The sequence below is a fragment of the Rutidosis leptorrhynchoides genome, chromosome 4, assembly GCF_046630445.1.
Source record: "Rutidosis leptorrhynchoides isolate AG116_Rl617_1_P2 chromosome 4, CSIRO_AGI_Rlap_v1, whole genome shotgun sequence".
Taxonomy (NCBI): Eukaryota; Viridiplantae; Streptophyta; class Magnoliopsida; order Asterales; family Asteraceae; genus Rutidosis; species Rutidosis leptorrhynchoides.
Window position 1 is genome coordinate 42,539,145 of NC_092336.1, and position 144,179 is coordinate 42,683,323.

A 144,179-nucleotide genomic window follows, 5' to 3' on the forward strand; every position below is an offset into this window, starting at 1 on the left:
TACCTTTCTTGAAGAAACTGATGAATGGAGAGAAACCTACGATCAAAAAGTATGACCGTCTCTTTGGATAGTCCACACTACACTTCAAACGACCGTCAATGGATGCTAGTCCAAACCCAAGTAATAAATTAATCAACCCTTGATTAATTAAAATGATAATACTCTGTATTCAAGATTTGGTAAAGAGAAAACAAAAGGATGTTTTTCTCTCGGTTTATGTGTGATAATAGAATGATATATATATATATATACATATATATATATATATATACATATATATATATATATACATATATATATATATACATATATATATATATATATATATATATATATATATATATATATATATATATATATATATATATATATATATATATATATATATTTACAATTGTGTTTCTTTCATTGTAATATATAGCCAAAGTAAACCGCGTTTTTAAAGATACGGACAAGTTGATTTTGAAATCTTATATATTTAAAAAGTCGTATTTCTCAAATACTTTAGGGGTATGTTATGTAACTTATAATTAATAATTTCTATCATGTCGCTTTCATGTGAATAGTAAATTAATTAATTTCGATTCATTTACTATTCATATGAATAGTAAATGAATTAATTTCGATTTACTATTTTGTTACTTGAGTAATATATATACATCATATATATATTTTATTTGACATCTCGGTGTATATGTGTGTGACCCCGAAGGCTCAAATGATGTTGGCCATATAGTTATATGTTGTACCTTGCACATTAATCCTACATGTGTAACCCCTTTTGTCCACGAAATCAAGACCAAAAAAATATGAGAGCTTGATTGAGACACACACCATCTCCTTTCAGCTAGTATCCTTTAAATCCAGCAACATTGGCACCTGAAGATTTTAAAAGTAGATAATGATTTAGCCATAAATTTAGTTGAGCGTTGATGACACTTGGTTACATGAACATAGAAAACTTCATTAAAATTGCTAAACAATGAAGTTTCGTAACCATGTCACACCTGCCTTAATCTTACATGGACATCTCATTAAATGAGGGTGACATATAGAACTATCAATTGGGGGTGTTCATCGGTTCGATTTAGTTTTCTTTTCTTCGGTTTCAATGGACCTTAAATTTTAAGAGAAAATCGAAACCGAATTCAAATTACAAAACCTAAACCGAACCAAAAACCGAACTTGAATTTGGTTTGGGTTAAAACCAGAAGACAAAAGAAATCATAACTAACCAAAATAATCATAGAAAATTAAATTTAAGCTCATATAACATCATAACTTAGCAACACAATACCTTTGTTGTGATCAACAATTCCAAGAGGTTCCACAAGCTCGACACGATTTCGTAATCTTGTTTGATCTCATCGCTTCCCAAGTCCGAACAACAACATTGTTTGACTAATGTTAACATTGATAACGTGCAAGGGCTAGAAGATAATCATTTAACCAACATGTACGTACTGCTCAATGAAAAGATGATCACTTTATCAGGTTATGATCTAAATACATATTTGAAAGTATCAAAAAACACACCATGTCCCACCTCATCATTACTTATAGGAAGTGAGTAACACACGAGATTCACAATGCAAATATACATGAATCCTTGTCGAAACATATACAAATCACAAATTTGGCATTCGAAAATGCGGGTACATTATGAGGAGTTACCTGAAAATGTTTCGATGTTGCATCTCTTTATTTTACAAGTGTTTTTTCTGGTAGCATATTGCTCCTATATTGATAGAAAAAATAATTATAATCTTAAAAGGACATTATGTAGTTCACAACATACCACAAAAACAATTGTATTATTCTTCAGATATTGTTCAAAACGACCTGCGAATTTTACCACATACATGCCCATTTTCTTAAAAAGCACAATACTATTGAGCTTACATTATAATCTTATTGAAAATACTATTTAACCAGAGACGTGTTTCTTATCAAATAATGGAGCATATTAAATGCGGTGATAAATGTTGTAATAAGTAAATACGATAATGTGGACACTTTTGCAAAAGAATGACTTGAAAACGGGTTAAAACGAACATGTGTTTTATAATGACTTGAAAGACTAAAGCTTGCTAAAGGTATCTCGACCTACTTAAACAGGAAAAATTGGGAAACCAGAATGAAGTAAAATAAAAGCTTCCAACTGGGTCGATAAACTTTAAAAGGAATTCAAGTCACACTGTGTACCCATTTAGTTAGGTATTAGTAGCTAATGGCTTAAATTAAAAAATTTGAAATACTCAATTTGATACAAATGAAGAGAAACTGGTTATCAAAGGTTGAATACCTACACACAGTTACATCTCCCATAAACTATTTAAAGCCTTAATGGGAACATAGCAAAAGTGTAAGAAAAATACCTCCAGAGCCAAAAAGTGAAAAGTTTGCAAAGGTGCTTCACTAACTGTGTATATCTACATCTCCAGCTGAGAGCATGTTATAAGAAAGACACTACTTATTTGCTTTAAAACACGAAAATTGATTCTCATCAAACAAAATAGATAAACGTGTGACAACCAAAATGTTATTCCCTGCATTGCATTGCCCATATTCCTCTTGACCCATTTGGTTCACCTAACAACATTAACATACAAAGCAATAAGCTTTATAATTAGTGAGTAACCCCATACACCACTCTTGTGGTATTGGGTTTTGTTGTTGTTGTAATTAGTGAGTAAAACGAAAATGCTTAACCATATAAAATGTGACACATATGCCGGATTTATAAATACCAATTACTTGTAAGGTATAAATATCCTCTTTGACAATACGTCTTTGGTTATACTATAACAAAACAATTTTTGAAATTTTGGTAGTAAGGACCAGTCACCAAGCTTCCAATTTGAATAAGTCATAATCTAAAGTATGGTCAAATCAAATGCCATCTCCTTAAGTGACGTACACCTAAAAATAGAAGACAAAATGTAAGTTACGGTTGACTTGCAAATAGCAAAATCGCCAACTATAAATAATGCAACTATAATCAGCACACATGTATGACCACAACATTACCGTGATCCCATTATGTATATATATTCATTAAAAGTTTAGCCTTCAATCCTCAATCATGAGTAAATCACTATTCACTATAAATTTAATAATAGCAAGAATATTTTCATGTTAAATATATTTCGAATGCATATTTATATTTATACGTGGATAGTAATGATAGAATAAATAAACTATGATACCTTGGTTAAAAAAACTGCGTTTTCTTTCCCGCGTTATACGTTTGTACTGTATCGATCAATAGGCATACAGAAGAAGTTGTTCATTGTTTACCCTACAAAATAAATGACATAGTTACTTCATATAAACATTAATAATTGAACCCTAGAAATTATAAAAATCAAACCTATTATTTGATTAGTTGGTTGACATCTTAAATTCGATGCTCTCAATCGTCGATTTAGTAGTTTTCCTGGTTGCGAAACATGAAATACCATATTCTTCTCACTTCATATGGCCTAGGACTGTAATGAACATCCCGTCAATTACAACGAACTATTGAATGGGAGGACGCAATAACAGTATGTTGACATAATTTTTCCATTTAAAGCCAATATTTCAATTTAATTTCAAGGAAAGCATATAATTCAGTTCTTTGATACTTGCTATAATACATCCAGAAACGCAAGTACATCTGAACTCACTAAAATTCATCATTATTTACGATTAATATTCAGAAAAATCATATCAAAACAGACTATCTACAAATGACAGTTACCCATGGTTTGCAAACTTATTAACGACGGCATGAACAATGCGTTTACATCTGATTTGTTGTGTGCCAGATTCAAGACCTAAACCAATATAAAAGATAAAAAAGGAATTGAAAATTTAAGTTTTTATGCAATATTGTTTTGTTAGTCATTAAATTGCCACATACCTGCATCACTGCATTTTATCTTGATTGTCCAAATAAGTTGGTGTTGTTAATGTAGCGACAATCCAAAAGAAACCTACAAAAAAATTTTAAACAAATATGTATATAGATCAATCATCAAACAACTTAATACATAACCGAATTAATCAACAAAGCATAAGTTCTGAAATCAAATCACAACATCAAATTTATAAATTTATGATTAAAGAAAATCAACTAAGCAGATACACCTAAAATGAAAGGACCCGTTCATATGCATTATAAACGATTCACAATAGTTGATTACATTGCGAGGTATTTGACCTCTATATGATACATTTTACAAACATTACATTCGTTTTTAAAAGACAATCTTTCTTTACATCGAAAATTGACAGGCATGCATACCATTTCATAATATCCACTATCCAACTATAAATTGATTTAATAATAATCTTTGATGAACTCAATGACTCGAATGCAACGTTCTTCGAAATATGCTATGAAAGACTCCAAGTAATATCTTTAAAATGAGCAAATGCACAACGGAAGATTTCTTTAACACCTGAGAATAAACATGCTTTAAAGTGTCAACCAAAAGGTTGGTGAGTTCATTAGTTTATCATAATCATTTATTTCCATCATTTTAATAGACCACAAGAATTTCATTTCCAGTTCTCATAAATATACGTCCCATGCATAGAGACAAAAATAATCATTCATATGGTGAACACCTGGTAACCGACATTAACTAGATACATATAAGAATATCCCCTATCATTCCGGGATTCTCCTTCGGACATGATATAAATTTCGAAGTACTAAAGCATCCGGTACTTTGGATGGGGTTTGTTAGGCCCAATAGATTTATCTTTAGGATTCGCGTCAATTAGGGTGTCTGTTCCCTAATTCTTAGATTACCAGACTTTAATAAAAAGGGGCATATTCGATTTCGATAATTCAACCATAGAATGTAGTTTCAATTACTTGTGTCTATTTCGTCAAACATTTATAAAAGCGCATGTATTCTCAGTCCCAAAAATATAAAGGGTAAAAAGGCAAATGAAACTCACCATACTGTATTTCGTAGTAAAAATACATATAACGTCATTGAACAAGTGCAAGGTTGGCCTCGGATTCACGAACCTAAATTAATTATATATATTTATGTGTTGGTCAATATTTATCTAACAAATTAGGTCAAGTCATAGTGTACCACAATCCTAATGCTCGAGACTAATATGCAAAAGTCAACAAAAGTAAATTTGACTCAAAATAATTTCCAAAAATCTATACATGATTAATATATAGTTTAAATATCGTCGTTTTATATTTTTAAATATTTTTAAAAGATTTATTAGAGTAAATAATATAATTTATTTATTAATAAATAAAATTTTATATTAAATTTATATAATAAAATATACTTTTATATATATATTTAAGTAATAAAATTTATAGGGTTCATTTAATATCATAAAGATAATATGATAGGTATTATTAAAGTAAGTTATTACACGTAGTAAAATATGTTTGTATCACATATTTATTTGATAAAATAATATCTATAATGATAGTAAGTAAAAGTTGTATTATTTTGTAATAATAATTATTATTATAAAAATATCAATATTTATAATTACTAAGATGATATTATGATAAAACGATAATTCTAATTATGATAACTTTAATATTTACGATAATTTTTAATATTATCTTTAAAATAATAATTCTATTTAAAATAATAATAATAATGATATTTTATAGTAACAATGACATTTCTATTAAAATGATAATTTTTGTTAAAATGATAGTTTTAATACTAACGATACTTTTAATAATAATAGTAATGATAAAAATAATAAGAACGATAATTTTATCTAAATCAATATCTTATAATATTTTAATTTCATCATGAAACTCTTACCCATTATTTCCTAATCGTTTCATTTAATAGCTTTTAATCATCTTTTATATCCTGTTCATAATAATGATAATAATAGTAATCAAAATAATTAGGTGTTACAAATATTTGTTTTAATTACACTAATATTAATAATGATAGTTACTATAACATTATTAACGATAATACTAATAATTATCTTAATGATAATATAGTAATAATAATAATAACAATAACAATAACTATTTTTAAATAATGATATATATATTAATAATGATAATAATAATAATAATACCAATAATAATAATAATAATTGGATAATAATAATAATAATAATAATAATAATAATAATAATTATAACTTTAACGATAATAACGATAGTAATAAAAAAAATAACATTTTTTAATGATAAATCTCTTTTATTGATAAAGATAATAATAAGATAAAACTAGAACGACGATAAAAACGACGATAATAATAATCATTTTTAATAAAAATATCGAAAATTCAATTGATTATAACTTCTAATCCGTTCATCGAAACCATTCGATATCTAAAGGAAAGTTCTTAATTTTTCGCTAGCTTTCTAAGGACATGCATATCTTATACCTTATCTCAACCGCAAGTGTAACTAATTCAAGATTCAACCTAACCTGTCTAAGGGCAATATCAAAAGTACAAGCATGCATAATCCTAAATACTCGAGCACTAGTCAGGGATACACTATTAGTATGTAAAAGTTAAATTATGAGTACTCACGTATCAATATTGAGATTCAATATTGCAGGAAAGGTACGTAGACGCAACGGAAATGATAAACACTATATTGACCTCACGAGCATATCCATGAACCATACTCAATCACCTCCATAGCTATAACCCATAATTTCCTTAATCCTATCCCACTCGAAATTTTTTTTTTTGAAATCACTCGGACAGCACTCCGTCGTAATATTTTATGTATACTAATAATATCTTGAAATAATACGGAGTAAATATATATATATATGTAAATCGATTGAGAGAGTTTAGAGAAAAATATTTTCAAGTTTCTATGAAATAATGAAACCTATTGAATTCTATTTATAATAGATTTTTGAATTATTAAAGTGAATTATTAAAGTATGAATTATTAAAGTGAATTATTAAAGTATGAATTATTAAAGTGAATTATTAAAGTATGAATTATTAAAGTGAATTATTAAAGTATGAATTATTAAAGTGAATTATTAAAGTATGAATTATTAAAGTGAATTATTAAAGTTAAAGTAAAGTAAAAATAAAGTAAAGGTAAAGTTTAAGTATAGTAAAAGTATAAAACTACATAATACGTATAATACGCGTATAAATATATATAATATTAATTTAAATCATTATATATATTTAATAAAATAAAATATAAATATCGTTATCTTTATCATACTAGTTAAGTAATGAGTTGTCAAAAGTGGTTCTAGATATTTATAAAAGTTATATACGTTTTAATAATAAAGTTCTTTTTAAACTGAAAACGTTTTTGTACGCTTGAAACTAAATAGATCAATCGAGTCTTTATGAGATTCAATCTTCCACTATCCTTTGTCTAGTTCTCAATGATTAACAATTTGTTCTTATTTATAAATCACTTTACCATTTTCCGAATATTGTTAAAATAGAAAGATTTCTCAAATCAACGTGGGCCTTTCAACAGAGACTTGTAATCATAATTCAATATATCTGATAATTCAATCATTTGATCTTATCTTCTAATTCCATTGATAAACATTTTGAAACTGATACAATCATATAAAGTATTTAATCTAATATTTTGTTTACGTTTCAAGTTATAATATATATACACATATACATATATAATCATATTCGTTTAATGGTTCGTGAATCGTTGGAACTTGGTCGAGGTTGAATGAATGTATGAACATAGTTTAAAATTCTTGAAATTTAACTTAACAAATATTGCTTATCGTGTCGGAAACATATAAAGATTAAAGTTTAAATTCGGTTGGAAATTTCCGGGTTGTCACAGTACCTACCCGTTAAAGAAATTTCGTCCCGAAATTTGAGTGGAAAGGTCGTGAATGATAATAAGTATGTTTTCATGATGCATACGGGCTGAAAATTAGAGTTTTATTATCAGCGAATAATTTGGATAAATAATCCATTTATATGAAGAGTACGAATGAAGCTAACATAGAAGAGTGAAATGAGTAAGTGTAGATTCATCTTATCATTTGACGTATATATGATTGATTCCCAGATTTCAAGGGATTTGAAGAAAATCTTCTTAATAAGATTTGACTCTCCGGTAATAAAGGGAATTAGGATCCGCTTTAAATGCGATCGTCCATTTTAATTGTTCTGTCGGAGATTTTCTTATAAATTCACCTCCTTCATTTTCTTACAACTCACACCTTCTGTTGATGCATTTTATGCAAGTCCCGAGACATCTACCCACGTCCATTGCAGGTACAACAGTTTACAGGCCACCATGATTGTTCGTTATTATACTATCCGTGTTTGTATGTGGTTACAGGAACTGCAGGAACGAGATTTAGATGTTTGACTATGTTAGACTTAATCAGACATACGAGTGAAGCCTCACTAGTACAGCTGACAGGCTCATACGCATGGTTGATGCTGAGCTAAGTCACAATTACGACCTAAATAAGAAGACACGAGTGAGTGATCACCCGTACGGCTGATGAAGCCAACTCGTACGTGTGATGAATGAATCGTATGGGTGAGTCAACAGCAGGGGTATATAAAGTCTTATGTTCTTCATTTTAGATTAAGCCTCTCATTTGTTACACACACTCAGATCTAGTGAGCTCCTCCGATTCTCTCTCAGTCCAAATAACCCAGGTGGTGAATAATAGCTCTAGGTATTGATCTAATCACACTTGATTTAGCTGTGATTTGACTAAATTAATCAAAAAAAACTTAACCTATTCACTAGAGGATTTGATTCACTTATTTCGCCATTGTGTGAGTTAAATCTGTTGATTTCTAAGTTCCTAGTCATGTTTCATCACCTTCTATTCTTTCCCCCTCAACTCATATTTTAAAGTATTCATCAATATGCTCCATCCAGTTCTGATTCTCGATATACTTTTAACTTTCATATCGGTCATTCTTCTTTTTCATCTACCGCCGGAAGAATCTATTTACTTCTACTATACTCTTGGGTTTATAGTGTTTCTAGTTCTCCCGTGTCTTTATATTGCTATATGCATCGATATATATGGTTTATAATTTATGGTTTATCATTGGGCTTTATATGTTCCCTTATATTTCAAAGTCTCTGCTTCTGTCTTCTATAATCATTATCATTCACAATTAATGCTCTCTTTTATTTGCTGCAATTTATACCCCAATTTCTATTTCGGAGTTTTGTCCTTTCGTTTCTTCTTCTTGCGATTAAGCACCGCTTGTAATGGTCCAGAATTCACAGATATGAATTTCGAAATGAACATTGTTAATGTTCTAGGAAGGAAATTGTGATGGCACGATCTTGACTTGCCAAATTACTAGAATACCTTGGAAAAGGCCGAATCATCAAGAAATATTTTCTTGATATTTTAGAGGTTAAATAGAATACAAGAGTCGTATAACATGGCACATGATGATGTTATGATCTGTGAATCATCACGTTCCATTTAGAAACTCAGCATGACTTACTGTAATATAATCACGTTGATCAAGTGTCATTATATTATACTAATTCATGCTTCAGTTCCCAACACTACTTCAAATTATTTCTATTTTAAACTTGAATGTTTCAGAATTTAGAAACTAAAATAGTTTCTTTTATGATGTAATACAGATAGCGCGAAGAGGTAAATGATTTCAAATAAGAAAAATTAAGAAAATATCTTCAGAAATATGGAGGATATTTATAATGAAAGATATGATGATATTTTAGAATATCTAAGATCAAAGGATGATGAAGAATATTATTCACAAGGGTTTAGAGTCAGGAGATATGTATTTGATAATAATTTCAGCAGACACTGAATCATTTGGATTCTTTGAAGGCAGGTTTAGTCTTTGTGATTTGTCCATAGCCTCCTTCATGGTTTGCTTAATCCGTTTTCCAGTTTCAAACCTTCTCTTTTTCTAAGCTTTTCCAACATACTATCCTTTATTATCAAACTTTTGACTGTTAAGGTCGTTTACAGTTTTTGCTGCTTCATCAGCATTTTCCAAACTTCGGAGAACTAGTTCGCAGTTTAGGGTGTTTTTCAGAAACTTCACATTCAAAGTATATAAGTCTAGGAGATAGACGTTATATATACACCTATAACTGTTGGCAGAGACATGCTGCAAGATTTCAAAATACTAATTGCTGATTCCCAGTAATTGGCATGACAATTCTTGTTACAAGATGCGGATGAGTAAATGATGGGGTTTCGATAAATATAATGACTTTTCGGAAAGTCAAAGATCAGTGAAGTTGTTGGTAAGTTTATTTTTAATGTGGTGAGACATAAAAGGTTCTCCGGTAACGATGACGAAAGGGCAACGTCTATATTAAGGTTATAATAAGACTGTTTCAACTAAAAAGTCGAAGTTGACTTGCTAAAGCTGTGACAAAACTGACTAATTTGAAAAGGAATCGCAAAGTTATTTTTGCTAATAAATACCAAAGGGTCTGACACGGATACGTGTTAAATTATGACTCTGGTTTTGAGAGCTTTTCAGATGCAAGACTGTAGTTAATATGTGGTTGGATCATCATCTCGATTGTTTATTATTTGAAGTGTCTTCAGGAATTTTGAAGGGTTTTGAACACAGATTGTAATCGTTAATATACATATGATGTTCTAACACAGTTTTGAAGTCAAAGTATAGCTTGTGAAAGATGTAAGAATCTAAGAGTGATGATTTCGGTCATATCTCGAGTTGAATTATGAGATTTCAAAATCAGAATATGCAATTAAATTTTGAATGAGTATGGTTGTTTTGATTTCTATAAAAGAATATATATTATTTGAGAAAATAGTGAGTATAGTTGATGATTGTTGAATCAGATTCGAAGAATGTAACATATTAATTGTGAATTTATATATCTCTCGGGTATTACCTACCCGTTAAAAAAATATTTCACAATTAATATTTTGTACAAAAGAATTTTTATTACAGTCTTTTTGAAAAAATATATATATATATATATATATATATATTTTCTTCAGATGTAATATCGATTTAATGAGTTAATATTAAATTAAACTCATTTAATTTACGGTTGAAACTAGAATTGAATAATCCCTTAAAGGCTTTAGAGATTACATAAGTATTACTTCAATAATATTGAAATTATGAATCAATACTTCGTTATTTGTTGGGGCATGATGTTGGTTTTCATTAAATTCTTGTGAACTTCGCAAAGTACGAATGATGTTATCTGAAAAGTTTCGAGTACATTGATGACGAAAGTGTAAAATCAACATATATTTGAATAATACACTTGATTTATTATGAATTGGAATTTATTGAATTGAGACAGAGGTTGTAGTTAACGATAGTTAAGTTGCGGACGAAGGACGTACATTATTGCATATTAGTAATATGAATTAACCGAGTAGTTAAGATTCACACATAATGGCTTAGTACGGAAAGATTTATTATGGTTTAAAGATTTATATATAAGATATACATATAAATCCTTCAGTGGAAATGAGTTAATTCTTCATAACTCGTTGATACAATATACTCGTTGTTGATTCATAATGATGTCCGCGGTGATTCTTAAACTGACGGAGCTTGTGAGGTTATAGGTGCTGCTAATGCTGATGCTGACAACACTGACGATGCTGGTGATGCTGGCGGTACTGTTGATGCTATTGGTAAAACAAGTCTAGTTTGTAAATCGTGCACCATTCTGGTCAGGATTTCTTTTATCATTTCGGTCCACTCATATGATTTATGGTTAGATCTAGAATAAGTAATCTCTAAAATTTTAGAGATTACATAATCACCGTAAAATATTTCTCCGATGAAGTCATGAATTAATACTTCATCGTTTGTTGTTGTTGGTCTTCCATGTTATTTATAGGACGTATGACCTTGATACTCGTGGGACAGATTGTGGAGTTGAGGTTTACGACGCAGTTGTGGTTGGGGGCGGTAATGGTACTGTTGACGTTGATGTTGGTGGTACTGATTATGCTGCTGGTGCTGCTGCTGGTGTTTGTAACCTTTGCACCATATTCTCCAAAGCCACTACCCGAGCGCGAAGCTCGTTGACTTCTTCTATTACACCGGGATGATTGTCGGTTCGGACAAGCGGATAAATAAAATCTAGAATTTGATGTAGTATATAATCGTGACGAGATACTCTGGAAATGAGAGAGAAAATAGTGTTTCGGACAGGTTCGTCGGTAAGTGCTTCAGGTTCTTCGTCAAGAGGACAATGTGGTGGATGGAAGGGATCACCTTCTTCTTGTCTCCAATGATTGAGGAGGCTACGAACCCATCCCCAATTCATCCAGAATAGATGATGGCTAATTGGTTGATCCATTCCGGTCACACTGCTTTCGGAGCTTGAGTGGGATTCCATTTCATAATCTGAGGAACTTGAACTAATGACGAATTCCATTTCGTACGATTGAATAAAGGGTTTTTCGATATGAAATGATTTTCCGGCTATCGAATGGTATTCTAATTACATAGAATATATATATATATATATATATATATATATATATATATATATATATATATATATATATATATATATATATATATATATATAGATCAAAAGATTTCGTAGATTACAGAGGACTTTGAGGGATATGTCAGGCAAAGTTTAAAGTAACAGATACGATAAGATATGATTTAGAAGATATGCTAAGATATGAATTTTTGTCTATACACTATTCATGCAATCAATGCAGCAAGACGTGTCTTAGACTAAAAATGATAAGCAGGTAATTTCCTGAGGATGATAAGTAGTTAATTTTAGACACAAAATGATAAGCAAAACATTTGACATGCAGACACGGTCGAAGTCCAGACTCACTAATGCATCCTATCGACTTATCAGTTAGACACACTAATGCAGACCTGGTTCGCTAAGACCACCGCTCTGATACCAACTGAAAGGACCCGTTCATATGCATTATAAACGATTCACAATAGTTGATTACATTGCGAGGTATTTGACCTCTATATGATACATTTTACAAACATTGCATTCGTTTTTAAAAGACAATCTTTCTTTACATCGAAAATTGACAGGCATGCATACCATTTCATAATATCCACTATCCAACTATAAATTGATTTAATAATAATCTTTGATGAACTCAATGACTCGAATGCAACGTTCTTCAAAATATGCTATGAAAGACTCCAAGTAATATCTTTAAAATGAGCAAATGCACAGCGGAAGATTTCTTTAACACCTGAGAATAAACATGCTTTAAAGTGTCAACCAAAAGGTTGGTGAGTTCATTAGTTTATCATAATCATTTATTTCCATCATTTTAATAGACCACAAGAATTTCATTTCCAGTTCTCATAAATATACGTCCCATGCATAGAGACAAAAATAATCATTCATATGGTGAACACCTGGTAACCGACATTAACTAGATACATATAAGAATATCCCCTATCATTCCGGGATCCTCCTTCGGACATGATATAAATTTTGAAGTACTAAAGCATCCGGTACTTTGGATGGGGTTTGTTAGGCCCAATAGATCTATCTTTAGGATTCGCGTCAATTAGGGTGTCTGTTCCCTAATTCTTAGATTACCAGACTTTAATAAAAAGGGGCATATTCGATTTCGATAATTCAACCATAGAATGTAGTTTCAATTACTTGTGTCTATTTCGTCAAACATTTATAAAAGCGCATGTATTCTCAGTCCCAAAAATATAAAGGGTAAAAAGGCAAATGAAACTCACCATACTGTATTTCGTAGTAAAAATACATATAACGTCATTGAACAAGTGCAAGGTTGGCCTCGGATTCACGAACCTAAATTAATTATATATATTTATGTGTTGGTCAATATTTATCTAACAAATTAGGTCAAGTCATAGTGTACCACAATCCTAATGCTCGAGACTAATATGCAAAAGTCAACAAAAGTAAATTTGACTCAAAATAATTTCCAAAAATCTATACATGATTAATATATAGTTTAAATATCGTCGTTTTATATTTTTAAATATTTTTAAAAGATTTATTAGAGTAAATAATATAATTTATTTATTAATAAATAAAATTTTATATTAAATTTATATAATAAAATATACTTTTATATATATATTTAAGTAATAAAATTTATAGGGTTCATTTAATATCATAAAGATAATATGATAGGTATTATTAAAGTAAGTTATTACACGTAGTAAAATATGTTTGTATCACATATTTATTTGATAAAATAATATCTATAATGATAGTAAGTAAAAGTTGTATTATTTTGTAATAATAATTATTATTATAAAAATATCAATATTTATAATTACTAAGATGATATTATGATAAAACGATAATTCTAATTATGATAACTTTAATATTTACGATAATTTTTAATATTATCTTTAAAATAATAATTCTATTTAAAATAATAATAATAATGATATTTTATAGTAACAATGACATTTCTATTAAAATGATAATTTTTGTTAAAATGATAGTTTTAATACTAACGATACTTTTAATAATAATAGTAATGATAAAAATAATAAGAACGATAATTTTATCTAAATCAATATCTTATAATATTTTAATTTCATCATGAAACTCTTACCCATTATTTCCTAATCGTTTCATTTAATAGCTTTTAATCATCTTTTATATCGTGTTCATAATAATGATAATAATAGTAATCAAAATAATTAGGTGTTACAAATATTTGTTTTAATTACACTAATATTAATAATGATAGTTACTATAACATTATTAACGATAATACTAATAATTATCTTAATGATAATATAGTAATAATAATAATAACAATAACAATAACTATTTTTAAATAATGATATATATATTAATAATGATAATAATAATAATAATACCAATAATAATAATAATAATAATTGGATAATAATAATAATAATAATAATAATAATAATAATAATAATAATAATAATAATTATTATAACTTTAACGATAATAACGATAGTAATAAAAAAAATAACATTTTTTTAATGATAAATCTCTTTTATTGATAAAGATAATAATAATGATAATAATAAGATAAAACTAGAACGACGATAAAAACGACGATAATAATAATCATTTTTAATAAAAATATCGAAAATTCAATTGATTATAACTTCTAATCCGTTCATCGAAACCATTCGATATCTAAAGGAAAGTTCTTAATTTTTCGCTAGCTTTCTAAGGACATGCATATCTTATACCTTATCTCAACCGCAAGTGTAACTAATTCAAGATTCAACCTAACCTGTCTAAGGGCAATATCAAAAGTACAAGCATGCATAATCCTAAATACTCGAGCACTAGTCAGGGATACACTATTAGTATGTAAAAGTTAAATTATGAGTACTCACGTATCAATATTGAGATTCAATATTGCAGGAAAGGTACGTAGACGCAACGGGAATGATAAACACTATATTGACCTCACGAGCATATCCATGAACCATACTCAATCACCTCCATAGCTATAACCCATAATTTCCTTAATCCTATCCCACTCGAAAAACAATTTTTGAAATCACTCGGACAGCACTCCGTCGTAATATTTTATGTATACTAATAATATCTTGAAATAATACGGAGTAAATATATATATATATATATATGTAAATCGATTGAGAGAGTTTAGAGAAAAATATTTTCAAGTTTCTATGAAATAATGAAACCTATTGAATTCTATTTATAATAGATTTTTGAATTATTAAAGTGAATTATTAAAGTATGAATTATTAAAGTGAATTATTAAAGTATGAATTATTAAAGTATGAATTATTAAAGTGAATTATTAAAGTATGAATTATTAAAATGAATTATTAAAGTATGAATTATTAAAGTGAATTATTAAAGTTAAAGTAAAGTAAAAATAAAGTAAAGGTAAAGTTTAAGTATAGTAAAAGTTTAAAACTACATAATACGTATAATATGCGTATAAATATATATAATATTAATTTAAATCATTATATATATTTAATAAAATAAAATATAAATATCGTTATCTTTATCATACTAGTTAAGTAATGAGTTGTCAAAAGTGGTTCTAGATATTTATAAAAGTTATATACGTTTTAATAATAAAGTTCTTTTTAAACTGAAAACGTTTTTGTACGCTTGAAACTAAATAGATCAATCGAGTCTTTATGAGATTCAATCTTCCACTATCCTTTGTCTAGTTCTCAATGATTAACAATTTGTTCTTATTTATAAATCACTTTACCATTTTCCGAATATTGTTAAAATAGAAAGATTTCTCAAATCAACGTGGGCCTTTCAACAGAGACTTGTAATCATAATTCAATATATCTGATAATTCAATCATTTGATCTTATCTTCTAATTCCATTGATAAACATTTTGAAACAGATACAATCATATAAAGTATTTAATATAATATTTTGTTTACGTTTCAAGTTATAATATATATACACATATACATATATAATCATATTCGTTTAATGGTTCGTGAATCGTTGGAACTTGGTCGAGGTTGAATGAATGTATGAACATAGTTTAAAATTCTTGAAATTTAACTTAACAAATATTGCTTATAGTGTCGGAAACATATAAAGATTAAAGTTTAAATTTGGTTGGAAATTTCCGGGTTGTCACATAAAAATAATCATCATATCAGTGAAATTCTAATTATATAATGAAAGTAATGAAATTTGAGACCAACCAAAAACGTAAAACCAAACCAACGATGAAAATGTAAATACGAAAGATTTTGGCAACACGGCAGACGTAACTGTCATCAATAGTCGTTGTCTACAAAAGAGTTAAAAAATCGCGATTAACATCCATGGCACTTGTGTAAATCAAATCAAGAAAATATAACGACTATAAACAATTGAGTTTGCAAACTTACAATCTGATTACAGAACGTTGTTAGAAAAGATCAACAGCCTTATTAATCGGTTGAACGAATTCGGAGCCTTCCATGATAACTTTGAAAATCAACAGTTAAATCACTCATCGATGATGATGATTTCATTTATTTAGATGATTGTTTGTTTCATATTTGACTGGGATTTGAGAAGATTTGGAAAAATCAGAGCTGATTAGAAATTGTGAAAAAATTGATTATATACAAACCGTTTGATTGATTTTATTATTTGAAATAATAATTATCTTTTGACTTAATTAACTTAATTTACGGATCACGAATATTGATTGGTTCCTAATTTCTTGCTAATTTTCAATTAATTACGTATTTTAGGAACTAACAGTTAGCAAATGAATTTAAAACAAAAGGTGTATTGAAGTAATCTGCTTTTTAAATGAATTTTGTATTATGTAATAATCATTTGATATAATGATCCAATGGTTGTAATTAATTGATTTGAAAAAATCAATGATCAAGATCTTTTTATTGAAATAAATATTACTTACTTTAGCTTTTCTTTTAATAAGAAAAGTGATGTAAAATCAATTTTGTTGATGCCCGAAAGGACTTTACATTTATCAGAGAAAAGACTATGATTTCTTAAAGTGTGAATTGAGGGAAAATTGTTCAACTTATTAACGACTGTTAGTCAAATTTAATTAAGTACTAAAATTTTATAAGGTTGGTCCTCAAAATAAAAAAATATATAATAAATAAAATATAATAGAAATAAATGAATATAAAATAAAATAGAAAAATAAAAAGTGACAACTAGAACCAATCCATATAAAATGTTAAAGTTTCAAAGATGGACCCTACAAAACAGTTTTTTGTTAAGTATTAGACAATCAGATATTCAATCCCCGAAAGCCGACAAACTTGCTGGTCCTTACTACATACTTGTGCGTAGCTCAAAAAAATAATTTAAAAACTATTTTTCAATAGAAAAAGAATTGGCGTTTTAACAATAGATCTAAAAATCAATATGTTGAGTTTTCATTTACAGATATTGTTTTTGTGATTTTGACTTCCAATTCGCCACAAAGTTATTAACGGGAGCAGTAACTAAAATTTTACTACGTATCATTATAATTAGAAATTGTAAACTTCTAGATTATAATGTCTTATTGGGAAACAATCAAAGTAGCTTTGGTAATAATGGACCGAATCTGAACTAATATTTAGATTGATTAGATATTTAAGTTGAGATCCCTTCCTTTAAGAGAAATATTCATTTGAGTCCATAAATTAAGTTGAGATTCAAGGGATCAATGAGAGCGCGACACGTGTCGCGAAAATCACATGTGATTGAAAAAAAGTTCAAAAATTTTTTTTTTGAAAAAAAAATTGTTAAATTTTTTTTTCGAAATTTAAAAAAAAAATTTTTTTTTAAAATTTTTTTTTTTTACAATCACATGTGATTGGATTTGCCATGCATAATCACATGTGATTGGGTTTACAATCACATGTGATTAACATGCATAATCACATATGATTTTTTTTTTAAAAAATTTCGAAAAAAAAAATTTCGGAAAAAAAATTTGAAAAAAAAATTTTCGAAAAAAAAATTAAAAAAAAAATTTTTCGAATTTTTTTTTCCAATCACATGTGATTTTCGCGCCACATGTCGCCATCTCATTGGTCCCTTTGTTTTCAAGCAAATTTATGGATCCAAGTGATTACAACTCCTTCCTTTAAATATAATAAATCTATATGGAGTAAATTTTATTTAAAAAGTTGATGTGCACGATTTATAAGCAGTCGTGGGGGGACTTCACATAATGGAATATGCTACTCTGAAATGAAACCGGTGTAGATTTTACTGAGGAGATATGTTTGAAACCAACTAGTTGTAGAGCCCTCGCTTCGCGCCAGGGGCTCCGTTTTGAATGCGAGTTAAAAAAAAAGTCTTGATCTATTTTGTAAAAAAGAATTTTTTTCGACATCTAACATTGAAGGGTTGTTCCTTTTGTGAAAGTTGCTTCTTTTAGCGTTCGGGTTTTATTAAAAAAAAAGCTAGTAAAGTGGGGGTTCGATTTGTATTTTAATATAAGTTAGGGGGTTAAGTTTGTGAAATTTGAAAAAAAATATACGTATAAAGTGGGAGTTTGATTTGTATTTTAATAAAAGTTAGGGGGTTAAGTTTGTGAAAATTGAATATTAGTAAAAAAAAGTTAGTAAAGTGGGGGTTCGATTTGTATTTTAATAAAAGTTGGGGGGTTAAGTTCTGTATTATAATAAGAGCATAAAGTGGGGGTCGATTTGTATTTTAATAGAAGTTGGGGGGTTAAGTCTGCGAAAAGTGAAAAAGGAATAGTAATATTCATGGGGGTTAAGTTTTGTATTATAATAAGAGTATAAAGTGGGGTTCGATTTGTAGTTTAATAGAAGTTTGGGGATTAAGGTTGCGAAAAGTGAATAAAAGAATAGTACTATTCATTTAACTGTGTCTTTTAGATATGGGTGTTAATATTAATATTAATATTAATAATATTAATATTAATATTAATAAAAGTTGGGGGTTAAGTTTTGTATTATAATAAGAGTATAAAGTGGGGGTCGATTTGTATTTTAATAGAAGTTGGGGGGTTAAGTTTGTGAAAAGTAAAAAAAGGAATAGTACTATTCATTTCACTTAAAATGGGGGTCGATTTGTATTTTAATAGAAGTTGGAGGGTTAAGTTTGCGAAAAGTGAAAAAAGGAATAGGACAATTCATTTCACTTTGACTTTTAGATATAGGTATTAATTGCCCGATGCCATTAACTAATACTTAAAATAGATACAAAATAAATAAACAAATAAGTAACCTACCCTTTTTGGTCCATGTTTATTCAAAATTATTATGTTAATCATTTTTTTTTGAAATTACACGGGTAGTCCCTAATTAACACCAGTTTAATAGTTTCGTTAAAAAATTACATGTGTTAGACCACAGATATTGGTGATTGTGACGTGGAGTGGGTGAGGTGCACTTTTTGGAGAAAAACTGTGACTGGGCCATGACATTTTGAGGGGGAGTTGTAATGGGGGGCTTTTGTAGGGGCGTTTGTGGGTGATGTGGTAAAATTTTATTGGTATTTGAATGATAAAATATTAAAAAGGTGGAGAGAGAAATAACATTAACCAATCAGTAATTGACACCTCGTGGTCGTTCTCTCTCTCTTAGGGCTTGACAAACGTCCAACTACAAACGCCCCATTACAGGTGTTTGTGGGGCGTTTCTCGTGACATGTATGCGGCATAGGGGGCCACAAACGCCCCATTATCTGTGGTCTTAGGCACATGATGGACAATGGTTTTAGGTGTTAAATGTAATCTCTTAATTAATTTAATTATTAATAGAGTTAATTATACCGTTAGTCCATGTGGCTAACTTAACTGACGTTAGAATATGGACCACTGTCGTTCATTTTTAAAACCACAGAGACTACCAATATAATTTTTAAAAGTTAGGGACTACCGATATAATTTTGAATAAACTACAGGGACTAACGGTATAATTAACTCTTATTAATATTAACTGTTGTATGAATCCTCCGGTGATGATGAACAAAGGTAGTTTTAGGTCAGGCTCATAGTTATGTAATATGGCTGATATATGACGAGTTCTGAATAATTTAGCCGCCGACAATAGTGAAAGTGTTGCGACATCGTTTAGTATGACGTAGTTTGGTGATAACTAGATAAATACCGGCCGCATGTTGTTGCGGCTAAATCCTGATCGTAAATAGGGTTTTATATATTTACTTACAATTGTAATTAATTAATTTTTCTTAATTGACAACAACGATTACACGTTGTTGTGTTTAATTTTTATTATATTACGTTATATTTATATTGTTAGAAATACATTAATAATTTCATTTTGTAAATAGAAATATTTTTAGAAAAACATTCAACGTATATCCGTTAATCTGATTAATCCAACATATATGTATACGAGCCGATGAATAAAATGGATATGGATCGATGAATTATATTTAAATAGATATTAATATATGTGATTGTGATGACCCGGGAATTTCCGACCAAATTTAAACTTAATCTTTAAATGATTCTGACACGATAAGCAAATTCTGTAATATTACATCTCAAAATTTCTGAAGTATTTTCATTTATGCAATTAACCTTTGACTATACTCGACGATTCAAGAACCTTTAATGTATATATGAATGATTATATATGTAAATAATTATATTTAAAATAAATTAAATATGTTACTGAGCTATTATAAGATAACATAAAATAATCAGAACTTGTTATTTAAATATGTTACGAATTCGAGTTAACGGTTATGATTCAAGTTCAATTGTTGTTTTCAAAAGTTTCTATGAGTCATTTGCAACACAATTTGTGTTATAATCATTGTCTAAAACTGCCTTAAACTCAAAACCACGGTTTATGTTTTTTTTTTTCGAACGCTGCAGTTCAGGTATATTTTTTTTATCTTCTAATCTTCCTTTATCTGTTAGTTACGACCATCATTATGGTTGTTTAGTTCCAAATCCATGTTTAATTCAAATCTGTAAAGTGATAATTGTTGCTCTGGTCGATTTGTTTCGGGGAAGAAGAGGATACAACACAAAAGTCGGGTTATATTCAAACTAAGGGAAGGTAAAACAGAAAAATAGAATTGGTTCAGTGGTCGTGTGGGTGTTTATCAGATCGAGGGGTCTCGGGTTCGAGCCCTGCTAGTGGAAACTAATTTTTTTAAGCTTAATTGAGGTAGTTTTTCAATACTAATTTTTTTATTATTATTATTGTTATTATTACTTGAATATAAATTATTATCATGACTAGTATTATAGTTTTGAGATTATTATAGATTTTAGTATTAGTATTAGTATAATTACAAGTATCATAACATTTGTTAGTATTAAGATTATTATTATAAGTATCATAATTGTTATTATTATTATTATCATAATTATACGTATTACAATTTATAATTATAAGTATTACTTTATTATCATAATTGTTATAAAACGAAATTATCATCATTATCATTGTTAGTATTAAAGTTATTTATTATTAATTTTATAACTTTAATATTATCATCATTATGATGAATAGGTTTATTATTATTATTATGAACATAATTCAAATTATTATTATTTTTGTAAATATTAGTATTAGTATCTTTTTTATAAATAATAAAATTGTTAATAATAACATAAGTATTATTATTGTATTATCACAAATATTATCATTATGTAATTATCAAAGTCAGTATTATAACTATTATTAACACTAAAATTAATATTTTTACAAAGTATCATTATTAATAATATCGTTATTATTATTATTATTATTATTAGTATTATCATTATTAATAAAGTTATTATCATTAGTAAATTATTATTATCAAAACTATCATTTTTAACAAATAAGTATTTTTTACAAAAATTATACTTGCTATATATACTATAATTATATTTCATATAATAATATATCAAACATACCAATATTTTTATATAAATACTTACATATAACTAAATGTATAGATAACAAAAATTAATTTTAAATATATATACAAAATATACAAATATAACATAAGATATATTATACCTAAATAAAGTATATATATTTAAATAGATTTTTGTATGAATTCTATATAACTACACATATCTAAAAATCTATACAACTAATTAATGAAATTATGAGATTTCTATTAAATGTTTTAATAGATATATAATTGATATAGGTTCGTGAATCCGAGGTCAACCCTGCACTGTTCAGTGTCGTCATATGTATTTTTACTACAAAATACAATATTGTGAGTTTAATTTGCCTTTTTACCCTTATATTTTTGGGCTGAGAATACATGCGAAATTTTTATAAATGTTTTACGAAATAGACACAAGTAATCGAAACTACATTATATGGTTGAATGATCGAAGCCGAATATGCCCCTTTTTACTTGGTAACCTAAGAATTAGTAAACCAGTCTACTAATTGACGCGAATCCTAAAGATAGATCTATTGGGCCTAACGAACCACATCCAAAGTACCGGATGCTTTAGTACTTCAATGTTGTTTTTATCATGTCCGAAGGATTTCCCGGAATGATAGGGGATATTCTTATATGCATCTTGTTAATGTCGGTTACCAGGTGTTCAATCCATATGAATGATATTTTTGTCTCTATGCATGGGACGTTTATTTATGAGAACTGAAAATGAAAATCTTGTGGTCTATTAAAATGATGGAAATGATTATTTATGTTAAACTAATGAACTCACCAACCTTTTGGTTGACACTTTAAAGCATGTTTATTCTCAGGTATGAAAGAAATCTTCCGTTGTGCATTTGCTCATTTTAGAGATATTACTTGGAGTCATTCATGACATATTTCAAAAGATGTTGCATTCGAGTCGTTGAGTTCATCAAGATTATTATTAAGTCAATTATAGTTGGATATAGTATGAAATAGTATGCATGTCATCAACTTTCGATAAAATGAAAGTTTGTCTTTTAAAAACGAATGTAATGTTTGTAAAATGTATCATATAGAGGTCAAGTACCTCGCAATGTAATCAACTATTGTGAATCGTTTATAATCGATGTGTACTTTGTCCGGATGGATTAGGACGGGTCATTTTAGTGATCACCCGATCCATTACCATCCCTAATTGTGATATTCAAAATCATTTATCTATTTTAGAATTGACGGTAAAAGAGGTCACTACGCGTTGCTGTAGAAAATCGTTTGCAAGAGTAGAATTTAGTGTATACTTTAAACATTAATTTTTAATTTTAATAGTTAACAATTATAACAATTATATCAACGTCACAAAGATTTATGTTTTCTATTAGGCTATTTTATTCGTATTGAATCTAAATTTAGAACAATATAATAAAACTGTTTATATATAGAAAATGAGATATATTATTTGAAAAATATATAAAAAATACTTTAATCCTATTAATTTTTTAAGATGTATTAAATTAATTGTAATAAATAGTTAGCACATAACTCATAGCTAAAAATGCTAAAGAATTAAAAATACTCCTATTTATTACTGTATTTATTAATCAAATATAAGAAATAAATATTTAATAAAAGATTAAAACATGAAAGATATACATAGATAATTAGGAATCCGTATCTAAATTTTGCTACACATATATTATTCCGTACTTAACAGTTAACATGTTTAAACATTGTACTCCATGTCTTTATTTTTACGGAGTATATAATTGCAGTAAAAAGTAGCTAGCTACCACTTAATATTATACATTTAGCAACCATCTTGACTTTAACCACCTTGTTGAACCACCTTTGAAGCTATAGTGGTTACTTTAGCATATGCAGGTTGACCATTTTTTATCCAGATCACCCCATTTTATTCCCTCTTTATCTTTCTTTGAGTGTCATCTTCTTCACTTTATATAGATTTATCTCTTCATCAGATAAAAAAAATTAATAAATAAACTACAGTTATTAAGAAAGGCTAGACACACCTAAACGTTCACCTTGAAACACCACTTTCGACCACCACTCGACCACCATCTCCGACAACCAATTCTGGTAACTACCTCTGGCAACCACCTATAGTTTCTTCTTTTTGGCTTTCAATTTCAGTCACCGCCTTCAACCCCTTCGTCTCCGGCCACCACGTATCCTACACCGCTGCAAATAATCACCACCATCAATTTGTGGGTTTGAGATCCGACGGCGCGTCAGATGCCGTACGGGTGTGAGGTTAGTTTTGTTGGGTTCGTAAAACGATTTTACGTTTAATGGTGGTGGCGGTGTAGTCTACATCGTCGTGAATCGAAGAGGGATTGGAGAATCAAAGTTTTGGGTGTTTTTGTAGTTTAGAGAGAGAGGGGAGGTTGGATTAATTGAGGTAGTACAAATTGGCAGATTTGTAATTTGTTTAATTATAAAAAGCCAAGCGCTAACTTAAATAATGGGTAAAGTTTGATGTCGTTTTCAGTTACTCAAATGACCAAAAACGGGAGCTGGTTTAGTATATAAGAATAATAATGATGATAGTATTGACGCGTCAGATGCCTTACGGGTGTGAGGTTAGTTTTGTTGGGTTCGTAAATGTAACATCCCGCGTTTTTCCGTTAAATTATTTTAACACCGTCTTTTTTTTTTAAATAACATCCCTCGTCACCTATACTCGTGCACTTCGTTAACTAGTGTTCATGATAATCCCGTTACTCGATTATAACATCTCTCGTTAACTTGCGTTTTAAAAATATTCGTTTGGTTATTTCCCGCACCCGACAACAAACTTGAGGGACTAATCTCGCCACTCGGGTAAACTTGGCTAACTAGTGACTCCTCACCACCACACACTTCATTTCACCATCTTCTTCCTCTTTTTCTTTCTTCCTTTTCTCTCAAGAACACAAACACAAAATTCATCATCTAATTTTGATCTTGGAAGCTCACAACAAATCCGACTACATATTCTTAATCCTCTCGTCATCCTCTACGATTTGATACTAACTACACTGATTTTGGGTAACATCTCTAAAACTCTAGATTTCTCAAATTCATGTTTTTGACTTGATATGTTGTTAGTTAGTGTCTATGGCTCGTGTATAACATGAATATATGATTTGTATGCTCGATCTTGATGTTTTGGTGTAACTAGCTTGAAAATGAAAAGTGTATGCTTAATCTTTGATTTTGGATGATGAAATGTGTTTAGATGTTAATGTTTGTGTGTTCAAAGTGTTAGTTACTTCAATAGCTTCGTTTTGGTGTGTTGATTGACATGAAAACCTTACATTAACATGATTAGTGATTTTGAGGTTTTGGTTAGGGTTTGACAACTCTTAAAACGAACTTTTGATGCGTTGAATGCTTGTTAATGTTATTGGTAAGTGTTTAGTTGGATTGTATGCTTGATTACCTTCGAAACGGCATATCATTCATGTAAATTGGTTGCCCGAATCATTGAATTGCATTTATGAACTTGTATGCGGTTAATGTTAAGCATTAGATGCGGTTTTGGTTGTTGTAATAGGTAGATTGATTGATGAAATGTGTTTAGTTGTTTTCCTCGTCAAATTACCTTCCCAACGGTATAAGATACTTGTCTTGATTGTTTGCGGATCATAAATGGTGATTGTTTGAAGTTAGGTTCGTGCATAAAACTTAAAAACTGCCAGAACTCTCTGCACAGGTAATGGCGCGGCGCGCCATATACCCGCGCGGCGCGCCATTATGGTCTGTCCAACTTTGTCAATTTTCGAATAATGTTTGCTATGCTACGCACCTCCGATTCACATGTAACTTGTCCCAACATGCTCATACATGATTAAAAACCTCAGAAAAATAGTTCGGGACCCGACCCGAACGTGTTGACTTTTTCGTTGACTTTGACCGACCAAAGTTTGACTTTTTGTCAAACTTAACCAAATGATTATGCAACCTTCCTAATTTGTTTATATACTTGTACCTTGCATGAAACTTGACAATTTGATTTCACATGCTACATAATCGAGTCGTAACGAGCCATAGGACTAATTGAACATCTTTGACCTATCGTGTTTACCGTTATTGATACGACCTATTTGTTTAGGTCAAGACTAGCACTATCCTTCGCACACGTTATTTTGTGAAGTACTTTTCGTACGTGCACTCAAGGTGAGATCATACTCCCACTTTTACTCTTTTTGAACTTATATTTGGGATGAGAAAACATAAACGATTCTTTTGAATTAAGTGAACACAAGAACGGGAAAACAAACATTCTACATACGAGTTTAGAACAAAAATCCTCAATTCGATTATCATTAGTTACACTTGACGGGTGTAAGCGAGAACTTATGTTATATGGCCATATGGGTTGACAACCCTCATCTTTGACGGTTCGCTACCGTCTACGGATGAAATATATTTTCGAGAATCAGTGTTTGTTCTAGCACTATGGATGGGGTATACAATGGATGGAATGTTAAGCTTTGATAATTGGGTGCTCGTGAATATTAACTTTTAGAATGTATTACTATTATTTCAACTTTGCAAACCTTGTGGTTCGACTTACTTACTTTTACTCACTTACTTACTTAAACATATGATTTCACCAACGTTTTCGTTGACAGATTTCTATGTTTTTCTCAGGTCTTGCACGATATGTGATACATGCTTCCGCTCATTATTTGATACTTGCATTGGATGTCGAGTATACATGCATTTCATGGAGCGTCTTATGACTTTACTTTAAACCGTGTCGCCTAGATTTCATTTGTACTTATAACCTTGTAACTTAACTTTTGGTTGAACAATTCTTTTAAACTTTGGAAACAATCTTTATGTTGAAATGAAGGCGACATATTTTGGTCAAACGTTGTCATAAAGACTTATGACCAGGTAATGGGACCCATGTAGACGACGCCGTCACTTGACGATTTGTCGGGGTCGCTACAAGTGGTATCAGAGCTTTGGTTGTAGGGATTTAGAGTTCATTTGTGTCCACCCCGAGTCATAGGGTACATAGGTGAATCTAGACTACAACCGGCATATAGACTGAAGTAGGAATTACTTGACTATTTGTGCATTTATACTCGAACTCTTCTATCATATCTAACTCGTATTCGATCTTGATCTTACGTTGATAAATTTTGTTGACGCGCCACCTTGACTTTATGAAGTAATGTTAAATGCACATGAGAATCAGGGTAATATAATTTCCGGGATTATATTACGGTGATTCACATGGACGTTCCGACATTATGACATAAAGAATTTAAGGCGAGTCAAGGAAAAATTTTCTCTCTATCCTTATTCCATATCACGGTTAGTATTGTTAAGAATACTAATCAACGATATTCTTGTGTCATGAAGGAACAATGGCTCACCAAGGTCAACACAATACCCCTCTCGAAACTCTAGAACAAGCTCTTCAACGAATGATAACCACCGCCGTGGGTACGGCCGTGGCCGATCACTTTTCCAACAACACCAATCGTGGAGCCGGTAATTCAAGCGAAGGTTGCTCCTACAAGAAGTTCATGAAGTACAACCCTCCCACTTTCGATGGAACCGGAGGACCGGTTGTTTTCACCCGATGGTTTGAACAAATGGAGACCGTTTTTAACACAAGCGGTTGTCGAGACCAAGATAAGGTCAAGTTTTCCACCCTCACTTTCACCGGCATTGCTCTTTCGTGGTGGAACAAGTACGTACAATCGGTGGGTATCGATGAAGCCCACACACTCTCATGGACCGAATTAAGAGAAAGAATGATCACCGAATATTTTCTGCGCGACGAGACTCGAAGGCTCGAACAGGGTCTAAGGAATTTAAAAACGGTCGGGAATGACCTCGGAACTTATAATCAACGGTTCACCGAACTAGTCTCAATGTGTCCAAATCTCATGACTCCCGAATCCCTAAGAGTCGAACTTTACATGGATGGCCTCCCTAAGAGCATTCAACACGGGGTAATGGCATCCCAACCCACTAACCTACAAGAGGCTTTAACCAAGGCCCGCCAAACTTTAGAAACGGCGAATGAAATGGAAGCACCGGCACCAATGGTCGAGAACCACCCGAGTAACAACAAAAGAAAATGGGAAGCCTCCCAATCAAGCAACCGCAACAATAACAACTTCACCAAAGAGCCCTTTTTCCCCGGCGACAAGAAAGGGTATGCCGGAAAACTACCTTTTTGTAACGAATGCCACAAGCATCACTTTGAAGGATGTGGCAGGTTTCGCCACCGGCGCCAAGGAAGTGGTCACATCGACAAACATTGTGGAAGTGCCACCCCCGTCCCTCGAAAGGGACCCAACACACAAAAGTCAGTCACTTGCTACGCATGTGGCCAAACGGGTCATTTTAGGAATGAATGCCCAAATAAGAAAATCAACCCCAACGCACGCCGTTAAACTTTCAACATCAACGCCTAAGATGCCCGAGACGACGATGGACTAGTCACGGGTATGTTTCTTCTCGAAATTCTCACGTTTCATGTTTATTCGATTCGGTTACCGTTAGACGTTTTATAATCAAGGCTCTGACTCATACTCTTTGCACTTCACCTTTTTCCCCTAGACACTACTTAGGCAATTTAAGTGACCAACGAAAAATATTGTGTGCCTATAAATTTTATTGGAGGATATACGTTAAGACTTTTGACTTGACACCTATAGAACTAGGGAGCTCGGAACCTATTCGTTAAAAAGAAAATGTTTCCCCATCATCTTGTATAGATTATTGTGAACTGAGTAATTTTCGGTTGGAAACCGATACCCTCTCCCTCGCATCCATGACCTCATGATTACTTGCATGAATCCCGTGTGTATTCCAAAACGACCTCCGTTCCGGTTATCATCAATTGGGGGTTAAGGGAGACGATGTCTCCTAAGCCATCTTTCGAACTCGCAACGTTAGTTGTAAATCTCTCTTAGTACCGTCGATTTATTTAGGACTCCGTCCGTATTCATGAACCTCCTAAACCACGTATGCAAACTTATCTAGACAAATCTGTTATCGTATTTATAGATGACATCTTAACTTATTCAATTAAGTCCAATTTTCTAGACTATGATGATTAATGGTCAAGGCATTACAATCAATCTCGAAATCAAGCCACATGTAATCAGGGAACTCTCCCAACTCAGACTTGTATTCGTAAAAATCTTAGATCTCACCGGTTCTTACCGAAAATTCATTTCTGACTTTTCTCGTGTTACACGACTTTAATCTCTCCGCGATCGAACCTTGAGCGTGATTCTTCACACCAACATTTCTAGCTAAATTCGTACAACACCAGATGGGACTCAACTATGGAAATATTTCTACTTAGACGCCGAAAGGCATACTCCCTCGACTCGAAATCAATGGAACGGAAATTCGTTATTTTGCACGAAGAATTCAAATACTAAATTGTGGATCCGATCAATATTCTCGTCATCACGTACCACACTACATACCTCTGTTATTTCACCGTTACCGTCTGATATTACTGGAAATTAAGATAAGACACAATCCAACGATACTTCACTCTTCTTTGACTTAACGCCCTTGTGTTTCTGATAATCGGCCAACTATTATTCAACCCCGAACTATACAACTACGTGTACTATCTCGTTTCTCTTTAAGACTTCAACTTTTGACAACTAGAGGCACGTTATGGCAACCTCGAGATGCAAGCTCATCCTATTTTAAGTCCTCATTTCACTCCTATCTTTATCGCTCGCATTTCTGTTTAAAGAAACTCCTTGTAACATTTCTCCATGGATAGAGAAATTCCTCATATTACATTAGTATTCGCCACGAGGGTGAATAGTCCTAACGAACATTTTTCGAACCCTAACTGACTTGTTCAAACATATCCTAAGAGATTCTATTCCAACACGGAGTATCTTTGTCAATTATCCTGTATCGAAATACTCGTTTCGCCTCTATTTTTACAAGAAACCTTGGAGACCCGCTTAGACATGAGTACCGCGTACCACCCACAAACAGACGAACCGAACAAACGAATGATTTACGTCTTCGAAAGACATGTTTCAAACTTGCATGGTCGCTTTTAGTAGATCCCTCTTACAACAGTAGTTACCACTCGTGTGTTCACACGCACTTTCCGAAACCCTATATGACCGCTAATGTCATACCCCTATTCGTTGGACCAAAGCATGTGGCAAACAAAACACCGAATCTTAACTCATCCAAGAAACAACAATTGAGATAATCCAAGTCCGAGAAGGGCTCGAGACGACCCGTAGTCGCCCAAAAGAGTCATACCAAACTTAGATGAAAACCTCACAAATCCCAGTGTGTAACCGCGTAATATTGAGAAACCGCACCTTGGAAAGGTGTAATCCATTTTGGGAAATCGAGAAAGGCTATATCCGCAATATCGAACCTTTTGAAACCTTGGGGCGTATTGGAACCGCTTCCTATCGTTTAGAACTTCCGACTCAATTAAGTTTCCGTTTACCCTACATTTTGTATAACAAACTTAGAAACGTGTCCTGCGGAACAGGAACGTGCAATCCTTCTAGATGCACCAACTATTGATGACAAACTCCTCCTCATAGGAAAAACCGGCTGAACTTGTGGATCGTAAAACCAAGCCCTAATACAACGTAACACCCCGACTATCCGGATTCGTGGAATGTCCAAGAAAGTACCTTCAATCATTCGTAGAGTTACTACACTAGGTCTCGAGTAAGAGACATCGACTATTACTTCCAACTAAATTTCGGGACGAAATTTCTTTTAAGGTGTGGATAATGTAACATCCCGCGTTTTTCCGTTAAATTATTTTAACACCGTCTTTTTTTTTAAAATAACATCCCTCGTCACCTATACTCGTGCACTTCGTTAACTAGTGTTCATGATAATCCCGTTACTCGATTATAACATCTCTCGTTAACTTGCGTTTTAAAAATATTCGTTTGGTTATTTCCCGCACCCGACAACAAACTTGAGGGACTAATCTCGCCACTCGGGTAAACTTGGCTAACTAGTGACTCCTCACCACCACACACTTCATTTCACCATCTTCTTCCTCTTTTTCTTTCTTCCTTTTCTCTCAAGAACACAAACACAAAATTCATCATCTAATTTTGATCTTGGAAGCTCACAACAAATCCGACTACATATTCTTAATCCTCTCGTCATCCTCTACGATTTGATACTAACTACACCGATTTTGGGTAACATCTCTAAAACTCTAGATTTCTCAAATTCATGTTTTTGACTTGATATGTTGTTAGTTAGTGTCTATGGCTCGTGTATAACATGAATATATGATTTGTATGCTCGATCTTGATGTTTTGGTGTAACTAGCTTGAAAATGAAAAGTGTATGCTTAATCTTTGATTTTGGATGATGAAATGTGTTTAGATGTTAATGTTTGTGTGTTCAAAGTGTTAGTTACTTCAATAGCTTCGTTTTGGTGTGTTGATTGACATGAAAACCTTACATTAACATGATTAGTGATTTTGAGGTTTTGGTTAGGGTTTGACAACTCTTAAAACGAACTTTTGATGCGTTGAATGCTTGTTAATGTTATTGGTAAGTGTTTAGTTGGATTGTATGCTTGATTACCTTCGAAACGACATATCATTCATGTAAATTGGTTGCCCGAATCATTGAATTGCATTTATGAACTTGTATGCGGTTAATGTTAAGCATTAGATGCGGTTTTGGTTGTTGTAATAGGTAGATTGATTGATGAAATGTGTTTAGTTGTTTTCCTCGTCAAATTACCTTCCCAACGGTATAAGATACTTGTCTTGATTGTTTGCGGATCATAAATGGTGATTGTTTGAAGTTAGGTTCGTGCATAAAACTTAAAAACTGCCAGAACTCTCTGCACAGGTAATGGCGCGGCGCGCCATATACCCGCGCGGCGCGCCATTATGGTCTGTCCAACTTTGTCAATTTTCGAATAATGTTTGCTATGCTACGCACCTCCGATTCACATGTAACTTGTCCCAACATGCTCATACATGATTAAAAACCTCAGAAAAATAGTTCGGGACCCGACCCGAACGTGTTGACTTTTTCGTTGACTTTGACCGACCAAAGTTTGACTTTTTGTCAAACTTAACCAAATGATTATGCAACCTTCCTAATTTGTTTATATACTTGTACCTTGCATGAAACTTGACAATTTGATTTCACATGCTACATAATCGAGTCATAACGATCCATAGGACTAATTGAACATCTTTGACCTATCGTGTTTACCGTTATTGATACGACCTATTTGTTTAGGTCAAGACTAGCACTATCCTTCGCACACGTTATTTTGTGAAGTACTTTTCGTACGTGCACTCAAGGTGAGATCATAGTCCCACTTTTACTCTTTTTGAACTTATATTTGGGATGAGAAAACATAAACGATTCTTTTGAATTAAGTGAACACAAGAACGGGAAAACAAACATTCTACATACGAGTTTAGAACAAAAATCCTCAATTCGATTATCATTAGTTACACTTGACGGGTGTAAGCGAGAACTTATGTTATATGGCCATATGGGTTGACAACCCTCATCTTTGACGGTTCGCTACCGTCTACGGATGAAATATATTTTCGAGAATCAGTGTTTGTTCTAGCACTATGGATGGGGTATACAATGGATGGAATGTTAAGCTTTGATAATTGGGTGCTCGTGAATATTAACTTTTAGAATGTATTACTATTATTTCAACTTTGCAAACCTTGTGGTTCGACTTACTTACTTTTACTCACTTACTTACTTAAACATATGATTTCACCAACGTTTTCGTTGACAGATTTCTATGTTTTTCTCAGGTCTTGCACGATATGTGATACATGCTTCCGCTCATTATTTGATACTTGCATTGGATGTCGAGTATACATGCATTTCATGGAGCGTCTTATGACTTTACTTTAAACCGTGTCGCCTAGATTTCATTTGTACTTATAACCTTGTAACTTAACTTTTGGTTGAACAATTCTTTTAAACTTTGGAAACAATCTTTATGTTGAAATGAAGGCGACATATTTTGGTCAAACGTTGTCATAAAGACTTATGACCAGGTAATGGGACCCATGTAGACGACGCCGTCACTTGACGATTTGTCGGGGTCGCTACAGTAAACTATTTTACGTTTAATGGTGGTGGTGGTGTAGTCTACCTCGTCGTGAATCGAAGAGGGATTGGAGCATCAAAGTTTTAGGTGTTTTTGTAGTTTAGAGAGAGAGGGGAGGTTGGATTAATTGAGGGAGTAGAAATTGGCAGATTTGTAATTTTTTTTAATTATAAAAAGCCATGCGCTAACTTAAATAATAGGTAAAGTTTGATGTCATTTTCAGTTACTCAAACGACCAAAAACGGGAGCTGGTTTAGTATATAAGAAGAATGATGATAGTATTGATGTATTTGTTGATAAAAATAATAGAGATCATCATGTGACTGTTGACGATCATGATCAAATGGATGTCGATCAAAGACCTAATAATATTACAAACGAGGTGATGAATATGGCAATAGACGGCAATCATTTCATTAATTTCTTTTAGTATTTTTAATTATAATTAACTACGTAGTATTAATTATGTGATGTGATGCGATTTTGTTTATATTAAATGTAGTACATGGTATGCTTAGACCACTCCCTATGGTTAGTTACCCGCTCATTACCCGTAGTTACCCGTAATGAACCATATGCACGGCTGAGTTACCCGCATTAGTTACCCGCACTCACCATGGATTTGATGGAAGAGTTTTGATTAGTTATAGGAATTGTGGGTCCCAGTAGCTTTTTATTGTTGGATTTGATGCTTTATTGCTTGTACGTTGTATATTAAGAGGAGTATTGTTTTAGCAATGATAGAGAGTGTTTAGTTATGAGTTAGTTATAGGATATTGGTGTTGATGTGGCACTGATGTGGAAGGTTAAGAGGATGAATAGTTTAGTTACGATAGGGAGTGACCTTAGACCACTCCCTATAGTTAGTTATCCGCTAGTTACCCGCTAGTTACGCGTAACTAACCATAGGCACTGTTTAGTTATCCGCATTAGTTATACGCATTCACCATGGATTTGGCGAGAGTGTTATATGCATGTGGGACCCTCAATGCTTTAAATTGTTTATACTTTGTGCTATATTTTTTGTACATTGTTAGTTATTGGTAATTATTATAGGGAGTGTTTAGTTATAGGATTTTATAGGTTAGTTATATGATATTGGTGTTGATGTGGCGCTGATGTGGAAAGTTAAGAGGATGAATAGTTTAGTTACGATAGGGAGTGACCTTACAAAGTTAGCATAATGCTCATCATATGTATAGTGCGTGTAATTATTTAATGGAATAATTAAACTGACGTTAGGTATAAGATCAGCGGTGTGCATTTTTTTTTTTTTTTTTGAAAAGTGAAGAATATATTGAAATAAATAATATGTACATAGCTGAATTGGACTGTAAACAGGCTTACAAGCACCAATACAGAGAAAGTAAGCCCACCACAATATACAAGTATGCTACACTAAAAATGCTTATACATGAAGCAATATGCTCGAGGATAAAACAAGCTCAGTAACGAAAAAACTACAAATTATCCAGGATCAAAACACATGTTACTCTGCACTATCGAAGATTGCGGATTCAAAAGCCATTCGTGCCAGCTGAGATTGATTTTCTTCGAACGGTTATTAATTCACTCGTAAGATTTAACTTGAATTTCATTTATTATCTTTGAGACGCCCCACGAATCATTAGCAAAGACCTTTTGATTCCTGTTCTTCCAGATAAAATAGCTTGAGACCCAAATAACTGATTTCCATAATTCCTTTTGGGTATCCAAAAAACCCGAGATAAAATCGCCAGTGAAAAAAGAATCAAAATCCAGATTCGGTGGAAAGTTACAACTCCACCAACTAGCAATCCCATTCCAAATTTCTTTAGACTTTGCACAAGAAAACATAATATGTTCCACGGATTCTGGAACATTAGAACATAAAGGACATATCAACGAGTCGATGTCCACACCACGTTTGTCGAGTTCAACTCTCACAGGGATTCGTTTCAGCCGAGTACGCCAAATAAAAAGACTGACCTTTTGTGGTATTAGTTTGTTACGCAATGTGGCAATAAGAAAAGGACTGATATAATTTTGGGTAAATTACATGGACTAACGGTATAATTTAATTTCAATAAAAAGATAATTGTTATTTGATCACTATGAATAACTTTTGAAATGTATTAAATCATAAACAATTACAAACATGTAGAATGTTAACATATTATATTATATATATACACTATAGAATTATAGACTATCGGTGTGTTTGGGTGACGAGCTTGTTGGAGCTTATGAGAGCTTATAGGAGCTTGAGCTTATGATTTTAATAAGCTCCAAGTCATAAGATTCGTTTGGTAGAGAAAAAAAGTAGAGCTTATGAAAATCATAAGGTCTAAAAAAATAAGCTACTTTTAGTAGCTTATGAAAAAAGTAGAGCTTATGAACTGGAAAATAAGCTCCAGTTAGTTTACCAAACACTTGTAAAAAATAATCAGCTCCAGCTACCAGCTCTATCTCATAAGCTCCAGCTCCAGCTCTATCTCATAAGCTCCAGCTACAAGCTCCAGCTCCAGCTACTTTCATCCAAACACACCCTATGGGTGTGTTTGGGTGACGAGCTTGTTGGAGCATATGGAAGCTTATAGGAGCTTGAGCTTATGATTTTAATAAGCTCCAAGTCATAAGCTTCGTTTGGTAGGAAAAAAAAGTAGAGCTTATGAAAATCATAAGCTCTGAAAAATAAGCTACTTTTAGGGTGTGTTTGGATGAAAGTAGCTGGAGCTGGAGCTTGTAGCTGGAGCTGGAGCTTATGAGATAGAGCTGGAGCTGGAGCTTATTTTTTAAGCTGGTAGCTGGAGCTTATTATTTTTTATAAATGTTTGGTAAACTAGCTGGAGCTTATTTTCCAGTTCATAAGCTCTACTTTTATGAACTGGAAAATAAAGTAGAGCTTATGAACTGGAAAATAAGCTCCAGCTAGTTTACCAAACACTTATAAAAAATAATAAGCTCCAGCTACCAGCTTAAAAAATAAGCTCCAGCTCCAGCTCTATCTCATAAGCTCCAGCTCCAGCTACAAGCTCCAGCTCCAGCTACTTTCATCTAAACACACCCTCTACATAAACATTTTTATTCTATTTTTTTGAAAAGTTGAGAATTTTATAAAAGACTCGAAAGATGCGAGCTATAAACAAATTACATAATCCTTATACAATCAAGAGCGGGCAAACAAACCCAAAACACTAACACTAACTAATTTAACAGACTAAATCCAAAAGGAACAATATCAAACGATAATGCAATTCGGGTTAGAACTCCAATCTTCGAACACTCCTTGCACCAATTTAGTGTTGAGAAAAGCGACACCAAATTATAGCAAACCGCTAGTAATAATTGAAATAGCGACAATAAAGAGACACCGAGATTTAACGTGGAAAACCCCAATAGGGTAAAAACCACGGGCAAGGAAAGAAACGTTTCACTAATAAGAATAATAGGAATTACACTTCTCTCTAATTACAAGGATAAATACTAATCTTTATATCTCTTGTAATTAGGAGACTACACTCACAAACTCTCTATTAAACTTTTAGTACATGAATGGAGAATGTGTTGTGGGATGAGAAATGAGCATGGTTAAGGCTCATATTTATACTACTAGAAATGTGGTAGGTGAATGTGTAAGGAAGTTTACTAGTCAAATTTGTCTACACAAATTGTAGGCACCAACTTATTACCACAATATACATATGGTGTTTGACCAAATGTATCAACCACCCACCTTTCACCATTAATATTTCAACAATCTCCCACTTGAAGATTTGATTGAAGCCCAATAAATCTTCACACGATAATCCTTCCTTGCCAATGATGTTGCTTACGTCTCTGCTAGGCCGCATGAGGAACGACACCAAATAAACTTGTCACGGTTGATTGACTTTGTTAGAAAATCAGCCACATTATTATCAGTATGAATTTTCTGCACATCCACGGTTCCTTCTTCCACTTTCTCACGAATGAAGTGATACTGAACTCGTATATGCTTTGTCTTTGAATGAAATACTGGATTCCTTGCAAGATGCAAGACACTCTGGTTGTCACAAAATAGAGTGATATTCTCTTGTTTGTGCCCGAGTTCCTCCAACAACATCTTCAACCATACTGTCTCTCTAGTATCTTGAGTAGCTGCTACATATTCTGCTTCTGTTGTTGACGTCGCCACAACTGACTGCAGTTTTGAAACCCAGCTTATGATTCCACCACAAAGTGTGAAAACATATGCTGTTGTAGATTTACTTTTATCGATATTACCTGCATAATCTGAATCAACATACCCTTTGACTATAAATTTTGGTTCCCCATAACATAATGCAACATCTAAGGTTCCCTTGATGTATTTAAGGATCCTCTTTACCGCATTCCAATGCTCTTTACCAAGATTCGCCATATACCGACTAACTACTCCCACTGCATGTGCAATGTCTGGTCTTGTACATATCATTGCGAACATTAAACTTCCCACTGCTGATGCATACGGTACGCAAGACATCTCCTTCTTCTCGTAGTTACTGCTAGGACACATAACGGAGGATAACTTGAGATTAGTAGGAAGTGGGGTCGAGATTGGCTTACTATCTTGCATATTGAAACGCTCCTAGATTTTCCTCAAATAATTCTTTTGAGAAAGCCAAATCTTCCTTTTATCTCTGTCTCGGTGAATTTGTATCCCTAGAATCTTGTTTGCGACACCCAAGTCTTTCATTTCAAACTCCCTAGCCAATTGAGCCTTCAGCTTATTAATACGTTCTTTGTTGGGGCCTGCAACCAATATGTCGTCTACATATAACAGCAAAATGACAAAATCATTATCCCCAAACCTCTTGAAATATGCACAAGGGTCTGCATAAAGTCTGTTATATTCAAGGCTCATTATGAAAGAATCAAATCTCTTGTACCAACATCTCGGCGCCTGTTTGAGACCATACAGAGATTTCTTTAACCTGCAAACCAAGTTCTTTTTTCCTTGTAGTTCAAAACCTTCTGGTTGAAGCATATAAATTTCTTCTTCAAGATTTCCATGAAGAAATACAGTTTTCACATCTAGCTGCTCTAGATGCAAATCAAATGTAGCACACATCGCTAGAACTACTCGAATTATTGTAAGTCGAACCACAGGATAAAATATTTCATTAAAGTCTGTTCCTTCTTTCTGAGCATATCCTTTAACCACCAGTCTTGCACGATACCGCTCCACTTGATCATCGCCATTTCGCTTGATCTTATACACCAATTTATTTCCAATAGATTTTCTACCTTTCGGCAATGGCACAAGTTCCCATGTTTTATTTTTATGAAGAGCTTCAATTTCTTCCTGCATAGCCGTCATCCACTGAGATGCATCTGAATGATTCAGTGCCTCGCGAAGAGTTGTTGGCTCTCCTTCCTCTGTTAGAAGACAATATGCAACATTGCTTTCCATAATGTAAACTGAGTGCCCCCTGGACATTTTCGTTCCCGATTAGAAATACGAGTCGCTGGAGCTTCATCAACGACTACTTGATTTTCATCGTGCTCTGGTACTGCTTCAGAAGAATCTTTATGAAATTCATTTCTAACCTGTATCGGTGTAGTTTCTTTTGAAGTGCTAACATCTTCAAGATCTTTGTCTTCTGTAAAGACAACATCTCTGCTGATGACTACTTTGTGGGCAGTGGGGTCCCACAAGCAATACCCCTTAACTCCATCAGCATACCCAAGAACAAACACTTTATGGACTTCGGATCCAACTTTTTCGTTTCTTGAGAACTGTACATTGCGTACACAGGACTTCCAAATACATGAAAGTCAGAATAATTAACTGGTTTTCCAGTCCACATTTCCATCGGCGATTTCAACTCAATTGCAGTTGATGGTGACCGATTTATCACATAACAGGCAGTACTTACTGCTTCTGCCCAGAATGATGTAAGATCCTATTTTCTTTTTGGGTTTGGACGCCGTCCAAACATTTGGGACGCCGTCCCAGTCTGAAGACCTGGACGCCGTCCAACATTTTGGGACGCCGTCCAGAATGGCTGGCAGGCATGTCTTTTTGCTTTTAATTATTTTAGATGGGTATTTTGGTAATTTCAATTCTTGGATGAATTTTAAAGCCCTAGATCAGTTTTGGAAGCCTCATTACTCCCTTCACAACCACCAAACATCATCTACTTTAATTCTAGAGAGAGAGTGCTCTTAAGTGTGAGAAAGCTCAAATAGGAGAGGAAGAAGATTGTTTCGGGTTCTAGCTCGAGCATTGAAGTTGTTCATCTCCTCGTTAGCTTCGGTTTGATTGTGGTGGTAAGCCCTAAAATTGATTTCTCTAGTAAATATGTTTAAGGGTTAGGGTTAGGGTTTGGGTTAATGTTGTACATAAAACCCATGTATGAGTGATTTGGGGGTTTTGGGTAAGTTTGGGTCATGGAGACCCAAATGGTGACTAACTTAGGGTTTTGAAAGGGTAAATGGTGTAAATGGGTCTTAAAGACCTAAGTATATACTAATACACTTATAGTTAATGTAGTGGGTGTGATTTGGGTTGTGGGTGACCCAAATGGGTGTGTTGACCTAGAAATGGGTCAAATGGGTCTTTGATGACCTAGGTTGTCTTGCATGTATGAAAACGAGTTAACTTTGTGGTTAAAAGTGTGTTAATACCTTAATTGGCTAAAGTTAGGGTTTTTGGTGAAGTTAACCCATTATTAGGGTTAAAGGTGCAAAATGGGTCGGGATTGCACTTAGGGTCAAAAGACTCTAGATTGTTAAGTGAGTTGCTTGACCGACTTGAGTTGTGAATTGATTATGTGCTAAAATGTAATAGGTACGTTACGTTGACGTTGCAAGTTCGGTTATCTTACACGAAGACTTTGAGGTGAGTTGAATAATTATATGTGTAGGTATATAATGTATCTATTTGTTGTAGCGTGAAATGTGTAGTGTCGAGGTGTTAAGACACCATGTTTCACGTGAAGAGTGTAGCATCGAGGTGTTAAGATGCCACTCGGGTGTAGCATCGAGGTGTTAAGATGCCACCTAGGAGTGTAGTGTCGAGGTGTTAAGACACCACTCCGTAAAATAATGAGTGTTGCATCGAGGTGTTAAGATGCCACTCGGGGTGATGTGCCGAGGTGTTAAGGTGCCACCCTAGGGGTTAGTGGTGCGAGGTGTTAAGTGCCCTAACAGATGTTATGAACACCGATGGCGTTTTCGCGAGCGCCGTTCCCTTGTACTATTGGTTAACCATGGTTATTTGTGTTGTAAGCATATTATATTATTCGAGTTATATTTATATGCGGATGTTATGCTAGCTTGGGGGATGATGTTTTAGCAGAGTGGTATAAAATACTATTAAATTTTACAAGGAAATACTATTAAATACGATACAATTTTACACAAGATATTTATTTATTTATAGAATGGATATACTTAAACCTTGCTACAACACTTATAGGCAGTGTACCTAATCGTACAGTAGTGTAGTATTTAGTAAGTCCGGTTCGTTCCACAGGGAAATCTTTAAACAAAGCTTAACGCTATATTAGTTTACTTTTATAAAAATACAAATATATATATAAGTAATATTATTATTATAAAGGGGGGTTTTACCGTTTAATGACCGGTTTGTCGATTTTAAAACTTTAGTCGCAGTTAAAACCAAATGTAAAATAATAAATATAAATACAAGACTTAAATTAAAGCCTAAAGTAAATAACGGTAATGAAATTGCGAATAATAAAAGTGCGATAAAATAATCTTGCGATAATTAAAAAGTACTATAATTAAAAGTGCAATTAAATAAAATAACAATAAAAATGCGATAATTAGAAGTGCAATTAAATATAAAATAAAGGAAATTAAATATGAAATAAAAGAATTATGCTTATTTAAACTTCCGTAATCATGATGTTTGACGTGTTGATTTTAGTTTTATGCCCATGGGTTAATTGTCCTTTGTCCTGGATTATTTAATATGTCCATACGGATTTGTCCATAATAGTCCATCAGTCATAAATATAAAGAGCGAAAGCCTTCGTCAAATTATTCTTATTCCCGAAGTCAAATATTCCAACTAATTGGGGATTCGAATTGTAACAAGGTTTTAATACTTTGTTTAATGAATACACCAGGTTATCGACTGCGTGTAAACCAACGTTTTACTACTTTGTTAACAATTTCACCAATTACCCTTGAATGTAATTCACCCCTGTTTCAACAAGTCTATTAACTATTAATCCAGTTCCGTGTCCGGTAAAATGAATAATTATTGGTATTTATAGATATCCCGCCCACCGTACCCAGTCAAGCGTATGTGGTTATATATAAATATGTCGAATTATAAGTTTGTATATTAAATTAACAAGGTATTGTTTAATTAATATAAAACCCATTGATAGCCCATAGTCTAATTTTCACAAGTGTCGTTCTTTTATCCAAACCCCAATTATGGTACAAAGCTCAATTACCCAATTTTAGTAATTAGCCCAACATCATGATTACTTCGGATTAAATAAGCATAATAATAACTTAGCTACGAGACATTAAATTAAAAAGGTTGAACATAACTTACAATGATTAAAAATAGCGTAGCGTTACACGGACAGAATTTCGATTTACACCCTTACAACATTCGCTAACATACCCTTATTATTAGGATTAAAATTAAAATTAAAATTAAAATATAAATTATAAATATATATTACGTATATATTGAGAGAAGAAGGAAAAAAAGATGATTAAAAATGCTCAGAATTCGGTTGGCTTTATAGGGAGTTTCAAAACTTGGGGCTCCGCGACTCGCGGCATTTTTGGCCTTCAAACTCCGCGAGTCGCGGAGATTGAAATTACAGCTCAGTCCCTTTTGGAGTCTTTCTTGCCGACGGTTTTAAATATTAATATAATATATTAAATAATTATAAGAATTATTTAAATATTATATTATATTTATGTGCATAGTTGACTTGTAATTTTTAATCCGTTGCGCCGAGCGTTGAGAGTTGACTCTGGTCCCGGTTCTGGATTTTCGAACGTCCTTGCGTACAATTTAATATCTTGTACTTTGTGTTTTGAATCTTGTACTCTTGTAATTTCGAGACGTTTCTTATCAATAATTGAAACCTCTTTGATTGTATTTTATACTTTTGAGCTTTTTGGTCGTTTGCGTCTTCAATTCGTCGAATCTGTCTTTTGTCTTCACCTTTTATTATTTAAACGAATATCACTTGTAAATAGAACAATTGCAACTAAAAGCTTGTCTTTCTTGAGGAATAATGCTATGAAATATATGTTCGTTTTTAGCATTATCAAATATTCCCACACTTGAGCGTTGCTTGTCCTCAAGCAATATCGTCTTGAAATACTAGAATCACTTCTTTATTCTTCACACTTTGTACATCAGTGATTTCTATATGGCGGTATAAACAATGGTAGTAACGATATGGTTTACAGTCCCACATGACTATAAAAATTTAGATCCATTAAGGAAATTGGATCTTTATGAAAACATTTGATCTTTTGAAAATTAAATCTAGTTTTTTACCCTAGATAAGTTTTCCGGAATAACCCTTTACCGGTGTTTGCAAAATATTTTTGTGGGTTTGGTGGGTTTCAGATTTGAAAATTTTAGCTCAAAACTTATGGTTTTGTGTCACCCACTTGCTAACCTTGTATTTGGAAAGCAACACGTCCAGTTTACTTGTCCCGTATATTGCCTTTCGGTAAACTACCGTCCGGTTGTAAAGGAAAGCGTTGAACAAGCAACTGTTAAGGCAATGTCCCCTGACATGCTTTTAATTATGGTCTATAATGTGTTGGACGCAATTACTATCCTTGGTAGGAGCAATAGTAAAGCTCACCCTTATGATTTTTCGGTCTGGCACAAGGTTCTGTCTTTGACCATGCTATGCAACCACCGTTCTTACGGTTGACACCCGATTTAGTTCAGGTGACCTAATGAATTCCAGGTGAATTCCTAGGATTTTACGTTCAATGGTAATGAACGCATTGAAAATGGGTTTTCAGAAAACAAATCGGTTTGTAATTTTGATCAAAATATTTTCTCATTCACGCTCGAGTTTAGATATCATTGAATTCCATGAGTTTGAATTCTCAATCTTTAAGGTCAATCTCTAGGATTGAGTAATATCAGGCTTAAAAGCTGATTTTTGATCTTTTAAGGAGATTATCCTTTCTGGGGATCTGATTCATTAGTCTTATCAAGCTAATTTGCATGGTGCCCCCCCATTTTACGAGATAAATCCTTCTCATGGTTAGGATAAATCTGACCACTTGGCGACCCTGTTTAATGCTGAGGTCCGTGGATTTCCTGCTGATTTTAGTGATGACTTTTCTAGGTTTTTCGTCAACCTACAGCTGGTCTGGACGACAACTTCTTGACCTAAATCAAGAAGCGCGTTTCTTTTTCGGAAGACTTTACTTCCTTTTAATGATGGAATTGATTCATCGTGTAGATCCATCTCTTCTTTTCTTTCATCGGGTAAAACAGTTTAGTTTAGTCCAAAGCAAAAGTATTTTCAGTTATTTGTTACAGATATATGTGACATATGTTTAAGATAACTTGGTAAATATTCCCACACTTGGCTTTTATTTTCCTTTTTATCGTCCTCTATTCCATTTTAAATGAATTTTAACATTTTGGTTTGTTTCTCAATTTATGTCCTTTTTGAGGTAACAATAATTTCGGTGTTAAAACCTAGTTTTATCGTTCATAAATATGTATAAACATGATTTTGAGTTCATTTAATTGAAAATTTTTAAAAATTTTACTAGAATTGGGTAGTCAGTATATAAGACTATGGCTGTTCTTTATTATCAGAGAGCACTAGATTCTAATACAACTACTGCTTTACTAGTATTTTTAATGGTAACCAAGTGTATAAAGTAAAAAATTTTAAAATCCGAAAGAATTTAACCCCTTCCCACACTTAAGATCTTGCAATGCCCTCATTTGCAAGAAATCAGTAACAATTTAAATTATTGAGGGTGATTTGTGTGAAATTGATTAAATTTTACCAAAGTTTCCAAACATATTGGCGTTTGTTTGCTGAATGATAAATGGTGCACATCATTTGTTCATTCCGTCTTGTTGTTATTTCACATATATTTTGCATCTTGTCGTCAAAATTAGTTGCTTTTGCTGAACTTAATGCCAGTCTTTGAAAATGCGTTGTTTTACCCTGTTGTGTACATAAGATAAACTCCAAACATATATACATATTTTTGAAGTTTGGTATATTACCCCACATTCAAAAATTATTAAAATCTAAGAATAAAAGTTAGAAAATTATAACAACTATTACAATATTAACATAAGTATTAAACGTATCAACATTACAAATTACAAAATAAAAAAAAAACTAAGTAGACTAGGGATGATACTGGTACCAATAGGGGTTCCAGGCATAACCATAGGTGCTATAGAATGCTTCGGCAGGGTTATACGTAGGATACGGTGGCTGCATCTCTATAGACCAGGGAGGAAAGATGGGTTTCGGTGTAGGAATATAGTTTCTACCTATATGTTGGCAATGAGCTATGATTTGGTTCTGATGAACTTGCCAATCTTCAAATGCTCTCTGTCTAGCATTTTCGTACTCCTGTGAAGCTATAAACCTTTGCATTTCTTGCATCTCATTTCCCCCTCCTACATTACTTTGCTGTTGGTTTCTCTCAACCTGTGGATGTCTACCATGGTATTGTACTGCGGCGTTATTTCGCCTCTTCAAAACTTTCGCACCATGGTATACATTTAAACCTATAGTATCGCGGGGTTCTGGTTCTTCTAATAATAATCCCCCCCGACTTATATCCACACCGAGATATTCACCAATCAAAGTAATAAAAATACCACCTCCTATTATGCTATGTGGTCTCATCCCCCTAACCATAGCTGATAAATAATAACCCACACAATATGGTATACTTACAGCGCTTTCTGGGTCTCGAATACACATATGGTAAAACAAATCCTGTTCATTTACCTTTTCCTTGTTCTTACCCCTTTGTGTAATCGAATTAGCTAAAAACCTATGAATTACTCTTAATTCAGCTCTATCTATATCCAAATAAGAGTAATTTCCCCCTTTGAAATGGTGATGGCTTGTCATTTGACTCCACACACCGTGTGTATCAAAATTTTCATCTATCTTTCAACCATTTAGTATCAACCCTCTACAATCGGCAGATGCTAACTCCTCAGGCGTATATATACGTAAAGCCTGAGCCATGTCTAGTAAAGACATGTGGCGCATCGAACCGCCTAACAAAAATTTAATAAAAGAACGATCGGTTAAACTAGCTACCTGATCATTCAACTCTATACTACACAACAATTCTTCACACCATACTTTATATACAGGTCTACGCATGGTGAATAAACGTACCCAGTCATTAAAAGTAGAATTACCATACCTCTGTACAAGTAATTCCCTAATTGGCCCGGCCAATTCTACAGCTTCTAAGGGTCCCCATTCTATGACCCTCGGTACCTCAACAACCTTAGAATGGAGAGTATGCAAACCCCTTTGATATTTTGGATAATCTATCCAAAGTCTGTCAAATCTCAGGTTCGGGTGCAACTCTTCCAAGTGCATATCAGAAAAGGTCATGACTGGATGAGGTATATCCTGCTTGTAGTAGTTATCCACCTCCCGTTGTTCCGCATTCTCAGCAGGAGCATTGCGGGCTTGGGATGAAGATTCACCCCTTTCAGTCTGCAAAACACATCAAACACAATTTTTGTGCATCCAAATATGCATTAGTGTCAGCAAAATCATCAATCAAAATAATTACAATGACATGATCAATTTATATCAAACTTAAACTCATTTTCATATTTTCATCAAATCTACACTTTTTCAAAATAGCATATACGAAAATGTTCGCCGAGTTCATAAGCATTCAACTCAAATAACATGTCAAAATAATCATTACTAGCAATTAAACAAGTTTCAAATGACATTATCTCTCAAAAATCAAGTTCATGAATTTTAGACTTGAAAAAGTCCACTTTAATTCTCAAAATCATGTTTAGACTCAAAGTTTGGATCATTTAACTACCTAGACATGTTACACTACTTAATTTAGCAACAATTCATGACAAAAATCGGCAATAACCTGTTTATATCAAAAAGCCCCAAATTGCTCAAGAACACAAACCCTAGATTACTCAAAATTTGAAGTTTAAGGCTTCTAATCATGTTAAATAGCATCAATCTAGGTTATACAAGCATAATACATAAACAATTTAAGCCTAATTACACTAAAAAGCATCAAAATCAAATTGGGGAAAAAAATTGCTCAAGAACACTAATTTTCGAATTAAATGGTGTTTAGGTGTAGAAATTTACCGTTTTTCTTGAGTAATTCCTAGATAGCATCCTTCTCAACATGATTTTAGTAAAAAATTTGGTGATTAACGGTTAAAAATTGTGATTTTGGGGTGTATTTTCCGGGTTTTTCGTGCAGTATGTTCGCAGTTTTTTTTTTGGTTTGAGGTGTGGACTGATCAGTTGCAGCTCTTTTTATTTTTTCTGTATTCAGTCCTCCCGCGACTCGCGGTGTTTGGACCCTTCAAACTCCGCGAGTCGCGGAGTTTGTTTTTTTTTTTTTTTATTATCATTAACTTATAAAACAATTAAGTAAATAATTTTTAAAATTTTGTTTCCCTTATTATTGAGGACGAGGTCGTTTCGGATCGATGTCCTAGTTCGTCCCTCGACAAAATTTTAAAATTTGTCTTTTTGTAGCGATTGTTTTAAAAGCTAAGATTTTTGGGTTTTTTTTTTTATGTTTTTGGCATACTTTAATTCAATAAGATTAAAAATAATGATAATAAAAATTCTCGTCCCTCCCTTGGGTAAAGCAATTTCGGTTCAAAGACCTAGTCTTCAACTTACGACGAATTTTTTAAAAAAATCATATTTTTAACTTAATGAGATAAAGTAAATTTTTGTTTTTAAATTCACACAATTTAATTATAAAATTCAAAATTAATATTAAAAATTCACACCAAACTTACAATTTAAAATGCATAAAATTAAAAATTCATATTTTAAAAATTAAAAATTCATATTATAAATTCACACCAAACTTATTTTAATTTTTCAAATATTTACAATTTTAAAAATATTGTTTTTACAAAGTTTACAATATTATTTTAAGATTTATATATTAATTTTAAAAACATGGTAAAAATAAAATTAAAAATCTTTTTGGCTTTTTATCCCACTTTAATCAATCAAATATTATCAGAAATATGCGCCCCTCTTTTCGGTAAAGTAATTTCGGTTCCAAGACCTAATTTAACTCATGACGAATTTTTGAAATATTTTTGGTTGATTAATTAAAGATATTTATACCTTAAGAATAAACGTTAAATTTCGCAGTGATGTAATAAATTTTTGAATGATATCAATAATTTCGGTCGCCAAACCTAATTTTATTCAATAACAATTTAAAACTTTTTAGCAAACAAATTAGCGTTTATTATCAAAAGGTTAAAAAAAAAAAAAAAAAAAAAACTGTACAAACATACCTGTGAAATAGATTTCTTAGTTATATGATCTATCCCATTCATAAGATAGTCGGTTTAATTGGTTTTCCATGGCTACATAGGCGTAACCTCGAGCATTCAGTGTCTTTTCTTCTAAACATATGAACGGTCCGTCTCTGCATAAAGTAACAAATTCGGTGTTTGAATAGGTTTGATTATTTGAACATTTACCTCCATGTGACCATTTTTCGCATTTGTGACATCTTTCTAGGTGTCGTGCTCTTCTTTTCGCTGCGGATTTTGATTTTCCTTTACCAAATTGTAACTTATTATCTTCGCATCTGAATTTTTTTCTAACTCCGTCCATTCTTTCTCTGATTACTGATACTATTTCACTCGGAAGTGTGTCATTATTACGTTTAGTGATCAAAGCGTGTAGCATTAGACCATGGTTTAGTTCACAGGCAGTCTTCATTTTGTAAAAACCTAAAAAAAATAAAAATTCAGAATGGGGGGAGAAGACTAGTTCTTTAGGGTCTGCTAGGGAAAGACCATTCGGGTTCCATTTTCGAGAACTACACGAAAACAGAAAATCTAACTCTAACAGAAATACATAAACCCCCTATACTTAGTTGAAAATGTGATTAACGTTATTTTCAATTGAATCATCAACAACTTGTATATCTTTGACTTTTACTTCAATCCATTTGTTGATTTCCTCCGTAACTTTCACAAATTCAACTAACACTGCCTTTTCTTTTGACGATAAATTGGATATTAATCGGTTATATAGCTTAAAGTTTTCTTTAATCTTAGCATCGTGAATCCGTTTATAAAGTTTCTTCGTTGAACTGTTAAAAATGGGTTCATCTAATTTCGTATTATCAGCGGCATTCTTTGTGATTGGATCATCATTTAGTGTTTCTTCATCTTCCCCACACTTATGCGTTTTTATTGGTCTAACAGTTTTGGTTTGTGGAGATCTAAACTTTCGGTTCACAAAGGTGATCGATGTATCACCATCCCTAAGTGTCATTCTACCTTCTCTTACATCAATGAATGCCTCGGTGGTTGCTAAAAATGGGCGACCTAGAATTAGAGGAACATCAAGGTTTTCCTCCATATTAATCACTATGAAGTTTGCAACAAAGGTCAAACTTCCCACGTTAACAAGTAAATTATTTGCTATTCCAACCGGGTGTTTAATGGTTTGGTCAAATGATTGAACACCTATTTTGGTTGGTTTTAATTTACCCATGCCTAATCTTTTGTATAAGGAAAGAGGCATAATATTTGCACTTGCTCCTAAATCTGCGAGTCCATTATATACAGCACCATCATTAAGTAAGCAAGAAATGATAAATTCACCAGGGTCTCCTGCTTTAGTAAGTCGAGTTGGTTTGTAAACTTTTTTCGGGTGTTCTTTCCTTGATTCATTCATTTCTATTTGGATTTCTTGTACACATTTTTCTTCGTTTCTTGGAATGGAAGGTTTGTATAGGAATTCTTCTTCATCACTCAAATTTAAATCCTCCCTATATTCCAATTTTGATTTTTCATATGTTGTTGATAACATATTTATGTTTTCATTTTGAAGGTTTTCTTGGGTGTTGAAATTATGATTAACTTCATTGTCAACTTCCATCGGACCATGTATGTAGTGTTTAACTCTGTGACCATTAACTTTAAATTCAATCCCATTTGAATTTATTAATTCTATCGTCCCGTATGGGAAAACTCTTTTGACTATGAATGGTCCAGACCATCTTGATTTCAATTTTCCAGGAAATATCTTGAATCATGAATTGAAAAGAAGAACTCTGTCTCCTTCTTTAAATTCTTTTGAACTTCTGATTCTTTTATCATGCCATTTCTTCGTTCTTTCTTTATAGATTAACGAATTTTCGTATGCTTCATGTCTTAATTCTTCTAATTCATTTAGTTGACTTAATCGTAGACGTCCAGCTTCATGTAAATCAAGATTACATGTCTTCAAAGCCCAAAATGCTTTGTGTTCAATTTCTACTGGAAGATGACATGCTTTTCCATAAACAAGTCTAAAAGGTGTGGTTCCAATTGGAGTTTTGTAGGCTGTTCTAAAAGCCCAGAGTGCATCCTCCAATTTAATGGACCATTCCTTCGAATTTGATCCTACGGTTTTCTCTAGAATACGTTTTAAAGCTCGGTTGGTATTTTCAACTTGTCCACTTGTTTGTGGATGATATGCGGTTGAGATTTTATGAGTTACTCCATATCTTTTAAGAACTTTCTCAAGTTGATTATTGCAGAAATGAGTACCCCGATCACTTATTAAAGCTTTCGGTGTTCCAAACCTTGCAAAAAGACATTTTAAAAAGTTGACTACAACTTGTGCATCGTTAGTTGGGAGAGCTTGTGCTTCCGCCCATTTAGATACATAATCAATGGCTACGAGTATATATAGATTACTATGAGATTTTGGAAATGGACCCATAAAGTCAATACCCCAAATGTCAAATACTTCACATACTTGGATGACATTTTGTGGCATTTCATCACGTTGACTTATTTTTCAGGCCCTTTGACAAGCATCACAGGATTTGCAAAGAAGGTGTGCGTCTTTGTAAATTGTAGGCCAATAGAATCCAGCATCATAAACTTTTCTTGCTGTTAGTTGAGGCCCATAATGCCCTCCTGTTGGTCCTGTGTGACAATGGTTTAATATTTTACTAGCTTCATCTCCAAATACACATCGGCGTATTATTCCATCGGGACAACTTTTAAACAGATGTGGATCTTCCCAGAAATAGTGTTTTATATCACTGAAGAATTTCTTTCGTCTTTGGTACGATAATCCTTTTTCAAGGAATCCACAAACTAAGTAGTTTGCATAGTCTGCAAACCATGGAATTTCATTATAATCTATCTTCAATAGATATTCATCAGGAAAGTTGTCTTGTATGGCCGATTCATTTAGAACTTCTAATTCGGGATTTTCAAGACGAGAAAGAGATCAGCGGCGAGATTTTCTGCTCCTCTTTTATCTCGGATTTCAATATCAAACTCTTGTAAGAGTAAGATCCAACGGATTAATCTTGGTTTAGCATCTTGTTTTGAAAATAGGTATCTAAGAGCAGAATGGTCGGTATAGACCACTGTTTTTGCTAGAACGAGATATGATCGAAATTTGTCAAAAGCAAAGACAATAGCAAGGAGTTCTTTTTCAGTAGTTGTATAGTTCGTTTGTGCTCCTTGTAACGTCTTACTAGCATAATATATAGGTTGAAATCGTTTTTCAATCCTTTGTCCTAAAACGGCTCCCATTGCAAAATCACTTGCATCGCACATTAGTTCAAATGGTAGATTCTAATTTGATGTTATCATGATCGGCGCATTAGTGAGTTTCTCTTTAAGATATTAAAAGATTTGATACACTCATCTGAAAAGATGAATGGAGCATCCTTTTCTAGGAGTTTATTCATAGGAGTGGCAATTTTAGAAAAATCTTTTATGAAACGTCGGTAAAAACCGGCATGCCCTAGAAAACTCCTAACTCCTCTAACATTGGTGGGATGTGGAAGTTTAGCAATTACATCTACTTTAGCTCTATCCACTTCAATTCCTTCTTTTGAAATTTTATGTCCAAGAACGATGCCTTCTTTAACCATGAAATGACATTTCTCCCAATTAAGAACTAGATTTGATTGTTCGCATCTAATTAGCATTCGTTCCAGATTAACTAGACATGATTCAAATGTGTCACCGAAGACTGAAAAGTCATCCATGAAAACTTCCATGCATTCTTCTATCATGTCGTGAAAAATCGCCATCATGCACCTTTGGAAGGTTGCTGGGGCGTTGCAAAGTCCAAATGGCATGCGTTTGTAAGCAAAAGTACCATAAGGGCACGTGAATGTGGTTTTCTCTTGGTCCTCGGGTGCTATTGGAATTTGAAAATATCAGGAAAATCCATCTAGAAAACAATAGTAACTATTTCCGGCTAATCTTTCCAACATTTGATCTATGAAAGGTAAGGGAAAGTGATCTTTTCTGGTGGCGTCATTTAATTTTCTATAATCAATACATACACGCCATCCTGTTACAGTCCTAGTAGGAATAAGCTCATTTTTCTCATTTGTAATGACAGTCATGCCACCCTTCTTAGGCACGCATTGTACTGGGCTTACCCATGGACTATCAGAAATTGGATAAATTAAACCTGCATCTAGCAGTTTAATAATCTCTTTTTTAACTACATCTTGCATATTAGGATTTAGTCTTCGTTGGCGTTGCACATACGTTTTATGACCTTCTTCCATAAGGATTTTATGTGTGCAATACGAAGGACTTATTCCTTTAATATCATAAATCTTCCATGCAATGGCTGGTTTATGAGCTTTCAACACAGAAATGAGTTGTGATTTCTCATTTTCAGTAAGAGAAGACGATATTATTACAGGTAATTCAGATTCACCATGTAAATAAGCGTATTCCAAATGGTTTGGAAGTGGCTTTAACTCTAATTTCGGTGGTTCTTCTATCGATGATTTGTATCGATATCTGTCTTCTTCTTTTAGCATTTGAATTTCTTCTGTTGTTGGTTCATATCCATTAGCTATAAGTGTAGCTAACATTTCAGCTTCATCAATTGGTTCATTACCTTCTCCTAAAGAACATTCTCATGTTCCTTGTAATTCTGGAAATTCTTCTAATAATTCTGCATGTGCATCTATAGTTTGAATATAATAACATGTATCATCTGCAGATTGCGGTTGTTGCATTGCTCTATCAACTGAAAAGGTAACACTCTCATCCTCTATACTTAGGGTCAATTTCTTACCGAACACGTCTATCATTGCTTTAGCCATGTTTAAGAATGGTCTTCCTAATATGAGAGGAACTTGAGAATCTTCTTCCATGTTCAAAACAACAAAATCTACTGGAAATACTAAAGTACCAACTTTAACTAGCATGTTCTCCATTATCCCTCTAGGATATTTTATTGATATATCGGCTAGTTGTATGCTTATTCTGGTTGGTTTCAATTCTCCAAGGTCTAGTTTAGCGTATAGTGAATATGGCATTAGATTTATACTAGCACCTAAGTCTGCCAATGCTTCTATTGAACTAAGACTACCCAGAAAACATGGAATTGTGAAACTTCCTGGATCAGATAGTTTTTCTGGTATCTTATTCAACAGCACTGCTGAACAATTAGCATTTATAGTAACAGCCGAGAGTTCTTCCATTTTCTTTCTATTTGAGATTAGATCTTTCAAGAATTTAGCATATCTAGGCATTCCTGAAATCACATCAATGAAAGGAAGATTTACATTTATCTGTTTAAACATATCCAAGAATTTGGATTGCTCGGCTTCAAGTTTCTCTTTCTTCATTTTACTCGGGTAAGGAAGTGGTGGTTGGTATGGTTTAACATAAGGTTTAGCCTTAACTGTGTTATCTTCATTAACCTTTTCAACTACCAGTTCTTTTTCCTTATCTTGATCAGGTTGTGGTTCTTGTGGAGTAGGAATAGCTTCATCAGAAGTTACAGGTATTTCAGGTGGTTTAAGTGTTGTACCACTTCTTGTGGTAATGGCTTTAGCTGTTTCATTCCGGGGGTTAGCATTTGTATCACTAGGTAGACTTCCCGGTTTTCTTTCACCTATTAACCTTGCTAGGTTACTTACTTCTTGTTCCAGATTTTGAATAGAAGCTTGTTGATTTCTAAATGCTTGAGCATTTTGTTCATTGGTTTGTTTTTGAGATGTGAAAAACCGCGTTTGAGTTTCAACTAGCTTCGTCATCATATCTTCTAAATTCGGCTTTTTATCATCGGTTTGTTGTGGTGGTTTATTTTGAAAATTAGGTCTTTGCTGATTGTAATTATTATTGGATACTTGTTGATTGCTAGGACCTTGTTGGTTGTTGTATGGAATATTTCTGTTATAGTTCTGGTTTTGATTGTAAATCGGTCTTGGCGGTTGATAGTTATTCTGATAATTATTTCCAGGCCTTTGGTTTATGTATGAAATATTCTCTCTTTGTTCCATTGTTAATTCAATACTGAGACAATCTTTTGTCAAATGCGGTCCTCCACACTGCTCACAACTAATTCGTATTGAGTGAATATCTTTAGTCATCTTTTCCATTCGTCTCTCCACAGCATCTATCTTTGCGGAAATGGAATCTAAGTCATGGCTAGAATCGGCTCTAGCTGCTTTAGATGATCTAACGATATCTTTTTCTTGGTGCCACTCATGTGAGTGGGAAGCAGTGTTATCAATAATTTTGTAAGCATCAGTTTCGGTTTTCTTCATAATAGAACCACCAGCTGCTATATCTATGTCTTTCCTTGTAGTGATGTCGCATCCTTGGTAGAATATTTATACTATTTGACAGGTGTCTAAACCATGTTGCGGACATCCTCTTAATAACTTTCCATATCTAGTCCACGCCTCATATAGAGTTTCATTTGGCTTCTGTGTAAACGTAACAATTTCTGCTTGAAGTCTTACGGCTTTAGATGCAGGAAAGAATTGTTTAAGAAATTTGTCAACTAAAACGTCCCATGTATCAATCGCCCCTTCAGGTAACGATTCCAACCAATCTTTGGCTTCTCCCTTTAAGTCCAGGGAAATAACATGAGATAAATCTGTTCATCCTCCACTTCTCGGATTTTAAATAGTGTGCAGATCCTATTAAAGGTACGTAGATGTTCATTTGGATCTTCCTTCGGCGCACCACTAAATTGGCATTGATTAGTCACCATGTGTAGAATTTGTCCTTTGATTTCATAATCTGGCGCATTAATGTCTGGATGAGTAATTGCGTGACCTTGGCCAGTGCGTTTAGCTCTCATTCGGTCTTCCATACTTAAAGGTTCCAGATTCTCCATAATTGAATTTGTTGAATCGGAATCACTAGAGGATTCTGATTTAATGGTTCGTTCCTCAACAATCTCTGTTTGTATGATTGGTGGTTCCGGAGGAAAGTTTAGTGGTTCAGGATCTACGAATCTTTCCTGAATATTCTCCGGATTCTCAATTGTGAGGTCGGGTTCAAAAAATGGATTATCGGAAATTTGAACTGAAGTACTTGGCCGACTGGATGACGATTCTAAAGAAAAATCAACGGCGGTAATATTTGCTAAATGTCTTGATCTAGTTACAGGTGGTGAACGTACAAAAGGTGGTGAACGTCTTGCTCGGTGCATTCACTGAATATCCTATTAGTTTTTAAAAGGAAAGAAAAATTATAATAAGTTATCCAATTAATAGACTTTTCTGATTTTGCCCACGTTTCGAATAGCCAAAAGATGCAGCAGAGGGGCAGGATTCGTTTGGTCTCAATATAATTGAGGACTGTTTGGCTCCAATAACCCGGTCCACGTACAAATCCAACTATTACTACGAACCAGAAAATTTTGATGTCTATCAATTTAACCACTTAAAATAAATTTTCGTAATTTTAAGAAATTTAGATAAGAAGTAGAATAAAAATCTATGTCCTAAAACTAGAATAGCGAGAAATAAGAAAGAAAAAGAGTTCGTCGAAAAAGGTCGAAAAAGAAAAATGGTTGAAAAATAAAAGGTGACGGAAAAATAAAAGAAACTTATAAAATTTAAAAATACTTGACTAACCTAATCTTATTACTACAACTAACTTAAAATTATAATCGTAAATTGAGAATACTAATTGGAATGATAATTGATACATAGGTAAAAGTCGTGTAAAAATATTAAAGCTTACAGGAAAAACTATATCCCAAATGGAAATAACTTAAAAAGAAACTAAAACTTAAAAAGGCGTCGCAAAATTCTAAAGCATCTAAATCTTAGTCTAAAGAAAAAGCACTTAAGGGATTTTACGGCAAAGCCTAAAAATCTAGAAGTAAAAATAACTTATGGCAAAAACTAAGTTTAAAACTAAATATGAGCTAAAAATACAAATATTACGTTAAAACGATTGAAAAGGGATAAAATATAAAAATATACAAAAAGTTGTAAAAAGTACAATTTTTATAAAAATATTATTTTTATATTATTTATTTATTAAAACTACTAATTTTACAAATTAATTAAACTAATTAAACAAAATATTAATAAAAACTAAAATAATTATTTAATTAAAACCTAATTAGGATTTTATATTAATAATTATAATAATTATTCGTAATTAATGCCTGATTAGGGTTCTGTCGGCGTGTCAGGTTATCTCCGCGACTTGCGGTATTCAAAGCTTCAAACCCCGCGACTCGCGGGGTTTAAAAATTCAACTGACAGGTTTAAAATTCGATGCGTTTTTCTTTTTTTTATTTTTTTTTATTTTCTGTTTTTATATTTTCTGTTTATATAATCTAAATTTTTTTTTATATAATTTAGATAAAACTTATCTTTAATAACTAAGATAAAAATAAAATACTTTATAACAATCTAAAAAAAATAGATTTATATATATTTATATTATTTTTTTTTTTGGCTTTTTATATTTATAAAATATATTTATAAAATAAATTAAATAAAACTTATATTTTTACAAACTAAAGATACTTTATAAAACTTAAATATTTAAAAAAAATCTTAAAAATATTTATATTTTTGTTTTTATTTTTTATATTTTCGAATATTTAAAACGTATTTTTATAAAAACGAATTTTAATAAAAGTAAACTAAAAATCATTTTTTTTTATATATTAGCGTTGCGCTTCCGGCGTTTAAGAGTTCCCCGGCAGCGGCGCCAAAAATACTTGATGTTTTAGCAGAGTGGTATAAAATACTATTAAATTTTACAAGGTAATACTATTAAATACGATACAATTTTACACAAGATATTTATTTATTTATAGAATGGATATACTTAAACTTTGCTACAACACTTATAGGCAGTGTACCTAATCGTACAGTAGTGTAGTTTTTAGTAAGTCCGGTTCGTTCCACAGGGAAATCTTTAAACAAAGCTTAACGCTATATTAGTTTACTTTTATAAAAATACAAATATATATATAAGTAATATTATTATTATAAAGGGGGTTTTTTACCGTTTAATGACCGGTTTGTCGATTTTAAAACTTTAGTCACAGTTAAAACCAAATGTAAAATAACAAATATAAATACAAGACTTAAATTAAAGCGTAAAGTAAATAACGGTAATGAAATTGCGAATAATAAAAGTGCGATAAAATAAACTTGCGATAATTAAAAAGTACGATAATTAAAAGTGCAATTAAATAAAATAACAATAAAAATGCGATAATTAGAAGTGCAATTAAATATAAAATAAAGGAAATTAAATATGAAATAAAAGAATTATGCTTATTTAAACTTCTGTAATCATGATGTTTGACGTGTTGATTTTAGTTTTATGCCCATGGGTTAATTGTCCTTTGTCCTGGATTATTTAATATGTCCATACGGATTTGTCCATAATAGTCCATCAGTCATAAATATAAAGAGCGAAAGCCTTCGTCAAATTATTCTTATTCCCGAAGTCAAATATTCCAACTAATTGGGGATTCGAATTGTAACAAGGTTTTAATACTTTGTTTAATGAATACACCAGGTTATCGACTGCGTGTAAACCAAGGTTTTACTACTTTGTTAACAATTACACCAATTACCCTTGAATGTAATTCACCCCTGTTTCAACAAGTCTATTAACTATTAATCCAGTTCCGTGTCCGGTAAAATGAATAATTATTGGTATTTATAGATATCCCGCCCACCGTACCCAGTCAAGCGTATGTGGTTATATATAAATACGTCGAATTATAAGTTTGTATATTAAATTAACAAGGTATTGTTTAATTAATATAAAACCCATTGATAGCCCATAGTCTAATTTTCACAAGTGTCGTTCTTTTATCCAAACCCCAATTATGGTACAAAGCTCAATTACCCAATTTTAGTAATTAGCCCAACATCATGATTACTTCGGATTAAATAAGCATAATAATAACTTAGCTACGAGACATTAAATTAAAAAGGTTGAACATAACTTACAATGATTAAAAATAGCGTAGCGTTACACGGACAGAATTTCGACTTACACCCTTACAACATTCGCTAACATACCCTTATTATTAGGATTAAAATTAAAATTAAAATTAAAATATAAATTATAAATATATATTACGTATATATTGAGAGAAGAAGGAAAAAAAGATGATTAAAAATGCTCAGAATTCGGTTGGCTTTATAGGGAGTTTCAAAACTTGGGGCTCCGCGACTCGCGGCATTTTTGGCCTTCAAACTCTGCGAGTCGCGGAGATTGAAATTACAGCTCAGTCCCTTTTGGAGTCTTTCTTGCCGATGGTTTTAAATATTAATATAATATATTAAATAATTATAAGAATTATTTAAATATTATATTATATTTATGTGCATAGTTGACTTGTAATTTTTAGTCCGTTGCGTCGAGCGTTGAGAGTTGACTCTGGTCCCGGTTCCGGATTTTCGAACGTCCTTGCGTACAATTTAATATCTTGTACTTTGCGTTTTGAATCTTGTACTCTTGTAATTTCGAGACGTTTCTTATCAATAATTGGAACCTCTTTGATTGTATTTTGTACTTTTGAGCTTTTTGGTCGTTTGCGTCTTCAATTCGTCGAATCTGTCTTTTGTCTTCACCTTTTATTATTTAAACGAATATCACTTGTAAATAGAACAATTGCAACTAAAAGCTTGTCTTTCTTGAGGAATAATGCTATGAAATATATGTTCATTTTTAGCATTATCAGGGGTATTGGTGAATTATAGCTTGTTATTGCGACGATAAGCTAATGTTGTTTGCTAGCATGTTTGCGGTTGTGTAAGTGTATGCAAGTAGGTATAATTATATATGTATTCGTATAATTATTGCATTCACTAAGCTTTACTTACCCTCTCGTTGTTTACCTTTTTTTTTATAGGCTCGGGCATTGACAAGGGTAAGAGCGTTCAATTGGATTAGTGATCTCCCGCTTGTTTTGTTAGGGGATGCTTTTGGGTGTAGCTTTTGGAGTTCGACCGAGATTGGGTAGTTTAACCCCAAACACCATGCTCTAATGTCGTTTGGAACTTAAACTTATATTTGGTCGAAACTTTTATTTTTGAACGAAACTCGTAAAATGGGTGATGTGGGCCCGATGATGTAAAACTTGATTTGATGATGAAAATCTCTTAGTTTCACTTATATTGACTTATGGTAAAAAGGTTTTCGTTTGAAAGTGTCGGGAAGCGGGTTTTCCGCTCGTGTGAGTTGGACCCGTGATCAGTAGCTGGAAGACCATTGGGACGCCGTCCCAATTGCTTGGACGCCGTCCCAGTTGTTTGAGCTGGACGCCGTCCCAAACGATGGACGCCGTCCCACCTTTCTGAGCTGGACGCCGTCCAGGATTCTGGACGCCGTCCAGATGCACTGACATAAATATTTTTTTTTGGTACGCGTTCTTGGGGTTTATGAAGTCGGGTTGTTACAAGTGGTATCAGAGCATGGTCTAAGGGATTTAGGTGACTTGAGATAGGCGCCTAGACTTAGACTTTTTTGTGTACGCGTTTATACGGGACTTGTAGGACTTTGGGTCGGATCGGGATGGTTAGTGCTTAGGTTTATGTGAACTAATCATGCGCTATTTGTTGTGTGTGTTTAGCAATCATCAAGCGAGATGGACGTTGTACTAGCGAGTTAACGCGACGTGCTCGCGTAGTAATGACTAGCTACCATCACTACGAGTGCAAATCGTGTCAAACAAGTAATGTACGACGATTGTTGAGCGAGATGGAGTAGTGTGGCGTATATGTATGTATATATGTAATCTGTCCTTCCGTTTTGTGGTTTAACCTAATTCGTTTTATAGAATGAAGATGAGAAACGGTCCCGAACATGATAATGGAAGTACAAGCGAGGACGCCGAGTTTTCGGCCAAGGTTGAGGCCTTCTTTAAAAAGTTAAAAGCGGATTTTCTTACGGACGTTCGAAAGGTCTTCCAAGATTCGGTTGATGAGCAAATAACCGATCTAATTAATGAACGAATGAAGGCCACTATCGAAGAGGCCCTTGACACTAGGAATATCTACCCTCGCGGTGAAGGAGGTGAAGGAGGTGAAGGAAGGCGGGACTTCCACTACAAGAACTTCAAGGATGCTCAACCCCCGATGTTTAATGGGGTGCGGGATCCTTTAAAAAGTACATGTTGGATCTCCAATATTGAGGGAGCTTTCTGTACCACGGAATGTCCTCCCTAAAAGAAGGCGAGGTATGGCTCTAGCATGCTACGAGAAGAGGCTAAGTTATGGTGGGATGATAAAATCAACTTGTATGGTGAGGAACAATGTATGGGCTTGACGTGGGAAGAGTTTAAGAAGGAGTTTTTCAAGGAATACCGAACTTCTTCCGATCTCGATAGAATCCGGGACGAGTTGCACCATTTGCAACAAGGCTCAATGGACTTAGTTACTCTTAAGTCTACATTCTTGGCAAAGACTCGTTTTTGCCCGGAATATGTTGGTGATGATCATAAGCTCATGAAGGATTTCTACCGTACTTTGAATGATGAGTACAAGGGGAAGATTAGTCGGGGTATGGCTAAGTCTTTTGATGAACTGTTCGAGTTGGCTCGGGGTTTTGAGCTGGAGGTTCCAAGAAAGAGTGATTTCATGTTTTCCAAAAGAAAATTTGAAGGTTTTAGTTACTCTAACGCCTCAAGCAAGAAGAGCAAGAGCAAGAGGGGGCCGAAAGTGTCAATAGTGCAAAGAAGGGCACTACCGGCGGGTTTTCTTATACGTGCTACAATTGTGGGCAACCGGGTCATATGGCTCGCGAGTGTCCGAAACCACGTTTCGGAAACAAAGTCACTTGTTTTAATTGCGGCAAAGAAGGGCATAAGAAGCCGGAGTGTCCCGACTTGCGAAACGACAATGTGAAACGGTTAGAGAAGGCGACGAGTACGGCTAGGGGTCGCAACTATTTGATGACCAATGATGAAGCCAAACAATCGCACGAAGTTGTCTCAGGTACTTACATGGTTAATTCTAATCCGGCAAGGATTCTTTTCGATAGCGGTGCAAATTTGTCGTTTGTGTCTCCTAAATTTGTGCCTAAACTTAAAAGACCGTTAGCTAAGTTAAGTCGTCCGATAGAAGTTGAAATAGCGGACGGCAAGACGGTGCTAGTGGTTGATGTGTGTGAAAATTGTGATGTTGTTTTTGGTGCCGAAACCTTTAAAATTGATCTTATTCCAATGACCTTGGGCGACTTTGATATTGTCGTTGGTATGGATTGGCTCGATCGTTATAGAGCCGATATTACATGCCATGATAAGTTTATTCGTGTGAAGACCCTAAGTGGGGGAGAGTTAATTATTCATGGTGATAAGCGAAGGAGACCGGTGCCGATATGCACTTTTGCACGGGCACGTCGTTTTGTTGTTACCGGTGGCATGGCTTTCCTTGCTCATGTTATTGATACTCGCAATAAGCCACCACCTATTCGTGAAATTCCGGTTGTTAGTGAATTCGAAGACGTTTTTCCGGACGAATTACCGGGTGTTCCGGCGGAAAGACAAGTTGAATTTCGCATCGAGTTGGTTCCGGGGGCTACCCCCATTGCTAAAACTCCTTATCGTTTAGCGCCAACGGAGATGCAAGAGTTGTTAAATCAAATTCAAGAATTGCTTGAGAAGGGTTTTATTCGACCGAGTGCTTCACCGTGGGGCGCTCCGGTGTTATTTGTGAAGAAGAAAGATGGTAGTATGCGTATGTGTATTGATTACCGTGAGTTGAATAAAGTGACGATCAAGAATTGTTATCCATTACCTAGGATTGACGATTTATTTGATCAACTTCAAGGTGCAACGTATTTCTCTAAGATCGACCTACGGTCCGCCTATCACCAAATGCGGGTCCGTGAGGAAGATATTGAGAAACCGGCTTTTAGAACGCGGTATGGGCATTTTGAGTTTGTGGTGATGCCTTTTGGCCTTACGAATGCACCGGCGGCATTCATGGATCTTATGAACCGAGTGTGCCAACCTATGTTGGACAAGTCGGTAATAGTGTTCATTGACGACATACTAGTCTACTCGAAAAGTATGAACGAGCATGAACGTCATTTGCGTGAAGTATTGAAGACGCTACGAAAGGAGAAGTTGTATGCAAAGTTCTCCAAATGTGAATTTTGGCTAAGGGAAGTTCAATTCCTTGGTCATATTGTGAATGAAAACGGTATTCAAGTAGATCCGGGGAAGATCGAGACGGTGAAGAGTTGGGGACGACCGACTACGCCTACGAAAATCCGAAGTTTTCTCGGATTGGCTGGTTATTATCGTCGGTTTATCCAAGACTTTTCTAAGATTGCTTCTCCATTGACGAAGTTGACGAGAAAGAATGCTAGGTTTAATTGGGAGAACGAGCAAGAGATTGCTTTTCAATTGCTAAAAGAGAAGTTGTGTCAAGCTCCGGTGTTAGTGTTGCCGGAAGGGGTAGAAGATATGGTGGTTTATTGTGATGCTTCCTTAAATGGTCTCGGGTGTGTTCTAATGCAAAGAGGTAAAGTCATCGTTTATGCCTCTCGACAATTAAAGGAACATGAAACGAGATATCCGACTCATGATCTTGAGTTGGCGGCGGTAGTGCATGCGTTGAAAATTTGGCGCCATTACTTGTATGGTGTCAAGTGTACGATTTATTCGGATCATAAGAGTTTGAAACATCTCTTTAATCAACGAGATTTGAATTATCGCCAACGTAGGTGGATGGATGTGGTGAAAGATTATGATTGTGAGATACTTTATCATCCGGGTAAGGCGAATGTTGTCGCGGATGCGTTGAGTCGAAAGAGTCAACATCCGGCGATAAAAGTGGGATCGTTACGTTTGATTATTTCCAACGATTTTCTTGAAAGGCTTGGCGAGATTCAAATAGAGGCTTACTTTCACAACAAGCATGCGGAACGAATCGTGGGCCAACCGGAGTTCATTACTATAGGCTCGCGTGGTTTGTTGTCCTTTCAAGGAAGGGTGTGGGTGCCTAATATGGGAGATTACCGACAGGTGCTACTTGATGAAGCACATAAGTCAAAATATTCCATTTATCCGGGCGCGACAAAAATGTATCATGACTTGAAGAAAGATTATTGGTGGCCGGGCATGAAACGTGATGTTGTGAAGTATGTTGAGCAATGTTTCACGTGTTTACAAGTAAAAGCCGAACACCAAAAGCCGTATGGTAAGTTGCAACCGTTAGAAATCCCAAAATGGAAATGGGAGCACATTACCATGGATTTCATTACAAAGTTACCTAAAACGGCGAGAACCCAATTCGATTCGATTTGGGTTATAGTTGACCGATTGACAAAAAGCGCTTTGTTTCATCCCATTAAAGAAGCGATATCGTCAGAGACCTTGGCTAAGTTGTTTATCAAGGAAGTGGTCTCGCGACATGGGGTTCCTATATCTATTATTTCGGATCGAGATACCCGTTTTACATCTCGGTTTTGGGAAAAGTTTCATGAAGATATGGGTACGCAATTGAAGTTGAGCACGGCGTATCATCCTCAAATGGACGGTCAAACCGAACGTACGAATCAAACTTTGGAGGATATGTTACGGGCGTGTATTATTGATTTTGGTGTTAGTTGGGATGAGCACTTACCTTTGGTGGAATTCTCGTACAATAATAGTTATCATACTAGTATCGGGATGCCGCCATATGAGATGCTTTATGGGCGTAGGTGTCGAACCTCAATTTGTTGGGGTGAAGTGGGACAAAAGGAAATCGGGAGTACCGATTTGGTTTTGGAGATGAACAACAAGATTGATAATATTCGGGATCACTTGAAGAAGGCTCAAGATAGACAAAAGTCGTATGCCGATAAACATAGACGAACGATCGAATTTCAAGAAGGTGACATGGTGATGCTTAAGGTTTCGCCATGGAAAGGCATTATTCGATTTCGAAAACGGGGAAAGTTAGCTCCTCGGTTTATTGGGCCATTCAAAGTTTTAGCTCGTGTTGGCGAAGTTGCTTATCGTTTGGAATTACCCGAAGAACTTGCGGGGATCCATAATACATTTCATGTTTCCCATCTCCGTAAGTGTCTTGCGGATGATTCTTCGTGGGTGTCGTTAGACGAGATTGAGCTAAATAATAAGTTAGAGTATGTTGAGGAGCCGGTTGCTATACTTGATGAAAAGGTTAAGAAATTGAGAAATAAGGAGGTGAGGACTTTTAAAGTCTAATGGCGTCGAAGTATAGGCTCCGAGTTTACTTGGGAGCCCGAAGAGTTTGTCTTGGTTTATCTTCCTGCTTGTCATGCGGCGTGGATTGCGAGGTCGCAATCCGGTTCAAGTGGGGGAGAGTTGTAAGATCCTGTTTTCTTTTTGGGTTTGGACGCCGTCCAAACATTTGGGACGCCGTCCCAGTCTGAAGACCTGGACGCCGTCCAACATTTTGGGACGCCGTCCAGAATGGCTGGCAGTCATGTCTTTTTGCTTTTAATTATTTTAGATGGGTATTTTGGTAATTTCACTTCTTGGACGAATTTTAAAGCCCTAGATCAGTTTTGGGAGCCTCATTACTCCCTTCACAACCACCAAACATCATCTACTTTAATTCTAGAGAGAGAGTGCTCTTAAGTGTGAGAAAGCTCAAATAGGAGAGGAAGAAGCTTGTTTCGGGTTCTAGCTCGAGCATTGAAGTTGTTCATCTCCTCGTTAGCTTCGTTTTGATTGTGGTGGTAAGCCCTAAAATTGATTTCTCTAGTAAATATGTTTAAGGGTTAGGGTTTGGGTTAATGTTGTACATAAAACCCATGTATGAGTGATTTGGGGGTTTTGGATAAGTTTGGGTCATGAAGACCCAAATGGTGACTAACTTAGGGTTTTGAAAGGGTAAATGGTGTAAATGGGTCTTAAAGACCTAAGTATATACTAATACACTTATAGTTAATGTAGTGGGTGTGATTTGGGTTGTGGGTGACCCAAATGGGTGTGTTGACCTAGAAATGGGTCAAATGGGTCTTTGATGACCTAGGTTATCTTGCATGTATGAAAACGAGTTAACTTTGTGGTTAAAAGTGTGTTAATACCTTAATTGGCTAAAGTTAGGGTTTTTGGTGAAGTTAACCCATTATTAGGGTTAAAGGTGCAAAATGGGCCGGGATTGCACTTAGGGTCAAAAGACTCTAGATTGTTAAGTGAGTTGCTTGACCGACTTGAGTTATGAATTGATTATGTGCTAAAATGTAATAGGTACGTTACATTGACGTTGCAAGTTCGGTTATCTTACACGAAGACTTTGAGGTGAGTGGAATAATTATATGTGTAGGTATATAATGTATCTATTTGTTGTAGCGTGAAATGTGTAGTGTCGAGGTGTTAAGACACCATGTTTCACGTGAAGAGTGTAGCATCGAGGTGTTAAGATGCCACTCGGGTGTAGCATCGAGGTGTTAAGATGCCACCTAGGAGTGTAGTGTCGAGGTGTTAAGACACCACTCCGTAAAATAATGAGTGTTGCATCGAGGTGTTAAGATGCCACTCGGGGTGATGTGCCGAGGTGTTAAGGTGCCACCCTAGGGGTTAGTGGTGCGAGGTGTTAAGTGCCCTAACGGATGTTATGAACACCGATGGCGTTTTCGCGAGCGCCGTTCCCTTGTACTATTGGTTAACCATGGTTATTTGTGTTGTAAGCATATTATATTATTCGAGTTATATTTATATGCGGATGTTATGCTAGCTTGGGGGTATTGGTGAATTATAGCTTGTTATTGCGACGATAAGCTAATGTTGTTTGCTAGCATGTTTGCGGTTGTGTAAGTGTATGCAAGTAGGTATAATTATATATGTATTCATATAATTATTGCATTCACTAAGCTTTGCTTACCCTCTCGTTGTTTACCTCTTTTTTTTATAGGCTCGGGCATTGACAAGGGTAAGAGCGTTCAATTGGATTAGTGATCTCCCGCTTGTTTTGTTAGGGGATGCTTTTGGGTGTAGCTTTTGGAGTTCGACCGAGATTGGGTAGTTTAACCCCAAACACCATGCTCTAATGTTGTTTGGAACTTAAACTTATATTTGGTCGAAACTTTTATTTTTGAACGAAACTCGTAAAATGGGCGATGTGGGCCCGATGATGTAAAACTTGATTTGATGATGAAAATCTCTTAGTTTCACTTATATTGACTTGTGGTAAAAAGGTTTTCGTTTAAAAGTGTCGGGAAGCGGGTTTTCCGCTCATGTGAGTTGGACCCGTGATCAGTAGCTGGAAGACCATTGGGACGCCGTCCCAATTGCTTGGACGCCGTCCCAGTTGTTTGAGCTGGACGCCGTCCCAAACGATGGACGCCGTCCCACCTTTCTGAGCTGGACGCCGTCCAGGATTCTGGACGCCGTCCAGATGCACTGACATAATTTTTTTTTTGGTACGCGTTCTTGGGGTTTATGAAGTCGGGTTGTTACAAATGATTTCCCCAAGCTTGCAGTTGCCAACATCGCCCTTGTTCTATCTAACAAGGTTCTGTTCATCCGCTCTGCCACTCCTTTTTGTTGAGGAGTGTATGCCGTCGTGAACTGCCTTTTGATACCTTCTTGTTTGCAAAACTTATCAAATTCATCACCAGTGTATTCTCCTCCATTATCTGTCCTCAAACACTTGATCTTTTTACCAGATTCAAGTTCAACCCGCGTTTTGTAAACTTTGAAAACTTCAAACACATCCGCCTTCCTCTTGATTGGGTACACCCAACATCTCCTAGTGTAATCATCAATAAATGATACAAAATGCTTTGCTCCTCCTAGAGATTAAACTAGTGCTTGCCACACATCAGAGTGAACCAATTCTAGAACCAATTTACTTCTAGAATTTGATGTGTTAAACTTCAGACGATGCTGCTTGCTGATTACACAATGCTCACAGAAAGGTAGCGATACCTTTGTAAGACCAGGAATAAGATTTCTTTCAACAAGAATCTTCATACCTTGTTCAGACATGTGTCCAAGCTTTTGATGCCATGTCATAGTAACTTTATCACTTGAACTATTCGAAGCAACAGATGCTTCCGATTCCTGTACCGTCTCGCCTTTCAGAATGTATAAATTAGCACCCACCTTTTCTCCTTTCATAAGTACAACAGCGCCTTTCTTGATTATCATGATCTTCTCATGTATCACCATCTTACAACCAAGATCATCCAATTGTCCTAAAGACAATAAGTTCTTTTACAAACCCTCCACGTGTCGCACACCTTGAATAGTACGAACTGTACCATCATGCATCTTCAAAACGATATCTCCAATTCCAATGATCTTTAGTTCATGATCATTGCAACTGTATACAGATCCTCCTGAGATACGTTCATATTGTTTGAACCATTCTCTTCTAGGGGTCATGTGAAAAGTAGCTCCCGAGTCAAATAACCAGACATCAACAAATGTCTTTCTGTCTTCATTTGCTACCACTGCCTCACTAACCAAAGCAGTCCCATCATCTGAAGTGCTTGCAATATTTCCTTGAGGATTTGAGTTATTTAAACTCCGACAATCCTTCTTCAGGTGACCTTCCTTGCCACAATTATAGCATGTATAGGTCTTATTCTTTTTAGACTTCTTTTTACCATGATTGTGACTCCCACTTGGGCCACGTTCCGTTGATCTCCCTCCTGACACCAATAAGGCCTCCACTTGTCGTGAACTGGCCTGTTTGTCCTCCTTGTTATTGCACCGATTTTCTTCTTCTAGAATAGCAGCCGCAACTTCATCATAGACTAGATACTCCGAGAGAACATTATTGGTTAAGTTAATAATGAGTTGATCATACGAATCAGGAAGACTCTGAAGTAAAAGTTCAGCACGTTCTTTTGGCTCTATATTGCAGCTTAATGAAGCGAGTTGAGAAAATAGAGTATTCAAAGAATTAATGTGCTCATTAACTGAAGTAGATTCATTCATGCGTAGCGCATAAAGTTTCCTCTTAAGGAATATCTTGTTGTGGAGTGATTTGGTCTCGTACAATTTTACGAGGTGATCCCAAATCTCTTTCGCCGTCTTCTTTTCTTCAATGCTAGACAAAACACCATCTGCTAGTGCCAGATGAAGATTTGTGATAGCCTGGCTGTCCATCTCTTCCCATTTTTCATCAGTGACTTCAGCGGAACGTCCACTGATGGCCACCAAACACTTATCCTTTCTCAGGATTGCTTTCATCTTTAGTTTCCATAACGAGCAGTTACTCCCGTTGAACTTTTCAATTTCGAATTTCGTAGACATTGCTATAATCACAATCTTCTTTTCGAAAATATTATTTTTCTTGAAATAACACCCAAGGACTTTTACCGAGTGACAATAATCTTACTTATTTTCTGATGTGGACGATCCACTCCCGTGGAAACCACAGAGCATACAATAAGTAGATTAATGAAAGTTTCCAGCCTACAATCTAGAAGCTCACCTTCTAGATGTTCAAAGTAGCCTTCTTTGAACACCATGTAGAAGAAGCAAAGATGAACACGATGACGGCCGCCCACCATCTCCGTTCACACCCTTCCACCGCCATAGAATTTTTACTATAAATAGAGGTGCAAACCTCAATTGTAAATCATCCTAAATCACTCAGAGAAGTGTAATCACAACCTAGAGAGTGTGTGTGAGTTTGAGAGTTTTTTTTTTTGTAAGAGTTTTGTAATACTCTGTAAATCTATTCTTGTGAGTAATAGAGTTGTTTTTCTCTCAAATTTATATCTCCCAACGTCCAGTGATCCCCTCTTCCTAACAAGTGGTATCAGAGCTTGGTTAGAGACGTTGGTTGAGATTTTGGGTCTTCTACAGTTTTCTCAAAATTCAATTGGATTCGTATCGTCGAACCGAGTCCAACGCAAAAAACGGCGACTTAAACGGAGTTATAACGAGCCCAGAAAACGCGGTCAAAGTTTGGTCAACTCGCCGGAATCTCGCCGGAGAAGACGACCGGTGCCGGAATTTTTGCCGGAGAAGATGATCACTGTAGCAATTCACTGTAGCAGCTGGCGGCAATGTAGCAAGTCACTGTAGCAGTACTGTAGCGGTACTGTAGCAATTCTGAAATTTTACAATTTGGTCCCTGAAATTTTCAGAATTTCATTCTTGGTCCCTGAAGTTTATAAAAATTATAATTTTGCCCCGTAAGTGGAATTTAAGCTGCGAAGTGTCTATTCTAACATTTTCAACCGTTCCGGACGTAATGGTGATCTCTGTTTTCTACAATTCAACCCCGTTTGTGTTGAAAAATTATTTGTAAGGTGATAATGTCCACAGAAGAGTCAACATCATCTTTCGGAGCTATGATTATGCTCATAGCCACAAACTACACGCTGTGGAAACCTCGAATGGAAGATCTCCTCAGCTGTAAGGATTTGTTCGATCCTATTGAATTGAAGGGTATAAACCCTGATTCTGCCAAAGAGAAAGAGTGGAAGAAATCAAACTGAAAAACTATTGGTCAGATCTGTCAATGGATTTATCATAGTGTCTTCCACCATGTTGCACAAGAGACAGACGCATATGTCCTCTGGAAAAAGTTGGAGGACATGTACCAGGCCAAGACTGCTCGAAATAAAGCCCTGCTGATGAGGCGTTTAGTCAACATGAAGCTCAAAAGTGGAACTTCAGTTGCCGAGCATACCGGTGAGTTCCAGAGCTTGGTCAACCAGTTATCGTCTGTAGAGATGCCGCTTGGCGATGAAGTTCAGGCGCTACTGCTACTTAGTTCCCTTCCCGATAGTTGGGAAACGCTGGTAGTAACACTCAGCAACTCAGCCCCGAATGGCAAACTTACCATGTCAATGGTCAAGGATGCCCTATTCAGTGAAGAGGCAAGGAGAAAAGACATGGGCACAGATCAGACCCATGCCTTTGTCACAGAAAATCGGGGGAGACAGCGAATGAGTAGCAAAAATAAATGGAGAGGCAGAAGCAAGAGCAGGGGCAGGTCAGCTGATGGCAGAAAACTAACATATAAATGCCATCATTGTGGATTAGAGGGACATATGAAGAAGAACTGCTATAGATTAAAAGAGGAACAAGGTCAAAGCAGTTCACAGCCGAAGAATAAGGGTGGAGAAACATTAGTGACTATCTCTGGTGATGTAGCTTATTGTTCAACCCATGATGAGACATGCCTTCACGTCTCACGAGAAGAAACAGAATGGGTGGTAGATACTGCAGCTTCCTACCACGTGACTCCATACAAGGAATACTTCACAACATACAAAGCTGGTGACTTTGGAGTTGTGAAGATGGGAAATTCCAGTTCCGCTGAGATTGTCGGAATTGGAGATGTCAGGATAAAGACAAGTTCTGGGAGCACAATCACTCTGAAGGATGTCCGCCATATGCCAGATCTTCGGCTGAATTTACTTTCTGGGATAGCTCTCGACAAACAGGGCTATGATAGTCATTTCAGTAAAGGCACATGGAAATTGTCAAGAGGCGCTATGATAGTCGCTCGATGACACATTTGTGGCACACTTTACAAGACTCATGTGAAGATCTGCACAGACAGTATTAATGTTGCAGAAAAGGAGGCTTCACAAAATTTATGGCACCAGAGACTCGGTCACATGAGTGAGAAAGGGTTGTCTACCCTAATAAAGAAGGAGCTTATCAATGTAGACTAGGATGCTGCACTAGATTCTTGCAATCATTGTCTGTTTGGTAAGCAGCATAGAGTCTCGTTTAATTCCTTTTCAACAAAAAAATCAGAGTTACTCAGTCTGGTACACTCTGATGTTTGCGGTCCCTTGGAGGTTGAATCAATTGGCGGCAATCGATACTTTCTGACGTTTATCGATGATACTTCTCGAAAGGTGTGGGTATATTTCTTACGGATGAAGGACCAGGTGTTCGATTACTTCAAACAGTTCCATGTCATGGTAGAACGTGAGACAGGAAAGAAGTTAAAGTGTCTTCGATCCGACAACGGCGGTGAATACTCTTCCAGGCAGTTCGATGCCTATTGCAGATCATATGGCATCCGACATGAGAAGACGGTCCCACGTACCCCTCAACGTAATGGTATAGCAGAAATAATGAACCGAACAATCATGGAACGTGTTCGGAGCATGCTCAGTATGGCTAAGCTGCCAAAGCCATTCTGGGGAGAAGCAGTCAGAGCCGCTTGTTATTTGATCAACCGATCTCCATCAGTACCACTGAATTTTGAAGTTCCGGAGAAACTTTGGTCTGGAAAGGATCCATCATACTCTCACTTAAGAGTATTTGGATGTTTGGCGTACGCACATGTATCCAAGGAGCTCAGGCAGAAGCTGGATGCAACGACCACTCCATGCATATTTATAGGCTATGGAGATGAAGAATTTGGATACAAATTATGGGATCCAAAGGAGAAAAAGGTGATCAGAAGTAGGGACGTGGTGTTCCATGAAAGCCAGACAATAGAAGATATTGAAAAGCCCACAATATCTCAGAAGTCAAATGTTGCTGCTCAGGTGCCAGAGGCAACAGTGGAATCATTCATGAGAAATGAATTTTCAGTGCAAGAAGAAATGCCAGAAGTAGAAGATAATGAGGAAAATGACGGTGCTGAGCAGGGGGAGCCACAACCCCATCTGCCAGACGTTCCAGCTGTAGTGACCCGAACTTTTCCATGTTTATATATATTAATTAAGATTGATATTTACATGATTAAATGTTTTCAACATGTTAAGCAATCAAACTTGTTAAGACTTGATTAATTGAAATATGTTTCATATAGACAATTGACCACCCAAGTTGACCGGTGATTCACGAACGTTAAAACTTGTAAAAACTATACGATGACATATATATGGTTATATATATAGTTAACATGTTTTTATTATAAGTATGTATCTCATTAGGTATTTTAACAATGAGTTATATACATAAAAATGAGACTATTAATTTAAGAAACTCGAAAACGATATATATAACGATTATCATTATAACAACGTCTTACTAGGTACATATGAATCATATTAAGATATTGATACACTTGTTTAATTATGTTAAATGATAAGTAAATATATTATTAAGTGTATTAACAATGAAATACATATGTAAAAATAAGACTACTAACTTAATGATTTCGAAACGAGACATATATGTAACGATTATCGTTGTAACGACATTTAACTGTATATACATCATACTGAGATATATTATATATCATAATATCATGATAATATAACAATTTAACATCTCATTTGTTATAATAAACAATGGGTTAACAACATTCAACAAGATCGTTAACCTAAAGGTTTCAAAACAACATTTACATGTAACGACTAACGATGACTTAACGACTCAGTTAAAATGTATATACATGTAGTGTTTTAATATGTATTCATACACTTTTTAAAGACTTCAAGACACTTATCAAAATACTTCTACTTAACAAAAATTCTTACAATTACATCCTCGTTCAGTTTCATCAACAATTCTACTCGTATGCACCCGTATTCGTACTCGTACAATACACAGCTTTTAGATGTACATACTATTAGTATATACACTCCAATGATCAGCTATTAGCAGCCCATGTGAGTCACCTAACACATGTGGAAACCATCATTTGGCAACTAGCATGAAATATCTCATAAAATTACAAAAAATATGAGTAATCATTCATGACTTATTTACATGAAAACAAAATTACATATCCTTTATATCTAATCCATACACCAACGACCAAAAACACCTACAAACACTTTCATTCTTCAATTTTCTTCATCTAATTGATCTCTCTCAAGTTCTATCTTCAAGTTCTAAGTGTTCTTCATAAATTCCAAAAGTTCTAGTTTCATAAAATCAAGAATACTTTCAAGTTTGCTAGCTCACTTCCAATCTTGTAAGGTGATCATCCAACCTTAAGAAATCTTTGTTTCTTACAGTAGGTTATCATTCTAATACAAGGTAATAATCATATTCAAACTTTGGTTCAATTTCTATAACTATAACAATCTTATTTCAAGTGATGATCTTACTTGAACTTGTTTTCGTGTCATGATTCTGCTTCAAGAACTTCGAGCCATCCAAGGATCCATTGAAGCTAGATCCATTTTTCTCTTTTCCAGTAAGTTTATCCAAGGAACTTAAGGTAGTAATGATGTTCATAACATCATTCGATTCATACATATAAAGCTATCTTATTCGAAGGTTTAAACTTGTAATCACTAGAACATAGTTTAGTTAATTCTAAACTTGTTCGCAAACAAAAGTTAATCCTTCTAACTTGACTTTTAAAATCAACTAAACACATGTTCTATATCTATATGATATGCTAACTTAATGATTTAAAACCTGGAAACACGAAAAACACCGTAAAACCGGATTTACGCCGTCGTAGTAACACCGCGGGCTGTTTTGGGTTAGTTAATTAAAAACTATGATAAACTTTGATTTTAAAGTTGTTATTATGAGAAAATGATTTTTATTATGAACATGAAACTATATCCAAAAATTATGATTAAACTCAAAGTGGAAGTATGTTTTCTAAAATGGTCATCTAGACGTCGTTCTTTCGACTGAAATGACTACCTTTACAAAAACGACTTGTAACTTATTTTTCCGACTATAAACCTATACTTTTCTGTTTAGATTCATAAAATAGAGTTCAATATGAAACCATAGCAATTTTATTCACTCAAAACGGATTTAAAATGAAGAAGTTATGGGTAAAACAAGATTGGATAATTTTTCTCATTTTAGCTACGTGAAAATTGGTAACAAATCTATTCCAACCATAACTTAATCAACTTGTATTGTATATTATGTAATCTTGAGATACCATAGACACGTATACAATGTTTCGACCTATCATGTCGACACATCTATATATATTTCGGAACAACCATAGACACTCTATATGTGAATGTTGGAGTTAGCTATACAGGGTTGAGGTTGATTCCAAAATATATATAGTTTGAGTTGTGATCAATACTGAGATACGTATACACTGGGTCGTGGATTGATTCAAGATAATATTTATCGATTTATTTCTGTACATCTAACTGTGGAGAACTAGTTGTAGGTTACTAACGAGGACAGCTGACTTAATAAACTTAAAACATCAAAATATATTAAAAGTGTTGTAAATATATTTTGAACATACTTTGATATATATGTATATATTGTTATAGGTTCGTGAATCAACCAGTGGCCAAATCTTACTTCCCGACGAAGTAAAAATCTGTGAAAGTGAGTTATAGTCCCACTTTTAAAATCTAATATTTTTGGGATGAGAATACATGCAGGTTTTATAAATGATTTACAAAATAGACACAAGTACGTGAAACTACATTCTATGGTTGAATTATCGAAATCGAATATGCCCCTTTTTATTAAGTCTGGTAATCTAAGAATTAGGGAACAGACACCCTAATTGACGCGAATCCTAAAGATAGATCTATTGGGCTTAACAAACCCCATCCAAAGTACCGGATGCTTTAGTACTTCGAAATTTATATCATATCCGAAGGGTGTCCCGGAATGATGGGGATATTCTTATATATGCATCTTGTTAATGTCGGTTACCAGGTGTTCACCATATGAATGATTTTTATCTCTATGTATGGGATGTGTATTGAAATATGAAATCTTGTGGTCTATTATTATGATTTGATATATATAGGTTAAACCTATAACTCACCAACATTTTTGTTGACGTTTTAAGCATGTTTATTCTCAGGTGATTATTAAGAGCTTCTGCTGTCGCATACTTAAATAAGGACGAGATTTGGAGTCCATGCTTGTATGATATTGTGTAAAAACTGCATTCAAGAAACTTATTTTGTTGTAACATATTTGTATTGTAAACCATTATGTAATGGTCGTGTGTAAACAGGATATTTTAGATTATCATTATTTGATAATCTACGTAAAGCTTTTTAAACCTTTATTGATGAAATAAAGGTTATGGTTTGTTTTAAAATAAATGCAGTCTTTGAAAAACGTCTCATATAGAGGTCAAAACCTCGCAACGAAATCAATTAATATGGAACGTTTTTAATCAATAAGAACGGGACATTTCAGTTGGTATCCGAGCGTTGGTCTTAGAGAACCAGAATTTTGCATTAGTGTGTCTTATCGAGTTTGTTAAGATGCATTAGTGAGTTTGGACTTCGACCGTGTTTACTTGAAAAATGATTGCTTAACAAATTTTGTTGGAAACTATATATTTTTAACATGTGAATATTATGTGATATATTAATCTCTTAACGCGTTTGATATTATGTGATAGATGTCTACCTCTAGAACAAGTCCCATTGACTCACCTAATAATAATGAAGAGTCAAATGTAAATTGGAATGATTCGTGGACTGATTCACAAGTTCCCGAAGAGGAACCGGAAGAAGAGTCGGAACCGGAAGAAGAATCGGAACCGGAAGAAGAATCGGAACCGGATGAAGAAATAGAACCGGTGGGGGAAATAATAAAACGGTTAAGTAAAAGAAAATCCTCAACCAACCGACCAAGGTTAATTATGGTCAATGGTGTTTCCGCCAAGGAAGCAAAATATTGGGAGGATTACCAATTCTCCGATGAATCGGATTCCGACGAGAATTCCGATGATGTTATAGAAATTACCCCAACTGAATTTAAAAAGGCAACAGAAAATAATAAGGGAAAGGGCATAAAAATAGAGAAATCTAATTCCAACCCCGATGAACTTTATATGTATCGTCAACCCCCGAAGTCCTTAAGTTGTAACAATGACCCGGGAACCTCTAAACCACCAGGTTTTTCTAAACCAATGTGGATCACGACGGCTCGTATTAGGGGAACATCATATATCCCTAGAAACTTGGCAAAACGAACCAAAACCGAAGAAGAAGAAACAAGCGAGTCGGAATAAGATAGTTGTATTCGTGTGGTGTAATATATGTAATATAGTGTGCTTATGCTTTATGATATATGTAAAAATTGCTTGTATTAATAAGTATTTTTTTTTTTATGAATCTAACTCTTATCTATTTTACAGTATAAAAACACAAAATGGATAGACAACCCAATATTTTAAGAGACCTACCCGGAGACATGATTGATGAAATCTTGTCTAGAGTCGGTCAGAATTCTTCGGCACAACTATTTAAGGCGAGATCAGTTTGTAAGACATTCGAAGAACGTTCCAAGAATGTCTTGGTTTATAAGAGACTTTCGTTTGAAAGATGGGGGATATCACATTGGGAAACCAATAAGTTACGATGTGTTTACTTTGACGCATATATTGCGGGAAACCCAAATGCTATTTTACGCAATGGGTTAAGAAATTATTTTGACTCAATATATCCGAATATTGGACTTCGTGATTTAGAAAAAGCGGCTAACATGCAACATAAAGAAGCATGTTATGCTTACGGATTAGTAATGTTCGCTTCTCACCAAAGTGAGAAAAAGAACATCGGGCTACAACTATTAAACAAAACGTTCCCACAAGTGACGGAGTCGGTAATTGGGGTAAGAAATGAGGTTTTTAGATTGTTACGGGACTGTTGGACATTACGTAACCCTCGTCCCTTTGACGACGTTACAATACGCTGTCTTATCAACGGCCATAATGGTTATGTTCCACAAGACCAAGGATGGGAAGTAGTCCTAGTAAAACCAGAATGCATGACTTGTTTCTGGACGTATGAATTACGTGTCTTTATTGCCTTTGCTGAACGACTTGTGTACTAGCTAGAATTATCTTCACAACCATCTTGTATCAAATTTATTGTGTGCTATATTTCATGCTATATGTAAAATAAGCGGTATTGTAAGTTTGTAAAATATTGTGTAAAAGTTTGAACGCGAAATATTATTATAATCAGTTTTTCATATAGAATTGTAGTAGTTGAATTGTATATTAGCTACTAAGTATGAACTTAACGGGTAGGTACTACCAGAAATTTAAACTTATAAAACGCTAATATGAAGAAAAAGCTTTTATAAATGAGTTCATTTTATGCTACGAAATACTATTAACTACTCTTAATATTCTGTATGATTAACTTGTTCCATTTAACTATTTTGAAGGAAATGGCACCGACTACTCGACACACCGTGAATATGAATGAAGAGGAATTCCGTACTTTTCTAGCTTCAAACATAGCCGCAGTACAGGCTGCGCTACATACCAACAATAACCTTGGATCTAGCAGTACAGGAAATCGTGTAGGATGCACCTACAAAGAATTCACTGCCTGCAAACCTTTGGAATTTGATGGAACCGAAGGACCGATCGGATTGAAACGGTGGACTGAGAAGGTCGAATCGGTGTTTGCCATAAGTAAGTGTACTGAAGAGGACAAAGTGAAGTACGCTACGCATACCTTCACAGGTTCTGCGTTAACATGGTGGAATACCTATCTAGAGCAAGTGGGACAAGGTGATGCATACGCACTACCGTGGTCAGCATTCAAGCACTTGATGAACGAGAAGTACCGTCCCAGAACCGAGGTCAATAAGCTCAAGACAGAACTTAGAGGGTTACGAACCCAAGGATTTGATATTACCACGTACGAAAGACGATTCACAGAATTGTGCCTATTGTGTCCGGGAGCATTCGAAGATGAGGAAGAGAAGATCGACGCGTTTGTGAAAGGATTACCGGAAAGAATCCAAGAAGATATAAGTTCACACGAGCCCGCCTCCATACAACAGGCATGTAGAATGGCTCACAAACTAGTGAACCAGATTGAAGAAAGAATTAAAGAACAGACTGCTGAAGAGGCCAATGTGAAGCAAGTCAAAAGAAAGTGGGAGGAAAACGGTGATAAGAATCACCAATACAACAACAACAGCAATTACAACAATAATCACAGCAATTATCCCAACAATCGCAACATCAATCGCAACTACAACAAACGGCCCAACAACAACAACAACAACAACAGCAACTACAACAATCATCCCAACAACAATAATAACCGCAACAACAACAACAATCAGAAGCAGCTATGCCAAAGGTGTGAAAAGAATCACTCGGGGTTCTGCACCAAATTTTGCAACAAGTGTAAAAGAAATGGTCATAGCGCGGTGAAGTGTGAGGTGTACGGACCAGGGGTTAATAGAACGAAAGGAACAAATGGTGTCGGAACGAGTAATGGCGGAGCAAGTAGTGTCGGAGCAAGTTATGCCAATGTAGTTTGTTATAAATGTGGAAAACCGGGCCACATTATTAGAAATTGCCCGAACCAGGAGAACACGAATGGACAAGGCCGCGGAAGAGTTTTCAATATTAATGCGGCAGAGGCACAGGAAGACCCGGAGCTTGTTACGGGTACGTTTCTTATTGACAATAAATCTGCTTACGTTTTATTTGATTCGGGTGCGGATAGAAGCTATATGAGTAGAGATTTTTGTGCTAAATTAAGTTGTCCATTGACGCCTTTGGATAGTAAATTTTTACTCGAATTAGCAAATGGTAAATTAATTTCAGCAGATAATATATGTCGGAATCGAGAAATTAAACTGGTTAGCGAAACATTTAAGATTGATTTGATACCAGTAGAGTTAGGGAGTTTTGATGTGATAATCGGTATGGACTGGTTGAAAGAAGTGAAAGCAGTGATCGTTTGTTACAAAAATGCAATTCGCATTATACGAGAAAAAGGAAAACCCTTAATGGTGTACGGAGAAAAGGGCAACACGAAGCTACATCTTATTAGTAATTTGAAGGCACAAAAACTAATAAGAAAAGGTTGCTATGCTGTTCTAGCACACGTCGAGAAAGTACAAACTGAAGAAAAGAGCATCAATGATGTTCCCATTGCAAAAGAATTTCCCGATGTATTTCCGAAAGAATTATCGGGATTACCCCCACATCGATCCGTTGAATTTCAAATAGATCTTGTACCAGGAGCTGCACCAATAGCTCGTGCTCCTTACAGACTCGCACCCAGCGAGATGAAAGAACTGCAAAGCCAATTACAAGAACTTTTAGAGCGTGGTTTCATTCGACCAAGCACATCACCGTGGGGAGCTCCTGTTTTGTTTGTCAAGAAGAAAGATGGTACATTCAGGTTGTGTATCGACTACCGAGAGTTGAACAAACTTACCATCAAGAACCGCTACCCACTACCGAGAATCGACGACTTATTTGATCAACTACAAGGCTCGTCTGTTTATTCAAAGATTGACTTACGTTCCGGGTATCATCAAATGCGGGTGAAAGAAGATGATATTCCAAAGAATGCTTTCAGAACACGTTACGGTCATTATGAGTTTATGGTCATGCCGTTTGGTTTAACTAATGCACCAGCTGTGTTCATGGACCTTATGAACCGAGTGTGTGGACCATACCTTGACAAGTTTGTCATTGTTTTCATTGATGACATACTTATTTACTCAAAGAATGACCAAGAACACGGTGAACATTTGAGAAAGGTGTTAGAAGTATTGAGGAAGGAAGAATTGTACGCTAAGTTTTCAAAGTGTGCATTTTGGTTGGAAGAAGTTCAATTCCTCGGTCACATAGTGAACAAAGAAGGTATTAAGGTAGATCCGGCAAAGATAGAAACTGTTGAAAAGTGGGAAACTCCGAAAACTCCGAAACACATACGCCAGTTTTTAGGACTAGCTGGTTACTACAGAAGGTTCATCCAAGACTTTTCCAGAATAGCAAAACCCTTGACTGCATTAACGCATAAAGGGAAGAAATTTGAATGGAATGATGAACAAGAGAAAGCGTTTCAGTTATTGAAGAAAAAGCTAACTACGGCACCTATATTGTCATTGCCTGAAGGGAATGATGATTTTGTGATTTATTGTGACGCATCAAAACAAGGTCTCGGTTGTGTATTAATGCAACGAATGAAGGTGATTGCTTATGCGTCTAGACAATTGAAGATTCACGAACAAAATTATACGACGCATGATTTGGAATTAGGCGCGGTTGTTTTTGCATTAAAGACTTGGAGGCACTACTTATATGGGGTCAAAAGTATTATATATACCGACCACAAAAGTCTTCAACACATATTTAATCAGAAACAACTGAATATGAGGCAGCGTAGGTGGATTGAATTATTGAATGATTACGACTTTGAGATTCGTTACCACCCGGGGAAGGCAAATGTGGTAGCCGATGCCTTGAGCAGGAAGGACAGAGAACCCATTCGAGTAAAATCTATGAATATAATGATTCATAATAACCTTACTACTCAAATAAAGGAGGCGCAACAAGGAGTTTTAAAAGAGGGAAATTTAAAGGATGAAATACCCAAAGGATCGGAGAAGCATCTTAATATTCGGGAAGACGGAACCCGGTATAGGGCTGAAAGGATTTGGGTACCAAAATTTAGAGATATGAGAGAAATGGTACTTAGAGAAGCTCATAAAACCAGATACTCAATACATCCTGGAACGGGGAAGATGTACAAGGATCTCAAGAAACATTTTTGGTGGCCGGGTATGAAAGCCGATGTTGCTAAATACGTAGGAGAATGTTTGACGTGTTCTAAGGTCAAAGCTGAGCATCAGAAACCATCTGGTCTACTTCAACAACCCGAAATCCCAGAATGGAAATGGGAAAACATTACCATGGATTTCATCACTAAATTGCCAAGGACTGCAAGTGGTTTTGATACTATTTAGGTAATAGTTGATCGTCTCACCAAATCAGCACACTTCCTGCCAATAAGAGAAGATGACAAGATGGAGAAGTTAGCACGACTGTATTTGAAGGAAGTCGTCTCCAGACATGGAATACCAATCTCTATTATCTCTGATAGGGATGGCAGATTTATTTCAAGATTCTGGCAGACATTACAGCAAGCATTAGGAACTCGTCTAGACATGAGTACTGCCTATCATCCACAAACTGATGGGCAAAGTGAAAGGGCGATACAAACGCTTGAAGACATGCTACGAGCATGTGTTATTGATTTCGGAAACAGTTGGGATCGACATCTACCGTTAGTAGAATTTTTCTACAACAACAGCTACCATTCAAGCATTGAGATGGCGCCGTTTGAAGCACTTTGTGGTAGAAAGTGCAGGTCTCTGATTTGTTGGAGTGAAGTGGGGGATAGACAGATTACGGGTCCGGAGATTATACAAGAAACTACCGAGAAGATCATCCAAATTCAACAACGGTTGAAAACCGCCCAAAGTCGACAAAAGAGCTACACTGACATTAAAAGAAAAGATATAGAATTTGAAATTGGAGAGATGGTCATTCTTAAATTTGCACCTTGGAAAGGCGTTGTTCGATTTGGTAAACGAGGGAAATTAAATCCAAGGTATATTGGACCATTCAAGATTATTGATCGTGTTGGACCAGTAGCTTACCGACTTGAGTTACCTCAACAACTCGCGGCTGTACATAACACTTTCCACGTCTCGAATTTGAAGAAATGTTTTGCTAAAGAAGATCTCACTATTCCGTTAGATGAAATCCAAATCAATGAAAAACTTTAATTCATCGAAGAACCCGTCGAAATAATGGATCGTGAGGTTAAAAGACTTAAGCAAAACAAGATACCAATTGTTAAGGTTCGATGGAATGCTCGTAGAGGACCCGAGTTCACCTGGGAGCGTGAAGATCAGATGAAGAAGAAATACCCGCATCTATTTCCAGAAGATTCGTCAACACCTTCAACAGCTTAAAATTTCGGGACGAAATTTATTTAACGGGAAGGTACTGTAGTGACCCGAACTTTTCCATGTTTATATATATTAATTGAGATTGATATTTACATGATTAAATGTTTCCAACATGTTAAGCAATCAAACTTGTTAAGACTTGATTAATTGAAATATGTTTCATATAGACAATTGACCACCCAAGTTGACCGGTGATTCACGAACGTTAAAACTTGTAAAAACTATACGATGACATATATATGGTTATATATATAGTTAACATGTTTTTATTATAAGTATGTATCTCATTAGGTGTAGTGACCCGAACTTTTCCATGTTTATATATATTAATTGAGATTGATATTTACATGATTAAATGTTTCCAACATGTTAAGCAATCAAACTTGTTAAGACTTGATTAATTGAAATATGTTTCATATAGACAATTGACCACCCAAGTTGACCGGTGATTCACGAACGTTAAAACTTGTAAACACTATATGATGACATATATATGGATATATATATAGTTAACATGATACTATGATAAGTAAACATATCATTAAGTATATTAACAATGAACTACATATGTAAAAACAAGACTACTAACTTAATGATTTTTAAACGAGACATATATGTAACGATTATCGTTGTAAAGACATTTAATGTATATATATCATATTAAGAGATATTCATACATGATAATATCATGATAATATAATAATTTAAAATCTCATTTGATATTATAAACATTGGGTTAACAACATTTAACAAGATCGTTAACCTAAAGGTTTCAAAACAACACTTACATGTAACGACTAACGATGACTTAACGACTCAGTTAAAATGTATATACATGTAGTGTTTTAATATGTATTTATACACTTTTGAAAGACTTCAATACACTTATCAAAATACTTCTACTTAACAAAAATGCTTACAATTACATCCTCGTTCAGTTTCATCAACAATTCTACTCGTATGCACCCGTATTCGTACTCGTACAATACACAGCTTTTAGATGTATGTACTATTGGTATATACACTCCAATGATCAGCTCTTAGCAGCCCATGTGAGTCACCTAACACATGTGGGAACCATCATTTGGCAACTAGCATGAAATATCTCATAAAATTACAAAAATATGAGTAATCATTCATGACTTATTTACATGAAAACAAAATTACATATCCTTTATATCTAATCCATACACCAACGACCAAAAACACCTACAAACACTTTCATTCTTCAATTTTCTTCATCTAATTGATCTCTCTCAAGTTCTATCTTCAAGTTCTAAGTGTTCTTCATAAATTCCAAAAGTTCTAGTTTCATAAAATCAAGAATACTTTCAAGTTTGCTAGCTCACTTCCAATCTTGTAAGGTGATCATCCAACCTTAAGAAATCTTTGTTTCTTACAGTAGGTTATCATTCTAATACAAGGTAATAATCATATTCAAACTTTGGTTCAATTTCTATAACTATAACAATCTTATTTCAAGTGATGATCTTACTTGAACTTATTTTCGTGTCATGATTCTGCTTCAAGAACTTCGAGCCATCCAAGGATCCATTGAAGCTAGATCCATTTTTCTATTTTCCAGTAAGTTTATCCAAGGAACTTAAGGTAGTAATGATGTTCATAACATCATTCGATTCATACATATAAAGCTATCTTATTCGAAGGTTTAAACTTGTAATCACTAGAACATAGTTTAGTTAATTCTAAACTTGTTCGCAAACAAAAGTTAATCCTTCTAACTTGACTTTTAAAATCAACTAAACACATGTTCTATATCTATATGATATGCTAACTTAATGATTTAAAACCTGGAAACACGAAAAACACCGTAAAACCGGATTTACGCCGTCGTAATAACACCGCGGGCTGTTTTGGGTTAGTTAATTAAAAACTATGATATACTTTGATTTTAAAGTTGTTATTATGAGAAAATGATTTTTATTATGAACATGAAACTATATCCAAAAATTATGATTAAACTCAAAGTGGAAGTATGTTTTCTAAAATGGTCATCTAGACGTCGTTCTTTCGACTGAAATGACTACCTTTACAAAAATGACTTGTAACTTATTTTTCTGACTATAAAACTATACTTTTCTGTTTAGATTCATAAAATAGAGTTCAATATGAAACCATAGCAATTTGATTCACTCAAAACGGATTTAAAATGAAGAAGTTATGGGTAAAACAAGATTGGATAATTTTTCTCATTTTAGCTACGTGAAAATTGGTAACAAATCTATTCCAACCATAACTTAATCAACTTGTATTGTATATTATGTAATCTTGAGATACCATAGACACGTATACAATGTTTCGACCTATCATGTCGACACATCTATATATATTTCGGAACAACCATAGACACTCTATATGTGAATGTTGGAGTTAGCTATACAGGGTTGAGGCTGATTCCAAAATATATATAGTTTGAGTTATGATCAATACTGAGATACGTATACACTGGGTCGTGGATTGATTCAAGATAATATTTATCGATTTATTTCTGTACATCTAACTGTGGACAACTAGTTGTAGGTTACTAACGAGGACAGCTGACTTAATAAACTTAAAACATCAAAATATATTAAAAGTGTTGTAAATATATTTTGAACATACTTTGATATATATGTATATATTGTTATAGGTTCGTGAATCAACCAGTGGCCAAGTCTTACTTCCCGACGAAGTAAAAATCTGTGAAAGTGAGTTATAGTCCCACTTTTAAAATCTAATATTTTTGGGATGAGAATACATGCAGGTTTTATAAATGATTTACAAAATAGACACAAGTACGTGAAACTACATTCTATGGTTGAATTATCGAAATCGAATATGCCCCTTTTTATTAAGTCTGGTAATCTAAGAATTTGGGAACAGACACCCTAATTGACGCGAATCCTAAAGATAGATCTATTGGGCTTAACAAACCCCATCCAAAGTACCGGATGCTTTAGTACTTCGAAATTTATATCATATCCGAAGGGTGTCCCGGAATGATGGGGATATTCTTATATATGCATCTTGTTAATGTCGGTTACCAGGTGTTCACCATATGAATGATTTTTATCTCTATGTATGGGATGTGTATTGAAATATGAAATCTTGTGGTCTATTGTTACGATTTGATATATATAGGTTAAACCTATAACTCACAAACATTTTTGTTGACGTTTAAAGCATGTTTATTCTCAGGTGAATATTAAGAGCTTCCGCTGTTGCATACTAAAATAAGGACAAGATTTGGAGCCCATGTTTGTATGATATTGTGTAAAAACTGCATTCAAGAAACTGATTTCGATGTAACATATTTGTATTGTAAACCATTATGTAATGGTCGTGTGTAAACAGGATATTTTAGATTATCATTATTTGATAATCTACGTAAAGCTTTTTAAACCTTTATTTATGAAATAAAGGTTATGGTTTGTTTTAAAAATGAATGCAGTCTTTGAAAAACGTCTCATATAGAGGTCAAAACCTCGCAACGAAATCAATTAATATGGAACGTTTTTAATCAATAAGAACGGGACATTTCAGTTGGTATCAGAGCGTTGGTCTTAGAGAACCAGAATTTTGCATTAGTGTGTCTTATCGAGTTTGTTAGGATGCATTAGTGAGTCTGGACTTCGACCGTGTTTACTTGAAAAATGATTGCTTAACAAATTTTGTTGGAAACTATATATTTTTAACATGTGAATATTATGTGATATATTAATCTCTTAAAGCGTTTGATATTATGTGATAGATGTCTACCTCTAGAACAAGTCCCATTGACTCACCTAATAATAATGAAGAGTCAAATGTAAATTGGAATGATTCGTGGACTGATTCACAAGTTCCCGAAGAGGAACCGGAAGAAGAGTCGGAACCGGAAGAAGAATCGGAACCGGAAGAAGAATCAGAACCGGATGAAGAAATAGAACCGGTGGGGAAAATAATAAAACGGTTAAGTAAAAGAAAATCCTCAACCAACCGACCAAGGTTAATTATGGTCAATGGTGTTTCCGCCAAGGAAGCAAAATATTGGGAGGATTACCAATTCTCCGATGAATCGGATTCCGACGAGAATTCCGATGATATTATAGAAATTACCCCAATTGAACTTAAAAAGGCAAAAGAAAATAATAAGGGAAAGGGCATAAAAATAGAGAAATCTAATTCCAACCCCGATGAACTTTATATGTATCGTCAACGCCCGAAGTCCTTAAGTTGTAACAATGACCCGGGAACCTCTAAACCACCAGGTTTTTCTAAACCAATGTGGACAACGACGGCTCGTATTAGGGGAACATCATATATCCCTAGAAACTTGGCAAAACGAACCAAAACCGAAGAAGAAGAAACGAGCGAGTCGGAATAAGATAGTTGTATTCGTGTGGTGTAATATATGTAATATAGTGTTCTTATGCTTTATGATATATGTAAAAATTGCTTGTATTAATAAGTATTTTTTTATGAATCTAACTCTTGTCTATTTTACAGTTTAAAAACACAAAATGGATAGACAACCCAATATTTTAAGAGACCTACCCGGAGACATGATTGATGAAATCTTGTCTAGAGTCGGCCAGAATTCCTCGGCACAACTATTTAAGGCGAGATCAGTTTGTAAGACATTCGAAGAACGTTCCAAGAATGTCTTGGTTTATAAGAGACTTTCGTTTGAAAGATGGGGGATATCACATTGGGAAACCCATAAGTTACGATGTGTTTACTTTGACGCATATATTGCGGGGAACCCAAATGCTATTTTACGCAACGGGTTAAGAAATTATTTTGACTCAATATATCCGAATATTGGACTTCGTGATTTAGAAAAAGCGGCTAACATGCAACATAAAGAAGCATCTTATGCTTACGGATTAGTAATGTTCGCTTCTCACCAAAGTGAGAACAAGAACATCGGGCTACAACTATTAAACAAAACGTTTCCACAAGTGACGGAGTCGGTAATTGGGGTAAGAAATGAGGTTTTTAGATTATTACGGGACTGTTGGACATTACGTAACCCTCGTCCCTTTGACGACGTTACAACACGCTGTCTTATCAACGGCCATAACGGTTATGTTGCACAAGACCAAGGATGGGAAGTAGTACTAGTAAAACCAGAATGCATGACTTGTTTCTGGACGTATGAATTACGTGTCTTTATTGCCTTTGCTGAACGACTTGTGTACTAGCTAGAATTATCTTCACAACTATCTTGTATCAAAGTTATTGTGTGCTATATTTCATGCTTTATGTAAAATAAGCGGTATTGTAAGTTTGAACGCGAAATATTATTATAATCAGTTTTTCATATAGAATTGTAGTAGTTGAATTGTATATTAGCTACTAAGTATGAACTTAACGGGTAGGTACTACCCGAATTTAAACTTATAAAACGCTAATATGAAGAAAAAGCTTTTATAAATGAGTTCATATTATGCTACGAAATACTATTAACTACTCTTAATATTCTGTATGATTAACTTGTTCCATTTAACTATTTTGAAGGAAATGGCACCGACTACTCGACACACCGTGAATATGAATGAAGAGGAATTCCGTACTTTTCTAGCTTCAAACATAGCCGCAGTACAGGCTGCGCTACATACCAACAATAACCTTGGATCTAGCAGTACAGGAAATCGTGTAGGATGCACCTACAAAGAATTCACTGCCTGCAAACCTTTGGAATTTGATGGAACCGAAGGACCGATCGGATTGAAACGGTGGACCGAGAAGGTCGAATCGGTGTTTGCCATAAGTAAGTGTACTGAAGAGGACAAAGTAAAGTACGCTACGCATACCTTCACAGGTTCTGCGTTAACATGGTGGAATACCTATCTAGAGCAAGTGGGACAAGACGATGCGTAAGCACTACCGTGGTCAGCATTCAAGCCCTTGATGAACGAGAAGTACCGTCCCAGAACCGAGGTCAATAAGCTCAAGACAGAACTTAGAGGGTTACGAACCCAAGGATTTGATATTACCACGTACGAAAGACGATTCACAGAATTGTGCCTATTGTGTCCGGGAGCATTCGAAGATGAGGAAGAGAAGATCGACGCGTTTGTGAAAGGATTACCGGAAAGAATCCAAGAAGATATAAGTTCACACGAGCCCGCCTCCATACAACAGGCATGTAGAATGGCTCACAAACTCGTGAACCAAATTGAAGAAAGAATTAAAGAACAGACTGCTGAAGAGGCCAATGTGAAGCAAGTCAAAAGAAAGTGGGAGGAAAACGGTGATAAGAATCACCAATACAACAACAACAGCAATTACAACAATAATCGCAACAATTATCCCAACAATCGCAACATCAATCGCAACTACAACAAACGGCCCAACAACAACAACAACAACAACAACTACAACAACAATCATCCCAACAACAATAATAACCGCAACAACAACAACAATCAGAAGCAGCTATGCCAAAGGTGTGAAAAGAATCATTCGGGGTTCTGCACCAAATTTTGCAACAAGTGTAAAAGAAATGGTCATAGCGCGGTGAAGTGTGAGGTCTACGGACCAGGGGTTAATAGAACGAAAGGAACAAATGGTGTCGGAACGAGTAATGGCGGAGCAAGTAGTGTCGGAGCAAGTTATGCCAATGTAGTTTGTTATAAATGTGGAAAACCGGGCCACATTATTAGAAATTGCCCGAACCAGGAGAACACGAATGGACAAGGCCGTGGAAGAGTTTTCAATATTAATGCGGCAGAGGCACAGGAAGACCCGGAGCTTGTTACGGGTACGTTTCTTATTGACAATAAATCTGCTTACGTTTTATTTGATTCGGGTGCGGATAGAAGCTATATGAGTAGAGATTTTTGTGCTAAATTAAGTTGTCTATTGACGCCTTTGGATAGTAAATTTTTACTCGAATTAGCAAATGGTAAATTAATTTCAGCAGATAATATATGTCGGAATCGAGAAATTAAACTGGTTAGCGAAACATTTAAGATTGACTTGATACCAGTAGAGTTAGGGAGTTTTGATGTGATAATCGGTATGGACTGGTTGAAAGAAGTGAAAGCAGAGATCGTTTGTTACAAAAATGCAATTCGCATTATACGAGAAAAAGGAAAACCCTTAATGGTGTACGGAGAAAAGGGCAACACGAAGCTACATCTTATTAGTAATTTGAAGGCACAAAAACTAATAAGAAAAGGTTGCTATGCTGTTCTAGCACACGTCGAGAAAGTACAAACTGAAGAAAAGAGCATCAATGATGTTCCCGTCGCAAAAGAATTTCCTGATGTATTTCCGAAAGAATTACCGGGATTACCCCCACATCGATCCGTTGAATTTCAAATAGATCTTGTACCAGGAGCTGCACCAATAGCTCGTGCTCCTTACAGACTCGCACCCAGCGATATGAAAGAACTACAAAGCCAATTACAAGAACTTTTAGAGCGTGGTTTCATTCGACCAAGCACATCACCGTGGGGAGCTCCTGTTTTGTTTGTCAAGAAGAAAGATGGTACATTCAGGTTGTGTATCGACTACCGAGAGTTGAACAAACTTACCATCAAGAACCGCTACCCACTACGGAGAATCGATGACTTATTTGATCAACTACAAGGCTCGTCTGTTTATTCAAAGATTGACTTACGTTTCGGGTATCATCAAATGCGGGTGAAAGAAGATGATATTCCAAAGACTGCTTTCAGAACACGTTACGGTCATTACGAGTTTATGGTCATGCCGTTTGGTTTAACTAATGCACCAGCTGTGTTCATGGACCTTATGAACCGAGTGTGTGGACCATACCTTGACAAGTTTGTCATTGTTTTCATTGATGACATACTTATTTACTCAAAGAATGACCAAGAACACGGTGAACATTTGAGAAAGGTGTTAGAAGTATTGAGGAAGGAAGAATTGTACGCTAAGTTTTCAAAGTGTGCATTTTGGTTGGAAGAAGTTCAATTCCTCGGTCACATAGTGAACAAAGAAGGTATTAAGGTGGATCCGGCAAAGATAGAAATTATTGAAAAGTGGGAAACCCCGAAAACTCCGAAACACATACGCCAGTTTTTAGGACTAGCTGGTTACTACAGAAGGTTCATCCAAGACTTTTCCAGAATAGCAAAACCCTTGACTGCATTAACGCATAAAGGGAAGAAATTTGAATGGAATGATGAACAAGAGAAAGCGTTTCAGTTATTGAAGAAAAAGCTAACTACGGCACCTATATTGTCATTGTCTGAAGGGAATGATGATTTTGTGATTTATTGTGATGCATCAAAGCAAGGTCTCGGTTGTGTATTAATGCAACGAACGAAGGTGATTGCTTATGCGTCTAGACAATTGAAGATTCACGAACAAAATTATACGACGCATGATTTGGAATTAGGCGCGGTTGTTTTTGCATTAAAGACTTGGAGGCACTACTTATATGGGGTCAAAAGTATTATATATACCGACCACAAAAGTCTTCAACACATATTTAATCAGAAACAACTGAATATGAGGCAGCGTAGGTGGATTGAATTATTGAATGATTACGACTTTGAGATTCGTTACCACCCGGGGAAGGCAAATGTGGTAGCCGATGCCTTGAGCAGGAAGGACAGAGAACCCATTCGAGTAAAATCTATGAATATAATGATTCATAATAACATTACTACTCAAATAAAGGAGGCGCAACAAGGAGTTTTAAAAGAGGGAAATTTAAAGGATGAAATACCCAAAGGATCGGAGAAGCATCTTAATATTCGAGAAGACGGAACCCGGTATAGGGCTGAAAGGATTTGGGTACCAAAATTTGGAGATATGAGAGAAATGGTACTTAGAGAAGCTCATAAAACCAGATACTCAATACATCCAGGAACGGGGAAGATGTACAAGGATCTCAAGAAACATTTTTGGTGGCCGGGTATGAAAGCCGATGTTGCTAAATACGTAGGAGATTGTTTGACGTGTTCTAAGGTCAAAGCTGAGCATCAGAAACCATCAGGTCTACTTCAACAACCCGAAATCCCGGAATAGAAATGGGAAAACATTACCATGGATTTCATCACTAAATTGCCAAGGACTGCAAGTGGTTTTGATACTATTTGGGTAATAGTTGATCGTCTCACCAAATCAGCACACTTCCTGCCAATAAGAGAAGATGACAAGATGGAGAAGTTAGCACGACTGTATTTGAAGGAAGTCATCTCCAGACATGGAATACCAATCTCTATTATCTCTGATAGGGATGGCAGATTTATTTCAAGATTCTGGCAGACATTACAGCAAGCATTAGGAACTCGTCTAGACATGAGTACTGCCTATCATCCACAAACTGATGGGCAGAGCAAAAGGATGATACAAACGCTTAAAGACATGCTACAAGCATGTGTTATTGATTTCGGAAACAGTTGGGATCGACATCTACCATTAGCAGAATTTTCCTACAACAACAGCTACCATTCAAGCATTGAGATGGCGCCGTTTGAAGCACTTTATGGTAGAAAGTGCAGGTCTCCGATTTGTTGGAGTGAAGTGGGGGATAGACAGATTACGGGTCCAGAGATTATACAAGAAACTACCGAGAAGATCATCCAAATTCAACAACGGTTGAAAACTGCCCAAAGTCGACAAAAGAGCTACGCTGACATTAAAAGAAAAGATATAGAATTTGAAATTGGAGAGATGGTCATGCTTAAAGTTGCACCTTGGAAAGGCGTTGTTCGATTTGGTAAACGAGGGAAATTAAATCCAAGGTATATTGGACCATTCAAGATTATTGATCGTGTCGGACCAGTAGTTTACCGACTTGAGTTACCTCAACAACTCGCGGCTGTACATAACACTTTTCACGTCTCGAATTTGAAGAAATGTTTTGCTAAAGAAGATCTCACTATTCCGTTAGATGAAATCCAAATCAACGAAAAACTCCAATTCATCGAAGAACCCGTTGAAATAATGGATCGTGAGGTTAAAAGACTTAAGCAAAACAAGATACCAATTGTTAAGGTTCGATGGAATGCTCGTAGAGGACCCGAGTTCACCTGGGAGCGTGAAGATCAGATGAAGAAGAAATACCCGCATCTATTTCCAGAAGATTCGTCAACACCTTCAACAGCTTAAAATTTCGGGACGAAATTTATTTAACGGGTAGGTACTGTAGTGACCCGAACTTTTCCATGTTTATATATATTAATTGAGATTGATATTTACATGATTAAATGTTTCCAACATGTTAAGCAATCAAACTTGTTAAGACTTGATTAATTGAAATATGTTTCATATAGACAATTGACCACCCAAGTTGACCGGTGATTCACGAACGTTAAAACTTGTAAACACTATATGATGACATATATATGGATATATATATAGTTAACATGATACTATGATAAGTAAACATATCATTAAGTATATTAACAATGAACTACATATGTAAAAACAAGACTACTAACTTAATGATTTTTAAACGAGACATATATGTAACGATTATCGTTGTAAAGACATTTAATGTATATATATCATATTAAGAGATATTCATACATGATAATATCATGATAATATAATAATTTAAAATCTCATTTGATATTATAAACATTGGGTTAACAACATTTAACAAGATCGTTAACCTAAAGGTTTCAAAACAACACTTACATGTAACGACTAACGATGACTTAACGACTCAGTTAAAATGTATATACATGTAGTGTTTTAATATGTATTTATACACTTTTGAAAGACTTCAATACACTTATCAAAATACTTCTACTTAACAAAAATGCTTACAATTACATCCTCGTTCAGTTTCATCAACAATTCTACTCGTATGCACCCGTATTCGTACTCATACAATACACAGCTTTTAGATGTATGTACTATTGGTATATACACTCCAATGATCAGCTATTAGCAGTCCATGTGAGTCACCTAACACATGTGGGAACCATCATTTGGCAACTAGCATGAAATATCTCATAAAATTACAAAAATATGAGTAATCATTCATGACTTATTTACATGAAAACAAAATTACATATCCTTTATATCTAATCCATACACCAACGAACAAAAACACCTACAAACACTTTCATTCTTCAATTTTCTTCATCTAATTGATCTCTCTCAAGTTCTATCTTCAAGTTCTAAGTGTTCTTCATAAATTCCAAAAGTTCTAGTTTCATAAAATCAAGAATACTTTCAAGTTTGCTAGGTCACTTCCAATCTTGTAAGGTGATCATCCAACCTTAAGAAATCTTTGTTTCTTACAGTAGGTTATCATTCTAATACAAGGTAATAATCATATTCAAACTTTGGTTCAATTTCTATAACTATAACAATCTTATTTCAAGTGATGATCTTACTTGAACTTGTTTTCGTGTCATGATTCTGCTTCAAGAACTTCGAGCCATCCAAGGATCCATTGAAGCTAGATCCATTTTTCTCTTTTCCAGTAAGTTTATCCAAGGAACTTAAGGTAGTAATGATGTTCATAACATCATTCGATTCATACATATAAAGCTATCTTATTCGAAGGTTTAAACTTGTAATCACTAGAACATAGTTTAGTTAATTCTAAACTTGTTCGCAAACAAAAGTTAATCCTTCTAACTTGACTTTTAAAATCAACTAAACACATGTTCTATATCTATATGATATGCTAACTTAATGATTTAAAACCTGGAAACACGAAAAACACCGTAAAACCGGATTTACGCCGTCGTAGTAACACCGCGGGCTGTTTTGGGTTAGTTAATTAAAAACTATGATAAACTTTGATTTTAAAGTTGTTATTATGAGAAAATGATTTTTATTATGAACATGAAACTATATCCAAAAATTATGATTAAACTCAAAGTGGAAGTATGTTTTCTAAAATGGTCATCTAGACGTCGTTCTTTCGACTGAAATGACTACCTTTACAAAAATGACTTGTAACTTATTTTTCCGACTATAAACCTATACTTTTCTGTTTAGATTCATAAAATAGAGTTCAATATGAAACCATAGCAATTTGATTCACTCAAAACGGATTTAAAATGAAGAAGTTATGGGTAAAACAAGATTGGATAATTTTTCTCATTTTAGCTACGTGAAAATTGGTAACAAATCTATTCCAACCATAACTTAATCAACTTGTATTGTATATTATGTAATCTTGAGATACCATAGACACGTATACAATGTTTCGACCTATCATGTCGACACATCTATATATATTTCGGAACAACCATAGACACTCTATATGTGAATGTTGGAGTTAGCTATACAGGGTTGAGGTTGATTCCAAAATATATATAGTTTAAGTTGTGATCAATACTGAGATACGTATACACTGGGTCGTGGATTGATTCAAGATAATATTTATCGATTTATTTCTGTACATCTAACTGTGGACAACTAGTTGTAGGTTACTAACGAGGACAGCTGACTTAATAAACTTAAAACATCAAAATATATTAAAAGTGTTGTAAATATATTTTGAACATACTTTGATATATATGTATATATTGTTATAGGTTCGTGAATCAACCAGTGGCCAAGTCTTACTTCCCGACGAAGTAAAAATCTGTGAAAGTGAGTTATAGTCCCACTTTTAAAATCTAATATTTTTGGGATGAGAATACATGCAGGTTTTATAAATGATTTACAAAATAGACACAAGTACGTGAAACTACATTCTATGGTTGAATTATCGAAATCGAATATGCCCCTTTTTATTAAGTCTGGTAATCTAAGAATTTGGGAACAGACACCCTAATTGACGCGAATCCTAAAGATAGATCTATTGGGCTTAACAAACCCCATCCAAAGTACCGGATGCTTTAGTACTTCGAAATTTATATCATATCCGAAGGGTGTCCCGGAATGATGGGGATATTCTTATATATGCATCTTGTTAATGTTGGTTACCAGGTGTTCACCATATGAATGATTTTTATCTCTATGTATGGGATGTGTATTGAAATATGAAATCTTGTGGTCTATTGTTACGATTTGATATATATAGGTTAAACCTATAACTCACCAACATTTTTGTTGACGTTTAAAGCATGTTTATTCTCAGGTGAATATTAAGAGCTTCCACTGTTGCATACTAAAATAAGGACAAGATTTGGAGTCCATGTTTGTATGATATTGTGTAAAAACTGCATTCAAGAAACTGATTTCGATGTAACATATTTGTATTGTAAACCATTATGTAATGGTCGTGTGTAAACAGGATATTTTAGATTATCATTATTTGATAATCTACGTAAAGCTTTTTAAACCTTTATTTATGAAATAAAGGTTATGGTTTGTTTTAAAAATGAATGCAGTCTTTGAAAAACGTCTCATATAGAGGTCAAAACCTCGCAACGAAATCAATTAATATGGAACGTTTTTAATCAATAAGAACGGGACATTTCATTAGGTATTTTAACAATGAGTTATATACATAAAAATGAGACTATTAATTTAAGAAACTCGAAAACGATATATATAACGATTATCATTATAACAACGTCTTACTAGGTACATATGAATCATATTAAGATATTGATACACTTGGTTAATTATGTTAAATGATAAGTAAATATATTATTAAGTGTATTAACAATGAAATACATATGTAAAAATAAGACTACTAACTTAATGATTTCGAAACGAGACATATATGTAACGATTATCGTTGTAACGACATTTAACTGTATATACATCATACTGAGATATATTATATATCATAATATCATGATAATATAACAATTTAACATCTCATTTGTTATAATAAATAATGGGTTAACAACATTCAACAAGATCGTTAACCTAAAGGTTTCAAAACAACATTTACATGTAACGACTAACGATGACTTAACGACTCAGTTAAAATGTATATACATGTAGTGTTTTAATATGTATTCATACACTTTTGAAAGACTTCAAGACACTTATCAAAATACTTCTACTTAACAAAAATTCTTACAATTACATCCTCGTTCAGTTTCATCAACAATTCTACTCGTATGCACCCGTATTCGTACTCGTACAATACACAGCTTTTAGATGTACATACTATTAGTATATACACTCCAATGATCAGCTCTTAGCAGCCCATGTGAGTCACCTAACACATGTGGGAACCATCATTTGGCAACTAGCATGAAATATCTCATAAAATTACAAAAAATATGAGTAATCATTCATGACTTATTTACATGAAAACAAAATTACATATCCTTTATATCTAATCCATACACCAACGACCAAAAATGTAGTGACCCGAACTTTTCCATGTTTATATATATTAATTGAGATTGATATTTACATGATTAAATGTTTCCAACATGTTAAGCAATCAAACTTGTTAAGACTTGATTAATTGAAATATGTTTCATATAGACAATTGACCACCCAAGTTGACCGGCGATTCACGAACGTTAAAACTTGTAAAAACGACTTGACGATATATATATGGATATACATATGGTTAACATGAGATTATGATAAGTAAGTATCTCCATAAGTATATTAACAATGAGTTATATACATATAAACAAGACTACTAACTTAAGGATTTCAAAACGAGACATATATGTAACGATTATCGTTGTAACGACATTTAAATGTATATATATCATATTAAGATATATTAATATATCATAATATCATGATAATATAATAATTTAACATCTCATTAGATATAATAAACAATGGGTTAACAACATTAATTGAGATCGTTAACTTAAAGGTTTCAAAACAACACTTACATGTAACGACTAACGATGACTTAACGACTCCGTTAAAATGTATATACATGTAGTGTATTTAGATGTATTAAAATACTTTTGGAAGACTTCAAGACATATATCAAAACACTCATACTTAACGAAAATGGTTACAGTTACTTTCCCATTCTTTTCTTTCATCAAGAATTCTAGTCGTATTCTTACCCGTATTATACACAGCTTCAAAACGTACTTACTATGGGTATATACCAATAGGAACTAGCATGGGATTCCACTCTTGATTATGTCATGTATGACTAATCAATTTTAACTTCTACCATGAGCTAGTCAACTAACTAGAACTCCTTTTAACCCCACTCACCACTCACCAATTAACACTCATCATTCACTCCATTTCACTTCCAAATCTCTTTCTAATTCTCTCTCAACACACCCACACTATTATGAACGTATTTTTCCAGTAGTTAATCATCATCTTCATCAAAAATAACTTCAAGAATCAAGCTATAATCATCATAGGAAGAACACTTCAAGAATACTTCAAAAATCCCTTCAAGTTTACTAATTTACTTCCAAGCTTTCTAATCCATTCCAAGTAATCATCTAAGATCAAGAAACCTTTGTTATATACAGTAGGTTATCTTTCTTATTCAAGGTAATATTCATATTCAAACTTTGATTCAATTTATATAACTATAAACTATCTTAATTCGAGCAAAAATCTTACTTGAACTTGTTTTTGTGTCATGATCCTACTTCAAGAACTTTCAAGCCATCCAAGATCCTTTGAAGCTAGATCATTTCTTGTCACTTCCAGTAGGTTTACCTACTAAACTTGAGGTAGTAATGATGTTCATAACATCATTCGATTCATATATATAAAACTATCTTATTCGAAGGTTTAAACTCGTAATCACTAGAACATAGTTTAGTTAATTCTAAACTTGTTCGCAAACAAAAGTTAATCCTTCTAACTTGACTTTTAAAATTAACTAAACACATGTTCTATATCTATATGATACGCTAACTTAATGATTTAAAACCTGGAAACACGAAAAACACCGTAAAACCGGATTTACGCCGTCGTAGTAACACCGCGGGCTGTTTTGGGTTAGTTAATTAAAAACTATGATAAACTTTGATTTAAAAGTTGTTATTCTGAGAAAATGATTTTTATTATGAACATGAAACTATATCCAAAAATTATGGTTAAACTCAAAGTGGAAGTATGTTTTCTAAAATGGTCATCTAGACGTCGTTCTTTCGACTGAAATGACTACCTTTACAAAAACGACTTGTAACTTATTTTTCCGACTATAAACCTATACTTTTTCTGTTTAGATTCATAAAATACAGTTCAATATGAAACCATAGCAATTTGATTCATTCAAAACGGATTTAAAATGAAGAAGTTATGGGTAAAACAAGATTAGATAATTTTTCTCATTTTAGCTACGTGAAAATTGGTAACAAATCTATTCCAACCATAACTTAATCAACTTGTATTGTATATTATGTAATCTTGAGATACCATAGACACGTATACAATGTTTCGACCTATCATGTCGACACATCTATATATATTTCGGAACAACCATAGACACTCTATATGTGAATGTTGGAGTTAGCTATACAGGGTTGAGGTTGATTCCAAAATATATATAGTTTGAGTTGTGATCAATACTGAGATACGTATACACTGGGTCGTGGATTGATTCAAGATAATATTTATTGATTTATTTCTGTACATCTAACTGTGGACAACTAGTTGTAGGTTACTAACGAGGACAGCTGACTTAATAAACTTAAAACATCAAAATATATTAAAAGTGTTGTAAATATATTGAACATACTTTGATATATATGTATATATTGTTATAGGTTCGTGAATCAACCAGTGGCCAAGTCTTACTTCCCGACGAAGTAAAAATCTGTGAAAGTGAGTTATAGTCCCACTTTTAAAATCTAATATTTTTGGGATGAGAATACATGCAGGTTTTATAAATGATTTACAAAATAGACACAAGTACGTGAAACTACATTCTATGGTTGAATTATCGAAATCGAATATGCCCCTTTTTATTAAGTCTGGTAATCTAAGAATTAGGGAACAGACACCCTAATTGACGCGAATCCTAAAGATAGATCTATTGGGCTTAACAAACCCCATCCAAAGTACCGGATGCTTTAGTACTTCGAAATTTATATCATATCCGAAGGGTGTCCCGGAATGATGGGGATATTCTTATATATGCATCTTGTTAATGTCGGTTACCAGGTGTTCACCATATGAATGATTTTTATCTCTATGTATGGGATATGTATTGAAATATGAAATCTTGTGGTCTATTATTATGATTTGATATATATAGGTTAAACCTATAACTCACCAACATTTTTGTTGACGTTTTAAAGCATGTTTATTCTCAGGTGATTATTAAGAGCTTCCGCTGTCGCATACTTAAATAAGGACGAGATTTGGAGTCCATGCTTGTATGATATTGTGTAAAAACTGCATTCAAGAAACTTATTTTGTTGTAACATATTTGTATTGTAAACCATTATGTAATGGTCGTGTGTAAACAGGATATTTTAGATTATCATTATTTGATAATCTACGTAAAACTTTTAAACCTTTATTGATGAAATAAAGGTTATGGTTTGTTTTAAAATGAATGCAGTCTTTGAAAAACATCTCATATAGAGGTCAAAACCTCGCAACGAAATCAATTAATATGGAACATTTTTAATCAATAAGAACGGGACATTTCAGTTGGTATCAGAGCGTTGGTCTTAGAGAACCAGAATTTTGCATTAGTGTGTCTTATGTAGTTTGTTAGGATGCATTAGTGAGTCTGGACTTCGACCGTGTTTACTTGAAAAATGATTGCTTAACAAATTTTGTTGGAAACTATATATTTTTAACATGTGAATATTATGTGATATATTAATCTCTTAACGCGTTTGATATTATGTGATAGATGTCTACCTCTAGAACAAGTCCCATTGACTCACCTAATAATAATGAAGAGTCAAATGTAAATTGGAATGATTCGTGGACTGATTCACAAGTTCCCGAAGAGGAACCGGAAGAAGAGTCGGAACCAGAAGAAGAATCGGAATCGGAAGAAGAATCGGAACCGGATGAAGAAATAGAACCGGTGGGGGAAATAATAAAACGGTTAAGTAAAAGAAAATCCTCAACCAACCGACCAAGGTTAAGTATGGTCAATGGTGTTTCCGCTAAGGAAGCAAAATATTGGGAGGATTACCAATTCTCCGATGAATCGGATTCCGACGAGAATTCCGATGATGTTATAGAAATTACCCCAACTGAATTTAAAAAGGCAAAAGAAAATAATAAGGGAAAGGGCATAAAAATAGAGAAATCTAATTCCAACCCCGATGAACTTTATATGTATCGTCAACCCCCGAAGTCCTTAAGTTGTAACAATGACCCGGGAACCTCTAAACCACCAGGTTTTTCTAAACCAATGTGGAAAATAACGGCTCGTATTAGGGGAACATCATATATCCCTAGAAACTTGGGAAAACGAACCAAAACCAAAGAAGAAGAAACAAGCGAGTCGGAATAAGATAGTTGTATTCGTGTGGTGTAATATATGTAATATAGTGTGCTTATGCTTTATGATATATGTAAAAATTGCTTGTATTAATAAGTATTTTTTTATGAATCTAACTCTTGTCTATTTTACAGTATAAAAACACAAAATGGATAGACAACCCAATATTTTAAGAGACCTACCCGGAGACATGATTGATGAAATCTTGTCTAGAGTCGGTCAGAATTCCTCGGCACAACTATTTAAGGCGAGATCAGTTTGTAAGACATTCGAAGAACGTTCCAAGAATGATTTGGTTTATAAAAGGCTTTCGTTCGGAAGATGGGGGATATCACATTGGGAAATCCATAAGTTACGATGTGTTTACTTTGACGCATATATTGCGGGGAACCCAAATGCTATTTTACGCAACGGGTTAAGAAATTATTTTGACTCAGTATATCCAAATATAGGACTTCGTGATTTAGAAAAAGCGGCTAACATGCAACATAAAGAAGCATGTTATGCTTACGGGTTAGTAATGTTCGCTTCTCACCAAAGTGAGAACAAGAACATCGGGCTACAACTATTAAACAAAACGTTCCCTCAAGTGACGGAGTCGGTAATTGGGGTAAGAAATGAGGTTTTTAGGTTATTACGAGACTGTTGGTCATTACGTAACCCTCGTCCCTTTGACGACGTTACAACACGCTGTCTTATCAACGGCCATAACGGTTATGTTCCACAAGACCAAGGATGGGAAGTAATCCTAGTAAAACCAGAATGCATGACTTGTTTCTGGACGTATGAATTACGTGTCTTTATTGCCTTTGCTGAACGACTTGTGTACTAGCTAGAATTATCTTCACAACCATCTTGTATCAAATTTATTGTGTGCTATATTTCTTGCTATATGTAAAATAAGCGGTATTGTAAGTTTGTAAAATATTGTGTAAAAGTTTGAACGCGAAATATTATTACAATCAGTTTTTCATATAGAATTGTAGTAGTTGAATTGTATATTAGCTACTAAGTATGAACTTAACGGGTAGGTACTACCCGAATTTAAACTTATAAAACGCTAATATGAAGAAAAAGCTTTTATAAATGAGTTCATATTATGCTACGAAATACTATTAACTACTCTTAATATTCTGTATGATTAACTTGTTCCATTTAACTATTTTGAAGGAAATGGCACCGACTACTCGACACACCGTGAATATATGTATATATTGTTATAGGTTCGTGAATCAACCAGTGGCCAAGTCTTACTTCCCGACGAAGTAAAAATCTGTGAAAGTGAGTTATAGTCCCACTTTTAAAATCTAATATTTTTGGGATGAGAATACATGCAGGTTTTATAAATGATTTACAAAATAGACACAAGTACGTGAAACTACATTCTATGGTTGAATTATCGAAATCGAATATGCCCCTTTTTATTAAGTCTGGTAATCTAAGAATTAGGGAACAGACACCCTAATTGACGCGAATCCTAAAGATAGATCTATTGGGCTTAACAAACCCCATCCAAAGTACCGGATGCTTTAGTACTTCGAAATTTATATCATATCCGAAGGGTGTCCCGGAATGATGGGGATATTCTTATATATGCATCTTGTTAATGTCGGTTACCAGGTGTTCACCATATGAATGATTTTTATCTCTATGTATGGGATATGTATTGAAATATGAAATCTTGTGGTCTATTATTATGATTTGATATATATAGGTTAAACCTATAACTCACCAACATTTTTGTTGACGTTTTAAAGCATGTTTATTCTCAGGTGATTATTAAGAGCTTCCGCTGTCGCATACTTAAATAAGGACGAGATTTGGAGTCCATGCTTGTATGATATTGTGTAAAAACTGCATTCAAGAAACTTATTTTGTTGTAACATATTTGTATTGTAAACCATTATGTAATTGTCGTGTGTAAACAGGATATTTTAGATTATCATTATTTGATAATCTACGTAAAACTTTTAAACCTTTATTGATGAAATAAAGGTTATGGTTTGTTTTAAAATGAATGCAGTCTTTGAAAAACGTCTCATATAGAGGTCAAAACCTCGCAACGAAATCAATTAATATGGAACGTTTTTAATCAATAAGAACGGGACATTTCAAAAAACACCTACAAACACTTTCATTCTTCAATTTTCTTCATCTAATTGATCTCTCTCAAGTTCTATCTTCAAGTTCTAAGTGTTCTTCATAAATTCCAAAAGTTCTAGTTTCATAAAATCAAGAATACTTTCAAGTTTGCTAGCTCACTTCCAATCTTGTAAGGTGATCATCTAACCTCAAGAAATCTTTGTTTCTTACAGTAGGTTATCATTCTAATACAAGGTAATAATCATATTCAAACTTTGGTTCAATTTCTATAACTATAACAATCTTATTTTAAGTGATGATCTTACTTGAACTTGTTTTCGTGTCATGATTCTGCTTCAAGAACTTCGAGCCATCCAAGGATCCATTGAAGCTAGATCCATTTTTCTCTTTTCCAGTAGGTTTATCCAAGGAACTTAAGGTAGTAATGATGTTCATAACATCATTCGATTCATACATATAAAGCTATCTTATTCGAAGGTTTAAACTTGTAATCACTAGAACATAGTTTAGTAAATTCTAAACTTGTTCGCAAACAAAAGTTAATCCTTCTAACTTGACTTTTAAAATCAACTAAACACATATTCTATATCTATATGATATGCTAACTTAATGATTTAAAACCTGGAAACACGAAAAACACCGTAAAACCGGATTTACGCCGTCGTAGTAACACCGCGGGCTGTTTTGGGTTAGTTAATTAAAAACTATGATAAACTTTGATTTAAAAGTTGTTATTCTGAGAAAATTATTTTTATTATGAACATGAAACTATATCCAAAAATTATGGTTAAACTCAAAGTGGAAGTATGTTTTCTAAAATGGTCATCTAGACGTCGTTCTTTCGACTGAAATGACTACCTTTACAAAAACGACTTGTAACTTATTTTTCCGACTATAAACCTATACTTTTTCTGTTTAGATTCATAAAATAGAGTTCAATATGAAACCATAGCAATTTGATTCACTCAAAACGGATTTAAAATGAAGAAGTTATGGGTAAAACAAGATTGGATAATTTTTCTCATTTTAGCTACGTGAAAATTGGTAACAAATCTATTCCAACCATAACTTAATCAACTTGTATTGTATATTATGTAATCTTGAGATACCATAGACACGTATACAATGTTTCGACCTATCATGTCGACACATCTATATATATTTCGGAACAACCATAGACACTCTATATGTGAATGTTGGAGTTAGCTATACAGGGTTGAGGTTGATTCCAAAATATATATAGTTTGAGTTGTGATCAATACTGAGATACGTATACACTGGGTCGTGGATTGATTCAAGATAATATTTATCGATTTATTTCTGTACATCTAACTGTGGAGAACTAGTTGTAGGTTACTAACGAGGACAGCTGACTTAATAAACTTAAAACATCAAAATATATTAAAAGTGTTGTAAATATATTTTGAACATACTTTGATATATATGTATATATTGTTATAGGTTCGTGAATCAACCAGTGGCCAAATCTTACTTCCCGACGAAGTAAAAATCTGTGAAAGTGAGTTATAGTCCCACTTTTAAAATCTAATATTTTTGGGATGAGAATACATGCAGGTTTTATAAATGATTTACAAAATAGACACAAGTACGTGAAACTACATTCTATGGTTGAATTATCGAAATCGAATATGCCCCTTTTTATTAAGTCTGGTAATCTAAGAATTAGGGAACAGACACCCTAATTGACGTGAATCCTAAAGATAGATCTATTGGGCTTAACAAACCCCATCCAAAGTACCGGATGCTTTAGTACTTCGAAATTTATATCATATCCGAAGGGTGTCCCGGAATGATGGGGATATTCTTATATATGCATCTTGTTAATGTCGGTTACTAGGTGTTCACCATATGAATGATTTTTATCTCTATGTATGGGATGTGTATTGAAATATGAAATCTAGTGGTCTATTATTATGATTTGATATATATAGGTTAAACCTATAACTCACCAACATTTTTGTTGACGTTTTAAGCATGTTTATTCTCAGGTGATTATTAAGAGCTTCCGCTGTCGCATACTTAAATAAGGACGAGATTTGGAGTCCATGCTTGTATGATATTGTGTAAAAACTGCATTCAAGAAACTTATTTTGTTGTAACATATTTGTATTGTAAACCATTATGTAATGGTCGTGTGTAAACAGGATATTTTAGATTATCATTATTTGATAATCTACGTAAAGCTTTTTAAACCTTTATTGATGAAATAAAGGTTATGGTTTGTTTTAAAATAAATGCAGTCTTTGAAAAACGTCTCATATAGAGGTCAAAACCTCGCAACGAAATCAATTAATATGGAACGTTTTTAATCAATAAGAACGGGACATTTCACCAGCACCATCACAAGGTCAAGATGATGGTGGATCTCCTCAGAATGTTCCAGAAGTTCGTAGATCTGAACGAGGTCGGATTCCATCGAGTAGATATCCAGAATCCGAGTACCTTCTACTTACTGAAGATGGAGAACCGGAGAGTTTTCATGAAGCAGTAACTCATAAGGATAAAGAAAAATGGTTACTCGCAATGCAGGATGAGATGGATTCTCTGCAGAAAAATCAAACTTATGAGATTGTAGAACTTCCACGCGGGAAGAAGGCACTGAAAAATAAATGGGTGTTCAAGCTGAAAAAGGATGGTAGTGGAAAAGTGGTGAAATACAAAGCACGACTTGTAGTCAAAGGATTCCAACAGAAGAAAGGGATTGATTTTGACGAGATATTTTCACTAGTAGTCAAGATGACTTCAATTAGAGTCATACTTGGATTGGTCGCAAGTATGAACTTGGAGCTTGAACAGATGGATGTAAAGACAGCTTTTCTTCATGGAGATTTACATGAAGAAATTTACATGGAGCAGCCGGAAGGTTTTGAGGTTTCAGGAGATAACCTCGTATGCAAGCTGAAGAAAAGTTTGTATGGTTTGAAGCAGGCACCTAGGCAGTGGTACAAGAAGTTTGACTCGTGCATGGTGAGTCACGGGTACAAAAAAACTGCAGCAGATGAGTGTGTCTACATTCAGAAGTTTTCTGAAGGAGATTTCGTTGCTCTTCTACTTTATGTAGACGATATTTTGATCGTAGGGAAAGACGTAACGAAGATCAACCAGCTGAAGAAGGAACTCTCTAAGTCTTTTGACATGAAAGACTTAGGACAGGCTCAACAGATTTTGGGAATGCAGATAACCCGAGATAGGAAGAATAAAAGGTTATGGCTATCTCAGGAGAAGTATATTGAACGAGTGCTTTCACGTTTCAATATGAACAATGCCAAACCTGTTAGCATTCCATTAGCTAACCATTTCAAGTTAAGCAAGAGTTCTTGTCCCTCATCCAAGGAAGAGATCGGGGAGATGTCGTCAGTACCATATTCCTCAGCAGTTGGAAGTTTGATGTATGCGATGGTGTGTACAAGGCCCGATATTGCTCATGAAGTGGGAACGGTGAGTCGTTTTCTCTCGAACCCCGGGAAAGAGCATTGGGATGCAGTAAAATGGATTCTCAGATATCTTAAAGGTACAAAGAATCTATGTCTTTGTTACGGGGGATCTGATCCAATCTTGGAAGGCTATACAGATGCGGATATGGCCGGAGATCCTGATAGTAGGAAATCTACTTCAGGATTCATTTACACTTTTGCAGGGGGAGCTGTTTCATGGCAGTCAAGACTACAGAGGTGTGTTGCATTATCCACAACTGAAGCAGAGTATATTGCTGCCGCAGAAGCTGGAAAAGAAATGTTGTGGTTAAAGCGTTATCTCCAAGAATTTGGAATCAAGCAAAAGGAGTACAAGGTACATTGTGACAGTCAGAGTGCTCTAGATTTGAGCAAGAACTCCATGTACCATTCCCGTACAAAACATATTGATATTCGCTATCATTGGATACGCGAGGTAATTAATCGACAACTGTTGAGACTAGTGAAGATCCATACAAAGGAGAATCCTGCGGATATGTTAACAAAGGTGGTGACTCGAGAGAAGTTGGAGTTATGCAGAGACATAACTGGAATGTTCGTGGATTCGGCTGGAGGGGGAGAATTGAAAGTTTCCAGCCTACAATCTAGAAGCTCACCTTCTAGATGTTCAAAGTAGCCTTCTTTGAACACCATGTAGAAGAAGCAAAGATGAACACGATGACGGCCGCCCACCATCTCCGTTCACACCCTTCCACCGCCATAAAATTTTTACTATAAATAGAGGTGCAAACCTCAATTGTAAATCATCCTAAATCACTCAGAGATGTGTAATCACAACCTAGAGAGTGTGTGTGAGTTTGAGAGTTTTTTTTGTAAGAGTTTTGTAATACTCTGTAAATCTATTCTTGTGAGTAATAGAGTTGTTTTTCTCTCAAATTTATATCTCCCAACGTCCAGCGATCCCCTCTTCCTAACAATTAATACACACAAGATATTAGACCTTAGCCCTGATACCACTTGTTGAGAAAAACGACACCGAATTATAGCAAACCGCTAGTAATAATTGAAATAGCGACAATAAAGAGACACCGAGATTTAACGTGGAAAATCCCAATAGGGTAAAAACCACGGGCAAGGAAAGAAATGTTTCACTAATAAGAATAATAGGAATTACACTTCTCTCTAATTACAAGGATAAGTACTAATCTTTATATTTCTTGTAATTAGGAGACTACACTCACAAACTCTCTATTAAACTTTTAGTACATGAATGGAGAATGTGTTGTGGGATGAGAAATGAGCATGGTTAAGGCTCATATTTATACTACTAGAAATGTGGTAGGTGAATATGTAAGGAAGTTTACTAGTCAAATTTGTCTACACAAATTGTAGGCACCAACTTATTACCACAATATTCATGTGTTGTTTGACCAAATGTATCAACCACCCACCTTTCACCATTAATATTTCAACATTTAGATCCGTTAGCAATCCAAAAGAATGATAACGACTTAAGATTCACAAAAATGTGTTCATTAAGGAATGATTGCCTATCTTGATTGAGTTGATCCAATGGAGAATGCATGATCTCGTTACGCCACTTCTAAATCCACATGAGAATGAGTCTTGATGCACAAAAGGCTTTACTCGCGTTGACCGAAGCAATATGATAATTAGCTGCGCTTGGAGCATTATTTAAACCAGCGGGAAAGGATCATGCACTTGTCACCATGCCATTAAACTTCTCCAAAGTTGGGTAGGGTTTTCGAAATTTTTACAAACATGTCACCATTTCTAGCGCCTCATTACATAAAGAGCAAAATGTTGATGATAAAGCTACGCCCATGTCCGCCAAGTTTTTTCGAGTTGTAATTCTGTCATATGAAAGCTTCCAAGCGAATATATTGATTTTGTTAGGAATACACGACATCCATGATGTAGTATTAAGAGGGCCTGAACCATCCAAGGTATCTTTTTCAATTAAAAATGAAATACTTTTACTTCAAAAACACCTTTTGAACTTAATCTTTTTTTTTAGAACGGCGAAATATATAAAAAAAGCTTAGCTAGAAGCTAAGAAAAAAGTTACAAGGAGTACAAAGGCGAGTGTAGCCACGAAGTCCAATTTAGCGAAGACTTGTGGTACTTCGAAAAAATCCAGTTAAAAGATGACAGCACAATGTAATCAAAAACATAAGATTTCCTAGTATTATGATCCTTGAAGATGATGCCGTTTCTAAACTTCCAAATGTGCCAAAGGGTCGAAATTGCCACCACATTAACTATGAAACGTTTGTTGTCGTTCTGCGAAAATGAGTGAATCCATGACCATAAGTCTTCGATGGTATCCAAGAGGGGAATGGTGATGTCGAGCCAGGAACCAATTTTACACCAAATTCGGTAGCTAGTGTCACATCTAATGAAGAGATGATTCCGGGATTCTTCCGAGACATCACAGAGAGGGCAGCAGTCTGTTTCTACAAATATGTTTCGTTGATGGAGGTTTCTGATCGTAGGAAGACGGTCGAGATTGAGGCGCCAAATGAAGATGTTAGCTTTAATTGGGATTGTTTTGCACCACATAGATGAGACATTGCTCGGGATGGATACCTGTGTTTCAATTAAACGTCTCGCTTTCGAAACGATGTATTCGTTGAATGGGGGATTCTCCCAAACCCAATAATCTTCTGTAGATGATAGGGAGATGAGTTGAAGGGTGTTGCACAAATCAGACAGTTGGCTAGCTTCCACGCCTCCTCTAGGCGGACGGCGCCAAAACCAGCACCAATTACCGTTATCGAACCTCGAAGCAACCGTGCAGTACCGGTCTGTTTCTAAAGCAAAGAGACGGGGGAATCTAGAAACAAGAGGAGTGTTGGAATGCCATGGGTCAAGCCAAAAAGAAGTTTTTGAGCCGTTACCTATTTTGATAGACAACCGATCAGCATTGATATAGTTTTTTGCATGAATAAAATCAATGCATTTAGCTATGTTACTCCAAGTGCCAGAAGCATTATTCGCTCTTTGAATGTTGCCTCCGTGATTATGGCCATGAATGGCAACGATGAATTTGGCCCAACAATCATTATAATTATTAACCAATCGCCATCGCCATTTGTAGATTAGAGCAAGGTTAAGCGATTTTAGGCTAGCGACCGATAGACCCCCTTTTTCAATTGGATTAAGAATGAGATTCCAATTGACCCAATGAATCTTGGGATAGTGCTCTTTTCCACCCCAAAAGAAGGAAGCCCGAAGAGATTCAAGTTTGTTGATGACCGTAGTAGGGGCTTTGAACAAGGACATGTAATAAGTACCAAGAGATCCAAGAACCGACTTAATCAAAGTTAGTCTTCCTCCAAATGATAGAAGGTTGACTTTCCAAGAAGAGAGACGGCTTTTCACTTTGTCAATGATGGGGTTCCAATTTTCAATTCGGTTCATGTTTTTGCCAATAGGAATGCCAAGAAAAGTAAAAGGAATAGAAGATGCCGAGCAACCCATAATATTTGCCATCCTAGCAATCTCATTAGAACTAACGCCCAAACCAAATAAAGAACATTTTTGGGGATTAATCTTCAAACCTGAGACGGTAAAAAAGCAAGCAAGGATGGATAACAAATTATGGGCATTTGAATCGGTCCATTCACCTACAAAGAGAACGTCATCAGCAAAAAGGCAGTTAGAAATGGTGACCTGGTTAGGAGAGATACCCACACGGATACCCGAATATAAAGCTGCACTTGAAGCGTCTTTAATAGCTGCTTGGAGACCTTCTATACCAATGATGAAAAGAAAAGGAGATAGAGGATCTCCTTGGCGAAGACCTCTTTCAATAGGAAACTCGCAAGAGGGACTGCCGTTGATAAGAAGAGATGCCCTAGAGGACACAAGACAAGCACGAATCCAAGCGACCCATTTTGGATGAAAGCCCATAAAATACATCATAGAGAAAATGTAATCCCAATGAATAGAGTCGAAAGCTTTTTCAAAATCCACTTTAAAGAGCATTGCTTTTTTCTTCTTTTTTTTACACCATTCCACTAGCTCATTGATGATTAAGGGACCGTCAAGGATTTGCCTGCCTTTGATATATGCGGTTTGATCTGGGCTAATAACATCACTGATAACCGAGGTTAAACGAGTGGCCAAAATCTTGGCAATGATCTTGTATTGAATTCCAATGAGACTGATAGGACGAAAGTCGTTAGTGTGAACTTAATCTACATGACCATTTCTCATCAATCTAAGACAGTGAGGGGAGAGTGGCCAAAGTATCCGTGATTTTGGTCAGTTCATCTCGAGCTCCTCATCTAACACAATTACGCCAACTCCGATTTCCACTTAAACCATCATTTTCGACATTGGTAGTACGGTTAGAAACATAGATCTTTTAAACGAACCTCTAACCTCCCGGACACAAGCAACTGGCAAAAACAACTAGGATATGGGTGACATAAAAATTTTTTGGAACGAAATTAACTTGTGTGTAAATAATTCTAATTTTACAAAAATTGTGAAAAGACAAAAAAAAAGAGACCGGTGTATAGTAACTGGGGACTACGGGAAGTAATACGTAAGTAGAATTTTTTATTTATTTATTATTATTATTATTATTATTTTTTTGGTAAGCGAGGAAACCCTCCTATGAACGAACACATTGGCTCTCTCATAGAAGGTAAAACCTCGGGTAATCAAGCCCCCCGACCGCGAGACCTGGTACCGGGTGAATTGCGCATTATGCGCACCCTCTGGTCACACTTCCTTTTTGAACAATTTGGCATAGCCAGCGTGTTTTTTTTAATAAGCAACAATTAAATTAAAACAGACCTAGAAGATCTAATTGTGTTACAAAAGTAACTTAAAGTTTACATTGTCTAATTAATACTTAATACTGTAGATTCTATGATCTACTGTACTTGACACATCAATTAAACTAGACCCAACAAAAACCTCATACATTGTACAAATACATAAACTATTGCAAACTACGTGAAACTACAAATGGAACTCCCTTAAACAAGAACTAACTTAAATCAATGTCAAAACATCTTCGTAAGCCCGAAAATAACCAAGAAAAAATTGCACCAAAACGGCAATTGCAATAGCAAAACCACATCCATAATCGAACAAAGAGCCACCCAATGTTCACTTATCACACCCCGACCATATGAAACTCCCCTAAGATAATACAATGAACAAAGAGTCACTGAATGTTCACTTCTCTACCATAATTCTCACTCCATATTTCATTGATGCATCAAAATTTGTAAATAAATTTATGTGAGCCTAATTCTCAAAGTCGATTAGCTCACTCGGTTTGCCTATATCGCAGGTCTAGCCTAGAAATTCACAAACTCTAATAGCTTTCCTAATCATATTAAGATTCCAACGAGTAATTCTATTCTTAATCATTTTTCTTTTATTTGTTGTGTATTTCTAATCTTAATCTAATATTAATTGGTTATCTCCCGGTAAATACAAACCTAGTTTTTGCCTCAATATACACATCCATCATACATTCAACTACCAGACAACAAATTCGTCATACTATTGATTATAAACTCTAATTTGTAATCAGTGATCGATCTCTTTAATCACCGATCTTGAATCTTGACCAGGTTAGTACGATTGTTAGAGTAAACGATTGATGTTACCTAAATCCTTACATTTAGCATGCAAGCTAATTATGTTCGATCAGTTTCATATATAAATATATAGAGGTTGGAAGAGAGAATCTTGAGTGAAAGATATTTAGTCACACCCAAATTGATGACATGTTAGACTGAAATAAGAACGTGATAGCCAGCCAATTCATATCACTATGGGCTGGATCGATGGGATCTAAACTTGGACACACACGTAAACATATAAACAATTACGGAGTACTACAATTTTATATTGTATTCACTATTTAATTCAATTTAATTTATTAATGATAAATAAAAAATAAATACTAGTGCTACTTAATTAATATGTCAGTGTAGTATCTATTCTTTTAACAATGGTATCGAGATCCGTAAAGTGATCATCCCAACTTTGCAATTTGCATATTCTTATGCTATGCTATTAGTTTTACCAAAGTATGAATACATGCTATCAGTAACAAATGTAAACTTTAAAGTACATGCATAAAATCTACTCCGTGATACATATCATACCATAATTATTGTATATTTCTTGTTCAAGAAATAATCAAATATGAAAAATATAATCTACAAAGTTCGAAGATTTTCTCTCTTCGGCTATGTTATCCGAAAAGATGAATAATATAACCCTATACTCTACTGTACGCAACTCATAATGATAATCTTGTTAAGTATATTTTATAAACGACTTTTCTATTATTAATCCTTACTTGTTAAGTATATTTTTATAAACGACTTTTCTATTATTAATCCTTAAGGCTATCCTCAAAATTTTGGAACATTTTTCATTTACATGTGCATTGATAATAAATACTCCCAATAACTATCTCACTAAATTCCATGTACTATCATTAATGCTTAAATAATCGTCTTAATGTGACGTTTGGTTTGAAGATTTGAAAACTGAACACATGTTTGGTTTGGTGATTTAAAATCCCGCGATTTGTATAAAATATAATAAGTAAACGTAAATCGTAAATTGAAAAGCATATTGCATAAATGTAAAGCGTAAATCGTATAATAAAACGTAACATAAAATCTTAAACGTCAAAAGTAAAAAGTAAAAAGCAAATGTATACCGTAAACATAAAACGTAAACGTAACACGTAACTGTAAAATGTAACGCATAAAGTGTAAAACGTAATCGTAATACGTGGACGTAAAACTTAAAACGTAAACGTTAACTATAAAACTTAAACGTAAAAACTTCAACCGTAAAACGTAAACCTTAAAAAGTAAATGTAATCATAAAACATAAATCATAAAACGTAAAGAGTAAACAAGAAACATAACACGTAAAATGTTAAACGTAAATGCAAATCATAAAAATGAAGGAAACATGGGATTACTAAATCCCTCAAAAATACACAGGATTTTGAAATAATCTCATGTTCATAGGATTTTGCTAGTCCCAGTCAATTGAACTCATCCAATCAAACATTGAATTTAATGATATTTAAAATGTAAATTTCTCTAAATTTCACAAATCAAACGCCGGCAGTTAGAACTTAGAACTATGATTAGATAAGTCTTTTTATTATAAAGATATAAAAGAGATATATATAATTATTTTTGAACGAATTCGGACAAACCTATCTAAATTTCTAAAAAACAAGTAACTATGCTTAAAATAATTTAATATGAGAAGCACATGCACTCTCATACCTTGTTGCCATCAATGTGTGGTTGTTGCCCTCGTTATCCGCTTGCCAATATTTATGACATAAGATTAGGTTTATAGTTTATCCGTTTTATTACAAGTGTTAACGTTATTAGTTGTTGTTGTTTTGTACTCCGTAATAAATATTATTGTTTTTCTTTTTAAATTTAATCAATCCGAAAAGCGTTTAAATGAATACGGATGAAACTTGTTGATGAAATTTAAAATTTGTGAGATTTCATAAAATTATATGATAGATGGAGTAATTTACATTATAATATTTGCACGCTTATATTACTATTCTTATATTATTTTATTATAATTATAATATATATATATATATATATATATATATATATATATATATATATATTACATTTGAGCAAATATGGTTACTATTCCTCAATAGTAACTTTTTTGTCCTTATGTGGGTTTTTTTTCCATCCCAAACTATTTTCGTCTTTGTTTCAGCAACTCTAACTACCATACTTCCGGCAACGCAACTTTTAGAACATACGCACATAGCTTTTAGACCTAAAAAACCTCATAAACCCACCCCAAACTTTGAACGCAAATACTTTCATTTTTCTAGCGAAATAAAAAGACACCACCTACATAAATTAACTCGCAGCATATTTTCGAACGTACAATTTTTACCAGCAATCGGTCTGAAGCGTACTGCCACACGCCACACACATAGGTCATCGAAAATTTCTCCTGCCACTTTTTCTGAGTTTTTCCAGGTAGTATAGATGTGTTCTTCACTGGGAACAAATGATATCAGCGACGGAAAAGGAAAGAAAGAAGAAAAGTCTGGACGTTCGAAGGATACCAGAAGCCGAAACGACGCTGAAAAAATCAGGTTTTAGGCGAGAAACATGAGAGAAGGCAGAGTCAACAAAAATGTAGAGACTCAAAGAAAAAATATTAAGAAGATATTGTAAATGGTTACCTGAGAAGAAGACCGGAGACTAGAGAATCAAATGGAAAAGGCAAAATGAGATGGGTAGATTTTCAAGTAAGAGATGAATAGAGAAGGGAGCACGTGATGACTTTTTTTTAATACTAGCTACATAGATATAGTCGTTACTCCAATTAAAGACTTGGAGTCATTAATAAAATATTCCTTTAATGTGTAACACAAATTACATTACAATTAGAATTATAAATTACATCAAAATTGGGTCATTCGTTTCTAACTTGAATTTTCAAACCTTATTAAATTATTCTTCTAATTTATACGGAGTAATTTTTATTACGTGTATAAAAATTTATTTACGTGTTATATAGTAATTTTTATAACAATTAATTTGATACATCTAAAAAAAAATATTAAACAACATAATTTGGACAACTCAAGATAATTAATTTGTTACAACTCATATAGTAATATATGACAATATGTTTCTTTGCATTAATATGTTTCTTTGCAATTGTATTAGATGTTTAATATGTTAAAACGAATTATTGTCTTATAGATTACGTTAACTGCTTTGCTTTACTATATTCTTATTAGAATATATAATTGGATGCTAAAAAAAGTTTACGTAAACGAGGGGTGGCCGCCGCAACGCGCGACTGACCACCCTGCTTGTTATATATATAGAGAGTGTGTGTGTGTGTGTGTGTCTGTGTTTTCTTTTTAGGGAAATTGCTCATATACACTTTTTAATGTTTTCAAACAAAATACAATTTTAAAAAAAATTACCATTATACACCATCAGGGCGACCAAAATTTTAATCGACTACCATTATAACATAGTTGACTGCGTATCGATCAACCCTAACAAGGGATTCCTCAATACGCAGATGACGACCCAACTCAACAAGAGTTAACTCCTCCTTCTTATGTTTCAAAGAATGTTTAAATTCTTTCCAAGATGGAGGTAGTTTATCAATTATGCTTGAGACTTGAATAGACTCATCCATGTTCATCTTATGTTGTGTGAATTGACCAAGTATACGAATGAGCTCATTGTATTGTTCCAAGACCGGTCTAGAATCGACCATCTTGTAATTATTAAAATTACTCACAAGGAACTTTTTACTAGAATCATCCTCAGACATATACTTGGTTTCTAAACTGTCCCATAGTTCTTTAGAAGATTCAACATTTAGGTAAATATCAAAAAGGGAATCAGCCATACCATTGAGGATTAAACCTCTAGCGATGTAGTCATCGTTCTCCCACTTGCACCTTTTCCGAATTTGTTCAATAGTGGCATCATCACCATGATCTTCAGGAATTGGTGTGCTGAGTACGTACACCACACTCATGCTGCTCAGAAAGAAGTGCATCTTCTTTTGCCATCTCCTAAAATCAATTCCCTCAAACTTATCAAGTTTGGAGAAATTCGCCGTCATGTGTTTCATCGTAGCCGCCATCGATTATAACAAATAATTACTTTCGATTGTTGGAGGTTTTATTAAATTCTTTCGTGTAGGGTAAAATAATCGATAGCCGGATAAATCACTAAATCGTGGTATCACTTTCCGAAAGTAATTATTCGACCCTTATAGCCTGGGTTACACGAATATCACTTTGGGATAAGACAGAGATTAAATTCTTGTTTTGGCAGAAACAAGAATTCCTTTTGCAGAAGAATATTTTGGTGTTCGTAACTTGTATGTCTCCTCATGCATATTGGTTAATATATTTATATACACCCTTATCATGAAAGAGTCTTTTATTAAAATCAATTGGCCGATTGATTAATAAAAGTATCTTCTATAATATTCAAAAGTGGTTACAGGAAGAATATTTCTATAAACAAATATTATCACTTCCATCATTAAAGTAAAAGTTGTTACTTTTACAATAAACAAATATAATATTTTACAACTATCAAAGCATGAGTGATCACTTTATAATAAACAAGTATTATTCCTTCAACCACTAAAGCAAAAGTGGGTGCAAGAATAATTCTTCCGTAATCACTCAAAATTGTGTTAAGTGTTTTCTTACTGCTGTCTCTTAAGAACCAGCACTGCAAAAGGACCAGCAGCGCAAAAATCAGCAAACAGGACCAGCAGCGCAAAAGTCCGCATACAGGACCAGCAGCGCAAAAGTCAGCATACAGGACCAGCAGCGCAGAGGAACCAGCAAACAGGACCAGCTGCGCAGAACAACCAGCACAGGGACCAGCTGCGCAGAACAACCAGCACAGGGACCAGCTGCGCAGAACAACCAGCACAGGGACCAGCAATGCAGAACAACCAGCACAAGGACCAGCAATGCAGAACAACCAGTACAAGGACCAGCAATGCAGAACAACCAGCACAAAACACTTAGCCAAATTTCAGCTTACTAAGAAAACTTAGTACTGAAAACACTTAGTCAATTTTCAGGTAGACCAAGTCATGATAGTAAATAATGGAAAATCACTTTTGGGTCCAGGTAATCTATCACTTAATGGGTGTACACCCCGTACCTCCAAACCCATTTACAAGTGTAGATTAAAACCCAAAATTACACTAAATTTACAACAATCCTCCCCAATTTAGTGCAATTCGTTTCATGAGAATTAAACAAATTAAAACAAAACTCATGCATAAATGAAAATATCTTGAAGATTGAATTTTCACCTTAGTACATTACACATTCCAAATATTCGAGAATCGGGGTGTTCTAAGAATTGAACCCTTCAACCCATTTGAATAACTGAAAATAACATACACATAAGTTTTCAAATACTCTAAAGCTATCCTGACACTTTACAAGCCATGTGTCCATATCCATTCATGAATGTATCTAAAGCAAAAGTCCAAGCTTTGTTGAAGCGGCAAAACTTCACATTCACATAGGTAGTTCATTTCAGTCATGCACCTGCTATTGCACTTTTTCAAATAAACCATTAAGAAGCTAAACTTCATCCTCACCTTCAACAGGTCCGAGTACATACCTTACCTTGGGATGATACAAAATTTTGTACTCCAAATTTCTAAGTATAAGCCTTCCACATTGAATTCAACTTCTAATTTTCATCAGAAGGGAATTGGGTATCTTATAATTAGAAATTTATGTGGACTTTAAACCCATCCCCACAGCAGACTTGTTCACCAAGTCTCTTGCCAATCCCTTCATCAAGTGATCAGCTAAATTATGTTGTGACCTCACGAACACTATAGAAATCACCCCATTCATGATGAGTTCACGAATCATGCTATGTCTGACACCTAAGTGTCTAGACTTTCCATTGTACATCTGGCTATAAGCCTTTGCCAATGTCGCAGCACTATCACAATGGATAGACATGGGTGCTATAGGTTTAGGCCATAATGGTATCTCATGGATCAAGTTTCTAAGCCATTCTGCTTCTTTACCAGCAGAAGCTAAAGCAACAAACTCAGATTCCATCGTTGAGTTGGTAATACATGTCTGCTTCTTAGAAGCCCATGAAATAGCACCTCCCCCAAGCAAGAACACCCAACCAATCGTTGAAGAATGATCTTCAATATTGGTTATCCAACTCGCATCAGAATATCCTTCTATTACCGAAGGAAACCCATTATAAGATAAACTATAGTCCATAGTTTTCTTCAAGTACTTCAGTACCCGCCTAATTGCTTGCCAGTGATGAGTACTAGGATTACTAGTATATCTACTCAGTTTTCCCACAGCAAAAGCAATATCCGGCCTTGTACAAGTCATGGCGTACATCAAACAGCCAATCACCTGAGAATACTCAAGTTGTGATACAGCTTCACCTTGATTAGGCATAAGCTTCTCACTTGGATCAACAGGGGTACTCACAGGATTACATTCAAAGCAATTGAACTTTTTCAACACCTTCTCAATATAATGAGATTGACAAATCAAAATTCCTTTGCTTTCACGTTTGATCCTAATGCCAAGGATAACGTCAGCCTCCCCCATATCTTTCATGGAGAATTTTGATGACAAAAATTCTTTTGTTAAATCAACCTGACTTTGGTCAGTCCCAAAGATTAACATGTCATCAACATATAGACAAATTATAACTCCTTTACCAGAATCATCAAATTTACTATATACACATTTATCTGCTTGGTTTAATTTAAAACCACTAGATAAAATCACTTCATCAAACTTTTGATGCCATTGCTTAGGTGCTTGTTTCAAACCATATAAGGATTTCACAAGTTTGCACACCTTGCCTTCATTTCCTGGCATGACAAAGCCCTGAGGTTGGTTCATATAAACCTCCTCATCCAATTCACCATTCAAGAATGCTGTCTTCACATCCATCTGGTGAATAACTAGATTGTGAATCGTAGCCAAAGCAATCAGCAGTCTAATGGTAGTGATACGTGCCACGGGAGCATAAGTATCAAAATAGTCAATTCCAGACTTTTGTCTAAAGCCTTGAATGACTAACCTTGCCTTGAATTTTTCAATAGTTCCATCCACCTTCATCTTCTTTTTGAAGATCCATTTGCAACCCAAAGGTTTGCAACCAGGAGGTAGATCAGCTAACACCCAAGTGTTATTGCCCATGATAGAATCCATCTCATCATTAATTGCCTCTTTCCAGAATGCAACATCCTGAGACCTCATTGCTTCATCATATGTTTTAGGATCATCATCAACATTGAAACAATACGAATATTGGGTAGATACATCATCCCTAGAACCTTCAACTAATTATAGTTGAAAATCTGGTCCAAATGATTTAGGTTTCCTTTTCCTTTTGCTTTTCTGAAGCTCAAGTGACTGATCAACAGCCTTTTCAGAGACTTCATCATTACAATCCTTATTGATTCCATTGTTACTTGGAATCATATCCTTTGGTCTAGGTATAGATGAAAATCGATTTTCATCAAAGATTGCATCCCTTGAATCAATCACAGAATTGATTGAGACAAACTCATTAGGCTCTATTACATAGAACCTATATGCCTTGGAATGTTCAACATATCCAACAAATATGCAATCTATACCTCTTTCACCTAAAATTTTCTTCTTGGGATCAGGTAGTCTTACAACCGCCCTACAACCCCATACCCGAAGATAATTCAAGTTAGGTTTCCTTTTATTCCAAAGTTCATAAGGTGTAATCTTGTTTCTTTTGTTAGGAACTCTATTAAGCAAATAACAAGCTGTTAACATAGCTTCCCCCCAAAATCCTTCACTTAAACCCGAATAGGATAACATGGAATTAACCATTTCCTTAAGAACCCTATTCTTCCTTTCAGATATACCATTTTGTTGTGGAGTATAAGGAGCTGTGGTCTCATGGATAATACCAACGGATTGGAAATACGATTGGTCAATGTATTCACCTCCCCTATCCGTTCTAAGTCTTTTAATCAAAGCCTTTTGTTGTAATTCTACTTCAGTTTTAAATATTTTAAATTTATCTAATGCTTCATCCTTAGTATGTAACAAATAAACATAGCAAAATCTAGAAGCATCATCAATAAAAGTCACAAAATATTTCTTGTTCCCTAAAGTAGGAGTAGCATGCAAATCACATAAATCACTATGTATTAATTCCAAAATTTCAGTATCACGATGTACATTTTGAAATGGTTTCTTAGTGATCTTTGTTAACATACACGTTTTACACTTTTCATTGTTCATGTCAAAGGCCGGTATTAATCCATCTTTAGACATATCTTGCATTCTTTTAAAGTGTACATGTCCTAGTCTAGCATGCCAAAGTGTAGAATTATTTATGCTAGAAGTAGATATAAAAGCAAAATTAACATTCAAGTGATTAATGTTAAGTCTAAACATTCTATTGCATAAATAACCAAAACCAACAAACATACCATGTTTTGACAAAACAAACTTATCAGATTCAATCACTTGTTTATAACCACAACAATTTAACACACTACTGGAAACCAAATTTTTTCTTATTTGTGGTACATACAAAACATCAAACAAACAAATAATTTTTCCAGAACTAAAACACAAATCCACACTTCCACGTCCATGAACAGAGGCTGTTGACTCATTTCCCATATGAAGAATTGATCCATCAGTCACGGACTCGTAAGTCTTGAACCAAAATCTATCCTTGCATACATGGGTGGTGGCTCCCGAGTCAACCCACCACGCGACATCATCATCCTGCACAAAATAAGCCTCAGATATATATGAAACATAATAATTCTCATTTGAATTATTAAATATATTCTGACCTTTCGAGTTGTGGTTGTTGAAACCATTTCCCGAACCGCTTGTGCTAGATCCTTTGGCATTATTATTACCAAAAATAACCTTGCAATCCTTTTTCATGTGTCCAGTTTTACCACACTTCCAACAAGTCAATTTAGACATCTTGTTCGGATTAGCCTTGTTATAACCTTGATGTTTACGTTTGCCCTTTTTGTCATTATTACTAGTGAACTTTTTATGTTCCACCATATTGACAACAGACGTACCAGCAACTTCGTTGCTCTTTGGTTTGTCATTATCCTGCAACCTGAGGGATTCCTCAATACGCAGATGACTACCCAACTCAACAAGAGTTAACTCCTCCTTCTTATGTTTCAAAGAATGTTTAAATTCTTTCCAAGATGGAGGTAGTTTATCAATTATGCTTGAGACTTGAATAGACTCATCCATGTTCATCTTATGTTGTGTGAATTGACCAAGTATACGAATGAGCTCATTGTATTGTTCCAAGACCGGTCTAGAATCGACCATCTTGTAATTATTAAAATTACTCACAAGGAACTTTTTACTAGAAGCATCCTCAGACATATACTTGGTTTCTAAACTGTCCCATAGTTCTTTAGAAGATTCAACATTTAGGTAAATATCAAAAAGGGAATCAGCCATACCATTGAGGATTAAACCTCTAGCGATGTAGTCATCGTTCTCCCACTTGCACCTTTTCCGAATTTGTTCAATAGTGGCATCATCACCATGATCTTCAGGAATTGGTGTGCTGAGTACGTACACCACACTCATGCTGCTCAGAAAGAAGTGCATCTTCTTTTGCCATCTCCTAAAATCAATTCCCTCAAACTTATCAAGTTTGGAGAAATTCGCCGTCATGTGTTTCATCGTAGCCGCCATCGATTATAACAAATAATTACTTTCGATTGTTGGAGGTTTTATTAAATTCTTCCGTGTAGGGTAAAATAATCGATAGCCGGATAAATCACTGAATCGTGGTATCACTTTCCGAAAGTAATTATTCGACCCTTATAGCCTGGGTTACACGAATATCACTTTGGGATAAGACAGAGATTAAATTCTTGTTTTGGCAGAAACAAGAATTCCTTTTGCAGAAGAATATTTTGGTGTTCGTAACTTGTATGTCTCCTCATGCATATTGGTTAATATATTTATATACACCCTTATCATGAAAGAGTCTTTTATTAAAATCAATTGGCCGATTGATTAATAAAAGTATCTTCTATAATATTCAAAAGTGGTTACAGGAAGAATATTTCTATAAACAAATATTATCACTTCCATCATTAAAGTAAAAGTTGTTACTTTTACAATAAACAAATATTATATTTTACAACTATCAAAGCATGAGTGATCACTTTATAATAAACAAGTATTATTCCTTCAACCACTAAAGGAAAAGTGGGTGCAAGAATAATTCTTCCGTAATCACTCAAAATTGTGTTAAGTGTTTTCTTACTGCTGTCTCTTAAGAACCAGCACTGCAAAAGGACCAGCAGCGTAAAAATCAGCAAACAGGACCAGCAGCGCAAAAGTCAGCATACAGGACCAGCAGTGCAAAAGTCAGCATACAGGACCAGCAGCGCAGAGGAACCAGCAAACAGGACCAGCTGCGCAGAACAACCAGCACAGGGACCAGCTGCGCAGAACAACCAGCACAGGGACCAGCTGCGCAGAACAACCAGCACAGGGACCAGCAATGCAGAACAACCAGCACAAGGACCAGCAATGCAGAACAACCAGTACAAGGACCAGCAATGCAGAACAACCAGCACAAAACACTTAGCCAAATTTCAGCTTACTAAGAAAACTTAGTACTGAAAACACTTAGTCAATTTTCAGGTAGACCAAGTCATGATAGTAAATAATGAAAAATCACTTTTGGGTCCAGGTAATCTATCACTTAATGGGTGTACACCCCGTACCTCCAAACCCATTTACAAGTGTAGATTAAAACCCAAAATTACACTAAATTTACAACAATCCTCCCCAATTTAGTGCAATTCGTTTCATGAGAATTAAACAAATTAAAACAAAACTCATGCATAAATGAAAATATCTTGAAGATTGAATTTTCACCTTAGTACATTACACATTCCAAATATTCGAGAATCGGGGTGTTCTAAGAATTGAACCCTTCAACCCATTTGAATAACTGAAAATAACATACACATAAGTTTTCAAATACTCTAAAGCTATCCTGACACTTTACAAGCCATGTGTCCATATCCATTCATGAATGTATCTAAAGCAAAAGTCCAAGCTTTGTTGAAGCGGCAAAACTTCACATTCACATAGGTAGTTCATTTCAGTCATGCACCTGCTATTGCACTTTTTCAAATAAACCATTAAGAAGCTAAACTTCATCCTCACCTTCAACAGGTCCGAGTACATACCTTACCTTGGGATGATACAAAATTTTGTACTCCAAATTTCTAAGTATAAGCCTTCCACATTGAATTCAACTTCTAATTTTCATCAGAAGGGAATTGGGTATCTTATAATTAGAAATTTATGTGGACTTTAAACCCATCCCCACAGCAGACTTGTTCACCAAGTCTCTTGCCAATCCCTTCGTCAAGTGATCAGCTAAATTATGTTGTGACCTCACGAACACTATAGAAATCACCCCATTCATGATGAGTTCACGAATCATGCTATGTCTGACACCTAAGTGTCTAGACTTTCCATTGTACATCTGGCTATAAGCCTTTGCCAATGTCGCAGCACTATCACAATGGATAGACATGGGTGCTATAGGTTTAGGCCATAATGGTATCTCATGGATCAAGTTTCTAAGCCATTCTGCTTCTTTACCAGCAGAAGCTAAAGCAACAAACTCAGATTCCATCGTTGAGTTGGTAATACATGTCTGCTTCTTAGAAGCCCATGAAATAGCACCTCCCCCAAGCAAGAACACCCAACCACTCGTTGAAGAATGATCTTCAATATTGGTTATCCAACTCGCATCAGAATATCCTTCTATTACCGAAGGAAACCCATTATAAGATAAACTATAGTCCATAGTTTTCTTCAAGTACTTCAGTACCCGCCTAATTGCTTGCCAGTGATGAGTACTAGGATTACTAGTATATCTACTCAGTTTTCCCACAGGAAAAGCAATATCCGGCCTTGTACAAGTCATGGCGTACATCAAACAGCCAATCACCTGAGAATACTCAAGTTGTGATACAGCTTCACCTTGATTAGGCATAAGCTTCTCACTTGGATCAACAGGGGTACTCACAGGATTACATTCAAAGCAATTGAACTTTTTCAACACCTTCTCAATATAATGAGATTGACAAATCAAAATTCCTTTGCTTTCACGTTTGATTCTAATGCCAAGGATAACGTCAGCCTCCCCCATATCTTTCATGGAGAATTTTGATGACAAAAATTCTTTTGTTAAATCAACCTGACTTTGGTCAGTCCCAAAGATTAACATGTCATCAACATATAGACAAATTATAACTCCTTTACCAGAATCATCAAATTTACTATATACACATTTATCTGCTTGGTTTAATTTAAAACCACTAGATAAAATCACTTCATCAAACTTTTGATGCCATTGCTTAGGTGCTTGTTTCAAACCATATAAGGATTTCACAAGTTTGCACACCTTGCCTTCATTTCCTGGCATGACAAAGCCCTGAGGTTGGTTCATATAAACCTCCTCATCCAATTCACCATTCAAGAATGCTGTCTTCACATCCATCTGGTGAATAACTAGATTGTGAATCGTAGCCAAAGCAATCAGCAGTCTAATGGTAGTGATACGTGCCACGGGAGCATAAGTATCAAAATAGTCAATTCCAGACTTTTGTCTAAAGCCTTGAATGACTAACCTTGCCTTGAATTTTTCAATAGTTCCATCCGCCTTCATCTTCTTTTTGAAGATCCATTTGCAACCCAAAGGTTTGCAACCAGGAGGTAGATCAGCTAACACCCAAGTGTTATTGCCCATGATAGAATCCATCTCATCATTAATTGCCTCTTTCCAGAATGCAACATCCTGAGACCTCATTGCTTCATCATATGTTTTAGGATCATCATCAACATTGAAACAATACGAATATTGGGTAGATACATCATCCCTAGAACCTTCAACTAATTATAGTTGAAAATCTGGTCCAAATGATTTAGGTTTCCTTTTCCTTTTGCTTTTCTGAAGCTCAAGTGACTGATCAACAGCCTTTTCAGAGACTTCATCATTACAATCCTTATTGATTCCATTGTTACTTGGAATCATATCCTTTGGTCTAGGTATAGATGAAAATCGATTTTCATCAAAGATTGCATCCCTTGAATCAATCACAGAATTGATTGAGACAAACTCATTAGGCTCTATTACATAGAACCTATATGCCTTGGAATGTTCAACATATCCAACAAATATGCAATCTATACCTCTTTCACCTAAAATTTTCTTCTTGGGATCAGGTAGTCTTACAACAGCCCTACAACCCCATACCCGAAGATAATTCAAGTTAGGTTTCCTTTTATTCCAAAGTTCATAAGGTGTAATCTTGTTTCTTTTGTTAGGAACTCTATTAAGCAAATAACAAGCTGTTAACATAGCTTCCCCCCAAAATCCTTCACTTAAACCCGAATAGGATAACATGGAATTAACCATTTCCTTAAGAACCCTATTCTTCCTTTCAGATATACCATTTTGTTGTGGAGTATAAGGAGCTGTGGTCTCATGGATAATACCAACGGATTGGAAATACGATTGGTCAATGTATTCACCTCCCCTATCCGTTCTAAGTCTTTTAATCAAAGCCTTTTGTTGTAATTCTACTTCAGTTTTAAATATTTTAAATTTATCTAATGCTTCATCCTTAGTATGTAACAAATAAACATAGCAAAATCTAGAAGCATCATCAATAAAAGTCACAAAATATTTCTTGTTCTCTAAAGTAGGAGTAGCATGCAAATCACATAAATCACTATGTATTAATTCCAAAATTTCAGTATCACGATGTACATTTTGAAATGGTTTCTTAGTGATCTTTGTTAACATACACGTTTTACACTTTTCATTGTTCATGTCAAAGGCCGGTATTAATCCATCTTTAGACATATCTTGCATTCTTTTAAAGTGTACATGTCCTAGTCTAGCATGCCAAAGTGTAGAATTATTTATGCTAGAAGTAGATATAAAAGCAAAATTAACATTCAAGTGATTAATGTTAAGTCTAAACATTCTATTGCATAAATAACCAAAACCAACAAACATACCATGTTTTGACAAAACAAACTTATCAGATTCAATCACTTGTTTATAACCACAACAATTTAACACACTACTGGAAACCAAATTTTTTCTTATTTGTGGTACATACAAAACATCAAACAAACAAATAATTTTTCCAGAACTAAAACACAAATCCACACTTCCACGTCCATGAACAGAGGCTGTTGACTCATTTCCCATATGAAGAATTGATCCATCAGTCACGGACTCGTAAGTCTTGAACCAAAATCTATCCTTGCATACATGGGTGGTGGCTCCCGAGTCAACCCACCACGCGACATCATCATCCTGCACAAAATAAGCCTCAGATATATATGAAACATAATAATTCTCATTTGAATTATTAAATATATTCTGACCTTTCGAGTTGTGGTTGTTGAAACCATTTCCCGAACCGCTTGTGCTAGATCCTTTGGCATTAGTATTACCAAAAATAACCTTGCAATCCTTTTTCATGTGTCCAGTTTTACCACACTTCCAACAAGTCAATTTAGACTTCTTGTTCGGATTAGCCTTGTTATAACCTTGATGTTTACGTTTGCCCTTTTTGTCATTATTACTAGTGAACTTTTTATGTTCCACCATATTGACAACAGACGTACCAGCAACTTCGTTGCTCTTTGGCTTGTCATTATCCTGCAACCTGAGGGATTCCTCAATACGCAGATGACTACCCAACTCAACAAGAGTTAACTCCTCCTTCTTATGTTTCAAAGAATATTTAAATTCTTTCCAAGATGGAGGTAGTTTATCAATTATGCTTGAGACTTGAATAGACTCATCCATGTTCATCTTATGTTGTGTGAATTGACCAAGTATACGAATGAGCTCATTGTATTGTTCCAAGACCGGTCTAGAATCGACCATCTTGTAATTATTAAAATTACTCACAAGGAACTTTTTACTAGAAGGATCCTCAGACATATACTTGGTTTCTAAACTGTCCCATAGTTCTTTAGAAGATTCAACATTTAGGTAAATATCAAAAAGGGAATCAGCCATACCATTGAGGATTAAACCTCTAGCGATGTAGTCATCGTTCTCCCACTTGCACCTTTTCCGAATTTGTTCAATAGTGGCATCATCACCATGATCTTCAGGAATTGGTGTGCTGAGTACGTACACCACACTCATGCTGCTCAGAAAGAAGTGCATCTTCTTTTGCCATCTCCTAAAATCAATTCCCTCAAACTTATCAAGTTTGGAGAAATTCGCCGTCATGTGTTTCATCGTAGCCGCCATCGATTATAACAAATAATTACTTTCGATTGTTGGAGGTTTTATTAAATTCTTTCGTGTAGGGTAAAATAATCGATAGCCGGATAAATCACTGAATCGTGGTATCACTTTCCGAAAGTAATTATTCGACCCTTATAGCCTGGGTTACACGAATATCACTTTGGGATAAGACAGAGATTAAATTCTTGTTTTGGCAGAAACAAGAATTCCTTTTGCAGAAGAATATTTTGGTGTTCGTAACTTGTATGTCTCCTCATGCATATTGGTTAATATATTTATATACACCCTTATCATGAAAGAGTCTTTTATTAAAATCAATTGGCCGATTGATTAATAAAAATATCTTCTATAATATTCAAAAGTGGTTACAGGAAGAATATTTCTATAAACAAATATTATCACTTCCATCATTAAAGTAAAAGTTGTTACTTTTACAATAAACAAATATTATATTTTACAACTATCAAAGCATGAGTGATCACTTTATAATAAACAAGTATTATTCCTTCAACCACTAAAGCAAAAGTGGGTGCAAGAATAATTCTTCCGTAATCACTCAAAATTGTGTTAAGTGTTTTCTTACTGCTGTCTCTTAAGAACCAGCACTGCAAAAGGACCAGCAGCGCAAAAATCAGCAAACAGGACCAGCAGCGCAAAAGTCAGCATACAGGACCAGCAGCGCAAAAGTCAGCATACAGGACCAGCAGCGCAGAGGAACCAGCAAACAGGACCAGCTGCGCAGAACAACCAGCACAGGGACCAGCTGCGCAGAACAACCAGCACAGGGACCAGCTGCGCAGAACAACCAGCACAGGGACCAGCAATGCAGAACAACCAGCACAAGGACCAGCAATGCAGAACAACCAGTACAAGGACCAACAATGCAGAACAACCAGCACAAAACACTTAGCCAAATTTCAGCTTACTAAGAAAACTTAGTACTGAAAACACTTAGTCAAATTTCATGTAGACCAAGTCATGATAGTAAATAATGGAAAATCACTTTTGGGTCCAGGTAATCTATCACTTAATGGGTGTACACTCCGTACCTCCAAACCCATTTACAAGTGTAGATTAAAACCCAAAATTACACTAAATTTACAACAAATGTGTCATGCTAAATAACACCAACGAGGATAAAATACCCGCGCTTCGCTGCAGGGTGGTTTTAATCGGTTAACGATCGATTAATTAAACGTTTAAAAAGTGATTAATGGTCGGTTAATTGAACGTTTGAAAAATAATGAAGTGGATAAGGAATTTGAAAAAGAAGCGAGCAAAAGTTGAAGAAAAGATTGATGAAAAAAAAAGTTTTTTAAAAAGGCCAAATGACTTATTTTGTTGTTTTTATCTCGGGTACATAAACCAAACAAATATTTTAGCCCAATTTGTAATGTTATCATGTTGTAATTGAAAACATATGCATCCTTTTATAAATGAATAAATAATTGTTTATCAAATTGTAATGTAATTATGTTATAAATTATACTGTTAAATAATAGTAATTTAAGTCGAGACACATTTTTATCATTATGACTTGCTCGATGGCGATATAAGATTTTCACATTTTTCAATCTTGCCGTTCATAAAAAAAGATTTTCACATTTTTAATCAAGCACAGCTCAAATTTAAATGATCTAGTAATTACAAATGGGCCACATCAAGATAGTAAATATAAAGCAAAAAAGGCCCACTAATAATCCTAAATAAAACCCTATGTGAAAAACTGATGGCCTATTTTAACGTAACAAAATTAGGTCTTGTATCTATGGCAGCCGCGTCACAAAAACTCGTTCAATGTTTTGGCCAGAAGAAAACCGTCGTCGCCGTAGCTCACTGTAAGGCCGGCCGTTGACAAATCAAGATCAACGCAGCTCTACTCCATCACCTTCAGCCCGAAGGTCTTCGAAACAAAGCGTACGAACGTTCCTATCACCCAACCACCACAGTAAAACCGCCGCTGGTCACCACCTCCATCTTCCCTTCGCCATTAAATCGACTCCGTCATCGATCGGAACTTCGATTGCCATGAGTTTTTTTTTTTCTTTTTTTCATTTTTCTGTTTTTTTTTTCGGTTTCCTTAGTTTACTGCTGTAAGGAGGTTGATGGCGGAGGTTCCAGAAGGTTACAGAAGGTTGATGGTGGCGGTTACAGGTGGTTGATGGAGGCTGTGGCAGGTGGCTGTGGGTGGTGGCTGAAGGTGGTTGCGGGTTTAGTGGTGGTGGTGGTGGTATGTGGGAAAAAGCTGAAGTTGAAAATAATGTGAAATTACCAAATTACACTTCTGCAGTTGTAAAAAGACGATTGTAACCCCGTGAACAGTAAAAACTTCATAAAACTTAGGGAGATCATCCTCACATTAGATATTGATCCATCTACATCAACTTACTTTAAATTCCTATATTACCCTTTGATTAATTTGAATTAAAAACACAAGTAATGAGAGTGCAGTATAAAATTATTGATAGTATCAATTTTACATCTTTGGCTTCTTCCCTCTCCCCCAACATCAAAACATCCACCCCCAAAAATTTTAGATCAGCGATTACTTTCAGGCCTCTGCAAGTTAGAAGACATGACCACCACCATTAAATTCGGAATCCCCGTACGAACCTAACCCAACGAACTTAAGGCGTTGGACCATCGACTGCCGCGCAAAATAAAACCCATCGGCTTGTTCGATAAAGGTGTGAAGTTTTAAAATCTCTTGATCTTGTTTTAATACATTTGTTTAAAGTTTCAAGATGAAGACACCATGAAAGAAGACTTGTTCAATATGTGACTTGAGCCATCACCGGAGACAAAAATTCCAAAACTTGATGAAGACGATGACATTTCTTATTTTCCGAATTTTATCTCAAAACTTGTCTGTTTACACATATACAGGCTAAGGCTTCCATGCCTACAATAGTGTGAACAAATCAATAACAATGATCCAGAATAAATATATATGGAGTATATTTTTGTTAATTTAAATCAATCTTAAAATTATATACGAACCAAATATGAAATTTTATACAAATCGCCAACAAAACATACAGATCTAATAAAATGATAAAGAAGAAGAAAAGAAGGGTGAAGAAGAGGGGTGAAATGGTGGTGATACGATGACATCATCTCAAAATTGAGTTTTAAATAAATTTAAACTATGTAATATTTATATAAGGGTAATACAGGAACTTAATGTAAATTGGTGTAGATGGATCAACTTCAAGTGTCTGAGAATCATCTCCCACTAACTTTGTATATAGTTATAAAATATAGGCTATGTTTGGCGGTGAGATTTTTGAAGTTTTTTTGGAGCTTTTAGCTTTTAGTTTTTTGAAAAAAGCTCCTATTAAAAATAAAAGCTTTGTTTTTATGAAATTGGAATGCTTAATCTTGATAAAAGGATCAAAATATATAACATACGAGCTTATTTGAGTGACGCTTGACCAATTGGACATGTGTATCATGTCACCCACGACATAAAATAAAAATTGTAATAATGATATGACATGAAGTATGTGTCAACAATGCACATGGTAGGTGCCAATGTATATGAGTTAGAAGATTGTAAACTGAATTATTTAAAGCTCTTCTATTATTTTGTGTTATGAATTTTGTAATCTTTAAGACTCTCTTTAACACACTTTAAACAATAATAAGCAACTTTTACTTATTGATTTAAGGGTAATATAAAGCGCCAAGGGCGCCATATTCTAAGAGTTCAAACTATATAATTGAATAAATCCACCACTATTTTGCTGCACCCCCCTTCCCCCTCTCAAACTCTGTCTTTTTTCATAGAAAGATATATTAAATCAAGGATAGAAGAAGAACCATTTTGCATCATATCTATGGAATTTCTTAATTCGGGTTGAAGAAGCAATGTCACTCGATCCTTATCAAAGTGACTGCATGTTCGTGAAGATCCCACCAGAGTGCCTTCCAACTCAACTCTAATAGGCGTTTACAACTTTTAAAGTGTATTAACGATAACCCCAAGATTTGTCGTTAGCAAAATCTTTTGATTATCAATAGTACTTTATTTTAGGACTTAAATACACATTCAACCCTTATGGTTCGTCCCACATTGTAAGTTTCATCCATAGACGTTTTCCTTTTGCAAGGATAGTGTTGTAGTTTGCAAATATTGCATGGATAGTGTCTTCGTTTAACGGTTGTTAATAATTCTCGTTAAATTCGGTTATGTGTAAGGCAATTAAGGGTATTTTTGTCCTTCTATCTTTCTCTTCATCACCCTCATCATCACCTTACTCGTAACAACTTTTCTCTATATAGAAACCGCATTTGAAGCACCTTAAGGCAAATTTGATGAAATTCATAATATCTTAATTTTCTCACATTCAAATTCATAAACTTAATTCAGAATCTAAGAGCACGAGGAATTGCAAGTTGGATTGCATGTTATTCACCGACGACATTGGATTCGACCGTCATTCCCAGCCCCTCTCGCCATCTTACATTGTCTTACTCCACAAAGTCATCTACGCGACGTTGAAATAAACATTTCTTATTTGTTTTTCTATTCTATTTTGGGCAAATGGCCAAAAAAATATAATATAAATGTTCAAAATTACCAATCAATGTAATATGATTTTCCCTGATGCCCTAAGCGGATCATATATTTTAATTCATTCCAAAAATGGATTATTATTTTAAAAAGTGTGAAATTGAGGTAATATTGTTAACTTATTAAAAAAGTTAGTCTAATTTCACTAATGTCGTTATACGGTTGATCCCTGAAAGAAAAATAAAATTAAACAATAAATAATATAAAATGGTCATTTCAATGTCCTTTTTTTAACTTTTTTTTTAGTTTTTCTTCATTATTACTAATTTTTATTTTTAATTTTTAAATTTTAATTTTTTGTAAGTTTTAATTTTATTTTTTTATTCCACAGACCACCCGTGAATGAAATTTGGGCACTTAACAAAATTTGACTAACTTTTGTTAATAAGTTAACAATATTACCCCAATTTCATACTATATAAATAATAATTCATTTTGAGAATGAATTAAAGTATATGACCCTTTTAGGACATCAAGGAAAGTAATATTACCATGATTGATAATTCTGAACATTTATGTTAACCTTTTGAGCCATTTGCTATTCTATATTTTATTGGTCCACATATAATTTAGACACTAAACCAATAACACCTAATCAATCTCCATTTTTCTCTCATAGTCTCCCTTAACACAATACTAGACATCGAATAGACCATCACGACTGCTTGTGCTATCAATATCAAAATTCTTTAAATCAATAACAATGATAATATTCGAATCATCAACATTCTGAGAGGAAATAAGGTTTTTGAGGACATGATAATAAGGGAAAGCTAGAAAATTGGTCATCGGGAACTTCCCAATCATCGTTTGGCTGCTTTTATATCTCGATCGAGTCAACAAATTCTAATTATTCAGATCTTATTTATAATTTCAATTTCAATTAAGGTTGCGTTTGATAAAACTGAAATGATATAACGCTGAATGGTTCATAATATGAATGATTCAAAGTCTCCAAATAAACTTGTATCTGAACGAAAATAAAATGTTTGATGATCATTTTGAACAATATAAACTGGATAGAAATTTCCTTATTAACGTGTTACGTGATAACTAATTCAATGTGCTCGTTTGTTAAGTGAATAGGGTAAGATTTGAAAAGAAGGATATTAGAAAAAATTTAAGTAGTTAATGGTTAAGAGAGTTTTAACCCTGAATGGTTCAATACTAAATGATGAACCATTTAGCATCATATGTTATTAAGAGGTTAAAAACAAACCGCTAGTATTAGGCAGTTTGTTTTAAGGTTTTTCGGGTCATTATGGGAGGCTCTTTAGTGTTTGTTTTAGATGAATGCTTTCTAGGTGTTAGCTTCCCTGTTCTTTTGTATTCTCTGCTGATAGCGATTTCTTTTGAAAAATGACTTCGTTTTATACAAGTTTTAGTTTTTTTGTCAAAAAAGTTCGCTGAATGTCGAATGGTTCAGCATTCAACGATAAACCATTCAATTAGGAGGTAAACAAATACACCATAAGTTATGAAAACAAAACCTAGCGAAACGACGTCTTAGTTACTTTGATTACATTACACACTTTTTTTATTTTGCGTAGAAACTGATTTGATGCAGTGGAGGATGTATTGAATTTGATTTATCGCCCGTGGAGGATGTGAATGGTGTTTAATGATAATGATATGCGTACGAAATTTACATTCTTTAATTGCAAATCCATTGTACAAAGTTATATATTTTGATACTGATTATGATTTTAGAGTTTTGGATAAAACTAGTTTTGGGGGTCCGTGCTTCGCTACGGAGATTAAATCCACATACACATATAATTTCAATACTTTTTTTAATCAATGATAAATAAACGGGTTATAAAATAAAGTAAATTATAAGTCTGCTTCCAAAAATAGATAAAAATAATCATTACCTTTTATATATAAGATAAAAATATAGGTAAAAAGTAAGTGCTTAAATGGTAAAGTAAATAAAAAGTATAATATAATGAATGTAATGTTTTAAACTGTGTAATTTTTACCTAAAGACTATTAATATATGATCGAGGAGTAACATATAACAATATTTTCTAATATATATATAAAATATTGTTATATGTTATATATATATATATATATATATATATATATATATATATATATATATATATGTGTGTGTGTGTGTGTAATATTTGTATATGTTCGGTTTTATATTGGCCGGAGGTCTCCTTGAAAGCAATCTATCTACCCGTCAAAGAGAGAGATGAATTTCTCTGCTTTTGTGAGTGTTTACTTGGGGTGGAGAAACGACTTTTCTTTATTCATGGATAGATGATGAATTATCTACGTCTCACCTGTAACATCCCGCCTTACCACGATCACAATATTAAGAAAAAGCCGTGCGCCTACGGGCAAAGCGGACAATATTGTGATCGTGGTAAGGCGGGATGTTACATCACCTCTCCTATAACCCATACATGTGGGATTGAGTTTTGTTGTTGTGTTGTTGTGTACACAAATATATATATTTTAAAGAAAAATCAAAGAAATCATTTGCTCAATTACTCAACTAACGTTTTAACCTCCAAAACTCACCAATGGGCCTCTGGGCTGGACCATCTACTAAAAACCCTAATCAGACTATATATTATATAAACAAAATCACTTTTCCATTAATTAACTTATTCTCCGGTCTTCTTTCTCCCTTCTCTCATCCCATATCCCCCATTCTCCTTCTCATTCTTTTCTTGTTATTCTTTTACTTATAATATTTTATACTACATTGTGGTAAGGGGGGAAAAAATTTATACTCCATTGTGGTAAAAAAAAAAAAAATTTGCTACTGTAGCTACAGTGATTGCTACTGTAGCTACAGTAGCTACATTGATTTTAGGCGAGGTGGCGAGATATGATTGGTGGGCGATGTCCATATTAAAAAATTATGCTATGGTGTACGGGAAGCTCGTAAATGTAATATCATATTTTTTTTTTTAGTTTTCCGACTCAAATTATTGTTTGTATATCGATATACATAATATGTATATTTATTGTTTTAAAATACGTAGCAACTGTGTTTATCTATGGATTAATATTTTATACTACATTGTGGTAATGGGAAAAAAAATTGGTACTCCATTGTGGTAAGAAAAAAGAAAAAAAAAGAATTGCTACATTGTGTTTATCTATGGATTAATATTTTATACTACATTGTGGTAAGAGGGAAAAAAATGTATACTCCATTGTGGTAAAAAAAAAAAAAAAAAAAAAAATGCTACTGTAGCTACAGTGATTGCCACTGTAGCTACAGTGATTTTAGGCAAGGTGGCGAGATATGATTAGTGGGCGGTGTTCATATTGATTGCCACTGTAGCTACATTGATTTTAGGCAAGGTGGCGAGATATGATTAGTGGGCGGTGTTCATATTTAGTATGTAGTATAATAATATAATATAATAATATAATTAAAATTGAATAATTCGAGTTGATTTCTTTAAAAAAGATGAATATATGAATAATTTGAAGTGTAATTTTAATGTTCACTTTAAGGTTTATTATATTGGATGAGAAGGAAGATAGAGATGAAGATGAAAGAACTAAAAAGAGGAGAAAAAGGTAAACATGCGTAAATACTCTCACATGTTTAGCACATGATCATATTTAACGAAAAATAATTAATGTTCATCAAACGCGGGACTATTCGTGCAGGATTTGCAAACCACAAGACCATCTATTCAAGAAAAAAAAGTTTGGGGCTGAAACTTACAATATGCAAGAAACCACAAAGACCATTAGTGTTATTAACTTTTTTATAACACAAACACCTACACACATCACAGAATCTATAGAAATTTACAAATATTTTATTATAATATGTTAACCACCGAGACATTGTCTAAGTAGTATACGAGGCAGCAGTCTGTTTATCCTCAACGAGTAGGCGCATGTTCGATTCAAGTGACGAGATCTAATTGCTAATGTCATCGATTAGCTTCTCGGAAGGGGGTTTTCACAATCTTCAACCGTACTGCTAGGGTTGTTGCTATTTGGGTTTTTTTCTAACGTGTGTATGAGTGGAATATGATTGCGAAGATAGTTAAGTTTTCTCTGAGTAATGCCGATACCGCCATTTAAAAAATATTCATTATTAGTATATATTAATAATTAATACATTAGTAATGTACATAGTTATATCATTTTAAGCACTATAAAAATGTTTGTTTCTTGTTATTCTCATCAAAAGGTTTTAATCAAAAGGTTTTAGTTTTAAGAGAAAATACTAAAATAGCCAACATAAGTTATCAAACTTGTCAATAAATGTATTATGACATTTTTAGATGCCCGAAATAGATTGTGTTTTTTAATTTAGAACCCGAATAGAATTACAATTTCAAAATGTGTTAATTTGAGGTGCTATTATGTTCATAACAGCCTTGTCATCGCCAACAAGATGCCACCTGGACTCCACGTCGTTGTCATCTTCTTCAAGAAGCCATTGAGCCATTCCCCCGTTCTAACTCTTAATTATTTGGGTTTATATTTTTATATCGAAATTAAACAATATACTTATTGTATTATCATTAATCAATTACATCATTTTCTACTGAGATTTGGATGAGAAGAAAAAGCCATAATATTGATATACGAGGATGAAGATAGCAACAAAACAAACCAGTCACACAAATCAACTATTCACCCTTTTGAATAGAATGGACGAACCACAATAACCGACAACCGATTTTCAGATAACAATGCTTTTTTTGGCTTCAACAATAATATTAGTTAGTTTGTGAATTGGGATCTAATTGATGATATTGTTTTTACGATTAAACATATTAACACTTGAATTGAAGGAACGAATCGAGGTTGAATTGATGATATTGATGCAAGATGATTACTATGGCATAATATGACCTTTTTTAATAAAGAAGTTGGATGTTGACGTCGAGTCTAGGTGGAATATTGTTGGCGATGATAAGGATGTCATGTGATAATATCATCTCAATTCAACGCATTTTAAAATCGTAATCATTTTCGAGTTTCAAATAAAAAAACACAACCTTTTTTGAGTATCTAAATGATAACCTAGGTTATCTTTTTCGGCCATTTGCTATACTATCAAATTTTACTAACATTGCATGTTGGATGGTCTAGGTATAAACGATCATAAACTAACAACATATTTTTAAAATGCACAGCGGGGTTCTAAACTTAATGCCAATTAATTGATTAACGAAACAAATTAGTTGGCGTTAGGTTTAGGACCATCGTCGTGTATTTTAAATACCACAGGGACTACCATCATACTTTAAAAAAATAGGAATACTGATATAATTTCAGATAAGTTACAAAGATTAATGATTAATGGTATAGTTAACTTTAAAATAATTATCCTCCTGGTCTAGATAATTTTAACATCAAAACTTTTTCATTTTACTTTGTTCTTGTTAAGATTCAATAGTTTATAATTACTTTTATTATACTTACTACACAATACTTGAATATGAAAGAATAATAATGAATGGAGATAGAAAGATATATTTCATATATGTATATGAATGGGTACTCTAACTGATTACATTTGCTTGCATATATATACTACAAATATTTACTATTCTCAATTAGAAAAAATTGGCATCCATCCTGTACATTCATAGACTTTTGTCTACCTTAATTATTGTCCACATGCTTGAATTATTGATAGATATATAACACTCCCCCTTGGATGACAATTTTATTATAGAGCAACTAGTACTGCCTCGTTAAAAACCTTGCTAAAGAAAAACCCAGTGGGATAAAAACTTTAGTCAAGGGAAAAAGAGTGCAGTATAGAGTTGACTCCCCCTCAAGTAGACATCGCTGAGTCGTCACATCTTTTGAACTTGCCCCATGCCAATATTGTGAACGTTTATTCTAAAAACAGCGGTTGACAGTGCTTTGGTATAAAGATCAGCAGAGTTGTTGATTGAACGTATCTCATTTTAATCTGGTTGTCTTTTACGAGATCTTGAGTATATGAGAAGAATCTGAGGTTTTCATCTGAAACTGTATCATCTAAATCTTTTATGTACAAGTTTAGCCCCTGTAATTTGTCTACAGTCTCCTTCATGATTTGCTCAAACCCTTATTTTAATTCCTATTCCCTTTTAGTCTTTTATAGAGCCTTACCAACATACCATTCTTTTCCGTCAAACTTATGACCGTTAAGACCGTCTATGACTTTGGCGCCTCGTCAGCATTTATATTTTGTTCTGTCACTTTTGATACTCTTCTTTCATTTGTATTACGCAAGCTGCATTATCTTCATATATAGTTGTTGGTGAAGATAGTTGTTGGTCTTTTATAGCGTTCTAGTCCACAAGAATCAATAATGATTTGTGTCATTGATCTCAACCAAACACATTTTCGAGTAGTTTCATATAATGCAATCACTTCGTCATGATTTGATGATATTGCAACAAGTATTTATTTTAAGAACGCCATGATTTTGTGGTGCCTCCATTTAGGAATACATATCGAGTTTGTGATTTATCTTTATGAGGATTCGATGAATGACCTGCATATACATAATCAACCAAATCTTGTTTTGAATCGTTAGAATAAAATAATTTTAAATCAGCAGTTCTTCAAGGGTATCAAAAATCTGCTTGATCCCATTTCAATGTCTTTTTGTAGGGGTTGAGCTGAACCTTGTCAACAAATTAACTGCAAAAGAAATGTCTTGTCTTGTACAATTTGTAAAATACATAATAACCCCAATTCACTAAGATATGGAACTTCTGATCCGTAAAGATCTTCATGATCTTCACAGGGATGAAATGGATCAGTGTCAATATTGAGTGATATATCAACATATGGTTTTGTCTTTAAAAATGTTTTCAAATCTTTTCGGTATAGTTTGTTTGATGTACAAGTAAACCATTAGGCATATGCTCATTTTGCAATCCAAGGCAATACTTGATTTTTTTTTTCAATATCTTTCATTTAATTTTTTTTTTTTTAGAAGTTGAATGATTTCATAGATCTCTTTATTTGTTCATATGATGTTATGATCATTGAGATAAACAACTTATAATCACACATCCGGACATTGTTTTCTTAATGAAAACACATGGGCAGATAAGATTATTTGTATACCCTTTGCTTATCAAGTAATCACTTAATCGAGTATACCACATGCGACCCGATTGTTTCAACCCATATAAAAATCTTTGCGATTCAATGGAATACATTTCTTTGGGTTTTGCATTAGATGTTTCTGATACCTTAAACCCTTCATGGATATTCATGTATATATCACTATCAAGTGATTCATTTAAATAAGTAGTAATAACATCCATGAGATGCATTTCTAAATTTTTTAGAAACTATTAGGCTGATTAAGTATCTAAAAATAATTGCATCCATAACAGGAGAATAAGTTTTCTCATAATCAATTACTGGTCTTTGAGAAAAACCTTGAGCTACAAGTCTAGCTTTATACCTTGTAACTTTATTTCTCATTTCTTTTTCGAATAAAAAAAATTAATTTGTATCCCATAGGTTTCACATCTTTAAAAGTGATTACGATTGATCTGAAATTTTTTCTTTTATTGAGCGATTCTAATTCAGTTCGTATTGCTCCTTTCCAATGATCCCAATCATGTCTATTTTGACATTCCATGATAGATTTTGGTTCTGGATCATCATTATCATTCATGATGTCATATGCAACATTATATGAAAATATCTCATCAAGATTTTTCATTTCATTTCGGTTCCATAATATTTTTGAATGTGCATAATTGATTGAAAATTCCGTATTGACATCATCAATCTCCTCTGCAGAAGGAGTATTGATTTGTGGTTCTTCTTGAACACTTTCTTTCACCTCATTATTAGTTGATTTTCTTTTTCTAGGATTTTTATCTTTGGAACCAATTGGTCTCTCACGTTTCTGGCGTGGCAAAGACTCAAGAGTGACATTATTGCCAGCTTTTAGAATTTTAATTCTAGCTTAAGCATTTACTGATGGTATATATGATTTAGTCACTCCGTTTTGTATCTGTAAATGCATCGGGTAATTTATTTGCAAGTTCTTGCATATACATTATTTTTGAACTTTTATTTCGCATTCTTTTGTGCGATGATCAAGATACATTAATTTATGTTCACACCATGAAAGATCTTTTTCTTTATTTTTCATTTTCCCCCCTAATATAGGGAACAATTTTTCATTAGAATGACAATCAGCAAAATGTGCTGTAAAAACATCACCCGTCATGGATTCAATATATCTTATGATTGAAGATGTTTCATATCCAACATATATTTACATCCTTCTTTGAGGAACCATTTGTTGTGGTGGTGCAATAAAAAATACACTGCACAACCAAATGTTCTAAGATGAAAAATATTTGGCTCTCGACCAAAATTAAGTTGGTAATGGAAAATATTTAAGACTTGCACTTGGTTTAATGCAAATTAATATCGCATCATGTAAATTTACATGTTCCCATATAAATATTGAGAGTTTTGTACTCATTTCCAATTGTCTAGTTATTAGATGTAAGCGTTTATCTATTGATTCAGCTAAACTAATTTTGTGTATGCACATTAGCAACTGGGATGTTCAACAACAATCCCTGTAGACATATAATAATCATTAAATGCTTGAGATGTTAACTCACCAGCATTATCAAGTCTCATCCTTTTAATGGTGTAATCAGAATAATGTCTTCTCAGTTTAATAATTTGTGCAAGAAACTTTTCAAATGCCATATTACGGCTTGATAACACACAAACATGAGACCATCCGCTAGATGCGTCTATTAGAACCATGAAAATATCAAAATGGTCCACATGATGGATGAATTGGTCCATATATATAACCTTGAATTCTTTCAAGAAATATTGGTGATTCTTTATCAATATTCTTTTCATTAATCACCATATGTGCTTTTCATTAATCACCATATGTGCTTTTCATTAATCACCATATGTGCTTTTTCATTAATCACCATATGTGCTTTTTCATTAATTGTAGTGACCCATCCTAATCCATCTGGACGAAGTCCATATCGATTATATACGCTTCACAATAGTTGATTACATCGCGAGGTATTTGACCTCTATATGATACATTTTACAAACATTGCATGATTTTTTTAAAAACAAACTTTCTTTACATCGAAAGTTGACAGAATGCATACCATTTCATAATACATCAAACTATAATTGACTTAATAATAATCTTGATGAACTCAATGACTCGAATGCAAGGTCTTTCGAAATATGCCATGAATGACTCCAAATAATATTCTTAAAATGAGCTAATGCACAGCGGAGGATTTCTTTAATACCTGAGAATAAACATGCTTTAAAGTGTCAACCAAAAGGTTGGTGAGTTCATAGATTTATCATAAACAATAAAATTCATCATTTTAATAGACCACAAGATTTAATATTCCCATTTCCCATAAACATCATGCATAAAATTCATTCATATGGATTGAACACCTGGTAATCGACTTTAACAAGTTGCATATAGAATATCCTCATCATTTCCGGGATAACTTCGAACATGATAAATTTGCCATCATTCCGGGAAAACTTCGGACATGATAAATTCGCCATCATTCCGGAAAAACTTCGGACATGATAAATTTGCCATCATTTCGGGAAAACTTCGGACATGACAAATTCGTCATCATTCCGGGAAAACTTCGGACATGATAAATTCGCCATCATTCCGGAAAAACTTCGGACATGATAAATTCGCCATCATTCCGGAAAAACTTCGGACATGATAAAAAGGGCATATTCGATTTTGATAATTCAACCATAGAATGTAGTATAATTACTTATGTCTATTTCGTAAAACAGTTATAAAAGTAGCGTATGTATTCTCAGTCCCAAAAATATAAAGAGTAAAAGGGAATCAAATGAACTCACAATACGTATTTTGTAGTAAAAATATGCATACGATGGAACTGAACAATGCAGGGTTGGCCTCGGATTCACGAACCTATATCATTTATATATATATTAACACATATAATTGAAATCGAACAATTTATGTGTGACGACCCGGAAATTTCCGACCAAATTTAAACTTAATCTTTATATAATTCCGACTTGATAAGCAATGAATTTTTAATAAATTTTGAACCTCCGGAAAGAGTTTTACACAAGCTTTTGTTCACCCTTTTATTCCGACGATTCACGAACGTCATAACTTGATTTAATTATTTAATTGTTTAATTATTGTGTATATATATGGATTTATATATATTTAACTTGAAAATATGATAATTAAATATCTCATTAAGTATATTAACAAAGTATTGTATATATATTTTCATACTACTAATTTAAAGAGTTTTTGAACAATATATATGTTACTATTTAAACGACGTAATTAACTTATGTTAAAATGTATTTACATATAATGTATTACGAGTGTAAATACATCCTTACAAGTATTGAATACACTTTATAATATACCAATACATATAAAGGATAGCTATACTCGTATTTCTGTTCAATTTTCTCAAGAATTCTACTCGCATTCATACGGTATTTTTACCCGTATTATACACAACTTCTAGAAGTATTTACTATTGGTATATACCAATAGAAATCTGCAATTATTTGTGTAATATGTCATCCATGACCTAATCAATTTAATATGTCATCCATGACTTAATACATTTTAACTTATCTTAGATATTTTCACTAAAAGCCAAATTTTCAAGCCTATAAATAAGCACCATTTCTAACTTATTTTTACACATTCATTTTCCAAATTTTACTTCCAATTTTCACACACACTTGCAAGAACTCTCTCAAGTTTTGTTCTACTACTTCTTTCCAGCAACTTTACATTCTAAACTTGAGGTAAAAACTCTACTTCAACTCTTGTTCAATTCATATGTTTATAGCTATCTATATAAGAGTTTATAAACTAGAACATAGTTTAGTTGATTCTAAACTTGTTTGAAAAACTAATCTAATATTTCTAACTTAAATCTAATAACACTTATTTATATGTATTATGATGTTATATTAAGTTAATATAAGAACTTATAACTTGTACATATGAAGAACACCTTGAAACTTAACATATATCCTTTAATCTCCATTCAGTAAAAAGCGGGCTGTTTTGGGTTGGAAATTAAAAACCTATCTTAGACTTTGAGTTCGAGGCTAAGACTTTGGAAATATGTTAATATATATAAATAAGACTTCCAGTATTTTTTTCATGATTTTAGACAAAGTGGAAGTATTTTGTCAAAAATCATATATTGGGTGGATGCCGGGATTTTTCCAAATCTGTCCACCGACACAAAAAGAGGGTAAAGCTCTAAAAATTACTACTTGGGATAAACTTTTCGAATTGGTTTTGTAAAATTGACTTCTTAAGGAATCCATAGCAATTTGATTCACTTTAAACGGAGTTGTAATGAATATTTGGCGAGCAAAACAAAATCTTCTAAAATTAACGTGGTATGGACGAAATTTATATTATAAAAACTATATTAACCATATCCTTGTTAACTTTTCCTATATCCTATATATATTTGGACATGTTATCATTAGTATAACAAAATATTATAATCTTGATTAATTTCGAGATTGTATATATATAATAATCTTGGTACGTTCCATGACAATACGTGCACAATACGTTTTGATAAATCATAAGACAATATGTACACAATACGTCTTAGTTAATTCTAAGACAATACGTATACAATACGTCTCTGGATTGATGCAAGACAATACGTACACAATACGCCGTGGGGTAATTCTAAGATTTTATATATATATATATATATATATATATATATATATATATATATATATATATATATATACCAATTATTGGACTGTTGGACTGTTGGACTTTTCGGACTATTTTGGACTACTAACAAAGGACTACTAACAATGGACTACTAACATAAAATGTTAAAAATTATTATATAAGTATTCTATGAACTTGCTTTATTTTATTCATATGTCGTATTATTATCTGAATCGTTATTATTGTTATAGGTTCGTGAATCCAAGGACGACGGTCATATTTTTAATAAGTTGAAAACTTATTATTAATATACTTTTACTACTGTGAGTATATAGTCCCATTTTTAAACTCTAAAAATATTTTGGAATGAGAATACATGCATTTTATGTTTTACGCCATGGACACAAGTACTTAAAATATATTCTACGTTGAGTTGTACCACCTTGCATATCTTCCCTGGTAGCTTGGTAACTAATATTTACATGTTGTAAGAACATGTAAGCGCGAATCCTATTGATAGATCTATCGGGTTTGACAACCCCAACTGGACTAGTCGCTCTAGTATCGTAAACAGTTGCATAGTTCTTCGTTTTTACTACACTTGGTACAGTGTAGGGAGATTTCATAATAAAGGGAATATGCTACATTAATGGTTAAGTATGGTTACCGAAGCGCTCAACAACTTATAGAATACTTTTATACACTTGCGAGTGTACATATATTTATAACTATGAAATCTTGTGGTCTATATTTATATCGATGCTAAACCTATATATCTCACCAACCTTTGTGTTAACTGTTTAAGCATATTTATTCTCAGGTCCTTAAGAAAGTCTTCCGCTGTTGCATAATCTGAGCAAGCTGTGCATGGAGTCTCTTGCTTTTAATTAAATAAAGTGTTGCATTCAATAAAATATTTGTCATGTATTATATTTGACTGTTATGTCAAGTGTGTAGTATTTGAAAACCGATGTATTATGGGGATTATTCCTTAAATAATCGCCCAATTGTTTAAAACATGCATTATGTATAATAATGGTGTGCTTTTTATGAAACGAATGCAATATTTTCTAAAACGTATCATATAGAGGCCAAATACCTCGCTATGGGACCAATGAATAACGTACTACGTTTATAGTAATATGGACGGGTTGTTTCAGTTGGTATCAGAGCGGTGGTCTTAGCGAACCATGTCTTGCATTAGTGTGTCTAATGAATAGTTATTAAGATGCATTAGTGAGTCTGGACTTCGACCTTAACTGCATGTCAAAAGTTTTGCTTATCATTTCTAGTCGGAAATCATCTGCTTATCACCCTTAGAAAATTACATACTTATTATTCTTAGTCTAGACACATCTTACTGCATTGATTGCATAAATAGTGTATAGACAAAGTTCATATTTTAGCGTTTATGCTAATTCATATCTTAGCGTATCTGTTACTGTAAACTTTGCCTAACATATTCCGTAAATTCTTCCGTAATCTATGAAATCTTTTGCTCGATATATATAGATATTCTACGTAATTAGAATACCATCCGATAGCCGAAAATCATTTCATATCGAAAAATCCTTTATTCAATCGTACGAAATGCAACTCTCCACTAGTTCAAGTCCCTCAAATTCCGATATGGAATTTCACTCGAGCTTCGAAAGCAGTGTGACCGGAATGGATCAACCAATTAGCCATCATCTATTTTGGATG